General features: G+C 39.6%; 7 protein-coding genes across 11 annotated transcripts; 4 read left to right on the forward strand and 3 right to left on the reverse strand.

The window, feature by feature from the left end:
- Nucleotides 1-35605: 35605 nt before the first annotated feature.
- LOC139753062 (fork head domain-containing protein FD5-like) lies at nt 35606-37161 on the reverse strand. The gene has a single exon (XM_071669158.1). The coding sequence runs from the start codon at nt 37040-37042 to the stop codon at nt 36014-36016; it is 1029 nt and encodes a 342-aa protein (XP_071525259.1). The 5' UTR covers nt 37043-37161; the 3' UTR covers nt 35606-36013.
- A 12136-nt stretch (nt 37162-49297) lies between these two features.
- LOC139753231 (uncharacterized) lies at nt 49298-65063 on the forward strand. 2 transcript variants are annotated; one of them, XM_071669459.1, is made up of 11 exons: nt 49298-49491; nt 52601-52613; nt 57025-57148; nt 57832-57952; nt 58748-58957; nt 59515-59668; nt 60038-60157; nt 60949-61101; nt 61551-61741; nt 61854-61930; nt 62967-65063. In XM_071669459.1, the coding sequence occupies exons 1-11, from the start codon at nt 49425-49427 to the stop codon at nt 63099-63101; spliced, it is 1365 nt and encodes a 454-aa protein (XP_071525560.1). In that variant the 5' UTR covers nt 49298-49424; the 3' UTR covers nt 63102-65063. The 2 variants fall into 2 exon arrangements, with proteins under 2 accessions (XP_071525560.1, XP_071525561.1); XM_071669460.1 differs by lacking the exon at nt 52601-52613 and having other exon boundaries at nt 49299-49491.
- Arp3 (Actin-related protein 3) lies at nt 64376-75298 on the reverse strand. Its single transcript, XM_071669461.1, has 9 exons — nt 75147-75298; nt 72223-72403; nt 71466-71622; nt 70028-70185; nt 68751-68895; nt 67230-67402; nt 66635-66853; nt 66243-66326; nt 64376-65855 (listed from the first exon to the last, which is right to left on the reverse strand). The coding sequence occupies exons 1-9, from the start codon at nt 75188-75190 to the stop codon at nt 65760-65762; spliced, it is 1257 nt and encodes a 418-aa protein (XP_071525562.1). The 5' UTR covers nt 75191-75298; the 3' UTR covers nt 64376-65759.
- A 1735-nt stretch (nt 75299-77033) lies between these two features.
- LOC139753233 (palmitoyltransferase ZDHHC16B) lies at nt 77034-93443 on the forward strand. 3 transcript variants are annotated; one of them, XM_071669462.1, is made up of 11 exons: nt 77034-77113; nt 77711-77786; nt 78395-78542; nt 80499-80690; nt 82635-82752; nt 83412-83665; nt 86632-86749; nt 87123-87244; nt 89688-89758; nt 89936-90032; nt 90182-93443. In XM_071669462.1, exons 2-11 carry the CDS (start codon nt 77716-77718, stop codon nt 90197-90199), a joined length of 1209 nt encoding a protein of 402 aa, XP_071525563.1. In that variant the 5' UTR covers nt 77034-77113; nt 77711-77715; the 3' UTR covers nt 90200-93443. The 3 variants fall into 3 exon arrangements, with proteins under 3 accessions (XP_071525563.1, XP_071525565.1, XP_071525564.1); XM_071669464.1 differs by having other exon boundaries at nt 89936-90008; XM_071669463.1 differs by having other exon boundaries at nt 89936-93443.
- Nucleotides 93444-103167: 9724 nt separating this feature from the next.
- Nucleotides 103168-119346, reverse strand: LOC139753230 (sec1 family domain-containing protein 2-like). Its single transcript, XM_071669458.1, has 11 exons — nt 118536-119346; nt 116638-116833; nt 115477-115710; nt 114486-114663; nt 112072-112253; nt 109461-109633; nt 108563-108689; nt 107641-107784; nt 106087-106212; nt 105243-105435; nt 103168-103319 (listed from the first exon to the last, which is right to left on the reverse strand). The coding sequence occupies exons 2-11, from the start codon at nt 116815-116817 to the stop codon at nt 103183-103185; spliced, it is 1674 nt and encodes a 557-aa protein (XP_071525559.1). The 5' UTR covers nt 116818-116833; nt 118536-119346; the 3' UTR covers nt 103168-103182.
- A 1687-nt stretch (nt 119347-121033) lies between these two features.
- LOC139753236 (allantoicase-like) lies at nt 121034-129916 on the forward strand. Of its 2 annotated transcripts, none has more exons than XM_071669466.1 (9): nt 121034-121193; nt 123246-123308; nt 125976-126090; nt 126714-126815; nt 127237-127325; nt 127586-127777; nt 128393-128552; nt 128795-129018; nt 129566-129916. In XM_071669466.1, exons 1-9 carry the CDS (start codon nt 121113-121115, stop codon nt 129698-129700), a joined length of 1161 nt encoding a protein of 386 aa, XP_071525567.1. In that variant the 5' UTR covers nt 121034-121112; the 3' UTR covers nt 129701-129916. The 2 variants fall into 2 exon arrangements, with proteins under 2 accessions (XP_071525567.1, XP_071525568.1); XM_071669467.1 differs by having other exon boundaries at nt 121190-121222.
- Nucleotides 129917-131581: 1665 nt separating this feature from the next.
- LOC139753237 (gamma-glutamyl hydrolase-like) lies at nt 131582-137280 on the forward strand. Its single transcript, XM_071669468.1, has 8 exons — nt 131582-131718; nt 132278-132390; nt 132723-132846; nt 133456-133506; nt 133737-133972; nt 134138-134244; nt 134699-134927; nt 136996-137280. The coding sequence occupies exons 2-8, from the start codon at nt 132291-132293 to the stop codon at nt 137121-137123; spliced, it is 975 nt and encodes a 324-aa protein (XP_071525569.1). The 5' UTR covers nt 131582-131718; nt 132278-132290; the 3' UTR covers nt 137124-137280.
- The last annotated feature ends 6899 nt before the right edge of the window (nt 137281-144179 follow it).

Here is a 144179-nt window from a genome sequence, read left to right on the forward strand (position 1 = left end):
ATTCATGAAGAAAGTGAATCAGAATTATTTATCATTGTATCATTCGCCACAATCCTTGACCCACCAGTTCGCCACATGTGGTGGCGAGTGGCGAGCATGTTGGACCAGCCTGGATCATGTAGTATTCGATCGGAAAAAAATATATAATTTGAATACGTTTTCCCGGGACAGCATTTCGCTTCTTTATGACCCACCTCGATTTTCCCTGAGTCCATACATGTTCTCTGTTGTTCACCCAGGTTAGAAAACGATGTTCAGCAGGCGTGTAGAACATCGAACGTGTGTTGGAGAACAAGGGCAGCCATCTTGTGTTCGTTTGTGTGGTAATTGGCCCACCTGGGAATCCACAGAGCTGGCTGGATCAGCTGACGCTGCCGTCTCCATTTTACCCAAAGCCGCCGTTATTATCAGATGTTATTATTATCATTATTATCATTAACATCAGAGGTAATTACGAGTCCTTCTTGACCTCAGCTAAATCTCGGTGTTTGAGCTCCTTGCGTCAGGCATTTACGAAATGGTGGTACTCGAAGCCAAACCCCTTTTCTTTTGTTTCTCTTGAACAGAAATTGCCCCACACTTGTGTGTGTTCAGGACCCGACCTTGTGTCTCACAATTGCTCTTGCGTCTGATCGAATGGTAGACACGAGGGCATTTGGCACTTAGGCGTCGACGAAGGCGAGAGAACACATCTTTTTGCCGCCTTCTTCCGTCCGTCCACCATCCTCACGGGAAAACAAAACACCCTCCCTCCCTTCTGGTCACATCTCTTGAAGGCAAGAGGGGGGGGTCTGAAAGGGCTACTCATGTCTGAGGGTCTGACACAAGATGGTCAGGTGAACGCTCCTCTGGTCGTCACCCCCTACCACCCACCACCACCACTGGTCGAGGCAGAACTGACGAAGGTCATGTGTGATAGGGACAACACACACTCGCCCTCACACTCACTCTCTTTCCCCTGGTTGAGAAGCGGGTCCTTCCTCCAGAAGTAATGTGTAGGGAAATTCAACGATGGGTTTCCTTATCTTTCTCCTCTTGTGATGGTCTTCGTCAGATAACAGCTACACTGACCCCCACACAGACACACCTGATGGTGGACGAAGATGACCCCCAGTTACGCGAAGGCCAAAAAGCTTTTCACCCTCCCACTTCTCCCCCATACATTATCACCCATCATTTCCACACCCCATACATTATCACCCATCATTTTCACCCCCCATACATTATCACCCATCATTTTCACACCCCATACATTATCACCCATCACTTGTATTTTTCTTGTCATCATTTACAACTTATGCTAACTTTATCTATGCCTTCCTTTTTACTTCTAACTTTTAAACTCTGATTCCTCTCTCTCATTCTGCTTTTCCTGGTTCATTTATCTGTATTTATTTCATATTTGTACATTTTTTTTTCACAAAAACCTATACTTTTTTCATATATGCTTCGTAGAATATGTAATTGTAATGTATTTGTAGTTTCTTTTGATTATTTCATGTGAAATTATTATAATTTTATTATTATTATTATTATTATTATTATTATTATTATTATTATTATTGATGTTAAAGTTGCATATTATTCTATTGTGTTATATACAGCCACTCCTGATTGTTACGATAGATTGTAGGACAACCTACGTGGGGTTGTAGCCTCCATAGGACTGTGGTTTACATGGGGCTACAGTCTACATGGGTGTACATCCTCCATGGGTAATGGTCTACATGGGGCTAGAGCCTACGTGGGTTACACCACACATGGAGCTACAGTCTACATGGGGCTGCAGTCTACATGGGGATGTAGTCTACATGGGGCTGTAGTCTACATGGGGCTGTAGTCTACATGGGGTTCTCTACAAAAACCTCTGTAGCGAGAACTCCCACCTAACACCATTTTCCTCAGTCGTAAGGGGGAGGGGGCGTGTGTGTGCGTGTGCGTGTGCGCGTACGACCCCCTCCTCATAACTCACCTGTAACGACCTGCAGGTGAGGGAGGGAGGGAGGGCGCCCCCCCTCCACTAACCCCCCATCATCCCCCCCCCCCTTACGAGAATGAGAATAATGACGATCGCTGGGAGAACGAGGTCCGACGTGATTGGCTGGTTCGCGGCGGTAGCGGGCCGTGATTGGCCAGCGGGAACTGTCGTATTAGGCAACGTGTCATTACGTGGGCGGTGCCAGTCCCGGGTGCGCGCTCCCTCCTCCCTCCCCGCTGACAGTTCGCGCTCTACCGTTACGTTATACACGCTACGTTGTGGGCCCCTTAACTTCGCTATAGCCAGATAGACAGCAGTGGCGATAGGAGATGGCGTCTGTCCCCTCGAAATGGGGGAAGATGGAGGTGGTGGAGGGTGAGGGAGGGAGCGACAAGCCAGTTCGCGGGTTAATATGAGACGTTTTCGCGGGAGACGCGACTGCAAAAGCGCGCGCACGCGCGCGCGCAAGTCTAGCGCTTAGCCTTCTCCCCAAGGCGCATTCTCGACCTTCCAGCCCCCCGTTGAAAGGTCGTTTTCGCCAAGTTCCCGCCCCCCTTTTTTTTTAAATGGGGAGGGAGGGGGTTTGCTTGCTACATTTATCTGTGTGAATTAGGGAGGAATGGGGTGAGGGGGGGGTGATGAATGGGATAAGGGGGTGGATGAGGAGGAGGAGGAAGAGGGGGGGACGTTAGATGAAGGGGGCCCACAGCCTGGGAGGGGGGGGGGGTGTCTGACCCCTTATATCTAAAATGGGAGATGGGGGGAAGACCCATTGCCTCACCAGCCCATCCACTCCCCTTGGAGCCTCTTCAATAAATGTATTTCTTCCTCGAGAAAACCTTTTTTGGTAGAAGGAATTATGACCTCGCTTTCCTTGGAGTAATTACAACACACACACACACACACACACACACACACACACACACACCCACACACACACACACACACACACACACACACACACACACACGCAGCTTCTACAATTCAGCCACGGCTCCTGAGAACATGGCCTGGTCTTGGCCTCATGTAGGATGTGAACAGCCTGCTGAACTTTTGTCCTCCCTGTTCAGGAACTTGGAACAGATTCTTACCTTCGCCATCAGACAGTTGGCGTCCCTTACTCTCCTCCTTAATGTGGCTCTGTAGCGATGGGTTAGAGTCGACCCCCAATTCCTTCTCACATCCAGACCCCCGCAGCTTGTGTCCTGTTAGGAAGCCTTCATGTTTAGACCTTAATGTTTTGCATCTATTTCGGGGTGAGTTTCTTCAGCCATGTATCAGACCAATTCTGGATCTTGTCTAGGTCCCCTTGCAGTCTGGTGCAGTTCCTCCTTCCCTTTACCTCCCTGGTGACATTGTCCTCATCTGGAAATACATTCAGGTAGGAGTTCAGTCCTTCAGATCGCAAGTCGTTCGCATAGATCAAGAAGATCAGTGGTCCCAGGACAGGGGCCCAGAGGCACGCCACTGGTCACTTCATCGCACTTCGAGATGGCCTCCTCTGATAGTCGTCCTTTTTGTTCCTTCCCAAACATTATATATCCACATGGAAGCAGTCTCGCCCTTATTCCCTCCCGCCTCTGAAGACTCAGCCTCACTACCGGCCCATCCTGCGTGGCGCAGTGTCAAATGCTTTATGGCAATTGCACATACAGACAGTCTACAGTCCTCACACTTTCTTTTTTTTTTCTTTAGAAATCTAAAAGATTCTTTATACATTATCTACTTCCTCCAGAACCTTGTCGTCTCTCACTTCTGCACGGAGTCGGCCATGTACTTCCCGGGTTATCTTTTCCACATATTTACAGACCACGATCCTCAGCCAGACATATTCTGTAGGCCAGCGCGTCCATCCGGCCACCTTTCTTGAAGATGCGCACGTTGTTGATCTCTCCAGCGACGTGTGTGTGTGTGTGTGTGTGTGTGTGTGTGTGTGTGTCTGTGTGTGTGTGTGTGTCTGTGTGTGTGTGTGTGTGTAGATGACAGTGGTCAGGGTATTGAATACCGTCTCATCCAACTTTAAAGATGCGACTCTGTACAATTAAGTGAGGAAGTCAGCATCATGATTAGATCCGAACCATGAGACTCATTTCCCTGATTGCTGGTTTAACTATGATCATGAGACGGGCTGACGTAACGATGGTTGACGCCTCTTAGTGTACCGCAGAGAGAGAGAGAGAGAGAGAGAGAGAGAGTTACCACTGTTAAAGGTTTGTTGAATTTGCATATTCAGTTAGCAGTGTTTCGTCTTTAATTGCATCACTTAAGACAGGTTTGCTGGAGGCCATCAACTGCTGGACCTCTTGTTAAGTTCTTGAACACGACGGTACGACCCTTAAACACGACGGTACGACCCTTAAACACTACGGTACGACCCTTAAACACGACGGTGCGACCCTTAAACACGACGGTACGACCCTTAAACACGACGGTACGACCCTTAAACACGACGGTGCGACCCTTAAACACGACGGTACGACCCTTGAGCACGACGGTGTTACCCTTGAACACGAATGTATACGACTCTTAATCACGAACGTACGACCCTTGAGATGTGACCTTTGACCTGACCTTTTGTGATTGAAAAGCGCGTGGAGAGACTGTTGTATTTAGGAGATAGTCCAATCCCCAGTCACTCTAACTATCCCATCCTTATCCCTAATTATATCCCTATATCTAACCATCTATCGTACGGTCTATCTTGCCTTTATGTAGTATACTCCTCTTGACCCGCCTATCACCTGTCATGCATTTGACCTGACCCTACCAAGCTACCAGACCCCCCCCCCCTCACCCATGCCCCCCTTCCTCATGACGTCCCCACACCACATAACCCACTCACAACCCCATTGTTTACCCGTCTCTATCCCATGGATATTATGCCGATTTTTTTTCATCTTTCTCTCCTCTTTACACTTGACCTCTGAGGGTGACCTCTCTTGACCTCGCTCCCTCATAGTCTTTTTTTTTTTTCTACACACATGGAATACTTTGTTTAAGTCTACCCGTTAGCCAGAGGTTTTGACGGATCTACGTTCTTTCTACTGAACATGACTCTACTTTCTGCTTCACTTCGACTCTCCTTTCAGCTCTACTTTGACTCTACTTTCTACTTTACTTCTACTTCACTTCGACTCTCCTTCTAGCTTTAATTTCTACTCTACCTTGACTCTACTTTCAGCTTGACATTACTTTCTACTTCGACTCTACATTTTACTCGACTTTGACTCTACTTTCTACTTTAATTCGACCCTACTTTCTACTCTACATTTTACTCGACTTTGACTCTACTTTCTACATTACTTCGACTCTACTTTCTACTCTGACTCTACTTTCTCGACTCCCATATTTCAGAATTTCATCCTCCACTTCACCATATGCAAATTATGCTCGTAGTCAAACCTCCAATTTACGTTTATTTACATTCTTAAAAAGGACGTTGTTTTCGTTTTTGTTTTTGTTTTTGTTTTGTTTGTTTTCCCACTAAAAAAAACGACCATTTACATATGGAAAATTTCCAAAAACACAAAGAATTAACTAAAGGAACCACCTTCGTCTTCAATCCCCCCTTCCACCACCGTGGGTGCCAAGTGTCTCCTCACAGACCAGCGAATTACCACAGAGAAGAAGAAGAAAAAAATCAAATATGCATCTAAAAAGAACATTTATATTTCCTAATATTCTCCAACGGGCCGCAATTACGGGTCGAATTAGAGAGTTAAATTGGCCCGTTTGACCTCAACCCGGTAACCTCACCTCTCGAACGCTTCTTTTTCCCCTAAACCTACGTAGTTAGCGCTGCATGTGAACTGCGTAATTGCAGGAAGGCTATTGGCGGCGCGCAGGGCAATTAAAGCACTTTATCGTTTCCGAGGTGACGGGTAATGATGTAATTGGCAGAGCGATCCCGCCCGCGGGCCGGGCCATAACTCGCGCGGGTATCATCGGCAACTCCAACGCGGTGCGCGCCAGTTCCAGTAATATATATCACCGGAGCGCGTCTTCACAAAACCATATAACCAAAAAAAAAAGAAGGAGAAATACACCATTATTCATGGCATAATGATAATTAGAATATTATTCCCATTATCATGTATCATTAGAAAATGCGAGAGAATGGCCAAAGAACTTTCGAGAAGGATGTGGGGGGGGGAAAATAAAACGAAGGCTTTTCTTTCGCTAATATTAACGTGAAGTCGAAGCCATGGCGACATTAGCGAGAGGTCGCTAACTGTACGCAAATATTTGGGAATTGAGCGTAAAATTGAGAACAGCTGCACAAATGGATCGCCTTATAAAATAGGCTGTAATCACACCTTATTAGCATGCAAGGAATTATTTCGGTTTAGGGCCCGGGCCAGGTAATTAGGGTACTTAATTGAGACTCGTTTAGAACGGGTTATATGCAGCGGTTCGGCAGTGTGACAGGTGGTGTAAAGGTGGGGGGAGGAGGGGGGGTAGTGTGAGGCCTGGTGCAAGGGGGTAGTAATATGACAGCTGGTGCGGGGATAAATATGACAGCTGGTGCGGGGGATAAGTATGATAGCTGGTGCAGGGGGTTAGGTATGACAGCTGGTGCAGGGGGTTTGTATGACAGCTGGTGCAGGGGGTTAAGTATGACATCTGGTGCAGGGGGTAAGTATGATAGCTGGTGCAGGGGGTTAAGTATGACAGCTGGTGCAGGGGGGTAGTATGGTAGCTGATGCAGGGGGTATGTATGACAGCTGGTGCAGGGGGGTAGTATGGTAGCTGATGCAGGGGGTATGTATGACAGCTGGTGCAGGGGTAAGTACGACAGCTGGTGCAGGGGGTTAAGTATGACAGCTGGTGCAGGAGGTAAGTATGACAGCTGGTGCAGGGGGTTAAGTATGACAGCTGGTGCAGGAGGTAAGTATGACAGCTGGTGCAGGGTGTAGTTAGTATGACAGCTGGTTGATGAAGAAGGTAGAATTACATGGTACATCATCTTCCCTCATGTTCTATGCCTACATATTTTGAAGAACTGTTTGTCTGTGCATATCAGTGTGTCTGTGTCTATTTATGTGTGTGTGTGTGTGTGTGTGTGCGTGCGTGTTGAATTGGCAATTTAACATTCCCCATTTTCCTTCCATTCCCCATTTTCTACAAATATACCGCATTGCGAAAACGAGTTACGACAGCATCAGTGACCCTTATTTAAAACGGTCCATATCTCTGATATTATCAATCCCTTTAAAAACGTGTGTCATCTTTCACTCGGTTATCCGTCAAGATACGTAAATCTAAGGCATAAACGTTTCTAAATCTTTAAACGTTTGAAATTCCCTTTTTGGAAACCGTTTTCTAATTTGTTTCCCCGATTAGTCCCCGTTTTCTTCACTAGGAGGGCGATCTGTTCACCTCTTCTTCGGTATCTTAAAACACTTGTCTCTCTCTCTCTCTCTCTCTCTCTCTCTCTCTCTCTCTCTCTCTCTCTCTCTCTCTCTCTCTCTCTCTCTCGGGACTGTCTGTGAACATGGACAGATAAATATATACATATATATTTATAATGCATCGTTAAATTACCGCCATAAACCCACGTCCAATATGAGTTATTACCGGGGAATAGATTCAGGTATATCGCCCGCTTATTGATTCTCGTCCATCACTTTACAGAATGGGTTAATAATATTAGCCTTGTTGCCCTCCATAAGACCTCGGGCATTATTGGAGTTTCCCTCCTTCTCCTCTCCCTCGCCTCTCCCTCCCTTCTCTCCCTCTTGAACTGATGCGAATTATCCGATCCGTCTCATCGTTGAAGAACTTCAGGTCGGATTTTGATGGGGTGGTTCGTTCTTGTAGTCGCGCGCGGGGGGGGGGGGGGTTGTAATCCGCCTTCCATCCACGAACGTACGGGGGGTTTGTTGACATTCTGCCCTGCGGCGGGGGCGGACGCACGATACTACCTACATCAACAGCCTTCGTACGTGTTTCTGGGTGATCGTCGTACCCTTCGTCGAGCAGGGCGTCCACGGCTCTCTCTCTCTCTCTCTCTCTCTCTCTCTCTCTCTCTCTCTCTCTCTCTCTCTCTCTCTCTCTCTCTCTCTCTCTCTCTCACACACATGCCCCGTGTTTGCCTCATAATCTATCGGTCGTCGGAGGTGCACTCACAAGCGGGGGCGGGGCGGGGCGGGGCGGGGCATTAATTATAAGCGCGCAGCATCATCTCGCGTGGAGGACAAGGGTTTTCTCAGTGTACCCCCGCGGGGCGCACTGCTGGTCCTTAATGACGCCGGGGCGGGGCGGGGCGGGGTGGGGATGAGGGGGAGAAGAAGGGGTTAATTTAATGGCGAGATCCTCACCAGCTTCGGCCAGGCTCCGTGGCTCCACTGCACCTCAGTTTTCCTGCTACACGGAGTGGCCACGCTGCTTGCTGCTGTTCCTCCTTCTTCCCCCCCAACCTTTTTTTTGCTGTGGTGCTGCTGTTTTAGCTGGTGTGGGGGGTCGTCTTGAGGGAGAGAGAGGGAGGAGGAGGGAGCGGCTGCCCGCCCCCCGCGCCTTCCCCCCGCGCGACGTTTCATCTCGCCAGCAGGTTGTGTCTGTGTCTTCTTTTTATTTTTGAGTGTCTGTTGCCCGTTGTCGACATTGGCTCGTGCTCCACACACCCCCAGGGTTATCCATCCACCTCCCTCTTCACCCTGTGGTATAGAGCCGAAACATCGCCCTAATTACGTCCACATATTCCTCTAACATCATCTTAATCATCACCCTACATACATACATACAGACCCACCCCACCCCACCCACCCCTATACATACGACCCTACATATACCACCCTACACACCACGGTCGACATCACCCTACATATATACACCCTTCATCACCCCAGGACATTTGAGAGGTTATAAAGTACACTGATAACCTGACCCTGTGTCAGAATAACCAAGTTTACCCTTGACTATAACCCAACCCCCCCCCCAGATGTTGTGATGGGCACAACCAACCCACATCATACCATGAACGTCTTCAAAAACGACCGGTAAAGAAAATGTCAATAGGCCTCGTTATCTTTGATACCATACACCGCTTCTGATAACACCTTATCTTGAGAAAATAAAACCCACATATGTGCAGTCATGTTGCATATGGTTGTAGAGAGTTATGTTCAACACCTGTAGATGGTGTTCAAGATTTCCTCAGTTGTTAGTTATAACTTGAAGTTAACAGCCTTATTGACCTGTTCATACACCCAAATTCCTAATAACCAAATATCATATATTGTTAAAAAAACAAAAGATACCTAACATAATTTCAAAATAATACCCCGTACCCTCCAAGAGACTAGCATACTCCTCCAAATTTTGCCTTTCCTCCTACAAACCACAAAATCACCTCAGAACGATTCTAAACACACTAATTTCTCAAAACACTTCAAGAATAGGCTTTTCATGTTCTTATTACAACGCCTCCGTCGTTCGTATACAACATATATATATCATATACATGGTCTATCCTCCACCCCAAAGGAAAGAATAGCTATATATATATATATATATATATATATATATATATATATATATATATATATATATATATATATATATATATATATAAAGATAACGTAATGCACCAAAACATTCGTCCTTCTCCTCCTCCACTTCCCTCCACACCCGGAATTGGAGGCAGTGGAGAGGAGGTTGGAGGTGAGTGGGTGGAATGGGGAGGTGGGTGGGTGTGGAAGAGTGGGATACGAACATGTGTTTTTATTGTGTTTGTCGCTCGCACCATCTTGCACCAGCCTTCACTCAGGGCCGTCGGCCATTATCATCAGTGTGTGGGGGAAACAAGGAGCATTGCAAGAAATGAATTAAGCGCAATATAGGAATGGTGATTAGCGAGGGATGACGTCCCATTGCTCGCCGGAAACAAGGCGCGGGGATGGCCCATTTGTAGGAGGCGCGCGCACATTGAACTTTCGGGTAATTACGTCTCCCATGCCGTACGTACTTTCCCATCCCATTGCAGTAATGAGGTGGAGGATATATATATATATATATATATATATATATATATATATATATATATATATATATATATATATATATATATATATATTAGGGCATTTGATTAATTAAGGAGGTAGTGATGTGGAGCATGTGAGAAGAAGAGAGTGAATTGCTCGTAATGGTTGTGTCCCTTATTATTTTTTTTCTAATGGTTTTTGTTCGTCTCATTAGTGGGTAATTAGCCCCAGTGGTGGCCTGGTCTACCTCCACATTTGGGCTGGGAATGATGGTAATTTCACCCCCCCCATCACCCCCACCTCTCCACCCCCCACCCACCCCTCTTTTTGGAACTCCGTTTTCTTTGAATTCTCTTTTTTTTCTATATCCAAATTTCACTCTGGTGTCTTTATTATCAGTCTTATTACTATCATTCTAAATTGGAGACGCTTTTAATTATCATTAACCGTTGTAGGATGGGTAATTAACACCGTCATTCTTGTCCTACTGACTGTGTTAGAAGCTGTGATAATTATTATAGTAAAGTTAACTCTTCCAGTAATAGAATTATTATTCATGATAATGCTATTATTACAATACCCATGATAATTATGATAGTGATGTAAGCCGGTAGAATTATTTCCACAATTAATATTATCAGTGGACATCATTAATCCTGACGAAATTATGACTTAATAATTTATCTCCGTATCATAGATTTGTTCAATTATTTTTTTCTACTGCCTTAATATCAAATCTTTAATTTAGGTTTTACAACCAGTTAACCACATTGTTCAAACTCACCCCCCTCGGCATTAAAAGAAAATAAAAAAAACGAAAAGAAAAACTCTTTTTAAGCTACGTTCATAGAAATAAAGAGAAAAAATTTAGTTAAATCAAATTCTAGCGATGTAAAGTCGATGTAGCAATGTGAAAAAAAAAACATTGAAAAAAGGAAAACAAGCATTTTTTTTTTTTTTTTTGGCTTCATTGAAATAACGCTCACATGAAAGTGCGCGAGAATAATGTGTTCTCTCTCTGTATCCACTTCTCTAACTACATCAGCCACCACCATCAACACTGTGTTTCAGTTTATGTCAATACTGGACAGAAATGACGTAGGGACACAATATATGGTTCCTGTACACCAGTGGATTGACAGTAGTGTGATGACGATAGACAAATGGATAGATAGAAGAGATTACATTACACGTATATATATATATATTACCGTGGAATATATATACCATATATTTTCCAAGAGACGAATACCATTAATACAGGTTCATCCATGACCTTAATTGCATTTAGTAATTGCCCAAAAAAAAAAGGAAGATTAACATTAATTTCCCAGTAAGTAATCATTGTAATTTTATACATCTCTCATCCTTGTTCTCTCTGTTCTCCAGTGCCATTCTTCGTATATTCGTGTGGTACTTTATGGGTTTACCTGTATACTCGTGTGCTACCTCTTGAGTTTACCTGTCTACTAAGCTTGCTACCCGTCTATTTGAGATTGCCACCCCTCTAAATAGACGGCTCATGCTAGCTAACGCCTGTCTCACACAAGGCGACGTCAGCGAACACTAAAAAAATGAGTCTTTTTTTGGCTTTGTATACATTTGTTCTCCAAAAAAATAACGTTTGTTCTCTTAGACATAACTTGTATTTATGATCTGGGAGAATATATGAAAATGTGATCATATAAGACACAGAAACGTGTATTAACGGTATATCAAAGTAATGTTCTAGGGGACTATATGAAAATGTGATCATATAAGACACAGAAACGTATATTAACGGTATATCAAAGTGATGTTCTAGGGGATTATATGAAAATGTGATCATATAAGACACAGAAACGTATATTAACGGTATATCAAAGTGATGTTCTAGGGGATTATATGAAAATGTAATCATATAAGACACAAAAACGTATATTAACGGTATATCAAAGTAATGTTCTTGGGGACTATATGAAAATGTAATCATATAAGACACCAAAAAATATATATTAGCATTATATCATAGTATGTCAGTGTATTCAAGTACGATAGATTACAGAAAGAAAACGTAATTCTGCAGAAACGAACTAGTAAATCTATTAAGTTTTATTGTAAAGTGAACGTAGATGTACCAGACACTAAATTAACAGGATCAAAAGATCATTAAAATTTTACATCATCAAACAAAATCAAAATACTAAATCCCCTGATACCAAAAGAACCACAATATTGCATTCTACAATATCGAGCCAGAAAATACCACATTTTACCCCGTGAATCTGTTTGGAAAAACAAAAAAGACTCATGCTTGGAAAAATAGCTAACACGATTTAATCAAGGAAAAATAGCTAACACGATTTAATCAAGGAAAAATAGCTAACACGATTTCATCAAAGAAAAATAGCTAACACGATTTAATCAAGATAAAATAGCTAACACGATTTAATCAAGGAAAAATAGCTAACACGATTTAATCAAGATAAAATAGCTAACACGATTTAATCAAGGAAAAATAGCTAACACGATTTAATCAAGGAAAAATAGCTAACACGATTTAATCAAGGAAAAATAGCTAACACGATTTAATCAAGGAAAAATAGCTAACACGATTTAATCAAGGAAAAATAGCTAACACGATTTAATCAAGTATAGATCTATAACAACACACACCTCACACAAACAAAGATAAGACTGAGAACATGATATATGTAAAGTTTTGAAATATTATACCACAGTCGAGGATGGCTGACCGTGTGTGTGGCATGTGTGAGTTAGAGTCAGCGATTTGCATATTATACCAAAGTCACATATAAATCTTATTGCTGAAGATGTTTCCAAGACTTATGTATAACAAAAGTGTACTGCATTGCACCATTGTCGATATATATATATATATATATATATATATATATATATATATATATATATATATATATATATATATATATATATATATATTTTCTGATAGTATTAGGGGAAGGCAAATATAATATTTTCCCACTAAAAAATTCCCTTTCTGTCATAGACATAGCAAACTATAACAGATGCCTCTGGGCTGGTAAACCCTCCCATATCGTTTTTTTTTAATTTTAGTAAAAAAGAAGGAAAAAAAAGTAGGAGAATTGGTGCTAAATATGTAGGGTAAGTCTAAGAGGCAGTAAATCTGTTTGGAAGCTAAAACTAAGCTAATGGAAGAAAATGCAAAGTTTGGAAAAAAAAATAAGATATAGTAAAAAATATAATATTAATAAAGTATTATTGATAGATATGAGTATTATATATATAATATATATTATATGAGGAGAGAAAAGGGGGGCCCGGACGCTGCCTACGAAAGGGACTAAAACCATTAACCCCCTTTTTTTCGACAGTCAAAAAAATTGTTTTAACCCCTGAACAAACCCCCTTTCCCCAAATCTCCCCAATTTGGCAAAGTTATTTTAAAGGAGGACTTATCGAATGATTTCTAAAAGAAAAGGAAAATATAAAGACGCTTTTCCTATGATTTTAAATTTCACAAAAAAGGGAATGGTTTTTGTTAGACGTAAACGAGGGGGGGGAAAAACTATCTAAGAATCGTTCAATGGTGTTGATGATTTACAATCTTATCTCTCGACCAATGGCTTCTATAAGGTTACCAACGAGAGAAGATAAAGGGGATCTAATAATGGTATTTGAAAGACAGACGCTTGATCCCTTATACCTTATATATGAGCATCATATTGACAGGGTTCATCCTTTCAAAAAAAAAAAAAAAGCGAAACGATTTTGGTAGTTTAAACCCGCTTGGCTGAAAACTGGCCATTACTTAGATACCTTATCCTTATCAGTCCCTTTAAAATGGTTCCCGTGTGATAAGACAGTAGGGGGACTGGGACACAGAATGCTCTTGTAGGTACAGAACAGAACTGAGGAAAAGAAATCCTTCTTTGTCATCCAGTAAATGAAGTAAATGAGAGATAGATAGATAAGAATGATAGGTTATCAAACACATGGTCCAGCCTCCATGCCATGTGATAACCCTTATCACTTACAGTAGTTAGGGTCGTTCTGATAAGCAGGTCTTTATCTCTGTATCACTTGCGTTAATGACAGTAGCTGTGATAATAGTATCATTAAGGTACATAAATGATTAATGTTATTATTACTCTGATTAGCGCGTGAAGCAATTAAATTCAGAAAATAATCAGTTGATAATAGAATTAGAACGTCTTTATGTAATCGTATCAACACATTAATTTAATCGAATTATCTGAAACCATTGTTCTCCAGTGAAGCCAAAAGACATAGACATGAATTATATTTAAACATTATAAAGAGAATTTAAAATAATTTTTCTCTCATGAAATAACTTGTAATGTAATAAGCTCCTGTATTCTATGTTTCTCTGAAGTCGACTACATTATGTAATTTATATAAGTCTCAAATCTTTGATAGAAGAATAATATTGTAGAGATAAAGGACAATAAATAAGCGTTCAGTTATGAACAGTGGCGAGAGAGGGAGTGAGAGACACGTAAATTATAACAATGCATTAATTTTTGTTCATAAACCAACCAGTGCTCTTCTTTCACATCACTGAGATGCATATTAGACTCCTTATCCTACCATCGTGAAACTGTGGAATGATAAGAAAATAAGATTAGAATGCAGTGGAAATTATGAACTCGTAGGCAAAAATATATTTGATATTTGTTTTCTGTCTTTGTAGTGCGAAACAATACGAATTTTATGAAGTGTCTTGGTCTGGAGAAGCAATCAATCTATTTGATACGTGTATATATATATATATATATATATATATATATATATATATATATATATATTATGTATTAGGTCATTAGAATTCAGTTTGCATCGCTCAGAACGAAGAACAAATAGGGGTTTGAACAATATATGAATTACGAAACGTTTAAATTGATTACCAGTCAGTTCTGAATCTTAATTACATCATCAGCATTACTGGGTTAATTAACCAGTTCTCTTAACCTGCTGTAGGACTAGTTTTGAATTAACACACACACACACACACACACACACACACACACATATATATATATATATATATATATATATATATATATTGGAAAGGATCACAATTTTGCGAGTGATCAAGATATTCATTACTCCAGTCAATACAATTATCATAGTTTTTAACGTGATTAAACAAGACATTTGATTCTTGTCCCGTTCTTATACTATATTTATGTTTCTTAAGTCTAACAGAAAGATCCTTACCAGTGTGCCCAACATAAAACTTATCACAGTTTCTACATGGCACTTTATAGATGCATCCAGGATAATTTTCTGGTGAATTCCTGATTAAGATATTCTTTATAGTGTTATTGTTGCTGAAGGCAACATTTACATTAAAGGACTTGAGCAATATAGGAAGTAAAGTAAAATTATTGTTAAAAGGGAGAACTGAAAGAATCTTAGTGTCAATCTTTAATCTCCAGTTCGATCAAAATTTTTCCCAGTGTCAGTTTTCCTCCCCCCCACCCACTGTCTTTCCCGTTCTTACCACTGCAGTCATCATGCCCCACCTCCACTGTAACCCGTGTGTGAACCCACTGTAAGAATTTAGGTTTCTGACATTGATATTATTAGATTTTGATAATCCCAACTGTTTGTGAAGGCAAACAAGGGTCTGTCAATTCTCTCTAAAGCCACCAGTCCACTTAGAAAAATATATACATCTGTTCTAATTTAGATTATCATCAAAGGATATATATATATATAAATATATATACATTTCTCTTTTTTTCAGTCATCAACATTTCAGTGTTCAGAATACATTCCGTACAAGTAAGGGAATGCTGAATGATGTGAATGATTAATGTGTATATCGGAATAACCAGTCACTGCAGACATCATACATATGGTAATTTATATTGACTCTCCCATATTATTGGACTTTCTCATAATCAATGGTAGGGGATCAAGATCTCTTAAATACAAATGTTTCTTTTTTTTTTGTGGAAAAGTTCAGTGGTTGTATTATAACCATCTGTTGTGAACTCGGTCATATCTTTTTGTATGCAAATTCAAGAAATTGTTGTTTTATGTATATATGTAATATATATTATGGAGTGTATGAATTCGTGTCATGCAATTTATGAGCTTCGTTCATTGTGTTGAAAATAATATGTATATTGATGTGGATATGAATTTATATTGCTTGCAATTCTAAAGTGACATCATACAAAGAATTATTAGAAATTGAAAACGATCCGCTTTATATATATATATATATATATATATATATATATATATATATATATATATATATATATATATATATAAGGTTAAGATACGGGGCAACATATGTAAAACTCTCTCCACATAATACACATATAGTAATCACATATACACACAAAGCCAGCTGATGGCAGCCACTAAGAAGCAGTTTGATCCACCATCATCATCAGCATTGCGACAAAAAAAAACAAAGAAAAACAAAGACATTTGCAACAAAGACACTTCTGGCTCACCCACCTGCTCGCCTCCTCCTCCTCAATACCTTACAAGACAAACTGAAATACACTTACACAACATATTTTCAAATTTCCTTTTCAATTTCAATTTTCATAATTTCACAGGACAAGAGAATGAATGTATGGTTATCACTCAGTTCGATTTCTGAACTGAAGACAAATTATACAAATTGGCTTTTCAAAGATACGCTTTTATATAAACTTTTTTTTTTTTTTTTTTTTATACTTTGTCGCTGTCTCCCGCGTATTGCGAGGTAGCGCAAGGAAACAGACGAAAGAAATGGCCCAACCCCCCCCATACACATGTACATACACACGTCCACACACACAAATATACATACCTACACAGCTTTCCATGGTTTACCCCGGACGCTTCACATGCCTTGATTCAATCCACTGACAGCACGTCAACCCCTGTATACCACATCGCTCCAATTCACTCTATTCCTTGCCCTCCTTTCACCCTCCTGCATGTTCAGGCCCCGATCACACAAAATCTTTTTCACTCCATCTTTCCACCTCCAATTTGGTCTCCCTCTTCTCCTCGTTCCCTCCACCTCCGACACATATATCCTCTTGGTCAATCTTTCCTCACTCATTCTCTCCATGTGCCCAAACCATTTTAAAACACTCTCTTCTACTCTCTCAACCACGCTCTTTTTATTTCCACACATCTCTCTTACCCTTACGTTACTTACTCGATCAAACCACCTCACACCACACATTGTCCTCAAACATCTCATTTCCAGCACATCCATCCTCCTGCGCACAACTCTATCCATAGCCCACGCCTCGCAACCATACAACATTGTTGGAACTACTATTCCTTCAAACATACCCATTTTTGCTTTCCGGGATAATGTTCTCGACTTCCACACATTTTTCAAGGCTCCCAAAATTTTCGCCCCCTCCCCCACCCTATGATCCACTTCCGCTTCCATGGTTCCATCCGCTGACAGATCCACTCCCAGATATCTAAAACACTTCACTTCCTCCAGTTTTTCACCATTCAAACTCACCTCCCAATTGACTTGACCCTCAGCCCTACTGTACCTAATAACCTTGCTCTTATTCACATATGATAGAGTTGATAGAGATGCTCTGTGGAAGGTATTAAGAATATATGGTGTGGGAGGCAAGTTGTTAGAAGCAGTGAAAAGTTTTTATCGAGGATGTAAGGCATGTGTACGTGTAGGAAGAGAGGAAAGTGATTGGTTCTCAGTGAATGTAGGTTTGCGGCAGGGGTGTGTGATGTCTCCATGGTTGTTTAATTTGTTTATGGATGGGGTTGTTAGGGAGGTAAATGCAAGAGTCTTGGAAAGAGGGGCAAGTATGAAGTCTGTTGGGGATGAGAGAGCTTGGGAAGTGAGTCAGTTGTTGTTCGCTGATGATACAGCGCTGGTGGCGGATTCATGTGAGAAACTGCAGAAGCTGGTGACGGAGTTTGGTAAAGTGTGTGGAAGAAGAAAGCTAAGAGTAAATGTGAATATATAAACTTATCTCCCAAAATATACAAACCTTCTACTGCAATCCCCCGTGTACTACAATCATCAACACAAGAGTGACGTAGTACCTGTTTAGTACATATGTACACACACGAGGAAAGGTTGGGTTGTACAGAGGCGAACACAGACATATTACATATTCATACATTACATGTTTTGAAGATTGAGTACACACTAACTTGCGTGTGTGTGTGTGTGATGGTGAGTGAGAGTGAGTGAACGTCAATGAATAATAGTCAAAATCGCTGTTTCCCAAAAGTGAATTATACTATTTTTACTCAGTCTCCCCATTCCCCTGTGTGCACTCAGTCCCCTCATTCCCCTGTGTGCACTCAGTCTCCCCACTCCCCTGTGTTCACTCAGTCTCCCCATTTCCCTGTGTTCACTCAGTCTCCCCATTCCCCTTTGTGCACTCAGTCTCCCCACTCCCCTGTGTGCACTCAGTCCCCACTCCCCTGTGTTCACTCAGTCTCCCCATTCCCCTTTGTGCACTCAGTCTCCCCACTCCCCTGTGTGCACTCAGTCCCCACTCCCCTGTGTTCACTCAGTCCCCACTCCCCTGTGTTCACTCAGTCTCCCCACTCCCGTTTGTGCACTCAGTCCCCACTCCCCTGTGTTCACTCAGTCTCCCCACTCCCCTGTGTTCACTCAGGGGGTGTTCATCCCCCCTCCCCTCCTCCTCCTCCTCCCCCTCTTCTCCTGCCACACGCCGGGGCTGCGCTACGGTCGCCAGCAGGGAAAGGAGGAGGGACGAGGGACACACACCCCCCCTTATTTTTTTTTTTTTTGCCAAATGGGAACTTCTTCACCGACGTTCTGCGCCAGTGAGGCAAGCCTCCGCCGTCAGGTGGAGTCCGGTAGCGCCCCTCTCTCTCTCTCTCTCTCTCTCTCTCTCTCTCTCTCTCTCTCTCTCTCTCTCTCTCTCTCTCTCTCTCTCTCTCTCTCTATCTATCTATCTATCTATCTATCTATCTATATATATATATATATATATATATATATATATATATATATATATATATATATATATATTATTTATCTATTTATTTTGCTTTGTCGCTGTCTCCCGCGTTAGCGAGGTAGCGCAAGGAAACAGACGAAAGAATGGCCCAACCCACCCACATACACATGTATATACACACACGTCCACACACGCAAATATACATACCTATACATCTCAATGTACACATATATATACACACAGACACATACATACACACACACACACACACACACACACACACACATATATAAATATATATATATATATATATATATATATATATATATATATATATATATATATATATATATATATATATATTATATATGTATATATATATATCCAGTATTGGAGGGGCCGAGGTTGGGTCTAGGCAGCATTTTAGCTCCCCTTTATGTGCTATATTTTTGCTCATGGCCGACGTGCAATTTGTGGGAATGGTGTGCGTGGTGCAGCACCCAATAGCATACATAATCAAGAGCAATTATCCGTGGGGGGGAGGCGTCCCCCTTCTCCCTCCCTCTAGCCTCCTCGCCCCCCAGGGCCCCCTGGTCGCTCAAACGGCCCGTTTCACCGTTTCTGTTGAAATATGAACGAACGGCGGTGGGGGGGGGGGGGGGGTTGAGGCTTTTTTTTTTTTTGTTTTGTTTTGTTTTTTTCATTATTTTATCGTAAAAAGTTTGCTTATGCCCAGCCCATTGTGGTGGTGGAGGGGGAGGGAGTGGAGATTCCCTCCTCCTCCTCCTCCTCCTCCCTCCTCCTCCTCCTCCTCCTCCTCCTCCTCCTCCTCCTCCTCCCTCCTCCCTCCTCCTCCCTCCTCCTCAGGAATCTACATATATACTGTGTTGGGGTCATGATTGTTGCCCTTACGGTAGGGTGCGGGTGGAGGGCAGTGTGGGCACACTCATGGTTAGAGAGGGTGTGGTGTGGTGTGGAGGGAGGGAGGGCAGTGAGTGAGTGTGGTGTGGTGTGGAGGGAGGGAGGGCAGTGAGTGAGTGTGGTGTGGTGTGGAGGGAGGGAGGGCAGTGAGTGAGTGTGGTGTGAAGGGAGGGAGGGAGGGCAGTGAGTGAGTGTGGTGTGGAGGGAGGGAGGGAGGGCAGTGAGTGAGTGTGGTGTGGAGGGAGGGAGGGAGGGCAGTGAGTGAGTGTGTGTGTGTGTGTGTGAGTTATCAAAACTATGTCTATGGCTGCAGTCGATTTAGTGGGGTTTCTCTCTCTCTCTCTCTCTCTCTCTCTCTCTCTCTCTCTCTCTCTCTCTCTCTCTCTCTCTCTCTCTCTCTCTCTCTCTCTCCTACACCTCACTACACCCCCACCCCTACACACACACACACACACACACACTACGTATAACCCCCCCCCTCTTCCCTAACACGACACCCTCTCCCCCTACACACACTACACTATAACCCCCCCTACACACACCTCCACACACCCCTCCACACACCCCTCCACACACCCCTCCACACACCCCTCCACGCCAGGATTCGTGGCCCACTGACTATCATTAAGCACGAAGCAATGTTTTATGGCGTGTGTGTGTGTGTGTGTGTGTGTGTGTGTGTGTAAGGGTGGAGGGGGAGGGGGTCTTCTCCTCCACCCGAGCATCACCACATGATGCTGTTTCCCTCCCTCCATCCCCCTTCACCACCACATGATACTCGCCCCCTTCACCACCACATGATACTCGCCCCCTTCACCACCACATGATACTCGCCCCCTTCACCACCACATGATACTCGCCCCCTTCACCACCACATGACAGTGTGGTAAATGTGGTTGTCATCCACAAGATTTGATGTTCAACGCTGAATATCACATCTTATCCCATGACAAGTTCAGCTGAAAAAAAAAATCATTGAAAATACGAAACAAAAACAAAGGATGATATTCCATTTCAAAAATAAAATTAGATACGTTTATTTTGACGCTTGTGGCATCATCTGTGACGCACAACACACACACACACACACACACACACACACACACACACACACACACACGACAGTTTTAAACCCACATAAAAAAGTATATATGATATGTATATTGATCCCGCGTGGACGGGGGTTTGGACAATAGGTGATTACGGATGCATTGAGCATCGTCGGCGGAGCTTGGCGAGCGATTCGATATGCGTTCTTCATGATCGATGTGGTTTTGTTATTGTGGGAAGAGTCAAATCAGCGACCAAATTGTGCCGCAGCGAAATGAGGACGTGTGTGTTGGTGTGTGTGTGTGTGTGTTTTTATCTCTTTTTGATGTGAATGAATTTGACACTTTATGATTTATTGATTATTTTCCGCATATTCTTTCTTTCTTTTTTATATATATATAGCCATTGTAGTTTTTATAATGGCATCTCTTTACGATCGAGTTTCGGATAGATTTTACAGTTGCCTGTCTGTCGACCGCTTGCATGAAGATGAGTGAAGGATCTACAGAAAGGGAGGGAAAAGGAATGGAAATAGAAAGGAGAGTCAGAGAGTTATTGAAGTAGTTATTGGTTTTAGGCTATTGGTGTAGGAGATGGGCAGGTCAAGTGTTTCAGAGCTTAAGAGTGGAAGGAAAGAAACAGATATTGGGAATTCGTCAGCCTTCACACACACACACACACACACACACACACACACACACACACACACACACACACACACATTGAAAAACTATATTTCAAAAGACCTTTTCAGCTCTCTCTCTCTCTCTCTCTCTCTCTCTCTCTCTCTCTCTCTCTCTCTCTCTCTCTCTCTCTGAGGGTTGGTTGACCATCATGGAAGGAAATAAGAGCGCGGTTACACTGCCCCTCCATCAGCAGCGGGGGCCCCCCTCGTGAGGTACACTGCCCCCCTCCATCAGCAGTGAGGGCCCCCTCGTACGGTACACTGCCCCCTCCATCAGCAGCGGGGGCCCCCTCGTGAGGTACACTGCCCCCCTCCATCAGCAGCGGGGGGGCCCCCCTCGTGAGGTACACTGCCCCCCTCCATCAGCAGCGGGGGGGCCCCCCTCGTGAGGTACACTGCCCCCCTCCATCAGCAGCGGGGGCCCCCCCTCATGCGGTACACTGCCCCTCCATCAGCAGTGAGGGCCCCCTCGTACGATACACTGCCCCTTCATCAGCAGCGGGGGGCCCCCCTCGTGAGGTACACTGCCCCTCCATCATCAGCTGGGGGCCCCCTCGTGCGGTACACTGCCCACACTGCCCCTCCATCAGCAGTGAGGGCCCCCTCGTGCGGTACAGTGCCCCTCCATCATCAGCAGTGAGGGCCCCCTCGTACGGTACACTGCCCCCCTCCATCAGCAGCGGGGGGGCCCTCTCGTGAGGTACACTGCCCCCCTCCATCAGCAGCGGGGGGCCCCCTCGTGAGGTACACTGCCCCCCTCCATCAGCAGCGCCCCCCCCCCTCGTGCGGTACACTGCCCCTCCATCAGTAGCGCCCCCCCCCCTCGTGCGGTACACTGCCCCTCTCCATCAGCAGCGCCCCCCCCCCTCGTGCGGTACACTGCCCCTCCATCAGTAGCGCCCCCCCCCCCCCTCGTGCGGTACACTGCCCCCCTCCATCAGCAGCGCCCCCCCCCCTCGTGCGGTACACTGCCCCTCCATCAGTAGCGCCCCCCCCCCTCGTGCGGTACACTGCCCCCCTCCATCAGCAGCGCCCCCCCCCCTCGTGCGGTACACTGCCCCCCTCCATCAGCAGCGCCCCCCCCCCTCGTGCGGTACACTGCCCCCCTCCATCAGTAGCGCCCCCCCCCCCTCGTGCGGTACACTGCCCCTCCATCAGCAGCGCCCCCCCCCCCTCGTGCGGTACACTGCCCCCCTCCATCAGCAGCGCCCCCCCCCCCTCGTGCGGTACACTGCCCCTCTCCATCAGCAGCGGGGGGGCCCCCTCGTGCGGTACACTGCCCACACTGCCCCTCCATCAGCAGTGAGGGCCCCCTCGTGCGGTACAGTGCCCCTCCATCATCAGCAGTGAGGGCCCCCTCGTACGGTACACTGCCCCCCTCCATCAGCAGCGGCCCCCCCCCCTCGTGCGATACACTGCCCCCCTCCATCAGCAGCGCCCGCCCCCCCCCCCCTCGTGCGATACACTGCCCCTCTCCATCAGCGCCCCCCCCCCTCCCCGTCGTAATTACACAGGTGGCGCCACACACAGGTGTAGTCTGTGGCGGGCAGGTGGGTCGAGGAGCCTAATCCGGCAAATCACGTGTTATAACAGTCTAATAAGTCACAGGTAGAGCATTCTCCCCCCCCCCCCACCCCCCACCCTCCCTCCTCCCTCCTCCCTCCCCTCGCTGCCCCAAGCACTGGGGCAGGAGGGGTTGGGGGGGTGATGGGGTTTTGACCACCACCGTCCAACCCTTCCTCCTCTCTCTCTCTCTCTCTCTCTCTCTCTCTCTCTCTCTCTCTCTCTCTCTCTCTCTCTCTCTATCTATCTATCTATCTATCTATCTATCTATCTGTCTGTCTATCTCTGTCTCTCGTTCGCTCTGCCTGTCAGACATCTCAAAGTTAAAGCCCATTGAGCACGACGGTACGACCCTTGAGGACACGACGGTACGACCCTTGAGGACACGACGGTACGACTGTTTTATAGCCCGTCGTACGACCCTTGGAGTACGATAGATTGACCTTTGACCCACGGGGGTGGTAGAGGGAGGCCCTCCCCAGACCGACTGGGGGAAGGAGGAGGTAGAGAGAGGGGGGCTCCCCCCTCCCATCCCACTGGGGAGGGAGTGGTCTCACCCACCCACCAGCCCCACGGGGGAGGTAGCGACCAGGCCAGACCAGGCCAGGCCAGGCCAGGCCTGATCGGTCTGTCTTGGTTAATCAGAAAGAATCGTTTAAATTACACCTTACGACAGTCCTTCTCCCTCCCTCCCTCCCTCCCTTGCCACACCGGGTTCTCCATTCTCACCTCATCCGTCCTCAACACCACACCTGTTCAACCCGTCTGTTATGACACTCATACGACCTTCATACCATAACCTAACGTCAATTAGTTATAAAGAGAGAAAAAGATTTTTTTTACTCTAGTTACCCCGAACTGGTGGTGAAATCCTGAGGACTGTTGAATGTGGACAAACGAATCGTCATCTTTCCCTATGAGACAATCTCTCTCTCTCTCTCTCTCTCTCTCTCTCTCTCTCTCTCTCTCTCTCTCTCTCTCTCTCTCTCTCTCTCTCTCTCAGTCCCTCTCGAATATTCCCCGTTTGGACGTCGCCTCGAGAGAGAGAGAGAGAGAGAGAGAGAGAGAGAGAGAGAGAGAGAGAGAGAGAGAGAGAGAGAGAGAGAGAACCACCCATTTCGTCACTTGTCTATCCCTTGGGCCTGTCATTAACCGTTTTTTATTACCCCCGTTTCCCCCCCCCCTACCCATTTACGCCCTCTTGTGGCTAGGTCAATCGTCGACGCCGAGCGTTCTCGGTTCGACTCTCTCTCTCGTCATTTGGACGCGGGAAAACAACCATAATTTGGCGACTATTTGTTTGCCCTCGCCGGACATTGTTTACGTGTCGGACTTCCAGATTCCACGGCTGGTGGCGATCTGTTGCCCGTGGTCCCTCGCAGGGGTTGCCCCAGTGGGTTTCTACCGTGTCGATTGGTTTCGAATGTCGTGGTTGCCCCGGTGGGTCTCTACCGTGCCTGCCGATGGGTTTCGAATGTCGGGGTTGCCCCGGTGGGTCTCTACCGTGCCTGCCGATGGGTTTCGAATGTCGTGGTTGCCCCGGTGGGTCTCTACCGTGCCTGCCGATGGGTTTCCAATGTCGTCGTGGTCTTTGCTGGGATAGATGTAAGTAGAATCCCATTTGGTCTCTAGTGTGTTGATGTCTGTTGTGGTTTCTAGTTTGGTGGCTTATAAGGTAGAGGTCTCTAGTGTTGTGGTCTTTAGTATAGAGGTCTCTAGTGTTGTGGTCTTTAGTATGGAGGTCTCTAGTGTTGTGGTCTTTAGTATGGAGGTCTCTAGTGTTGTGGTCTTTAGTATGGAGGTCTCTAGTGTTGTGGTCTTTAGTATGGAGGTCTCTAGTGTTGTGGTCTTTAGTATGGAGGTCTCTAGTGTTGTGGTCTATGGAGGTTTCTAGTTTGACTTCTGTAGGTTTGTATTGTTTTCTAATGTGACCTTAACCGGTCTCTGTTCTGGTTTCTAGTTCGGATCCTGCTGGTCTTTGACTCCGTCCCTCACTCTGAGCTCTACCGCAGCCCCCAAATGTCCCTTACTACCTGCTGTAGCCCCCAAATGTCCCTTACTACCTGCTGTAGCCCCAAATGTCCCTTACTACCTGCTGTAGCCCCAGATGTCCCTTACTGCCTGCTGTAGCCCCAAATGTCCCTTAATCTAGTGATCACTACGGGTGTCCACATATACGCAAACATGCGTACGTATGATTGGCATACATGCAGTCGACATGCATACATGTGTAATTAACTGCATGTATGCACCCACGGTGCTGCCACACACACACACACACACACACACACACACCCACACACACACACACACACACCCACACACACACACACACACACACACACACACCCACACACACACACACACACACACACACACTGCCCCTAACAGGACCCAAACCAAAATTTAAAATTAATTGCAAGTAATGTCGGTTTGGTTACGCGTGGTGAGTGTGTGTGTGTGTGTGTGTGGGAAGGGAGTGAGAGAGAGAGAGTGCCAGGGTGTAGTAAGGCAGTGGTGGAGGGGGGGAGAGGGGAGGAGTGAGAGTAGGGAGAGCGACGCGCGCGCGCGTCGCCCCCCTCCCTTCCTGCTCACTCGCCACGGCTCAGAGAACTCAGAAATTGGGTCATTTCTCTGAAGACTCGGGTTCCCGACCCGCACTTAGCCCGCTCGTTTGTTTGGTGGGCAGGGGGGGCGGGGCGGGGCGGGGCGGGGGCATGGTGACGTGGCCCAGGGGGAGGGGTCTGGTGTGGCCAGAATGTTGGGGGGGGAGGAAGGAAGGCCTCAAGGTTTTGACGTGGCCCCGAGGGTGAGGTACGGTGGTGGATGTGTGGCCAGGAGGTGGTGGTGAGGTGGAGGTGGTCAGGGCATGGTGACATGGCCATGAAGGCCACATTGACATGGCCACGGTGATTGCCATGGGCCGGGGGGGAGGGGGAGGGAAGGGCGGGGGTGTGGTTGGTGAGTGGAGCCAATGCTCCTTAGGTGGAGTGGAGTGGAGGTGGAGGTGGAAGAGGAAGAAAATGGGACGAGGGGGGGAGGGGGAAAGAAAGAAAATCCCGGTGGGTCAAGAATGCTGAAAGAAAATGAGAGTGGGGGGCCATAAGGGTCAATATCGAGGTGATAAAAGAAAGAGAGAGAGAGAGAGAGAGAGAGAGAGAGAGAGAGAGAGAGGTCTGGGGATACTGGGTGAAAATTGACGAAATCTTTTTTTTCAAGAATTTTTTGGGTGACCTTTGACTTAATAAACAAACTAATACATTTATCGTAACAAGTTGGTCATGAGTGATGTGTGGGACTTGAATAAAGATATATTTTTGTATCAAATCTCATGAAAGGTGACTGAAATATGATAAAGTAATGGCCATTTTCTTTTTCATTTATTTATTTTTGTGTATTTATGTATTCATTTATCTATTGTCGCAACCTCTTCTTCACCATGAACCACTTATGATCGTCAGAGTTCAATTTTGAGCATTGTGTGAAGCTAAGGAATAGAACGCATGATAAATGACATAACTAAGCTCAAATAATGAATAAAAAAAACTAAAAGGCATTTTTAGTTACCACAAATGATGATTTTGTACTTTGATATACGCATATTGTGGGGTTGGGGGGGGGCGGTGCACTGACATATTTGGGTCAGATTCCATGACCAGGTCGAGCACATAGGGTTCGAATCCTGGTCGCGGAGTCTGGTCCACAGTCCGCCCAGCTGTTCATCCTCCCCCTTCGAGCTTAGTCTATAAATTGGATACCTGGCTTAGACTAGCGTATATATATATATATATATATATATATATATATATATATATATATATATATATATATATATATATATATCCCAACCCCACATCACATCAACAAATGCCTTCCAGTCCCTCACATTGAGCGAGAGGTTTAACCGTCTTCCTCCCCTCACATTTCCGCTCCTCCGTTCCATGTCTCTCCCGTTCCGGCTAATATTGGCTCTGTTCTATGTTTCTTTGGGCGATAAAACGTTTTGACAAATTAGATTATTACAGTAGGCTCCACTTGACTTGAATGGAGACGCCGCTCTCCGCTCGCCATATTGAAACAATTTATCACGGGGCTGCCGGGTGTCCCGACCCTCCCACCGCGGCTGCGGCTTCGGCTCAGGGAACCATCGTATCTCGCTTCTCCACCGCCACATCACGGTTTGAGATACAAAACTAGCATGACTTCATATACTAATATAGATATTAGATCATGGTGGAGGTTAGGTTTGAGGAAGACGTGGGTATTGTCTGGCACAAGGAGCCGAAGACGGGGGTCGGGAGCGTCCGGAGCCGAGAAGTGTCGTTGGCCAAGCGAACACAGAACATGAAAACACAATTGAGCTGTACAATATGCTCGCCGCCGAGAATAAATTGAGCTAACTTTTTAAATGTTGCAATGGAAATGCGTCGCGCCTGTAGACTTCAGGAGACCAATAAATCTGAGTAAATGGACTGGTTTCAACCCGGCATGAAGACTCTTGAGGGAGAGAGGATGAGGGAGGGAGGGAGGGAGGCTGGAAAGAGGAGGGAAGGGAGGGGTCTGGAATTGTGGGAGAGGGGGGGGGGGCCTGGAAGGGAAAATATAGGCAGCAAGCTTCATGAAAATTGTTTTTGGAAGAGTGTTATGGCCGGCTGGGGATTTAGGACGAGGTATGAAAGGAATATTGAGATGGAAACAACCCACGAGAAGGAGTTCTTGTTGTTGTTGTTGTTGTTGTTGTTGTCCCCCAACACTTGATTATATCATCTCAGTCCTGCCGGTTGTTAAGGCTCATTATCATTGTTGTTATTATTATTATCATCATTCTACGTCTTTTTCTTTTTTTTCCCCCCCCCCCACGATTTTGTCTTGGCTCGTAAGGGAATTCTTGTATGTGTTCGTATGTGTGTGTTGCCTACAGCCGGGGGGCGGGGGGAGGTTGTTTAAGAGAGACCCTGTTCTTGACAACCTTCTCTAATCACCTTGTTCCTCGTGACAACCTTGTAGTCTGGTCACTATTCCCTATTTCCCTTATGTTCATGACGTACGCTATTCCAGTCCATACCCGATTTCCAGACCTATTTCTTTAGCTTCCTAGTCCAGATCTCTCGTTCCCCTATTTCTGGATCGAGATTTCCCAATTGTCGAAGCGGCTCCCCATCTCCCTATTGCGCTTGCCTCCCTCCACCCCTTCCGCCCCTCCCCTCTTCACCCTGCTGAGGTATGAGTGAAGCAGTGAGTAAGTTGAGTGTGTTGGTCACGTCAGTGCGAGTAAAGTTGAGTGTGTGTGTGTGTGTGTGTGTGTGTGTGTGTGTGTGTGGTCACTTGGTGGGGAAAGTGGGGAGGAAGGAAAAGGGGGGGGGAAGGGTGATGTGGTGTTGAACCCTTCATAATATTGACTTTTTTTGGGTAACCCACCCCCAAATGGACACTCTCTCTCTCTCTCTCTCTCTCTCTCTCTCTCTCTCTCTCTCTCTCTCTCTCTCTCTCTCTCTCTACGGGTAGGGGCGTAAGCGAGACTGTCTACGCTGGCCGCGTCAACAGAGGCTTTTAACAAAATGTGCGCCATGTTCATCGGATACAGGTCCGGCCAGGCAGCAGAGGCGTAAAAGCAAATACACCAGTCACCAGACCATCATTCATAAGACCATACCTTAGTCACAAGACCATCATTCATAAGACCATACCTTAGTCACAAGACCATCATTCATAAGAACATACCTTAGTCACAAAACCATCATTCATAAGACCATACCTTAGTCACCAGACTAAGATCGTACCTTAGTCACAAAACCATCATTCATAAGACCATACCTTAGTCACAAGACCATCATTCATAAGACCATACCTTAGTCACAAGACCATCATTCATAAGACCATACCTTAGTCACAAGACCATCATTCATAAGACCATACCTTAGTCACAAGACCATCATTCATAAGACCATACCTTAGTCATAAGACCATACCTTAGTCACAAGACCATCATTCATAAGACCATACCTTAGTCACAAGACCATCATTCATAAGACCATACCTTAGTCACAAGACCATCATTCATAAGACCATACCTTAGTCACCAGACCATCTTTCATAAGACCATACCTTAGTCACAAGACCATCTTTCATAAGACCATACCTTAGTCACAAGACCATCATTCATAAGACCATACCTTAGTCACAAGACCATCTTTCATAAGACCATTACCTTTTTCAGTATCTCTTAACCACGCCCAGGTCCCCGACTGCCCGCTTCTATGCGTCACTAACGGCACTTCACTTAACGTTCAGTGGACCGACATCCACTAAAGTGGACCGACATCCACCAAAGTGGACCGACATCCACCAAAGTGGACCGACATCCCCCAAAGTGGACCGACATCCACCAATTCTTCAATTCTTCTTCGACTTCAGACTTCCTCGGGCGATGCTTCTGTCTCGTCCAAACCTGTGGCAGAGGCCAGTGTTGGGTTGATGGAGGCGAGAGGTGGGGGGGGGGGGGGGGGGGGGGGGGGGGCGTGTATCACACCCCCACTCCTCTCCCCACGTAAGACTTATCTCTTATTCCAATCTTTCGTTCCAACGTCTCTATCCTGTGGTCATCCGCGTTCAGTCTTGATCTCCGACTCGCGCGTTCAGTCTTGATCTCCGGCAGACATCTTTGCCCTTGTCCTCCTCTAATGAGCGTTTGTCATCGTCTTTAGCCAAGAATGTTATCTAACAACTGGCGTGTAATATTTCCTTTCTCTTTCTCGTTCCGACGGGGCTATCTCTCTCTCTCTCTCTCTCTCTCTCTCTCTCTCTCTCTCTCTCTCTCTCTCTCTCTCTCTCTCTCTGTACGACACAGCAACTCTTCCTTGCTTGTCTTTCCTCCTTTAATTCCACCTTGGATGGTTTTAGGCATCACCCCCTTCAGAGCCACCCTCTTATTAATCGTAAACAACCCTACCCCCCCTCCGTGTAATCTCCTTCCATAGTCGGAAAAGCAATTATCTGGACACAAGCAGAGCTGATGGACCCCAACCAATCCTTCCCTCGCCTTTCAAACAACTGATGCCTCAGAACTGAACGCTCGCGTTCACTCGTATTGTTCTTCTTAAAAACCCTAAAACCTTTTTATATATTTTTTCCATCAGAAACACACACGTTGTTGCAGCCTTTCTTCCCTCACCCCTCCCACGCGACGACAGACCACACCTCTGCCGCATTTGTAGTTACGTCTACACACATTCAGATACGCCAGTCTGTGCCTTCGTGGAGGGCGAGCACTCCCCCCGCCTGCCTCCTCCTTTTGTTACCTGCTGCTCTGAGATTTCCAAAGCCTTGTGGTCGCTCTTGATTTCCTGAACTCTTTCACTCATTCTGACACTCTCCAGTGTGATCATTGATCACCTCTGCTCTCGCAGTGCCAGGTCCTCCTCCCTGATCCTTTCTTGAGAACTTTGGGGAATCCAGCGCTGTCGTCTCCGATCTAAACGAAGAGTCTGGACAGGATGTGTGGTGTAGGAGCCTGACCCCTCACTATCTTGTTTCTTTTTTCCCCCAATAGATTGCTTCCTATCCGGCCCATCCAACTCTCTACCTGTCGATGGAGCAACCTCTCCCTTCTTTATCTCTCTCTCAACATTGACAACCATGTCGAGGCTTCTGGCCTTCCTTATTTATCTCAATGATTTCTTTTTCTCTGACAGAACGAGATCACGCTCGTCCCTTGACGACCCAGTGCCATTCCTCTGCTTTCGGGGTCGCCTCTCCACCGCCTCTCGCTGGATGTACGCCTCGTCTCAAGTGCCACGTAAACACTGGATTTGGGGCAGGATTCGACACTGGGACCCACTCCATCGAGGTGAGGTTGACTAACCCCATTTGTAAAGCTCGGTGTCCTCCTCTTTCTCTGTCTAAAAAAATTCCCTCGCGAGTTTTCCATCACGTTTTCCTCGTTTCAGTTCTTGCTACAGCCTGTGGGTATTGTATGTGTATGTGTGTGTGTGTGTGTGTGTGTCCCCACATGTAAAATGCCTGTGGTTTCCCCTCTGTATGTTTTGTATCCGTGTGTACATCTAGCTATTTTCAAGTGTGTATCATTCCCCATCCACACCTAATAGGATATGAGCAACACTCACATTGTCTCGCCCCTCAATATATATATATATATATATATATATATATATATATATATATATATATATATATATATATATATATATATATATATTTGACTCGCCCCTCAAGTATATTTCATTCCAATCTTGTTCAGATCACAGTTCGATTCCCTGCACACTGTCCATTTAGACTGAGTGAATCCCAGACATTAGTTAATCCATGAATTAGTAAAGACATTTCCTCACATTCCTGGTCATTTGGTCTCCTTTTCTGGTTCCTGCTGGTGTCCCCCTACTTGTCTACGTCTTAACTTTAAAGGGGATCTATTCGTATGCAAATTAGTTGCTCTCCTCAGAACCTTGTAGCTCTGCAAGTTACAAAATGATCCCCTCTTCCTCCTCCTCCTCCTCTTATTAAAGGAAAGTCTACTTACACCTTGTCCTCATATTCTTTGCTTCAGTCTGTTTACTTTACATTTGCAGTTACATATTTGTGTTTACTGTCTGGAAGCTTCACACGTGTAGGGCCATATATGTAAATTTTTTCATATACAGGTTTTTTATTTTCTTAAAGTTAGTTACATTTTCTTTACATGTAATTTTTTTTTCCACGAGTCTATCTATAGTTCTGTAGACGAGGAAATGGTTTCTCACATCCCAACAACCTCCAGTTGATTCCTCTTGCCCTGGACTGTATCTTCTAACTGGAAAGAATTGTGTTAGGTTCACGTCTTCATGGCCTTTCTCAAGATCTTCATCATGTCTTCTTTATGCTTCATTTTTCCAAAGTGGGCTCATTGATGGCTTCCCAACCCAACCCAACCCGACCCCCTTCTCTTCATGGCCCACTCTATCGGTACGTAGCACCAGTTTCGTTGCAGTTCTTATGGTCTTTGACATAAGTTCTGTATGTTGCTCTCGTGTAAGGTAGCCTGTCTGTTGCTCTATATTCCAGCGTGAGGCAAGCATAGCTCGTGCATCTATAAATCTATATCTAACCGTTCCTCTAACTCGAGGGCTGTTTCGACATTGAGCAAAACATATTTTAATCTTCCTTCATGATCCCTCACCTCGTGTGGGTTCGTAAGACCAGCGCGGTATGATGTTAATCACTCGGTGTGTGGCAATATAACAAGCGTAGTTCATTTCCCCTCATTTGTGTTGCTCTACAACCTGTTCAGACACCCTTCCTGTGTTTCCATGACCCTGTATTTCCCCCCAGTCTTAGATCCCATGTTACCATGATACTGCATCGTCTTCGCGTCTCTTGCGATGTCTTTGACAGTGCTTCAAATGTCGTGTTCCTTACTCTTGTATTGAATACGACAGACACCCGTCGCCATTTTTGTTGTTGTTGCTGTGGTTACCTGCCTTCCGTGACTCGTATCTGTGTTATCACTCGTTATTTCAGAGCTTTGTAAGATCTCTTCCACCCCACACTCTGTCTCACTGGAGTGTGTGGGTGGGGAAGGGAGGCATGGTGTCTCTCAGTGTTCTAGGGCCAGTCACTTGCTGTGGTGTGGGTCCAGCCAGTCACTTGCTGTGGTGTGGGCCAGCCAGTCACTTGCTGTGGTGTGGGTCCAGCCAGTCACTTGCTGTGGTGTGGGGCCAGCCAGTCACTTGCTGTGGTGTGGGGCCAGCCAGTCACTTGCTGTGGTGTGGGGCCAGCCAGTCACTTGCTGTGGTGTGGGGCCGGCCAGTCACTTGCTGTAGTGTGGGGCCGGCCAGTCACTTGCTGTGGTGTGGGGCCAGCCAGTCACTTGCTGTGGTGTGGGGCCAGCCAGTCACTTGCTGTGGTGTGGGGCCAGCCAGTCATTTGCTGTGGTGTGGGGACCTGTCAGACACATTGCCGTCAGCCCTCCCTCCTCCTGACACGCCACTGTCAGCCCTCCCTCCTCCTCCTGACACGCCAACGTCAGCCTCTCTCTCTCTCTCTCTCTCTCTCTCTCTCTCTCTCTCTCTCTCTCTCTCTCTCTCTCTCTCTCTCTCTCTCTCTCTCTCGAGCATTTCCTTCGTGGCGGTGAGTATTTCCCCAAGAATTTCCCATCTGTTGACATACAAGCCCCTTCCTCCCCTTCCCTTCCCTTCCCATCTCTCACCCACACCAGGTAATTCCCTCTCGCCTCCAAGGTATGATAATCATGTTCACCTTACTGGGGTGTGTGATGGTACGACCTTATGATCCCTGTGGTACGACCCCCTTTGAGCACACGACTCTTTAAACAAGGTACTGAGCCCGACGATGGTACGACCCCCTTTGAGCACACGACTCCTTAAACAAGGTACTGAGCCCGACGGTGGTACGACCCCCTTTGAGCACACGACTCCTTAAACAAGGTACTGAGCCCGACGGTGGTACGACACCCTTTGAGCACACGACTCCTTAAACAAGGTACTGAGCCCGACGGTGGTACGACCCCCTTTGAGCACACGACTCCTTAAACAAGGTACTGAGGCCGACGATGGTACGACCCCCTTTGAGCACACGACTCCTTAAACAAGGTACTGAGGCCGACGATGGTACGACCCCCTTTGAGCACACGACTCCTTAAACAAGGTACTGAGCCCGACGGTGGTACGACACCCTTTGAGCACACGACTCCTTAAACAAGGTACTGAGCCCGACGGTGGTACGACCCCCTTTGAGCACACGACTCCTTAAACAAGGTACTGAGGCCGACGATGGTACGACCCCCTTTGAGCACACGACTCCTTAAACAAGGTACTGAGGCCGACGATGGTACGACCCCCTTTGAGCACACGACTCCTTAAGCAAGGTACTGAGCCCGACGGTGGTACGACCCCCTTTGAGCACACGACTCCTTAAGCAAGGTACTGAGCCCGACGGTGGTACGACCCGCTTGAGTACGGCAGTACGACTGTTAGGGACGCGATGGTTCGACAGGTGAGCACGACGGTACGACCTTTGAACAAGGTGATACGACCCTCTGACCTGACGCGGAAGTTCCAGAGGAAAGGTCGCGCCATCTTAGTCAAAGGGTCGTACGGCGTTGGAGGATCGTACCGTCGTGGGTCGTACCTTAGTGCTCAGAGATCGTACCGTCGTACTCTAGATATTGTACCATTGTATTCCAAGGTTATACCGTCGTATTCAAAGATCGTACCGTCGTGCTCAAGAGTCGCACCGTCGTGCTCAAGGGTCGTGTACCGTCGTGCTCAAGGATCGTACCGTCGTGCTCAAGAATCGTACCGTCGTGCTCAAGGATCGTACCGTCGTGCTCAAGGATCGTACCGTCGTGCTCAAGAATGGTACCGTCGTGCTCAAGGGTCGTACCGTCGTGCTCAAGGATCGTACCATCGTGCTCAAGGATCGTACCGTCGTGCTCAAGGGTCGTACCATCGTGCTCAAGGATCGTACCATCGTGCTCAAGGGTCGTACCGTCGTGCTCAAGGATCGTACCATCGTGCTCAAGGATCGTACCGTCGTGCTCAAGGGTCGTACCGTCGTGCTCAAGGGTCGTACCGTCGTGCTCAAGGGTCGTACCGTCGTCTTCATAGGACTGACATATGATCAGTCATCATTTCATAATGATGACTGATTACATACAATTCTTTGATGTCATCTCTCATCCCTATAGCAGTGTTAAGTGTCTAGGATATTAAGAAACTAACTTTAAAACTCACTTATACTTTTAATAAAGTACTCTTATTCTTATCTTCCTATATGATATATGAGATCAGTGAGCGAAAAACATATTTGTACCAGGAAATATTCCACACTGTAATTATGACTTTTAGTATATATATAAGAGAGATGTGTGGAAATAAAAAGAGCGTGGTTGAGAGAGCAGAAGAGGGTGTTTTAAAATGGTTTGGGCACATGGAGAGAATGAGTGAGGAAAGATTGACCAAGAGGATATATGTGTCGGAGGTGGAGGGAACGAGGAGAAGAGGGAGACCAAATTGGAGGTGGAAAGATGGAGTGAAAAAGATTTTGTGTGATCGGGGCCTGAACATGCAGGAGGGTGAAAGGAGGGCAAGGAATAGAGTGAATTGGAGCGATGTGGTATACAGGGGTTGACGTGCTGTCAGTGGATTGAATCAAGGCATGTGAAGCGTCCGGGGTAAACCATGGAAAGCTGTGTAGGTATGTATATTTGTGTGTGTGGACGTGTGTATGTACATGTGTATGGGGGGGGTTGGGCCATTTCTTTCGTCTGTTTCCTTGCGCTACCTCGCAAACGCGGGAGACAGCGACAAAGTATAAAAAAAAAAAAAAAAAAAAAATATATATATATATATATATATATATATATATATATATATATATATATATATGTATGTGTGTGTGTGTGTGTGTGTTAATTTGTTACATATATTAAAATGTTAGCAGGAAAGGCATTAGTGAAATAGACTTAATTTATTCATATTTTATTTAGGAAAATATTATAATTTGATAACAATATGTACAAATAAATATGTAATGTAGACTGTACACAAGTGACTATCACAGGGGCTGTGGCCTCCCCCAGGTGGCAGGGTCAGGGGCTGTGACCTCCCTCAGGGGGGCAGGGTCAGGGGCTGTGACCTCCCTCAGGGGGGCAGGGTCAGGGGCTGTGACCTCCCTCAGGTGGGCAGGGTCAGGGGCTGTGACCTCCCTCAGGGGGGCAGGGTCAGGGGCTGTGACCTCCCTCAGGGGGGCAGGGTCAGGGGCTGTGACCTCCCCCAGTGGACAGGGTCAGGGGCTGTGACCTCCCTCAGGGGGGCAGGGTCAGGGGCTGTGACCTCTGGAGGGTCACCGGCGGGGGAGGTGGCGGCGGAGGTCACACTGTGCGCACGGGCGGCGAGAACCTGAAGGTGTTCTCCTTGTCTGCGTTTGGTGACCTGGTCAACCTGGGGGACAGGTCGACCGGGTGGGTTTGGTCGAGCTTAGAGAGGGCGGCCAGGCCGTTGTAAAGGCTGAGGGCGTGGGCGGCGTGGTCAGGACTCAGGCGTGGCTGCAGGAGGTCGGCGTGGAGGGCGTGGTCGGGACTGGGGCGTGGCGGTAGCATGTCGGTGTGGAGGGCGTGGAGGAGGGGCGTAGGGTAGAGAGGCGTGGGAGCCACCAGGTTCATGGCCAGGGCTGCTGAGTATATGTGAGGTAGGGCGGGAGCCACGCAGGTGGAGCACCTCACACCGCCCACGCCCTGCTGACCCAGGTGGGCGTGGAGGGGGTGACCCACGCCCGGTAGTGAGGGCGGGGGTAAGGCGTGCTGCGCTACAAGGCCGTGGGCGGGCCGGGCGTCGCTGGTCGCCAGGTTCTCGATAGTGAAGGCCTGGCGCTTGGGCGGCGAAGGCGCTGACGTAGGCGCCGGCTGCGAGAGCCCAGCCACGGGCGACATGGCGGCGTAATGGTGACCCAGACATCCCAAGTGGTGACCCAGCTCCTGGGCGATGTGACCCAGGTCGCGGGGCAGGTCCTCCTGGCGGTGGTGGGCGGTGCCCAGGGTGGCTTCCAGGGCGCCCTTCTCGTCCCTGGGTATCTTGAAGCGCTTCCTGCGCCTGAGGAAGCTGCCGTTCTCGAACATGTTCATGGCTGATGGATGTAGGGTCCAGTAAGCGCCCTTACCTGGCCTGTCTGGTCGGCGGGGTATCTTGATGAAGCAATCATTGAAGGAGAGGTTGTGGCGCAGGGAGTTCTGCCAACGCTGAGTATTCTTGCGGTAGTAGGGGAAGTTGTCCATAATGAACTTGTAGATCTCCGAGAGCGTACACATCTTTTCCGGGCTGTTCCAGATGGCCATCGCCGTCAGCGAGATGTACGAGTAGGGCGGCTTCTGGTCCCCGTAGCTCTCGCGGGAAGGGCGCGGCATCTTGGCCAGTCACACGTTCGGTAGATCGATTCGTGTCGTGATGGCACGCACGCACACACGACGACGGGCGGCGCGTCCTCGGTGATGGTCGAGGGGTGAGTGTGGCATCTCCCGCCAACGCCGCACATTTATAAGTCACCGGACCTGTCGACACCTGGCCAATGAATGGCCCTCGCTGGGGCCTCTGGCGACCGTGATTGGTGGGATGGCCGGCGGGCGGAGCGCACCCTGAGCGATTGACGTGATGATAGGCCAAGGGCCCCGGGAGGGGCGGGGCCTCTACCGGGATTCGAACGCTGGGCGGTATGTCAGATGTTGACGTACCAGGCTGGTGTATTTTTGACCGCCCCACACACACAGACACACACACACGGGAACACGCCAATTGTTTCCCGAAATGTATTCACCGTTTCTGAGAGGTGGACGTAATTAGGTAGATTATCTACGCCTGCGGTAGATTAGACCGACCAGCTGCTCCTGGTAGTGGTTGGGGTGGGGGGGGGGGGGTTAAGGGGGAACCAAGTCTTTAAATTAAGGTTTTGACGCAAGAAAAATGACCCCCCCCCCCATGGCATTGTTAAGTCTGGCGGAGACCTTAGAGAGAGAGAGAGAGAGACTGAGAGAGAGAGAGAGAGAGAGAGAGAGAGAGAGAGAGAGAGAGAGAGAGAGAGAGAGAGAGAGCGTGTCCAGAGCATAGCAACAAAGACACAGAGAGGCGAGTGGTAGGTAGAAAAAAAAAAGGGGGGCTATACAAGCCCTTGAATTCCCCCCCCCCTCCCCCTGGGGGCACACACGGGCCTTGCGACATGGCCCTTGCAGAGACCCCACACAGACCTCCCCATGCTGAACGCTCACAAGACCATGGTCTCTTCTTCTGCCTCACTTCAGAAGCACTTCACTTCATCCAGGCCCTCGCCGCCCTGTCCATGAATAGAGGAAACAGCCATGGTGACATCACACACACACACACACACACACACACACATACACACACACACACACACACACACACACACACACACACACCTTCACCCTCCTCCTCCCACACCACATCTTCAAAAGGGCCTATCAAGCGCCTCCTCCAAGACCCACATGTCCTGCAGACGAATCTCTCTCTCTCTCTCTCTCTCTCTCTCTCTCTCTCTCTCTCTCTCTCTCTCTCTCTCTCTCTCTCTCTCTCTCTTCCTCTCCGCTTACTTCGTGTAGACAGAGAGAGAAAATCTCCGATGCACAGGACCTGCTCCACATATCCTTGGCCCACTCCACACCACCCATGTGTGACCCCACAAGGTATACATACACACATTACCTTCATACATTGGCTGGCCATACACTCCGTCTCTCACTCCTCCATACATAGGCAGTGTGCATTGTGTGTGTGTGTGTGTGTGTATGTGTGTGTGTGTGTGTCACATCCTGGGCCTATGTCTATAGATATCTTATCTTCCCTCCTTATCTGTTATCTGTATGTTACTTCGTGGTCCGTGGGCTTCAACGTCATCACCTAACTGCCAATCGAAATTGGTGCAGACAGCCTCTTCTTCCTCCTCCACCTCTTCCTCCTCCTCCTCCTCCTCCTCCTCCTCTTCTTCCTCCTCTTCCTCCTCCTCCTCCTCTTCCTCCCCCTCCTCCTTCTCCTAGACGTAACACGTTCTGTCATTGTAGCATCAAACCTTCGCTATAACTTTGTGTCTGTCTATCGTATGGGTGTCTCCTGTGCCAGGTAAGTCTATTGCATGCTGATAGATTGAGTGATGATATATACATATACATACAATGCTTTCCCTCAGAATCATAACCCATATCTCAAAACACTATAACATTCTGGGTCATTCCACGCCGGCCAGAAATAACTGAAATAACATATATAAGGCCAGTGGAGGGAGGGCCAGTGGTGGTGGGGGGGAAAAATGCGTTTTAACTGCAAATTGAGGTTTGGAAAACGGAGGTTAAGCCAATATCCCTCTCCATTAGATACGCGCCCTCCCGTCCTCCGTTTTCATGCCACGGCTACGGTTTCCGTGTCGTCGATTAAACCCGAAGCCTGATAATTACCCGCCAAATTGTGTAATTAAAGTATTAATTCGTAAGAGTAAAATGAATTAACCAGTTTGATGACTATAGTATCATCACCTAAGAAGTAATTACATAAATAGATATAATTTAAAATTGAAAAAAAGAGATCGACCACGTCGTCCGAACAAGTTCCATTCTCCCAAATTGCCGCGCTTTTCTGGTTTTTTTTTTTTTTTTGGACGGGTCACTGTTTTAAAAGTCGTTAAGTACCCAATTCCGACCTGACTATTGTACAGCAGCGAGAGACGACCTCTCTGTCACTCCCATTACTTGGCTATGGCTTACAGAGGAGCTTCCAGGTATCTGCCTTGAAGCTTTGGAACAAAGAAAAAAAAGGAAATTGATAATTTGTTGAGGGAAAAATGTATTTGTCGCCTCCATTTCCATAATAGATTTTATTTGAGTATGTAAACTCATTTACATCATCATGAAATGGAGAAATAAAGTCATTCTTGCTATTGTTATTCTCTGATAATTCTTGATTGACCGTGACTTCGACATTTACGTAAATATAGAATACTGTCTTTACGTAAATAAATATTTACAATGAAGACAGTAATTAACAGTTTGTTAAAGAATATTATTACACGATCAGTAAAATTGGTAGTTTCACGATAGTGTGTTAGAAAGGTGGTTGAAGTCTGTCCAATTGTTGTGAGTAGTTTAACAGCCTTAACGACCCTTGGCTCTTGTTAAATAGGGCCTGAAGGCCAGCCAATTTAGCAAGGAATTTTAACACGGTAACATTTAACATTGTCTCTATTTTAACACGGTAACATTTAACATTGTCTCTATTGATTGTCTCGCCTTATTTGATAGTATTGATTTAGAGTAGTTAAGGCAAACACACGTGATCAATTTTGCGTGAAACTTTGTGACATTATTCTTGTCTTTCATAATTTTTCGTCATTGCTCTTCGTAAATTGTTACAGCGTAATTATTTCTAGTTGACGAAAATATGCAAATTAAGCAGCTGTTCCTTACGTACACTTATGGCCCGATAGAGGTAAATGAATGACGTCATTAGCGATCCTCTCCTAATTACCTGTTTCTAATTATCCATTTGAACAGTTCACTCTAGCCTTTACCTAACTTAGCCTCGCCCAAACCTACCTGGATTATCTTGATTACAATCTGATCAAAACTAACCTAACCTAACGATGATTTAACTAGAGGAAAGGAAATTTAAAATGACCCTAACCACATTTATTCTTACCTTAACCAAACCAAAGTCATTCTAACTTTATCCTAACCACAGTGACGTTACCTTAATATATCCAAACTTACGGCAAACTAACCTAACCTAATCTAGCTTCATTCTAACCTAGGCAAACTTAAAGATTCTAACCCTAACCTAACCTAGCCAAACCTAAAGAAATCTAACCTTAGCCTAACTCAACCTAAATTAACCAAACCTTAAGAAATCTAACCTTAGCCTAACCTAACCTACCGTAACCTAGCCTTAAGAAATCTAACCTTACCCTAACGTAGCCATACCTTAAGAAATCTAACCTTAACCCTATCCTAACTTACCCTAACCTAGCCTTAAGAAATCTAACCTTACCCTAACCTAGCCTTAAGACTCTAACCTTACCCTAACCTAGCCTTAAGAAATCTAACCTTACCCTACCCTAACCTAGCCATACCTTAAGAAATCTAACCTTACCCTACCCTAACCTAACCATACTTTAAGAAATCTAACCTTAACCCAATCCTAACTCAAGGCTATGCAATATTAACTTAACCAGTGTCAACAGACTTTGTAAGATTAGGTATACATTCGCACTCTCGCTAAACTTTAATTAAACAATTTTAATTAAACAATTTGTCTGAACTTGATTTCAAACTTTGATATTTGTAAGACTTCTGTGTTCCCTTAAGATCATATTATTTCACAGAGTTCCTGGCCATTTCACAGCCAGGGCGTCAAAGACATTGGCTGTTACAAGAAAAAAAAAAAATGAATTTCATGCCTTTTTCTTTCACATACAGAAGCAGGCAAAAGAAATTTAGATCCTGTCTTAATAAGCAATTAATAGACGAATGATGAAGTAATTGCTACACGCTAACAGTCCGCTGTCCAGTTTGAGCCCTGATATAGACATAGATATAGACAGAAGCTGTCTCCTGTCAACATCATTGCCAGATATCAAAAGAGAATATGATATTTAGACAATTTTTCACTTAAGGAGATTTCTAAACTACTTGTTGTCATTGTACGGAAGACAAGTTATTTGCTGTCCAGCTTAACATGTGCTTCTGGCCTAGGTCGCGTCACCAGGTGGAGCAATTAGCACCTAATCAGGGGTCAGAGGAGGGAGGTCAACCCCGCCCACAGGGGTTAACCTCTTGTGACGTCACGACCGAAGGGTCCAGACTGCTTGGCGCCGGCGACGGTGTTGCCACATCTCTTCCACTCAAGACGGTCACTTTCATGTCATATATCCACATCATAATGATCAAATAAATTAATTAGTAACTATAAATTTTGTATATGGGGGTCAATAACGTGCAGGAATGTTGTATAGTCGAGGAAGATTAGATAAGAGTAATTAATAGATGCGGTGATCTACGAGATTGTGCAACGCAGGAGCGCCTTGATTTTGGAGGGAATGTTTTGAAATGATGGCCAGAACCCCGCCCCCTCCACTCAGCATCCAGAATATTCCATTGAATTTCTCTCATAAATAACCTTATTAGCCATGATCTAAGACCTTTTCTCCCTCTATTTCCACCACCACCAACTTCCCTTTTTTTATTTTTGATTGTCAGAATCTATATATCTTCCTCTTTCATTTTATATCATCATTCCTTCGTGGCTGGTTTCTATGAATTCACGGGCGACCATGAAAATATTTTTGACACCAACGTGATAATTGTCGTAACAATACCAGGATTTGAGTGGGGGTCCCCCCAGGGTACCTTAATTCTGGTCGAAACCCGCCCAACACCTCTCTCTCTCTCTCTCTCTCTCTCTCTCTCTCTCTCTCTCTCTCTCTCTCTCTCTCTCTCTCTCTCTCTCTAAGTCAGGTGGGGGTCAATAATCCGTCTTTTTTTTCTCTCCGTCTGTCTGTCTGTCTGTCTGTCTGTCTGTCATCCAAATATATAGCAGTTCAATCCCCACTCTCTCTCTCTCTCTCTCTCTCTCTCTCTCTCTCTCTCTCTCTCTCTCTCTCTCTAAGTCAGGTGGGGGTCAATAATCCGTCTTTTTTTTCTCTCCGTCTGTCTGTCTGTCTGTCTGTCTGTCTGTCATCCAAATATATAGCAGTTCAATCCCCACTCTCTCTCTCTCTCTCTCTCTCTCTCTCTCTCTCTCTCTCTCTCTCTCTCTCTCTCTCTCTCTCTCTCTCTCTCTCTCTGGTTCAGTCTAATGCCACCAAGACGTGATCATTTCCTTTCGTCAGATTAATAACGAAGATTAATATCGTAGATTAATTTTGTGACGCTCATTATGACAAGGGGTGGGTGTTGAGGTGGTTTAATCTTTTTAACCTCTGACCTCCACCGTAGAGCAGGTCAGGTCAAAATGAGGTCACGCGACATTCACTCCTTAAACCTTCATCCTATTTTCATGAATTTCAGAGCCAGTGACCAACCCTACACCGTCTTCAGAACTGAAATGTTAAGGGAAGTAAAGAATACATTGACGTTAGCAAAAGCCGCTCGGGGCGATTAGCTGAAATACCTCGCTCGCTACATTTAGCGCGACCTGAGCCCAAGTGAGCGCTTAGCGGGTCTCTTACCTTTTTTTTTTCCCCCAGAAGGCGCTAGATTGTTAACGGACGACCCGCCTCTCGTACATGAGCCTCTTAACGGCGTGTGGGGCGGTGATAAGGCCATTAAATCAAGTGCGGAGGAATACCTCACGGGGTGTCAAGCGGCCGCTCATCTCGCCACCCTGGGGAAAACAAAAGGTAAAATCCTCTTTTGTTTTCTTTTCCCGCGCGCGCGGGCGGGACCGCGTGACGTCACTGGGCGACCGGGCAGACTGCTTGGCGCCCACCACGTGTGACGCGCGGTTGCCAACTTGTGACTGTGTATATATATATATATATATATATATATATATATATATATATATATATATATATATATATATGAACTAACACCATCATCATACACACACACACACACACACACACACACACACACACACACACACCAAGGAACAGACAGTGAGACGGGAACCTTCAGAACAGACAGAAAAAGGTGATAGACAGATAGACAGATGCCCCTCAGGATGTAAGGAAATAGAACGTGAGAAGCACAGCCTGGACAGATAGACAGACACGGTGAACAGACAGACGGACACCACCAAGAGAGACAGACCAGACCCTGCAACAACGTGAGACAGGCTTACAGACAGAGAGTCACCAACAGGATGAAGGGTGACAGAAGCAAGCACCAGACAGAAACATTAGACAGCACCAACAGACCGAGAGACAGACAGACATTAACGACACATGTAGATAGACGGGGGCGGACAGACATCCCCCCCTTCCCTCTACGAAGCTAGACAGCAGACACTTGTATGAAAACAGACAGGAGCTGTTGAGAAACAAGAAGACAGATAGACAGACACAAGTATGAGAGAGAGAGAGAGAGAGAGAGAGAGAGAGAGAGAGAGAGAGAGAGAGAGAGAGAGAGAGAGAGAGAGAGACCATAAGACAGACATAGGCTCTACAGTGGAAATATATCGGATACTTCTGCACATTGTCATATATATATATATATATATATATATATATATATATATATATATATATATATATATATATATATATATATATATATATATATGGTGGCTGATTCATGTGAGAAACTGCAGAAGCTGGTGACTGAGTTAGGTAAAGTGTGTGAAAGAAGAAAGTTAAGAGTAAATGTGAATAAGAGCAAGGTTATTAGGTACAGTAGGGTTGAGGGTCAAGTCAATTGGGAAGTGAGTTTGAATGGAGAAAAACTGGAGGAAGTAAAGTGTTTTAGATATCTGGGGGTGGATCTGGCAGCGGATGGAACCATGGAAGCGGAAGTGGATCATAGGGTGGGGGAGGGAGCGAAAATCCTGGGAGCCTTGAAGAATGTGTGGAAGTCGAGAACATTATCTCGGAAAGTAAAAATGGGTATGTTTGAAGGAATAGTGGTTCCAACAATGTTGTATGGTTGCGAGGCGTGGGCTATGGATAGAGTTGTGCGCAGGAGGATGGATGTGCTGGAAATGAGATGTTTGAGGACAATGTGTGGTGTGAGGTGGTTTGATCGAGTAAGTAACGTAAGGGTAAGAGAGATGTGTGGAAATAAAAAGAGCGTGGTTGAGAGAGCAGAAGAGGGTGTTTTGAAATGGTTTGGTCACATGGAGAGAATGAGTGAGGAAAGATTGACCAAGAGGATATATGTGTCGGAGGTGGAGGGAACGAGGAGAAGTGGGAGACCAAATTGGAGGTGAAAAGATGGAGTGAAAAAGATTTTGAGTGATCGGGGCCTGAACATGCAGGAGGGTGAAAGGCAGGCAAGGAATAGAGTGAATTGGATCGATGTGGTATACCGGGGTTGACGTGCTAGCACGTCAGTGGATTGAATCAAGGCATGTGAAGCGTCTGGGGTAAACCATGGAAAGCTGTGTAGGTATGTATATTTGCGTGTGTGGACGTATGTATATACATGTGTATGGGGGTGGGTTGGGCCATTTCTTTCGTCTGTTTCCTTGCGCTACCTCGCAAACGCGGGAGACAGCGACAAAGCAAAAAAAAAAAAAAAAAAAAAGAAATATATATATATATATATATATATATATATATATATATATATATATATATATATATATATATATATATACTCTTGGTAAGTGTCAAAGCCTCGCCATCAGTGCTCTTAGGTACGCAGGTTAATTACCCCCGTAGATGCCCCTCCCCCGTGACCCCGTTAATCACTTCACACCAGGTCAGGTCACCGCGACAGATGACGTAGCGTGACCCACCCACCTTCCCCCCCCCCCCCCCCCCCATCCCCCTCCTACCCCGGTGTGCCATCACGACTCGCCAGACAGCATGGCGCCAGAGCTGTTGTTATTATTATTATTGTTTTTTTTTTTTTTTTGCTTTGTCGCTGTCTCCCGCGTTTGCGAGGTAGCGCAAGGAAACAGACGAAAGAAATGGCCCAACCCCCCCCCATACGCATGTATATACATACGTCCACACACGCAAATATACATACCTACACAGCTTTCCATGGTTTACCCCAGACGCTTCACATGCCTTGATTCAATCCACTGACAGCACGTCAACCCCGGTATACCACATCGATCCAATTCACTCTATTCCTTGCCCTCCTTTCACCCTCCTGCATGTTCAGGCCCCGATCACACAAATTCTTTTTCACTCCATCTTTCCACCTCCAATTTGGTCTCCCACTTCTCCTCGTTCCCTCCACCTCCGACACATATATCCTCTTGGTCAATCTTTCCTCACTCATTCTCTCCATGTGACCAAACCATTTCAAAACACCCTCTTCTGCTCTCTCAACCACGCTCTTTTTATTTCCACACATCTCTCTTACCCTTACGTTACTTACTCGATCAAACCACCTCACACCACACATTGTCCTCAAACATCTCATTTCCAGCACATCCATCCTCCTGCGCACAACTCTATCCATAGCCCACGCCTCGCAACCATACAACATTGTTGGAACCACTATTCCTTCAAACATACCCATTTTTGCTTTCCGAGATAATGTTCTCGACTTCCACACATTCTTCAAGGCCCCCAGGATTTATTATTATTATTATTATTATTATTATTATTATTATTATTATTATTATTATTATTTCATCCCAGGATGCAAATACAACCACGTGATCTTCATATTTTTTTCCTCCTAGTCCAGCCTCCTTCAGCAGACACTACCGTTTTCCCTTAACCCCGTCAGGGATCCGTCTCTGTGTCCGCTTTCTTGTGAAAGAAGTGAAAGAAATTTTCTTGTGAAAGTGAAAGAAATTTTCTTGTGAAAAAAGTGAAAAATTTCCTTGTGAAAGAAGTGACATTTTCTTGTGAAAGAAGTGAAGGTAATTTTCTTGTGAAAGAAGTGAAAGAAATTTTCTTGTGAAAGAAGTGAAAGAAATTTTCTTGTGAAAGAAGTGAAAGAAATTTTCTTGTGAAAGAAGTGAAAGAAATTTTCTTGTGAAAGAAGTGAAAGAAATTTTCTTGTGAAAGAAGTGAAAGAAATTTTCTTGTGAAAGGGAAAGAAATTTTCTTGTAAAAGAAGTGAAAGTAATTTTCTTGTGAAAGAATTGAAAAATTGTCTTGTGAAATTGTGAAAGAAGTGAAAAAATTTCTTGTGAAAGAAGTGAAAGAAATAATTTTTTCGTGAAAGAAATATGGTATAGACAAGATGGCTACGTTTCTCGTCAGTACTGCCCGACTGTCTTTGTGTTAACTGATCCCTTCATTTAGATTCTAATTATATTTATCAATTATAATTCTTTCCCCTTGACGGGATTCGAACAGACTGGGACGGACATAAAGACATTTTCACTTATTCATATGTCACCCCCAACCCTCTCCCCGTTTTTCATGCCACAATACTGATTTTCTTTCATTGGGCTCTTCATCCCGTTTTCTTTTCCGTATGATACATGAATTTTATAGACCCGAGATTTCCGACCGTATAGCGAAAATTAGTGTAATGTCACGTGACATTAGGGAAACATGAAGTTAGAAAATGGGGGTTCAGTCACACAGCGCTGCTATCCGCAATGGTGGGTAAAGGAGAGAAAAATTTACGAGTTTTGGTTCGGAATTTCGAACATTATATTTATTTCGTTGTATTTATCCTATGGCGCCACCACAAGAATCCCTTATCTTCTAAGTTTTAGGCAAAAATTAAATATTGGCTTTTAGGAAAGCCTAGGAGAGGCTTTCAAAGCAACATCTTTTTTTTTTCTTTTAATTTTTAACTTATTCTCTCGTTCCTCATCTTCATCTTTGCTTTGAAATACATAACCTTCAACATTGTCATTGGATATGGTGGAAAATGATTTAACCCCCTCAAATCTGTACATCCATCTACGTTTTTTCGATCAGCTGAACATTTCGGTTTCCAGAACTTTGATCGCCACGTAGCTAGAGCATTACTTTACCCATACAATCATTAAATGTACTTGCAACTAACTTAAGAATAAAGAAAATTACATTTGAGTTACCCATAATTTCGTATTATATGTTTTCTTTGGTAATGATTGATGTCCATTTTCTTTCTCAAGATACACAATGTATGGTTGACTTTAATAAACTTGCCATCGCTGACTCGCATCATTCAGTTTAATCTATGGCTGGGTAAGGTATATCAGATTGTAAATATAACTGTTGTTAAGTGCTTTAATTTCTGTTAATTACTATGTAATGATCACCGTTGTTGCCTTATTGCTGCATGTCAATTAATTCTGTTGCTGCCCAATATATCCTGCTGGTAACGTAAATGGTTGGATGCAAGTGTGAACTGTTTCTGTGTGAGCAATTTCTGAGATTAGAGGCTTGTCTCCATCCTTGCTGCCTGGGAACAGTGTAATTAACTACTGTGTCCTGTACAAGGCATTCTACACTTGCTGACCCTCACCCTTTGAACCTTCTTTTTGCCATAGTGTCCGCTATCAACATTTTCACAACCCGGGTCCTTCCATTCATCCACTGCTCATATGCAAATATAATATTCTTCTTTATATCTTTTTCCAAACCATTTCACTTGGCTTAATTCCATGATATGCCCTCTGGTTAATCTGTTTGTGCCTCTTTTCGGTTTCTGCGTCATGTAGCATTCAAAAACCTTCAGTTTAAGAGTAATGGAAGGCTTTAGATGGTAGTGTGAATGGAGAGGCTAAACTCCCTTCGATCATGTTTATGTGTAAATAGAAAATAGTGAAGGTTTGTTTTTATAAGTGTGGATGTCTTATTGTTTCGTTATAACACACTGGACACGGGTTAATAGCATTGTGTATTGAATGTGGCATAAAGCTGTCTGTATGTATGTATGTACCCGACTGAATCTGTTGAATTACGAACGAAATAATGATCATTTTGTGTACAGATGATTGGATAAATAGAAGCTTGTTTATCGATCATAAAGAAAAAAGATAAATGTTTATTTCATTGTTTGGTCGACATGTAACGGGTAGTTGATGCATTCAAGACGTGGAATCCTTCGAGTGCATTAGATTTGAGAGGCTTTACATACACTAGAAAAAAAATATATATATAATATATATATATATATATATATATATATATATATATATATATATATATATATATATATATATATATATATATATATATATATATCTGCCTTGAAGGGGTCCGATGAATTTCGAAACGAACGGTACAATTCGCGTTGTCTCCATTGGGTTGGTGAGCGTAGATGTGAGACAAATTTCTCGTTAGTCATGGTAACCTTATTTTATAGTTATTTCCGTCAAAAATGTGAAATCAGAATATCACTTCTCATGGCAAATGACAGGAAATGTCGCGAATAATTGGTGTATTACAATATCAGGGAAGCAGGTTACCAGTTAGGTGGGATTTCTCAAAATGCTTCGTCCGCTATGTGATATTGTGTAACACCAAAAAAAAAATGGGTCGATGCTTGTTTACCGTTTGTACTTGATTCCTATGGTGTTATCGGGGACGAATTATCTAAGAGACAGATGTTATTAATTTAAGGCAAATTTAAGTTACAGTAAAGCAGACCATTTTCGAACTTCACCATCCGCGGTAAACCACCCTTGTTCAAGAGTTAATTATCATTGTAAATACATTCGCTCAAAGTTAGTATTATGTAATTAGTACTCATGATGTACTTGAAATGGCCCTCAGTCATCGCCACTGTTTTTATGGCCTTGTTACGGCGAGATATCTATTGAGAACACGAGAGACACACACAGAACCCTCTTACGTCACGAGGAAGACGCCATGTGATTGGTCCGTCCCTCGTGATGCAAGAGACACCAAGGTCGATTGGTTTTTCATCATTTTCCTCCATGTAGGCGATATTCTGGTATATTCTATATGTTATACACTTATCCGTGTATTCGTATGTATGCTATATCTTCGTATAATTAGCTAAAGATGAATGAAAGTAAAGAAAAACGACTTGGTTATGTAACCCCGTAAATATCCGGTGCGGCGGCCCAGCTACTACGTCATTGGAGTGAGAGACATCGCCGAAGGTGAACCTCAGCGGCACCGTCTTGGCCACGGAATTTTTTCAGCATTTCTCGAGGATTCACGTTGCCTTTGGAAAGGGCGGCAGCATCAGGATGAAGTGTGCCGAGTCTATAGACGCCGGCGTGAGTGCCACTCGAAGTGACATGCAGTTATATCAAGGTGAGGAGGATCAACAACAACAACATGGAGGCTGGCCTCCAGTACGGGGGAGGGAAATTTATTATTGTAGTTGTTATTCGTGTGTTGTAAGAAGCTGTCATGGCTCTGGACGCAGAGGGGTCTCACGCCCAGGGCACTGTAACCCTAGTGTGTGCTCAGTGAGGCCACTGAGATCATTATTTCATCCCCAAAGTTGAGGTCAAACCTTGTGGTAGGCTATGGCCTGTAGCAGGCTATGGGTTGTTAAAAAAAAGTTGTTAATTCATGTTGTAGTGAGCCACAGATGTAAATGGTAGGGTAAGTTCGCTGATTGTAAATTGATATTGACCTTAGTATTGTAGTCTTACGTACTCCGTGACCTTGTCTGCTTCCTGCCCTAATTGGTCAACAACTCGTTCCAGACGTGTCTTGCCTAACTGTTGTTGTCTGTTGTGTTCTTGTGTTGTCATTAAGACTGCATTAGTGATTTCCTAAGTATATCATTTGTTACCTTTCAATTTCCGTCAGGTTTACACATGTATTACCAGTTTAGCGATGGCAGTGGTGATGGCTGTGAATATCAGGGAAAACGTGGTTGATTGTCAGAAAAAACATGTATGAATAAATTAAGGATTAATTAAAACTAGTTTATTTTGCCAGCTTTAATGCTGACTACTGGTAAAGACCACATAGTATGGGTGCTTGTGGGGAGGATGGGTCTGTTGTCTGTTTGTTGACATTACTTGACAAGTGTTGTACAGTTCAATAAAGTCTTTTTTAACACGGGAGGTTAGGCTGTCCGAGAATATGTTAATTCTTTTATGCATAATTCCACATTTCCCATAATATTCATAATCCTCACCAGTGCCCCTTTATTTTTATTTTTTTTATTTTTTTACGATTCAGTGCAAAATTACTTTTGATGTGTCGTTAAACTGGTGACCTGTGCCAGTCTCAGGCATGAATTGAATTTATTAGGGGTGAAACGCTACATCACAGATTACACAAAACTCTCATCCTGCTAAAAGCCCGCTACACTACAGTTTCATTGGGGCCACCCTGTACCAGTAATTGCACCCAGAGCAGACATACCCGACTTATGCCAGTAATGGCACACTCAAGAATGGGCTGTCATTATATAGAGCCCATGCCAAGCTAAGTCTTGGTAAAATCTTTACACGCACATACACAGCAGTTTTGAGTTACCACAAACCAAACTTTGCAGCATTAATTATTTTGGTTTGCAGTGGTACATAACATTTGAGCACAGGATTACATTCCATACATATGACAGGATACAGCAGATGACAAAAATGTAGGGATACAGTTAGTAATGATAACAATGATAATATAGTAATGATAATGTTAAAACCATGCATAGGCCTGTGTTGGATGTGAGCAAATGAGATCGGTGTTATTCTTTTTCTTATTACTGTCTCACTAAAGCACCGAACAGTTGTGAAAAAATAATGTAAAAACCTCGTATAATTGCATTTTATAGCTGGAAAGGTACCCAAAACATATGAACGAAGCTATTGATACATAGGATACAGTTTTTATCAGGATTTTTCCATTATAGACAAATGTCTTTTGTATAGGAAAAATGTGTGTATAATATGTGTGGGCAAAGGCTGTCAGACAGGAACATAAGATAGTAGCAAACATATTTGGTAAGTTTATGTAATATGTTGTGCATGAATACAGTTATACACGAATGGTGATGTACAGTAATGAAGGCAATGATTCCTTAAAGTGATTAAATGCTGTTTTGGCACTCTCTTAGTCACATAATAACAGGGCTGACTGTGAGGAAGGCGAGATAACCTAGGCATGATCATTCAGATTGTATGTTTTTGACGAGTATTTAGTACATGGAACAGACTTTAAGACACCAGCCAAGGGAGTAGAAGTAAATCAGATGCGGATGTATCGGTAAGTGATAGATGAAAGCATTTGCATGATTTGTTAATTTGTGCTTTTGCGGGTATAATGTTTAAAGGGAAATTTTTTCTGTAGAATATAGTGTTTTAGTATTGGATGTGGTTATCATACCAGTTTATCAGGCATACAGACATTTAGACGGGTAATTTTCTGGGTTTCCTGAAATATTTTAGATCGTTATTTACTCTATTTGTATTCCCTCTATTAGATAGTGCAGTTTTGTGATTATTGCCTTAATTTACATGTAAAACCAAAATGATATTTTTCAATACCAATTTGGCACAGATACATGATAAAGATACCAGCTGTTGGGTGCTTTATTTTTTATGGCATGGTGTTGGTGCCACAAAGAAACCATATTCCAGAAAACAATGTGATAAACGCTGTGAAGGCTTGAATGAGGTGGCATTACGGTACCTTTATGGTCCTCTGATAAGTAGCCAACAGCATATCTGAGTCATCCTTTCATTTCTGCTATTCACCATATCACTAGTACTGTAGTTATCTTTTGATATGTGTATATTTTTCATGTTTTTGATTACTTGCTACCTTCATTAAAACTGTTCCATTAAGGTTGTGTTTCTGTTGCCTTGAAATGTATATTATTTTTTGTTAATGCTTCACAAGGTTATATATATATACATATCTATTATTTATATTTATTATACTTAGTCACTGTCTCCCGTGTCACCGAGGTAGCGCAAGGAAACAGACGAAAGAATGGCCTAACCCTACCACATACACACGCATATACATTTAGGATAACGAGAAGTTGTAGTTTTATAATGAGTGGGCTTTAAGATCGTCCTGTGTACATGTATCTTAAGGGCCATAATTGTTTTCAGCTATGTGGTATCTCTTTATCTCCAGGGTTGAGATCCATCCATGGAAGTATTTTAACCTTTTGTACCCATGAACAGAAGTCACATTGGGTTGTCACCCTGGCTGGTGTTGCCATATAGCTCCAAGATTATTAGGCCCTTATGAACCAGATTTATCCAGTTTAACCACCTGATATCTAGGAGAAGCAAGATATATCTGGTTATGTACCTGGGCTGTGCATGTTTTTCTCTGGTTCAAGTGCACTAGGGTCTTACTTGGGTGGTCTTTTTATTTTATTTTACATTATGTATAGAATAAAGAAAGTTGATTAATGTTTTTCTGTTTCATGTTGGTGACTGCTGTGCAGAGGCCCTATCATGGTAGGTGTTATGTACATATGTAGTGGATGCATCAACTGGTATTAAAGTATCTCCTCTGTCCTTAATATGAGGGTTATGCTTCTTTTGTTCACCTGCATAAAACATATCGATATTCTGCTTTCAGATATTCATATCATTTTTTTCTGTTTATTTTTTTATTTTTATTTTGCTTTGTCGCTGTCTCCCTGCGTTTGCGAGGTAGCGCAAGGAAACAGACGAAAGAAATGGCCCAACCCACCCCATACACATGTATGTACATAGACGTCCACACACGCAAATATACATACCTATACATCTCAATGTACACATATATATACACACACAGACATATACATATATACACATGTTCATAATTCATACTGTATGCCTTTATTTATTCCCATCGCCACCTCGCCACACATGGAATAACTACTCGATCAAACCACCTCACACCACATATTGTCCTCAAACATCTCATTTCCAGCACATCCACCCTCCTGCGCACAACTCTATCTATAGCCCATGCCTCGCAACCATACAACATTGTTGGAACCACTATTCCTTTAAACATATCCATTTTTGCTTTCCGAGATAATGTTCTCGACTCCCAAACATTCTTCAAGGCTCCCAGGATTTTCGCCCCCTCCCCCACCCTATGATTCACTTCCGCTTCCATGGTTCCATCCGCTGCCAGATCCACTCCCAAATATCTAAAACACTTTACTTCCTCCAGTTTTTCTCCACTCAAACTTACCTCCCAATTGACTTGACCCTCAACCCTACTGTACCTAATAACCTTGCTCTTATTCACATTTACTCTTAACTTTCTTCTTTCACACACTTTACCAAACTCAGTCACCAGCTTCAGCAGTTTCTCACATGAATCAGCCACCAGTGCTGTATCATCAGCGAACAACAACTAACTCACTTCCCAAGCTCTCTCATCCACAGCAGACTGCATACTCCTCGATAAAAACTTTTCACTGCTTCTAACAACTTGCCTCCCACACCATATATTCTTAATACCTTCCACAGAGCATCTCTATCAACTCTATCACATGCCTTCTCCATATCCATAAATGCTACATACAAATCCATTTGCTTTTCTAAGTATTTCTCACATACATTCCTCAAAGCAAACACCTGATCCACACATCCTCTACCACTTCTGAAACCACACTGCTCTTCCCCAATCTGATGCTCTGTACATGCCTTCACCCTCTCAATCAATACCCTCCCATATAATTTTTTGTGTTATCTTTCTTATTTAGAGTTCGAGTTTTATGTGTCACATTTCTCTTTTTTAACTTATTGCTTTCATCATATTTTCTCTTTGGAAAATCTTTTTAAGGTTGTATGTGAGAATTATTTTTTATGTTTTATGTGTATGTCAGATGCAATCCACAGTCTGTTTTTAACCCTACCTGGTACTTGACCCACGGAAGACCAGGTCACCGTCTGATAAACAGACCCAGTGACATCATTTTCTGAACCTTGATACTTACATAGGTAAGTATGTTGAGTGATGAATAGACCCCGTGATTTCAGTCTCCGACCCATTCACTAAAAAGAAAATTAATAGAATATGGGTACAATATATGTGACGGTATTAACTGGACATAGGAAGCCATCATTTTTTATTTTGTGTTTCAGAACATCATAGTGTTTGGTTCTATCTCGAGTTTTCTCAGGGCTTTCACTTTATTCATATCTTGAAGTCTTTTGATATCTACCAATATGATAGATAGATATCTTGTATATTCTTTTTGCTTATGTTAACCTGTTGCAAGACAGACCTTGAATGTACAGTCCCATTGAAGACCATGCCCACTTTTTTTTGACTAACTTTCCTTATGACTTTGATCTCTATGCTTTTGACCACATGAACAAAATACAAGTAGGTATTTTTTAATTTAGGTATGATGTCCCTTGGACCAAGAAAGGTTTATTTCTGTTGGTCATATTGCTTCTGTCAAGTAGTGTAACAATTTGCATACCACTTTTACATCAGATCTAGGGCAAATGTATAAGATTTTGAGAAATTATACAACTTTATGTAAAAGGTTTGTGGGTGTTGATAGAATGGTTTAAAAGAGTTCAATTGTTGGTTTTGATATTGTGGGGAACTGTTAGTTTGTTTTTAAGCATGTGTTGAAGATGATGAGAGAGAGGAGAGGACGTGTATGTGTAAGTTTACCTTTGACATAAAAGTGGAGAATTATAAATTCATATTTAAGGACAAGTGGTGTGAGGTGGTTTGATAAAGTAAGTAATGTGCACAAGATAAATTGAATTGGAACAATGGAGTACACAGGGATCAATGTACTGTCATTGGACTGAACCAGAGTGTGTGAAGGGGACAGGACAAACCATGGGAAAGTCTGTAGGGCCTGGTTGTGGATAAGGAGCTGTGGTTTCAGTGCATTGCACATGACAGCTAGAGAATGGATGTAGATGAATGTGGCTTTTCTTCTTCTGGTCCTGGTGCTACCTCATTAATGTGGGAAATGGTGATGAAGCATGGAATAGAAATATTTGCTGTAAACGGAAAGATGTTTATAGATACACACAGTGTAGACACGGAAAACAGTGTAAACAAGAGCTTGATTGATTTTTTCTGGTAACAAAGATTAATATTTGATTGCTATTATACATCATTATATGTGTATAGGAAGGAAAGTTTGTCAGAATTTATGGTATTAATGTATTTGAAAGCCTTTATCATCATTGTGATGACATAGGCACATGAATGAAAAAATAAGAAGAATACTTCCCACGTATTCCCTGCGTGTCGTAGAAGGCGACTAAAAGGGGAGGGAGCGGGGGGCTGGAAATCCTCCCCTCTCGTTTTTTTTTTTTTTTTTTTTTTTTTTTAATTTTCCAAAAGAAGGAACAGAGGGGGCCAGGTGAGGATATTCCAAAAAAGGTCCAGTCCTCTGTTCTTAACACTACCTCGCTAACGCGGGAAATGGCGAATAGTTTAAAAGAAAGAAAGAAAAAAGTAAAAAAGTTATCCTCCAAGAGAAGCTAGATTAAAGTATGAAAAGATATGATGTGGTGGTGCTTGGAGAATACGTTATTACAAGCTGCCATTGGAATGTCACTTCATGTATATGTTGTAGAAAGAGAGTTACAGCTTGATTGAATAAAGTTTTAAGGAAGCTAAGAAAAAAAAGTTTGGAAGAGGCTAAATCTGCTAAAAAAGTAATGATGAATATAGTGCAGGGAGTGTGAAATGTAATGTTCTCAACAGGATAGTGAAAGACTTGTGTGTTGGTTTCAGAGAAGACATAACAAAATAAGAACTGTAAAGAGTATTGAAACTGTTGTGGAGTGTATTTGTGAAGTGTTTATGGAAATGTGGAGAATTGGTGAAGTATCTAATGACTAAACAAAGGCAGTGATTGCTCTGCTACAAAGGAAAAGTGACAAAATATGGTTAAATGAATGACAGAGGAATAATCTCAGCCTAAAAAAGACTGGTTAATGGATATCCTAGAATTATTGTTCCTCTCTTCTGAAAATTAAAGCTGTTAAGTCGTACTCTAATGATTCTTCTCCTAGGCCAGTTATGTGTAATTCTATGTTATTAGTTGATTGTAAGAACATTGAAATACCATGGTTTATTTCTGTCTCACATTGTACTAGCCTAGCCATCAAAATATGAAATAAAGTGTATGACAGTCATTTATCCATTTTAGGGACTGGCTGGTCTCATGCAAGTACTGGTTAAGGGTATTAGTGTTTCTGTGAGGGACATAACGCCAGTGTGTATTCATCTTTTATACCATACTTTAAAGTGTGACTTGATGTGTTAGTCAGCTATGTAAGACTGATGTGAATGTTGGTCTGTAATACTAGGCACTAATTTGTGTATGTGTTTGTCTTGAGGTAACTGACCTTTAGTATGTCATTGTTAATCTCAGGTACTTGTCAGTGAAGTGTTGCCCTTGAGAACTTGATACTAATGGAAAATGTTGCTCTTTGGTGCATGACCTTACTAGGTGAGTCTTAATGCTGTATACTCGACACATGCATAGGTATTGTCTTAGGTGCCCATCAGTCATGTGACATTTACTTATGAATAAAAGTATATGTAGAAAATTAACATATAAGTAATGAGTTCATTCTTTGTTTATGTGTATAGTATTTGACGTTCACCAGCAATATTTTGCATTAAATCTCAATACTTTAGTAGATGTATTCATTACTGAGCATTTAATTACTTGTAACTAACTTAAAATTACATGCTAATTTAATGCTGTACCTTGACAGCATAGATTTCTTAAAATTTGGGTTACTTGGTGATCTTTTATTCTATTGTTTTACAAGTATTTTCCTTTATTGCTGTTTCTTCTCCATTACCTTTCTGCATTTAACAAAAATCACCATTTTTGTATAGTCCCCCTGTAAACAAGATCATCCTTTTCAGTATGGAACTCATTGCCTCAAAGCTGGAGAATGACACTGACTTCCCAGTGGTGGATCACCTGTATGAGAAGTGCAACACGGTCATTGGGACACTTCGTAACTCTCAGCCCAACCCACATATATCCGTAAGTCAGTAACAAAAGAATGTTCAACACAGTTTGAAACTCATAATAAGGCCTTATTTAATATGAAACAAACCATTTCTGAATTACTTAATATCCACATAAAATATCGAGTTTAGATGAAAGCCAAAGGATAGATTGTAAATCTTCCATTTACTCATGCTTGAGGTTTCCACTTTGATGAGAGATGTCTAGTGGTACTCTTGAAACTATCAATTTGTCACAATATTTTCTAGAAAAACAAAAATGTCTGCATCCCATTTACAAATATATGGCAAATAAAACCCACTTTGTTTCCAGAATAACAAATCAGATGATTTTATAGCTACAGTAATTCACTCTCAAAGAAACCAGATAGAGTAAAATGGGTTCTAGATGGTGTAAACAGTGTTCCAAAACAGTGAAGAGGCCATATGACACTAATTTTCATATTCAGTAGTTGATGTGAGATATCTTCATCATGTAAATCCTCTCTCGTTGTTCTCAGAGTGAAGATTTCAAGAAAGTCACACTTACTGTTATAAGAATGCTCGTATTTAATCATGAGAGTGATAAAAAGGTCCAAGTGAGAGTTCTTTCACATAAATGCTCAACTATCAATTTATGTCTTTTATAAATAAAACAAGCAGCTGCCCCCCATTTTGGATCATATACACATTTTCCTTATTCATTTGGTCTTATTTCAGACATCCTTAGAGAATCTTTTGGAAACACTGAGCTTTCAAAAGTCCTTGCTGGATTCCCGTCGCAATGGCCATGAACAAAGCAGATGTCGAACAGTCAGTGAGGGACCACTTAAGTATTGCAGTGAGTGGTCAGTTTAAAGTTGATAGATATATATTCCAAATTACAGGTTAGACACTAGTAACTTATGAAGCTCTCAGAAGCCGCATGCATCATCAGTGTGACTAAGCCACACCATTTTTCATTTTTTCTGCATTCTTAGTTGTAGCCCATATATAATTGATTTAGCGAGGCAGTAGGCATGCAACTGAACTGTTTGATGGTGTCAAGTTTGTTTTAAATGTCAAAAGTTGTTGATTGGATGTACTTAGGATTGGGGAAACCCATATCCTTGTGCTTTTATCATTTGGTTCTTTATTGGATGCTATTTGTCGACATAGGGAAGCATTATGATCTTTTTACAATCATTATTTCCAGTATTGTGTGTAGTTTGCTTACATATATTAATATTTCCCATGCAAAATATTTGAAAGTATTACTATTTAATTATTTAACCCATCAAAAACCCTCAACTTATCGAAAATTTTGTGATCCGAAATGGCTGATTCCCCAAAACATATCACATAACAGATTTTTCTGTACTAATGCTCATCATTGTGGTAAGACATTCTGATCCTGTCATTCACTTCATTCTTTCTACATAATCTTGCGTTATTTTTTTTATTAGTACCTTCAACTGTGCTTGTGCTCTTAACTTTTCTCATTTATCTCAACTTCTGAGTTTTACTATATAGCTACAAGCTAGAAGTCATTTTCACACCTTAGAACTTTCCTATCCTGGATGTGGGTGCAATGGTATAGTTTTTCATGTATTTTTAATGCAGTTACCATCCCTTGTTCAACACTGAATCCTTTCAGGTTACAGTAAGAAAGCCCCTGTGAAGAACATGCATCGAAGCTTAAGTGACGGTTATAAGGAGGCTAATTGTAGTGCAACAGTACAGGATATGTTAGTGCCTTGTGGTGTTGAGGGTGGGTCTATGGATGACGTGGCAGGGCTCTCTGAGGTTAAACAAATATTACAGGAGGCAGTAATCATGCCCACACATTACCCTCAACTCTTCCAGGGTAAGTAAGGTGGAAACTGAATAGATTTTAGTTCATTTAAGATTTAGAATATTTTGAATTATAGGATTTGGTTGATACCACATTGTCATTTCCATATAAGCTACTCTCTCCTGGCTCATAATGAAAAAAAAAATTGCTAAGTACTATGCCCCTTTTTTGATTTTTAATAATTTTTCTGTCAGGACTTCTAAATATTGCATAATAAAGATAGTTACAAATTTCTCACAAACTCTTTCAGTGTTAGCCTATGTTCTTAAATCCATTCTCTACTGTACATTCTTTACAGGACCGATGTTAATAAATGAGCACGTTAATTTCACATTCTGCTTTCGAGTCATGTATACCCAAAATTTCTTTTAAAAGGTTTAACTACATGTACTTTCTGACCCATTCCTTATTTCTTCATTAATGGAGGGCTCTTTGTATCTACTCTCAATTTTTTTTTTTTTTCATGCATTTCTGTCATCACTAACATTGTATGAAAGTACTCACAACTAATTAGTAATCATTACAATAGTGCATTATAAGTACATGACAGTATTCGTTATACTTTACAGGTGGAGCAAAACCATGGACACGTTTATTGTTATATGGTCCTCCAGGTACTGGAAAAACTAAGCTTGCTCGTACTTTAGCCTCAGAACTACACTGTCCATTTTACTGTGTATCATCTGCCAACCTACTTTCCTCATGGATTGGTGAATCTGAAAAGTAAGTTAATAGGTCTGTAAGGAAATTAATTTTTTCAGTAGTTATTTCATTGAATACAAAGTAAACTCTATAGTGGAAAAAGACTGTTCAAAATCAGAACACAAGAGATTGAGGCAGGATGATATTAGCTCTTGACAGTTTATATTATTTATATATGGGTATGTTATACAGATGTGAAAATCACATCTGCGTTTTGTTTATCAAAAATTTATGCAGTAGATGATTCTTTTGGGATGCATCTAATGATTATCAAAGGCTTTCACTTAGATATTTCTCTAAACTGATTTGTTTGATAAATGCTTTGATGATCTGTTTTTGCCAACTTATTTTTTATTGCATTGTGTGAATTTAGAATTATCTCTTCTCTAGGGTGATTAGAGACTTGTTCCTGCATGCAAGGGAGCAACCTGGCCAGAGTTTTATTTTCATGGATGAAATTGATAGTCTGTGTCGAAAACGTTCTCAGACAGAGGATGAACACTCTCGCAGGTGTGTTTATTATGTTAAATTCGTAGTTAATGCTTACGTTTCCATGGTCAGCAGTCAAACAGGATATCCTCACCATACATCCAAAACATGGAAGCCATGATTTTCTGCTTCGGATGATCAGAATATCATTAAGGCTCTAGTCATGGACTTAAAAGTCCACATTGTTGCAAGAACTTCAGTGAAATATGAAAAGGGGTTGGAGAGAAAATTTATAATAGTATGGGTTTGAGGGAGAATTGATGATAATATAACTGCTTGCTCACCCTTTTACATTTTAATAAATTCATGAGATGATGGATTAACTATTTTCTTAACACTTAACTTTTTATAATGGTAGCATAGGCAGAAAATAATTGATTCAACTGTAAAACATGTCGATTCAAGTGTAGAATCATTCACCAGATGATTCAAGATGTACTGATGGGTTTTTGTGATACGACTATGACATACTGGGAAGTGTTGCAAAAGCAGAGATGAAATAGTCAGTGCAGTCAGTGTTTAACTGATATGCTGAATAAACCAGATGCTTCAAGTATTGCTGTTTGGTTTTCATAATTCTGTGGGAAAGATGGATTAGTGATTGTGTTTGATGCAACTTCTTTGTTAGCCGTGTTTCATCAAATTCTTGAAAAGGCTAATTAAACTTATGCCTTAAAATTATTGTGACTTACTAATACAAAGTTTTCCAGGTCCTTGTTGGAAATTGGACAGCATGATACTGAAAGTCTTTGTACAATATTTTTGTTTTAACTTTGGAAGTAACATATTTTTTCTTGGATTTTAATTGCAAGGGTGAAGTCAGAGCTGCTGCGTCAAGTGGATGGTATAGAGGAGAATAAGAATTCAACAGTGTTTCTCATGGGTGCCACCAATTGCCCTTGGGATCTTGATCCAGCCTTCCTGAGACGTTTTCAGAGGCGAATTTATGTTCCTCTCCCTGACAGGTATTGGCAGGCTTTACTGGTAATATTTCCATGTTAATAAGTTGAATGTATTTGCTATAAACGATTTCTGAGTCTTTCGTAATATACTTCAGATTTTGACAACTATTGTGAAGAGTTTTATAGATTTGTTTTTTAAAAGAGTTCTACATTCATAGAATTGTAATTTCACTCAATAAATGTAGTAGTAATATTTCTATGTGAGTGATGGGGAAAAATGCAGTTGTGCTATGCCTTAAAAGATCATGGAATTATTCCCAGACTGTTATGTATTTGTGTATTGCAGTCTGCAATATAGAAACATTGCAAGTGACATTAGTTTGTATATTACTATTTCAGTAAGTTATTTTGTAAAATGAGAGTTGTAAATTTAACTTTTACCTCAGGAAACATTTTAATGTAATTTTCAGGCAAATATTCATAGATGCTGAACAATTATAATCCTTTTTCAGGGAGGGACGGCGCACCATAATATCTAAACAGTTTTCTACGGTGCCACTTAAGTTGACAGATTCTGAATGGTTGAACATCTTAGATGCTACTGAAGGCTATTCTGGTGCTGATCTCACACATTTGGCAATGGCTGCAGCTTTTCAGCCTATTAGAGATTTGCAGTCATCTCGTTTCTGGAAGTTCACATATGGTATGTCCCATCTGAAGCCTTTTGAAATGTCCTGGGGTAATTATAAGTCAATTAAAGTTTTATATGCAGTTGTGTATTTGTACCATGACTACTTATTCTCCAAAATTTTCAGACAACAAAATTACTCCCTGCTCCAGTGATACCCTTGGTGCGATGCAGTATCCCCTGAGCAAGCTCCCTGCAGATCAGGTACTGTTATATGTTTTCATTGAATATTCAGTTAGCTTTGATTTTTATTATACATATTTCTTGCAAAATTTGACTCTTGTGGTGCCTATGGCTTACAAGCCATTTGGGATGCAGCCTGCAGCTCAGTTCTTAAGGTCCTCGTGTAAGCATTGCTGCACCTTCCTTACTGACACATCACTGAGCAGTATAGGGTTTTCCCTTTTAATTCTTTTGAACTCAAGCATGGATCTATGTGCACTTGATGTTTAAGTACATTCAGAGTACTTGGAGAGGTTTATGCGGCCTTCTCTGGATATTTCACATGGGTTGGTGTAGCAGTGCTGCCAGTTTATAAATTTTTACACCCATTGTTGTGCTGATCCTGATCCCAAGCTCACACTGGTAATGTTAGAAATTTCTTTGGTTAATTTCTCTTGTAAAGTACAATCGTAGAAGCTTTTTTGTCACTTGTAAGGTGAGCATTTCTAACCATAGTACGTTATAGAGGTACAAAAAGGGGAAAAAAAATTTTGAAGATCCAGGGCTTACTTAAGTGGGGAGCTCAACAAAACACTCCTGCTTCCTACAGCAGATAGAGTGCTAAAGAAGCAGGCTCACGTGGCATGTCACATAGTCACTATTTTAGGTGGGGGGAAAAAGGGCTGTGTCGGTATCATTGGCAGAGGCCCATTTGTGCCAACATCATTTGCAGGAACTGTGTATAGCATTTAAGGGTCTGGGAAAAGCTTATTATAGGGCTGACAGAATGAAATGATGGAAGGGCAGTTCAAATAAATGAGAACGATATATTTCATTGGGATGTGCGGATGACGATAAATGGAGAAACTTCTCCCAGATGTGCTTTGCCATACACATTATAAACCAGAAGAGTGGTTGTTTAGTATATTGTATGTAGAAATTTTTAGTAAAAAAAAAAGTGGTGCTGAAGTATATAGGTATAAAGGTATCACTTTTCAGGAAATTTTGTTGTCATTTAACCTCATCAGTGTATATTGTAATCAATTTAAATCTCAAATTTTCAAAATATAATTTTCAGGTTGTTGCTCGTGATGTACAAATGAAAGACTTTCTGATGGCCATCCAGACAACTCCACGAACAGTTTCCCCCAAGATTATCCAGCAGTATCAAGTATTCTCATCAGCAGTTCACCAGGGGAGTTGTTTAGCCTAAACAATAAAGCTATTCTTTTTTTTCATTTTACAGTTGATACAGTGCTTCATGATTAAGTTCCCAACATAGACGTCTTTGTGCTTTTCTAACATTTGTTTGTTTATTGTTCAAGACTGCAGTTCATATATGTACATGAAAATATGCATTCATGCTTGATCACCATTTCCCGCAATAGCAAGATAGCACCAGGAAACAAACGAAGAAAGAGATGTCCACTCACATATATACACTCTTAATGTACATATACATATTTTTTCCATACATGTTCGCCATTTCCTGCATTAGAGAGGTAGCATTAAGAACAAAGCCATTGAGGGAATATCCTCTAGTACATAAACTCTCACCATTTTCCATTCCCAACACCACACCATCCCACAGGAAATAGCACAAATGCTAAGAGACTGTGAACAAATGTGGACTTTTTAGTCAGTTTTCCTGGTGCTACCTCACTGACGCAGGGGGTGGCGATGCTGTTTCCTATACCACACATTTTGAAAATGTGATAAAAGTAATGGTAATCCAGGAATGGGATGATGTAGTTGCTAACTATAAAGGTCACAATAAGATGAAAGTAACTAATTATAGAGAATGCTACTTTGCTATTTAGTTTAAGCAATTTCTTTATCATAAAAAGGAATTTTTAAGATGTCTTTTAGGGGGTATTAGTCTACTTTGGCTGTGATTGGTGTGATACAATTTTTATTAGTGAATAGTGTAAGTGTCCTGTCTTGAAAATTTTTTCTAGTGCATTTTTATTTTTGAAAACATCCATGTTACACACATGTTAAGTTTACCATGATTACTGCTTTCCTGATTGTGACATACTGTCAGCACATGATTACTTGTTAGTTATTAAGTACTTAATGGCATTAATTTGTCCAAAGCTTTATAAAGTAAAATTTGAGTAACATTAAAGCAAGGACTGAGGCATGAACTAGGATAACAGTTAATTGCAAACTTATTTTAACAGAGCCTTATGTAATGGATTTTCATTTCCCTGATATGAAAAGCAAGTAAAGTGTCTCTCAATGTGTCCCAAGAGAATCTGCAAACTATATTAGGATCACAATCATTGAAAGAAAGTAAAATCATTGGTAATCTTGATTTGACTTCACAGCACTAGAGAAAATTCTCAAAACATTTATTGCTGAAATAAGACAACACTTTTAAACTCTTACTTATATGTGGTTGTCTTTAAATGAGTTTTGTTTTAAGAAGTAAATACATATAAAATCACAGCAAGGTTAAAACACTTGGGTAATGAAAATATCACAATCATTAAACAATTTTCATGATAGTGGCATTACTCACAAGGACATACAACTTTCCAGCCAAAAGTTGATACAAGGATGTAACACATCTGTCAGTTCTCCATGTTCTTAAAGTATTCCTTGAACTTCAAGTAAAAATTAGCAAGATATTTTTTCCCAATAATCATAAAATGTTATTACTTATACAATTAACCATCATTGCAAACCACTCTCGGAATCACAATTCATTCTTTGCAAATTAATACACTATAAAGCTTATTTCATCTTTCAGCTGGAAAATTCTTTTTTCAAGCCTCAGACCTGAAATAAATCAAAATGTTTTAAAAAAAAAAAATTATATGAAACAACATTTTGGTCTGTTTTATAGTCTACTGTCACTAAAGAACAATTATGTAATCTATATAACCATGTGGCTAATGTAGATAGATGACTGTCAATGCAACTGTTTTATCATGAATGCTTCACTTTGACAAAAAAAGAAAAAAAATCAAGCAGGTTGGTACTATATGTTCTTTGGAAGCAACAATAGTCAACAGGAAAGAGGGAATGTTGAATTGAAAATCATTACACTGTAGGTCTTCAGATATGTCAGGAACCTGCAAGTACCAGACCACATCTCAAAAAAATGTACAAGGTAGCAACTGGGCTTCAAGAAGGGGCAAATATAACAATATATTTTTGTGCAAACGTTCAGGATGTTTTCTACCAACCAAAACTTAATCTCATTTGATCGTTTTTCAAATAATATTAGTATATGCAACATAATAATGTTTAAACGTGAAACAATCTGAACCATATTACCTTTACAGAATTCAAATGTAGACTCTAAAGATTTACCAAATATGTATATATGAAAATATAGTACAATATCAAAAATTTTAGTAACCATCTGCAATTTTACTAACAACAATGTTACTGTGTAACATACATGGCATTATTAGTATCTAAAATATAAATCACCCTCAATAACCATTCTGAAAAGCATTTGTATTCAATTTAAACAAAAATAATTTAATATTTGAAACCAACAATTAATTTGTTCCAGAAAAGAAAAGGTAACATAATCCCATCCCCTCCCAAGATATGATCACAATAAATTACCTAGGCGTTTGAAAATATTCATAGATACATCAATATAATACTTTTGGAAAATCTATTTCTATAATTTAAATTAATTATTTTCAAGAAGTAATACAATAGGATTCACACTTTTCACAACAATGGCACATTTTCCTCTTTACATTCACCCATCAGTCATAAAACATAGACTCGTTTACAACACATCAAGAGCATGTCAAAATAATCATAAATGATTAATTCACAAATTTTACTCCTTGTGTTCACAAAGAATCGTGCCTGACGCTGAAAAAAGTAACTTCATTCCTGATTAAGCCATCGCACCAAATACTGGGTTGTGTCTGCAGATGCTCGGCCCCTTCTCCTCATATTCTGCTTTCGTGTGGCATACCTGGTAGAAGTCGGGCTGCAAAGAAATGAAACGGTTTATGTAGAACATTTAATAACAACTATCCTTCTCAACAAAAGAGAAACATTATTTATATTTTAGATAAAAAAAAATCTGGGCAAGTAACATGAGTAAATAAGGATCATGAATAACCAAGATATTTACGTTGGATTACCTTGCACAATAGTGTCCATGAATTTCAGAGAATACAAAAATGTTTTGGAAAGGGATATATAGTGTGAAAAGAGTCTATAGTGTTATTTTAAGCCTTGTTATTCCCACACTTCTGATGAGCAAATCAATGGTAAATGAAAGGGAACAATACAGATATTAGAAGTCTATGTTTCATTAAAAAAAAAGTTTCTAAACCCTGTGATTAGTGACATAAGTTAATGAGATACTTACGGTTGATGCAAGCATAGAGCCACCAAACCAGACAGCATACCGCTGCATCTTATGAGCTATGACATTCACATCAATGGGTTTTGGCTGAAAGTTAAGAAATTGAAAGAGACAAACTATAAATCCATAATTTTACTTGTTTCCTTACACGCTACTTCTTTTAACATTTTAAGATAATTCAAATGCCAGTATTTCCAACTTTAGTAAATATGCAGACAATTTTCACAATCCTAATTCAATACTACCACCTACCTTAGTATAACATATACTGAGCTGCTCATTGATGCAATGGCTCGTCAACTTTCCTTTGCAAGCAGCAACCAGGATCCTCAAACATGAGGAACCCACCATACAGAACATTTTTTTCATAATCCTATTTCATTACCAAAACCTACCTTAATACGACCACCACTGAGCTGCTCAGTGATACGCAGTCTTGCATCAACAATTCGCTTTACGTCTCTCTGCAGGCGGCGATCGAAGTCCTTAAACATAGTAGACCCACCAGACAAAACAATATTCTTATACAGAGGACGACGTACGTCAATAGGACAATTCTGGATCACATTATCTACAACGTCACTGATTGGAGTGGTGAAGTCTGGGTTTGCAAACTGAAAGAATATTAAGCAAAAAGCAAATAAGCAAAACACCCTCATAAATAATAATTCTGAGGTTTTACTATGTTTACCAAGTTCATATCACCATTACTTATAAAAAAGATGGGCAGCAACTTACAGTTTTACCCTGGTCACAGCTAAACGACAATTCAATACTAAATGGATAAAAATGACGTAAATATAAAAATCTGACAATGTCAAAGATTAATCAAAGTTTGATAATCATCATGAATGCAGAACACTAAAGGAATTTTTTCATAGAAACTATATATGGAAAGTAAGAATCATATGTTCATATAAACATAATTTTCGAACAGAATGCAGGTTTTACTGTGCACATCCACAAACATATTAAATGCCAACATCATACCTCAGGGTGGAAGAAGATTTCTGGTCCAAGAAAACGTTCATAGCCCACATCAATAGTAAAGGTTTGGTTGTTGATGGGGTTCTTTCCCTCATATTTCTTGATCCATTTTGACTGGTCACTGTCATACTTGTTAAACTCTTTAGCAATATCAGGGCAGATATAGCTGAATTTCTCTGAAATAAACATGTCATACAAACTTATGGCTAAAACTAGAATGGTGATAACTTATTTGTTTTTGTTCTCACTTGTTCACCCATTCCTACATTAGCAAGGTATTATCAGGAACAGATGAAGAAATGGACTCATTTGCACACATCCACTCTTGGCTGTAATGTGTAATGCACTGAAACCATAGCCCCCTTTCCGCAGCCAGGCCTCCACATAACTTTGAGAATATGAAAGAGAAAACAAAAATATTCACACAAAACAAATACGCACACATATACCTATGAGATATTTATTAATTTATTCATTAATGCCCTAGCCCTTTTCTAAGGAAATGGCCTAACGGGGACTGTCACCTGGGTATCCTATAAGTTAGTAATAACATTTCACCGAGTCAGCTCTACTGTGGGTATCAAGTTCCTCTCCCTGGTCTTCGTTGATGTTTCTTCTTTCTGCCTCATACACAGGTCACTGGCATTCAGTCCACAAACAATTTCTACTGTTTACACATATGTAACTCATAACTTTATTCTTCACTATATTTTCCTGTAGCCCTGGATAATGACATCTTGTAAAGGTAAAAGTTCAAGAGATGGGGACCCAATCCTAATGCAAAATTCAATATACTGGTAATTATTTATACTAGGATGGTTAAAGAAGATAAATAAGATGAATTAGTGACAATGACAAACCTAGTTCACTTCAGTCAATCTCCCAGTAACCCTCATTCCACTCCAAAAGTAGCCCCTCAACAATGCCTTTTTCTGAAAGTTTTAATCACATAATAACAAGCATAAAACTCACCATATAACACACAAATAGTAATCACACAGCAATGTTCCTAGTTTAGCTTACTTCTAATCTAGTCATTCATTCTCCTGTTTGGGAATAATCAATAAGAGGGTACCTAGCCTAAACACACTATGTTTAATAAGACTTGTACATCCAAGGTCATGAGGTGCAAGTTCTACAAATCTACCACAAAAATGCATTATGTTAAAATGCAAGATCACATCATCTATGCTACTCAAAAAAATCTTAGATGTCCTTATTGTCAGAGTAAACTTTCAGCCCGTGACACATCCATTCCCTCCTAAAACTTTACTTCCTTGCTTTCACCAGCAACCAAAGCTGTCAACCAAAAATCATATACAAAAGTCAACATGGATACGTAAAGGATTTGTTAGTTAACATTTGGTAATACAATATTCATTCATAAACCTATAATACACACTGAGAAAGGCAAATCCACAATTCAGCAAGAATTCTGTAACTAATAAAGTATCTAAATCATTCAAATCAATGGTTGGAAAGTAGATTTAAGACTGAAACACCAAGAACTACAAAAATACTTACCTTTAACAGCCTTGGCTGTCTCCATACTCAATCGTGGTGGAATGTTAGGTTCCCGCTCCCTCAACAAGCTCTGTACAAAGTACGTGATGTCTCGGCCAGCAATGGGGATGTGCTTGATGCAGCTTCCAATTACATAACCATCAGCCTTCAAGTGGACAGTACACTGGTGTCAGTTTCATGAAATATATGGAACATAAATGCAGCAATCCCTAATAATACACACATCAGTCCCTTAAAAGAAAGATCACAACCTACATACCTTCTATGTGACATAAAGGTGACAAAAAGGGAGGTAGAGAGAGGCTGGATATTCTCTTCCAGTATTATCTCTTTCTAAGGAAAGGAAGATCAGTAGCATGCTAAACCTCATAACCTTACTCTTATTCAAAATAATCCTCAACTTCCTCCTTTCACACACATTCTCATACAAAGACATCAGTTTCTGCAGTTCCCTATTCAAGCCTACCACTAAAACTGTGTCGTCTGCTTGAGCAACCCGACAAACCTCCTAAGTCCCCTCCACCCCCAGAACTCACATAGACCCACTCCTCGCTCGAATTCTCACATTTATTACCCTCATCACCTCAACTATTAAGATTACCTGTTATAACATCACAAATCCTTGAAACAAAGCCAACTTCACTTGGACACAGCTTCTGGTAGCTTTTCACCCATAATACACATTTATGGAACCTTCCACAAGGAACTCCGTCAACCCTACCATATGCTTTCTTGTGATCCATTACTGCTGTGTACAAATTTCTTTCAAAAGTACTTCACATCTCTTCCATTCCTGAAGCCAAATTTCTTGTTGTCAAAGAATTTCTCACTCCAAAGGAGTCCATCCTCTCCCTACCACTGATTGTAAAGCAGCCTTGAAGCTACAGGAACCCCTAGAGAGAGATCATGTTATAAAATTACGGTAATAATGATATATTCTGTCTGAAAATTCTAATAATGCCTTACAGACTTCAGTTCACGGGAAAACCACTTAACAGTTCTAACCACAAAATTTTCTTTGGCTTCCCCAATTCAGTAAGAAAGTAACTTAGTCTGCACTCTGTGGTAAGCAGAGCTTACCATTCTATTTTGACCATGAAATTGAACTTCAAACACTACACTGATGTTCAATAATTTTGCCAGAAAATTTATGGAATTACATAGGAAAACAAATGTCCAAACTTGATCATCCCACCAAAGCACGTCCATATATTGTCAAAGTACTTTCTGAATGGTTCAAAACCCTTTTCCCGACTGTGTATTTTGTCAACACTAACCACTGGTATGACGTGAGTAACACCATCCCCAGAGTCAATCACAGTTCCAGTCAAAGAACGCTCTGTAGCCTGTCTGGATGCCCAAGATGCAGCTAATGAGAGTACTGCTTGTACAGCAATGTACAAGCCTGGTACATTGAAAGACTCAAACATGATTTCTGGAAATAAGAAACGAATTTTAATTACAAAAGAGGATAAAATCAAACTGATACTTACAATGGAAATGAGGTTCAGCCTATAATCTTTCACAACACAATTAGATTTTTCTTTGAGGGGAGTTGCCTCAAAATAACTAATTATCTGCTGAACACGGAAAGTCCTTCTGGAAGTTTCTTATATTTTTTGAACAAGTTCATTTTGAAGTATACCTATATGACACCTGAAACACCTTGAAATCACGTAAAAGCACAAAAACTGTGGTCCTTGAAAGAATACATTATTCACCGAGATTTTTCTGAAAATCGATTTCCATTACACCTTACCAAAATTGTTACCAATTATGAAATATAACATCTTTGGTACTCCACAAAAAGTAAATGCAAATATCTCTTAACAAAGAAATAACATATCTCCACATTGATGAAATATTTCACAGTGAAAGGAAAAGCTTTTTGAAATGCATGGGCAAATCTGAATGTGTGTGTGAATACATATAAAGAAGAAAGATATGGAACACATATTCAAGGTGAAGAGATTAGGTAAACATGAGTGTAAGACCCTCTCCCCATAGCAAAAATAGTAATCACACATTGAAGCAAATGAACAGGCTAGACAGATATCAAGAGTGACACACTCATTTACAAATACTGACATCTTTTGTTAATAATTCATCCATTTAAAGTGCTCTAAGCAGCTTGAGTCGAGGTAGGGGGGGTTTTGAGCATCCATAAAAGTTAAGGGAGGTACATGATAAGATTAAAAGCAACATGAAATGTCAAGATAAACTAGTATACCTGTCAAAGTTATAAGTATCAAACAGAATCCTTTGTGATAAGGAAAATTAACTTGGATTATAAACAGACTCTATATTCACTAAAGTCCTTATACAGATATGCTTTTATAAAAACAAATGTACTTAAATCACTGTCTATCAGTTCATCTATATCTCTGAGACCTATTCCAACTGGAACTCCCTCAAAGGGGTGGCCACAGCAACAGTCTCCATACCTAAAGAACTCCAGTGCCACTTCTTAGCCTTTAATGCCTCACTCTTAGCAGGCCAATGGCAGATGGCAAGTCTAGTGTAGTATTTCCTGACACTCCTATTTCTAATGTTCCTAATGACTACTACTCACTAATGCTCCAACCTACTACATCTACCTTATAATCCTGCATACATGTTCCAAACTACCACTTTCTACTACTCCTACCATTTTGCCAAAAGGCATGGCTCACACTTAGCATTTAAATCACACAACACGCATTTTTTAGCACCAACCAGCTGTGTATTCGCGATTCTCTGGTGTGTTTAGTGGAGGTTCTGTCAGCAAGAAGTAATGATCCTCTGGTTCAGCTCGGAGATACTTGAATATACACTGCTCCATGAACTTCTCCATCAGATCCCAGTCCTCAACAATCCCATGTCTTACAGGATACTGTCATGAAAAAAATTAAAACATTGCACACTTTATAATATGTACACAATTATACTAGTATTTTGCATGTTAAACTAATCTATCTTAACCATGAAATCCATGAAGGAAGCCAATGAAACAACAGGAGGCTCATCAACAATTACAGTATGTTTTGTTACTGGATCTGACTACCATTATATAAGTGTTTATAAAAGATGGGTAAATATTATGTACAAGATCATCTATTAAGAATTTTCAACAGTTCCTTCCCTACACAGAGACAGCATCAGCTTCTAAAAAGTGAAAGGTCTAACTGGAGCAAAAGCCTGTGATTCAAAACAAGAAAATCAGAAATCACAAAGTTGGATCTCTTCTAGAGTCATCTTTTCACCTTCCTTACTGACTTACTCCCTCAACAAAGGGTTACAAAATGAACTCAACAGATAATGACTTCAATTAAATCCAATCAAATATATAAACATGTGGAAACATACATGAATTATGAATCATTTTCTTTTTTCCATGTTCACAAACAAAATTTTAAAGCTAAATAATGTATCAAATAGCTCATCATTTATCATAATTTGTTCTCAATATAATATATATAAAAGGATGCCTCACCTTGACAGCATACCCAGTAGCATCCATTGCCTCATCACCAATAAAGAAGTCTAGATCTTCAACCCCTTTGCATAATCGACGCTGTGACTGTTCTCCGACTTTGGCTGCTTCCTTAATTGCAACCGCGGACGGGATGATCATCTGGGGCTCATGATTTCCAGCAAACCCTAGTTTAGTGTACCTAAGACATAAATCATCACAATGAAAAACTTTATACTACAAACTGTGTGAATGACAGCATCAAAGTTAGTGAATATGCTATGAGAAAGTATACAAAACGAAAAATTTCTAGAAGCATTGTGTCAGGGGCTCGTGTCTGTTAATCTTACCACATGAAGAATATCGGAAACCTTTGTTTCTTAGGCTCATAAACTCAAAAAAAAACAGTCCAGTGCATTCAAGACTGATGTCAACTAGGAGCATGGTATTCCAGAATTGGCCCTCTCTATTTACTGTGTGCTGTTATAGCCAATGCCACCACTGGACTTAAGTTCTGGTTTTGCTAATGCCCAGCAGTAAAGCTGTATATTTTTCTCAGGAACACATAATAATTTCACAAATTCTACTTTTATAATGGCAGAAAAAAAGTGCTCAAGTAATAGCACTGAGTGTGGTGGTAAGAAGAGGAAGCACACTGTGCTTATCATTATAAAGTGATAACCTCTCCACCTTTGTCTACATAATACTTTTTGGGATATGAAAAAATAAAGGTTTTAAGGCATGGACTATACATTAATTTCAGTAAATGTTTCATATACCATAACACCAATATACATTTTTACATATATTACAAAGAACATTTAGAGCCTATGTTGGGTATAAAACACACTCTATTAAGGTTGTAATATGCTCCGACTACAATCCTGGGATCATATCTACAACCTATAAACATCCAAAATCTACAAATTACTGTCCCAAGAAATATGTATTTTCAATACTCTACCACTAGTAAATGTAATGAACAAAAAGCAAAAGTAAACCAGTGATTTTTCTAGATAGGCTATCTATGTCTCTGATGCCCATTTCCTTCGGAAACTCCCCCAAGGGATTGGACATGGCAAAAGAGTGTCCATAACTGAGACTCCAGTGCTGCTTCTTAGCCTCTAGCACTTCATCCTCAACAGGCCACTGGCAGAAGGCAACATTAGTGGAGTGTTTCCAAAGGCTCCTATCGAATATTCATATTGACTACTACTACTTAATGTGTCTACCTAATGATTTAACCTATTACTTCTACCTAATGTTCCTAATTACTACTATCTACTGCCCTAACATTTGCAAAAAGGCTGGGCTAGCACAAAATGCTCACTGAAGGAAAATCTGTAGTTACAAAGAATGAGTTGTGAGAGTCAAGTGTTATCAAATGTTACATGTGATAAGGAGAGATTGTATGTTTGCGGACAGAATGCTAGTAGTCCATGTTTGGGCGAGGCAAAAAGAAAAGGGGGATACCTGGGTCAAAGGAGTCTAACTTGACAACCACGGAAGTGCTGGCTCACAAAGCAGCTGTTACAACTAACCCTCCCGATACCCAAGCAGGTAGTACCCGTAATATACCTTCTGGGTCAGTGGCTGCCTACCATAGGGTGTATGGAATACAATTCAACCCAAAACTTGTCAAAGTGTAAAGTAAATCAAACTAAGAGGTATACTTTCTTTTCAAGACCCCAGGATTCTTAAAAATCTGAAAAGCTTCCTATAGAGAGCACCAGACCAGCCACATTGCATAAGGCAAATGACAGCCTGTGACAATAAAAATATAATCAACCCCTTAAATAGCTCCCATCATCAAGTAATAATTCTCTGGAGAATAGCTCCCATAGTCATAACTTGATTACCTTTAACCCACAACAACACATCAACAGGGTTTAATTATAATAAACATATTAATTTCAGTATCACATCCTATTTTATTGGCATCAGTAGAACTGCTTGTAATTCTATGTGCACTGATATCTTTGTCTGGACATCAATTTACTTCATTCGGGTTCATGGTGGCTTTACCAGAGCATACACCAGTGTATCTTCAATAAGAGTAAATGTGTAGTTAATGGTCACAACCTTAATCACTATCATTATCAATTTTGTTTCACAGTGATAGTGTACTGTCTTTTATTTAAAATGAGACTTACGGGAGTATTACAGGTATCATCGTTCTTTAATATGAAATGCTGTTTGTCGATAGTGGGGAGGGTGACGAATGTTACAGGGGAAAAATTTTGGTGTTAATTAATGAATAGCATGTGAAACACTTATGAAAACCAACAGAACCTAAGTAAACATCACACGACAACATCTCTTCGTAGCTGACATCTATTGTAGTATTCAGTATCAAAGACAAAATATACAAACATTAATGGTGTCTCTTGTAAAACATCAGTAAATTGTTGGATGTTAACGGCCAGGAAACGAAAACCATTGGCAACACAAGCTTAACTGTCTATATAAGCTTAACCCTCATTATTTTTTTTGGCATATTTAAGTGATCATGTTCTATAGTGCCTGGGAAAATATAATAACAGTTGCAGAACATGATTTAGAACATTCTGTTTTACTGAACATGTGACAATCTGGGCAAATGTGGTCATTATTTACTTGTAAAAGCAGGAAATACCCTTGTAAAATAATCTGTAAACATAACTATGGGGTCGGTGGCCACTGTAAACATAACTATGGGGTCCATAGCCACTGTCTACACCTTCCTGGATATCCTCCAACGAACTGACTTAATTACACAAACATACATCACAACCATTGCAAACTACCGGAAACTGGTGACGAAAGACTATCCTTAACTGGACGTGATTAAGCTGAATGCTTATCGTCTCACAAACAGGAGGTAATTCACGACACATTTCCAGCCATAAATTGGAAGTCTTGAGCACAACAAACACTTGGAGATGCAGATGGAAGCCATTACTTACCCGGTGCCGACATCCACGATGCAAGGGGGTAACCGGCCTGTCATTTTTTAGAGATATTAACGAGCAGCTGATCTGCCGCAACCAGCCTGAGAGGTGTTATCACTGGGTGTAAACACTTCCGCCGGCGTCAAGAGGATTCGTCATAAGAGAACGACACTCGTCGCCCATTGGATCTCTCGCTCATGACGTCACGCCTAACTGGAACGCTGGTTGGTCGCCTCGCCCGTGGCGTCACGCCCAGCGACAACTGAAAATAAGGGCGTGTTTCACCCCATGCCTTTAAGGTTTCAAAAATTTCAGGGAGCATGCATGACGTATTTTGATGAATATGAGGGTTCACGTTTCACTATAACCCATTAGACATGAGTTAAGGATGCTCATGAGTGATTTTTCAGACTGTATTTGTCCGTTTTACACCCATGGTATGTGAAGTGTAAAGTTTCAGACAACCAAGATTAATATAAAATTCTATGGATCTGCCAGAGTCAATTGGTTTAAATCACTCACGGAAGAAAACTTGGTTCGATGGAGAGCACCTGGAAAATATGATACTTTTACCCCACCAGATAGAGAGAGAGAGAGAGAGAGAGAGAGAGAGAGAGAGAGAGAGAGAGAGAGAGAGAGAGAGAGAGAGAGAGGTGTACTTCCATTATCAGTTCTTATCGATCAGTCGAGTCATCTCTTTACATAGATTACAAGCGGCAGAACAGGGGGGAAAAGGGACAGGGGACATTAGCCCAAATGTTTCATCTAAAACACTTTTCAGTGACTTTAAAATACGTGAAAAATAATTACTGTATTGTTACCAAGATAGGTAAAGCACTAATTAACACTAAATGCCGTTATCTTCTGAACTGTTTCTAACATACCTTTTTTTAAATCTAATTTCAGGGCTTTGAGTACATTTGAAGAATGAAAGACAAATGCATAATACTGAAGGACTGGAAGGCTAGGGTTATGGATGGATTGGGTAAATGAGAGAGAGGGACAGCAGTTATAAACAATCTTAGTGTTCATTTATATCACTTAGGCTCTAGAACATAAAACTTAATGGCTGAATTTACAGTGTGTTTACTTGTTATGAAAGTAGCTGAAACGCACTTCGACGAAATGTTTCTAATGATCCTGGATTAATTACTCCTTAGACTATACTTAAGGTGAAATGTGGGTTGGTAAATTAGTAGACTTATTCTTATAGTGAGATATAGCATGATAAGTCAATAGAGTTCTTGAGATATCATTAAAGGCTACCAATTTTTCCCGTTCCTTTTGCTTAGATATTGCCTAACTCTTAGTCTCCATCCCCCTCTCAAAGATGCACCGTCTCTCTCTCTCTCTCTCTCTCTCTCTCTCTCTGTACACACACACACACACACACACACACACACACACACACACACACATATATATATATATATATATATATATATATATATATATATATATATATATATATATATATATATATATATATGTTCTTTTATTTTTCAAAAGCACAAACCTAAGTTATTCAAATTTACTCATTATTCATACATACCCATTCCAGTTATATAAACATTTCATCAAAACACATCTTACTACATCATTATTTCTAAACAATAATTAGTGATATTCTATTAATAAGCATATCACATTATAGATTCTTCTATATACATGTAGACCAAACTAACAGCATTCTACTTATATACTTTGACATATAATGGGCATGTGTACGATAATTTATATTTTACTCATCTCATCCTGAATAAATGTAACAAACTTGAGGAAATACAAATATATCAATAACATTCTCTTGTGAAAAGGATATTATTTGAGTGATAATATTTACCCCTGAGTCTTAAGTAATGGAGATAGAGATGTATTTGTGAGCAAACGATCGAAGTGGTCGTAGGCACGACGCCGGAGCGAAAATGTAAACATTAAATGTGACAGACGCTTCAAAACATTGAATTGGTGCTACAGTCTTGGTATTATTATCGTGTTCGATTTCTAATCCCTGTATTTGCTATACGATTGGTGTAACACTTTGTATAGTGTGTGAGGAATGCTGATTTATCTTTTCATGGTATACACTGTAATACAAGAAGAGGTTGAGGAACAGACGTATGAATATGGTGGGGGAGGTGAAACAATAGAAATGCAAAGGGTTAAGGTTGTAAGAGCTGGCTGAGGGAGACTAAGGTTGTGTGGTGGTTTGGGACAGGCCAATACTGGTTTCTTACTTGTCTTGGTTCTGAAGTACGGGGCACGTTTGCCGTAGGGTTAAAGGTCGTACAAATTCAATCCTCCGTCGTCTCCAGCTGGGGACGGTAGTTTGCCTAGAATTGCTCCGTATGGCAGTTAGCATCCATTATTGACTGATGGTAGTCTGAAATGGTAACATGTTATTAAGAGGTTACAATAACAGATGTGGAACATGATATAGAGCATTAGATTTCATTGAACGACACTAAATAAAGTATAAGGAATTATATATATATATATATATATATATATATATATATATATATATATATATATATATATATATAAGCTAACGCTAAACTATTATTTTGTTTTGACAGGCAAGATGTTGTTTCTTTGGAGAAGGAAAGTTCAACAACTAATACAGAGACTTTATAACTTACCTCAAAAAACATGGTAAGACAGTAAGCTCCATAATGTCGAGTTTTTATACTTGAGGTTGAGTGTATATTTTCCTCTTTTCCTATGATGTTTTGATAAAACTATTCTAGAAATTTATAATATGAATTTGAAATTATAATTTCAACTTCAAGTTTCATACCTCACTTTGATGTATTGTTAGCTACATGATAAAATTTGCTGTGTTTGCACCGAATTCTCTATCTTTGAACTTGTAGAAATATCATGATACTATGTACCATAATTGTAGGAAATAAGATATTTAAGGATAAACCAGCATCTGGGTTTCAAGGCTATTGATCCAACACATCAACTGACATTAATGAGCTATAAGACAGTTTAAGGAGAGTGAGTTCATATACTGCTAATTAGTGCTATACTGTAATATAATATTTATGAAATATTTTTCCTGTCTAATAGTTATTAGTAACATATTCATGATCTTGTGTGCATTGTTAATGAGACACTTTCATTTCAGATGTGGTGATACATAAGAACTGACGCACTTGAACAATAGCTTGCTTGTCCTTTTCATGAATTTACAGTAATAGTTAAAGTAGTATATCTCAGATCTCCTGAATTGATTTAAGGTTTTAATGTTCCAGGAAATGGATTCAATGGAAGTATTACCTCTTCATTCTTACAATGAAAGCAATACTCTACAATGAGTTTGTGAATATGGGGTACTCTATGGAGGTGCTGATGGAACCAATGGTATGGATTGTGGACCATTTCACAAAAGTCCTTGGTCCTGTAAGTATTAATGATAGTATTAAGAAATAAAAAAAATTCAGTATATTAAACAATCATTTTCTATTTTACTTTTCTCAGACTTCTTCAGATATTAAATCTATATTAAATCTACTTCCATATTTTCAAAAATGAAACTAAGATACAATAATATTGAATTAAACTTTCTTTTCTTTTCCCCACATTTGTTGGTACCTGTTTTCCTTCAAACAGATACAGTGAAAAAGAGTGAGTCATCATTCAGCAAATTAATGTAGTATGATTTAGTATTAATTTGTATATATAGTGCAGACATATTGAAGAAATATATCCTTTTCAAGAGTAATTATCATTGCCTTTCAAAGTCTTGATGTCCAAATTTGGAGATATTTTTAAATGAGTAATTTCTTATTCTAATGGCTTAATTTTAATCATGATTTAGTTATGTGATATTAAATATGATGATGAGTACATTACTATAACAATAATATTACCCTTTGATGTGATTAAGCACCTTACATTTAAATGTTTTATATCTCCCATATCATGGTTAACTGAAAATTCAGGAATATATATTTGTAGATTTTTCTCAAGTTTCCTCTTGTATAAGTTCCATGAAACTTGAACATTAAGGTTCGTTGTAAAATGTACATATGATGTAAAAAGTTTATAAGTGAGCATGCAACTGACTAGCTAATCTACTGCATGTACATAAACTTGGGTTAGTGTTATGACTATCAGATAGCACCTTGCTTTTCACATGCCCAAAAAGGGATTTACTTTATTTCTTTATTTAATGAGGATGTCTTTTAGGCTATGTAGAAAAGTATTGCAGCCTTTGAATTGTATATTTTTTCACAATCTTTTGGATTCTATGAAAGCTTTTCATATAGTTAGTTTTATTGTGTAATATAGCAATGATAAAGCCAACGGGAAGTGCTGCTTGGTTACAACTCTCTTCTAATAATTTGGCTTTCCCTCATAGTGGTTAAGAGGGCTTATTACCTATCAGTCAGATTACCCAAAGTTTTCACTAACAAGGCTGTTCAAAACTCTAAGCAACCCTGAACTCTCAGTGATGGGTTAAAGGAAAATGACTGACATAAATGGAAATTTTCCCAATATGATTGCTAATAATTTTTTTTAATTTTAGATTTAGGACTGCTAATCATATTGTTTGGCATTTTAAAATTCAGTGTAGAGCATTTTTTGCTAGCCTCAACTAACTACAGTGAAACCTTGCTAAGTTTACATAATGTAAGGTACAAGTCTGTTGAATTAGCCAAAAAAGTAAATTATATGGAACCTGCCTTAAAAAAGAAAAATATGTATTGAGAAATATTTGAAAAAATCATTGAAGCATGCCCTAAATATGTGTACTGTATAGTAATGGCAAACAGTGAGTAACACGTGTCTTCCATTGCTGCAAAAATACCTCACTTATAATTACCATATACTTTATCTACATACAGGTAGGTAAGGCTGCATGACTTGCTGGTTGCACAGTTATTTGATCAGTAGATTTGCCCATTTCAGATGAAAATGTTCAAAAGTTTGTGTATGAATTGGCTGAGAATCAACTTGACAAGGCCTGAGTTGGTGATGGCTTCACTGTACTTGTAGGCATACATCTCCACATTGGTATGCTCAGATATTGAAAGACTAATACTCTAAAACTATTTTTTCTCTCAGTAGAATCCATGTGTTTCTGATCTGGTAATCATGAGTAATACATGATACATTATTTCCCACTATAGAGTGACCTGTATAGAATCCTTTCTGAGTATCTCAGTCCCTCTTGCACAGTCTGTTTCAGAGAAACTTTTTTTTGTCTATGTCCATTTTCTTTTAACTTAAACCATTCTTTCATAATGTAATCTCTGTCCCTATTTCCCAGATAGAAAAATAATGACAGGGTATGATATATTGTAGCACCTGTATTGCTTCTTAAAGGTATTGATGTACTCATAATTTTTTCAGATTCTTGTTGGAGGAGTAGTAACACTAACTAGCTCAGTTGTTGCTATTGTATATATCATCGGTCTACCTTACTACTGGCAGAAATCACCAGTACTTACCTGTTTTCTTATTGTGTTAGGACACTGGATACTAATAAATGTCACCTTCCACTTCATAATGGCAGCTATAACAGATCCGGGTACCCCTCCAGAGGTGAGTTTTTTATGTTGCATCCAGAAATGTAAAAAAATGAGTTATTAAAATATTCTCTTTTCCTCTGCATGGATGACTTGTCCTTCCCAAGGATGCTGTGAAATTCACCTTCTTGGGTACCCTGAGCCACCCTGAATTACAGATGATTTCTGAAAAGGCTCTAAAATCTTGATATTTCCTTCAAAGCACATCAGTTCATCCAAACTCCTTATTCTCTCTTACTTAGAAGTCCTGCTGGCCAGCGTTATAGCAGATGTGCCAAGCAAACTCTTGGTGACATTTAAGGTTCTTCTACGATATCAATATTCCCTTTCCAGTTCAGGACCAGCTGTATGTTTAGGTGAAAAGTATATATCCATGAATCTTTAGCTGAAACAGGGTCCCATATGATATGATAAGTATTACAAGTGCAGTCTTGGATATGGTTACTGTTGAAGTTGTGAAAAATTTTTGAGAGATTATCTGTCTTCTTGCTTTTGTGATCTTCAACATCCATATTGGTTTTTGTATTAGAGAATCAAGGTCATAAATCCTAAGTTTGGTTCATATTATTCATGATTCAGTTTACATCCTGATGTGAGTGATAGGATTACAGTGTGCTTTGTCTTAGGCATGATATTTAGAATATGCATCTGTCACGGGAATTAGTCATTGCAAAAAAATTATAATGATGCAACTTTGATGGCTTCCTGTAAATAGATTGTTAGTATGATCAGTAAATCAAAACCCGAAATAAGTTACAAGTAAGTTACGAGTAAGCCCAGAGGGAGCCTTGGATAAATGTTTATGTTTAGACTACTGCCTCAATGATGCTTATTCCAGTATTCTAGGGGAATTCTGGGTGTCTTTCAAGGGATGTAGAGGATGTGTTGCATTTAGGTCTGTGGAACTATTCTAGTAATGATGAAAGCCTTCATGGTAGAGATGGCCTCTGTATGAACTGAAGAGGTAGTCTGGCATGTCATAGACTGAGATGGAAATAGAACAGGACAGCTAAGGCAGAAGAAAGCTGAAGTGGTGACCTCACGACCTTACAAACAAACTCAAGAGGCATAATGTAAAAATGAAATGAACTATTATTATATGTTCTTACCATAAGTCAGATATAAAGCGTTCACTAAAAAACCATTTGCTCAAGACAGGAGGAGGTTTCTTGATTCATGTCACTATTAGTTGCAGTACAGTTAAAGTAGTCAGGCTAGAAGTCAATCCTTACTAGTTTCTGTACACTGACATAACTGAAAGAAACAGAAATAAGCTATATTTTGGTGTTATGCATATCTCCAAAGCAAAAGAAACAACCTAACATACCTCTATACAGTGAAAGGAAAGTCCAGTAATTGTAAATAAGGAAATTGTAGAATGGAATAGAATGGAATGAAATAGGTAGAATGGAATATCTTTACCCTTTCACTGCAGTGGTCCTGATATCCACTGTAGAGTAGGCTCTGGGTGCAGGGGATTCTTAAATATTCTAGAAAATATCTCCATAAAAAATGATATACTGGTTGATATACAACTCAACCTGGTGAAAAATTTATTTTGTGGTACTCATCCTTAAAGTCATGCTGCTCATCTGTCAGGCATGAGGGGTACTAGATGTATTGTCAGGCATATTCAACATGAAGTGTGGTATTTTTGGATGTGTTTTTGTCTTAAACAAATACAGTTACAAAGGGTTTTCAATGCTCTAAGAAGAGGCTTGATGCAAGGGTTGAATTGTCCCCTGGCTTGCATGGTGCTTTCTATATAATTATTGCATTGCTACTTGTCACAAAAGAGCATCAACTGCAGAACCAAGTGTCTTTTTCACTGAGCTCCGGTACTGTCGCAACTGACAGTTATGGGAATGTCAGACATTAGTGTAATATGGAAAGTTTTACTAATTCAGATACAGTGATTTTATATACAACATTCTCTTTAAACTGTGGTTTTAATTTACAGGGAATATTAATCAGTGAGGCAGTAAGTGTTTGCAAGAAGTGTATAGCACCAAAGTCACCACGCACACACCACTGTTCTGTGTGTAACCGATGCATTCTCAAGATGGATCACCACTGCCGTATCCTTTTATAGCTTTTAATTTACAAAGACAATAATGTGAATACTCATACCCTCACCTCTTTATTTTAATACTCAAGAGTTTATTATTGCACCCTGGGTCAGTTTAATTTTTGAAAATAAATTGCATGTTTTTGTCAAAAAAAAATCTTTGTTCCAAAACTGGAAAACAAAGATAATGTATGTAATGACAGGTAACAAATAATCAGGAGATTACTTCAAGGTTTAAATGACTAAACTAATTTATGGAATAGTGCCAATGATGGAATTTATGGGAAAAGCTAAGCCCTTGAAAAAATTGGCTGGAGTCTGGTGTTAGGTAGTGTTGCTTGTCAGTTTACACTTCTCTGACCTAGCTAGTTGTCTTTTCTCTCTGCCTCACCCACAGGTGAACTTATGGCATTCTGTTCACAAACATACAATCTCTCCTTGTCACACATAATACTTGACAACATTTAACTCACACAACTCATTCCTTCCAACACTTATGATTTTCCTGTGGGGTAGTGAGCACTATGCGCTAGCCCTACCTTTTGGCAAAGTGGTAGGAACAGTAGATAGAAGTAGTTGGTAAGAACATTAGGAAGTTACAGCACTTTCAGCTCATTTGTTAAACTTAGAAAACAATATACACAGGATTTCCTTAACTCATTAATTAAGCCTGGCTCAATAATTGTGTGGGACACTTCAATCATCGGTACTTCTATATGTACATGGTTTACATGACACTAGGGACAGTTTTTATAATGACATTGGGTTTTGAAATAGCTTACAAAGAAATATGGCTTGGAGGAGAGATGGGTGGAGGATTAAGTGATGCCCTGGATTATGTAATAGAAGACAACAATTCACGTCAGGAGGAGGAGCTTGAGGGCTATCCAGTTAGAGTTAACGGCACCCACATGATGCCTGTGGTAAGTTTTTTCTTTTTTGCATTTTCCAGTGAATTTGTGTAAAGATGTCATTAATAGATATTCAAGGAACTTACTGCCATTGATATTATGGTAATCACTTTAACCATCATATCAAGGCTACCAGTGTGTACATTTCCAACATGGAAGCTTATCAAATACTAGTATGTTTAAATGAAATGAGTGCACACACCCATAAATTACTTTAGGTAATTTTGTAACATTTCAGTTAAAATCATTACTGTTAGATGTCAAAGCATAATGATGGAATTTGGTATTGAGATGGGGGCACACTGGATTACAAGGTTTGATAATTACCATGATGAATACGTATCACCATCTTTTCTTTGGCCTCATTTTAACATTATTTGCTCATGAAGATTGTGTTCTAACCAGAAATGAATTATCTTAAACTTCTCAAATTCATAAAAGAAAAACTTTGAATTTAAAATAAACCAAAGGGAGGTTACTCTTTGTCTTTAACAGTGTCTGGACGAAGCTTCTAAAAACACTCATACGGTGTACAGTTTTTAAAACCAAGCATGGCTTGTTGTCTATGGATATCCATCACATATTTTCTTGTTTTGAAGTAGGTGAAAGTCCATTCTTCACTCTAGACCATGAAGGCACCAGAGATGTATCAGCACTGCTAGTGCATGGGGCCATGGAAATATTGCTCTTTCTTGGTGCTGACTCACTGGGATTACCTTTGTCACTGTTTTCTGAAAGAGGCATCAGGGATTCCTCACTCTTGGAGTTGGAGTCCCACAACTCAGCTTACTTTTTTTTTCTGTACCAAGAGTCCTCTTCCTCTTCATACTGATAATGCCTTGATAAAAAAGAAAAAAATTAAAAGGAATCAAAAGTTTAAGGGGACAAATATGCACAACTTGTCAAATGAGAAAACCTCACTTTATTTCAACTTTATTTCTCATCAAAAGATATAAAATAATATGTATGTTTTCATATACAGAGTAATAATGCATAAAGTATACATTCACAGATCATATCATGATATAATATCCATATCTTACCTGGATTATGGTAAAAATGCAGATAAAGGAGAATTAATCTGGTAGTCTCTCGAAAACATGATGTGGGAGTGACTGACGCCACATTTCTCTAACTTTTATTTACCACTGGCTTTGGCAGATGACATAACAAAGGAAATCTTAGTAAACAAGAGATGAGGGTATTTATTTTTAAGTTGGCACGGAAAGTTTCTGATGGCTGCACTCAGGGGAACTGAATCTTCGAGCAGGAGACTTAGCTAGCCACACAAAGGGTTAAGAAACTCATCATACTGGCTCAACCTGGTCTATGAGCTAGAGCCTAAGATGTGAGTAAGGTAACCTTTCTTAGGAATAATACATTACACAAAATCAACAAAAGAGGTCTTTAGGTTTCATATGATACCTTCATCCGATGGTTCCTTAGTTTAAATGTTAAAAATGCACAGATTCCACTTTCAGGAGAGATAGGTTTTTGGTGTTCCTCTGGATCACCTGCTGTGGGTTTTTGTTTCCCCTTTTGGGTGCTGTCATTTTTCCTGAAAGTTTTTCTCTAAGTTCTCCACCATCATGCAGGTATGCTCTTATCACTCATGGAGAGAAACATGGAATATGAAGTTTGAAATGTCTTTCCTTTCTGGAGCCGTGTTTTGCAAGTTTCTAGTTTTCTTACCCAGACCTGCCTTCCCTTCTCTAGCTTTGAAATGCCTTTCTCTTTTTGGATGGTATCTTCTTTCAGACTGATGCATGGGATCTTCAAATTCTGACCTGTAGGTTGGATTATTTCCTTGGAAAGAGTGGGTTAGGTTGGTGACTTGATCACCACAACGATTATTGATCGAAGTTGGGCCCAAAACAAGAACACTGCTGCTAAAATGAATGGGTGGATAACAAGTGGGTGTGGGGAAAACTAATTCTTCCCCACCAGCTTGATAAGATGTTTGAAAGTTCTTATCCTCCTAAATATCCAAGAAATTTTTCTCATAGCTTAAGGGACACTGCTTCAAAGAGAAAAGGGTATTCAAACTTTAAAGCCTATAATTAGTCTTTGTGTCAGATGATCTGATTGGCCTGAATGATGAGGACACTGTGGTGGAAAATATTAGTAGGTTGTATATTGCTGGCAGTTTAAACTTTCTCTCAATGAGATTCATTTTTAGAATTAACTGACAATCTTACATGAATGAATTGTATACACTGACTGCCTAAAGATGATTTATTTACCTGATGCAAGCTTGTGTGTGATTAAGTGCACTCTTCAGGTTCCTCTGGTTCATCTTTGTAATGGGAAATTATGAAATAACAGGATGTATACACCCAACAGTATTTTGAGTTGGATATATTTATAGCATCAGGTGAAAAATTGATATATGCCATCATGGAAGGACTGTTGGTAGTACTCACAGTTGTTCTCTTGGCTTGTTCCCAGCTGATGCAAATGGTGTTGGTTCCTCTGCACCAATTTGAAATTCACTAATTTTACTCTTCCACTTTTGATTGGATACAATGTTTTCTCTCACTTTTTTCACCACAAGTATTATCATTATCTCCTCTGTACATTAATATATGACCAGATCTCTATGGTATACTAATTTTCGTTCTTTCCAATAATCATAAGATAGCGCCAACACACTTTACAGTCTTATCTTCATTGACAGTGATCATTTTCAACACACTGTTTTGTTCCTGTTTCTTCTTTAGCATTAGATGTATTTATTGTCAGATTGGTAGCTGACATGGTAATATAAATGAACGAAAGCTTTACCCAGGAATGGACCTTCCATACACGCCATTCATTGGGCGGGGACGAGGGACCATATCCCCAAAATGTAATTTTGAAAAACATATGAATGGTATTTGGGAAAATTTTATAAAGAGTTAATTAAAGAATTAAGTAATGAAGGGTTAATTTTCTTACTGTAAATTTTAAATAATGAAACTCTTCCAATATATTCTTAGTATGGTGGTACAGTTGGCAGTCCAGTTCTTCTTGAGCCATCAGAAGAGGAAACTGAGAGGGAAAGAAGAAATTATTGGTATAGATTTTCTATCATGTATACTGGAATGCTTACCACGGGTAAGTCTGTTCGTTTCATGTCTTTATTTTATGATTTTTCTTTTGCATTTCTGTATTTTACAAAATTATCAGATTTTTCTATAAATTGTTACCATAATTTGTTTTAGAAACTCACTGTGCCTGTTTGTTTCATCTATGTAGCTACTACAATCAGACTGTTGTATATATAGGAGACTTTAACAGAGGTGTTAGGCATCCTTACATAGCACAGTATTAAGAAAAAAAAAAATCTGGCTTCCATTTTTCTGTCAGGTGACATATTAGTTCATCAGTGCTCAGCACCAATGAACATTTGTAGAAAATGGATATATCCTTTGCAGCTGTCAAACTGTTTAGTGCTTCAAATAAGTTTAAATCTATATTGCAATGGCAGGTGTGTTTTTCTCTCTTGGTGGATTGGCCACTTGGCATGGAAGACTTATATCCAGAGGAGAAACCAGCATTGAAGCACACATCAACAAAAAGGAGACTGAAAGGCTAGCAAAAATCTCCCAGGTTAGTTGAATGTACTTCTCTTTAGGTACATAGTTTATCGTCAGGACTTCAGAGTTTATGATGAAAAGCTTGGGTATCTTATATTAACATATTAGAAATTACAAGGCAGGCTGAATTTTCTTCTAAACATTTTTAAATAATCATTGTACCTCTTAAAACTGACAAGAACAGATGTCTTTCCATGGTTATTTTCCCTGAGCCTGACACCTTGACACGTATGCTAAAGAGAGCATAGCCCTCATGTCCAGCAAAACATGACATTGTATTGGATAGTACAGCAAACAAGTTTATATTGACCATGACAACCCCCCAATGATTGGTTACAGGTTTTATGCTCATTAAACTGATTGTGAACATGGGTCCTTTCTTTTTTTGTAAACCTACCACCCACCACCTTAGTACAGGTGGTCCCCAACTTACAGTGGGGTTACGTTCCAATAAACCCATTGTAAGATGAAAATATAGTGTTGAAAATACATGTAATACATGTCATACAGTTGTTCACACTCGTGATTGCATGTCTGACTGGAAGCTGTGGCTCGCTGCCACTGTGCAGCATTGTGAAAGAGTACTGTATGGCATATCGCTATCCCGGGAAAAGATCAAAATTCAAAGGGCAGTTTCTATTGAATGCGTATCACTATCGCACCATCGTAAAGTTGAAAAATCATTAGTCAAACCATTGTAAGTTGGGGAGCATCTGTACAAGCAAAATTTTCTTCATTAGAAAGTTATTGAGGAGCATTTTTTTAACGCAAGGTTGAAAAAATATAATGGTATCTATTACATTATGGATAACCCCAGAATCCCTTTAATGGGGCTCCTGCAGTCAGGGCCCATGAGAGGAATTTTATCAGGGGGTACAAAATTTCTTTTGGGTCCCCTTCCCGTCTCCATTAGTCATCCTGTTTTTATCCACAATGGTTTTATGCCATGAGCTGTAAGGCCAAAAAGGGTATGATAGATGAGAGAGGGGTGGAATAAAGCACTCTGTTGATTTTCTGCATTTCCTGAGAGCCCAGGAAATTCGCGCATCCCCTTTTGGACCCCCGGCTCCAGGAACAAAGTTTCCCCTGCACCCCCCCCCCCTTCTCTCTCTCTCTCTCTCTCTCTCTCTGAGGCCCTACCTGCATCTTCAGGGCTGTGCTGCAGTCAGGAGCAGGGAAAAGACAAACTTTTAGGAGTGAAAAATCCTCAAGAGAATACAGTCCCTTTCAGCATCTGATGATAATACTATACACCCTCGCCATAAGTGATTTTTCACTTGTGGTGTAACCACAAGCAAGTAGAGTCTGGTACCAGCATTTTTTTTTCCCACCTTCTTTTCACTCCATGATGAAACACCAATCTTCAAGTAGAAATAAAAATCTAACCTCATCACTCCATGATGAAACATGAACCTTCAAGTAGAAATGAAAAGCTTACCCCATGCCTCACTCTTTGGAGACCTATACTTACAGATTCCTCCCCCTCAAAAACCACAACAGTGACAAAACATATAAACACCAAAATGACCTAGCAAGTACTATACTAAACAATATCTCTACCAGTATCCCACCAGACATACATCCAACTGAAACTACAACCCCCGGACCTGAGAGAGAGAGAGAGAGAGAGAGAGAGAGAGAGAGAGAGAGAGAGAGAGAGAGAGAGAGAGAGAGAGAGAGATTTAAGGTTAACCTAACAAAGTAATCAAGATAGTGTAAATGTGGCATGGTAATAAATCACATGATTTACATAAGGAAAATGATGATATTTTGTAATGAATAAACATATGTTAGTGATACTGTGTGTTAGTACTTTATGATGTGCTTCCCATTTTTGATGAACAGCTTGAGAAAATTACGTACTTTGTCAGAAGCTATATAAAAATGAGAGCTGCAAATTTAGATTAATGTTAGGGGGAAATAATTGAAATGTACATTAAACATTTTGACTGAGCCACCTTACCTGTAAATGTTCAAAATAGCACTTTCTATTGGATATATTTAGTTGCATTTTCATAGTTTTCTCAGCCTTTGTGAGATTTTGCAGACTTGTATTGGCAAGTCTAGTTACTGAAAGATGGTGTTAAGGAAAAGACGAGTCTTTTCATTTCAAATTATGTATTAGTGTATCAGTACCTCAGTATTTTGATTGCTTTCCCCTGATGGATGGCCTTTTTGTGCATTTAGGACGTTGTCCTTACACCAGATTCCACCAATGAATTATTCCTGTCAAACACCATATCTGTCATTCTTTCATTTTTTTTCTTATCCATACTGTCTCATCATATGAGCTTATTTAGGTGTTGAGATGGAAATATGCACTCTTCGGGTGTTTTCATCCTCCAATGTTTTTCTTTTCTCCTGTCATTTGTGTTGTTAGAGTAATGGGACTGGGTTCCATAGTTTGCAAGTTCAAACATGGAGAGAAGTATCCTTAAAACCTTATTTGTCAACAGATATACAAAAATCCGTACGACTTTGGAATGTCAGAAAACTGGAGAATATTCTTGGGTTTACTCCATGGCAGGTAAGTTTGTATTTTTTTGTGTGTGTGTGGAGTATGAATTTACATTTTGACATGAAAAATGTTTACTAGGTTCTTTTCATTTCAGTAATGCTGACCCATAAAAGTGCATTATTTGTTTTGAAGTCAGCTTTCTCCAATTACAGAGTATTTATGTACTTTTTCTTGTTATCCTTCCAGAGGATTGTGGCATATTTTGTTCCCATCTCGTCATCCACCCATTGGAAATGGACTCACTTGGCCCAATGCCATTGTTAGTGCTGCGAGTCATAACAAGGTTGCATGACATATAGCATAATTGTTCTGTAAATTGTTGATTGTTAATGTACATATCTTAAGGCTTTCCTATGAAATTTCTTATAAAAGTAAACCAATGACAATACTGATCTAGGTAGGTATTTGTTTTATCCTCTTTCTTCTCTGCAGATGCTGCATATAGCCTAAGGAAACAGCCTGCCAATTATTGCCGAGTCAATTCAAAATAATGTAAGAAGTGTCTGATATGGTATTGTTAGCAGCTGCTAATGAGATTATTTAGTAAAAAAAAGAGCATATAATAACAAATGTGTTACTTTTTAGAACTTAAATTTACTTGAAAAAACAAGGGAAGAGACTAGAACAGTAACCAAGGAAATCTGGGAGTATAATGTAACTGTTGTTTAAAACCTTTCAGTTCAATATAAGGACAGTCATATAACAAACTCTGTATCATACTGACTGGACATATACTGTCTAACTATGTATACTCTCGAGTATGCATAGGTAGACATACATATATGAATTAAATATTCAAAACTCTTCATTCAGGCTGTGCTAGCAAAATAATATGTCATTGTGCTATACCATGCACAGATACTAACTTAAAATAGTTATGGCTTCATCTTTAAACTGCAGTATATTCATGATTTCTTTGTACACTGGAACAAAAAATATGGTACAAGATACTAGATGTTAAGTATGTTCACAGTAACAGAGGCAGTTAGTCTTAAAATGTTCGCAGTAATATACATGCTTTCAGACTTTGCTAGGTAGTTTTCTAACAATGATTTTAGGAGTTTAAGCAGCTCTAAGCCAGAGTAACCTCCAGATGTAATAGAAAATACTTGATTAAGGAAGCTTTGGGTTATCTGTTGCAGGGCCCAAAACGAGGCCATGCTGACTCCATTGTCTGCCAAAAAATATTAATTGGAAAACAACTAGAAGATTAATAGGCAGGCCAGAACTTATTATAATTCCCCCCAAATTCCTACATACACATCATCACTTGAGTCAGAGTGAGTATATGTACTTATGAAATTACTGAAACTTTTCTTAAAACTTAATTAAGTTTTATCTATGTAATATGTACTTATATCCGGTTGATTTAAGCTACTCCAATAGGCTTTTTATACCCTCCCCCAATTGGTCAGCAATATTGCTGACTAAGTTCTCAGTACTCAAGTATATTGTTAATTAAAGATTTTTCCCTCATTTCAAATGTGAATCTCTTTCACTTTATTACATAATGCTTATCTCTTCATTACTGAAAAAGTGAATGATAACTTTTGCTGATTTTCTGATTTGGTAATATGTGATCAAATGCTGTAATAAAAAGGAAGAAAAAATCCAAAAGTAAATTCTTTACAATCAAGGATACGTAGGTCAAATTGTTTCATGCCTTTTACTTAATTAAAGGCGATATACAGTTTTCAGTCATTAATCAAAAAAAAATATAAAATTCTTTCATGAATAAGAATTTTAAGAGTGCACTTCTTGTGTTGCATTATGAGCCATGTTTTGTGATTCACTCCATGGTTGTAAACAAATGGTGATTGTAACATAGTAATATAACCGGATAATGAGGTGCTAGTGATTGATTACTGTGCATGTATTGCTGCTGAAATTTTTTCTTTAACAGTCCAGAATAATATTTAACTAAGCTATGCAAGTAGGATAATGAACATAATGGAATTAATGTGTATTTTCCTATATAATTTTTTTAGCAGTGTTTTCATTACAGAATCCAGTTTTCCCCCCTTTACTGTTTGTTCTAGTAGTATGTTTTTGATTTATAAGGTTAAATTTTAACTCATGTCTAAAAGTATTTTTTTTTCTGGCAAATTCCTTCCTTACCCTTACAGATTTGCATTAACAAAACTGCCACAGTCAACTGTAAGGCACGCAAGAAATGTAACTATAAAGTGTCCTGAAGGGCAGTGTGTCAAAACAACTCAAAAACATTGGTCTAATTGCCTGTTAAAGCAGCAGCATTTTTTTTAAACATGGCTGCCATGTGTGGAACTCACCATTATTATTACTGTAATGGAGTAATAATGTAAGAAACTAGTTATACTTTATAAAGATGGTAGATACCTTGGGAAATCTGTGAAGTCAAATTTTGGAAATCCATCATTTTATCAGGAGATTGATTTCAAGTGGATTTGACGCAGAATCAACATAAGTCAATGTGAATTCAAGTCTCATTTTAAAGCCCTGGTCACAGACCTTGAAAAGAGGACACAAGTCAGTACTTGAGTACTGCAATATTGGTGTGCGTGCATTTACCAACTTATTAAACACTGTACTGTGGGAAGGGTTTTTTACGTATGTTGTCTTTACATAGAATGTGAATCGAGTGTATTCACATGATTGTATTCCATTTCAGTAATTCATATAGTATTTACTGTTGTAAAAATGGATTAATAATGCTTATAATCTTTCATGGCATTAAGTCTGATACATAAGTAAGAACTAGGCAAAATTATGTAAGATGACAGTCCATTTAGAAAAGAAATCTCTTCATAGCAGACATTAAAAGTCATAGATGATCAGAATTTGGATAACACTACCTGACAGACACTGGACAGATGGATGGACAGACATAGTGATGCTGTTAAGCTGCTAACATCAAACTTCATCTTTGTGTACTAAAGAGAAATTTACTGACGTAAGTCATAGGATTATGGGGTGATGTTTATTTGATACTGACTTGTTGAAATTACTACAGTAAATATAATGAAGAAAATATGAAATATTGGGTAATTTTCGGTTATCATTCCATTAAACATTCAAGCATACTGTGGCCTACTTTTCTACCAGTGCTTGACAAGTGTGCCATTGAAAAGTAATGTGCATAAAGATTTAATAAATACATTAAGAACCATTATGCTCAATAATGTTAGGAAGAGTCATGCTTTCTCCCACTATAATTCTAATGTAATGTAACACTTCTTCCTTTCATAGTATTTGCTATTTCCTATGTCAGCAAGGTAGCATCAAGAACAGATGTTCCAGCCTTAGAGGAAAAAAATCCTCAAATTACTCACTCTTCTGTTCCCTCTTTTGGAAAGAAAGACAGGAGGAAAGGATTTCCAGTTCCTCCACTCCCACCTCTCTTACTCATCTTCTATGACATGCAAGAGATATGTGGGCTGTATTTTTTTCCCTTATCCTCAGGGATAATAGTGTAACACACACTGCTGAAAATATTCAAGAAATAAAATTCCATAAGGCTACCCTTAAGTACACTAAAAGAAAAGTATTTTTCTTTATTTGCAAGGTTATAGCACTTATGTGAATGCTTACCAAAACCAATACTAATGATTCATATTTCTAATGACTCATTCCTAACCATCTGTAGATAAGTTTGTTCTAGTCTTTTCTGTAAAATGATTTTGTATTTTATTACCACAATTAAATATGATGAACATATATCAGGCTTGTATTATTACAATTATTTAATCCAGCTGTAGATATTGTATAAAATCCAGAAAGCATATGCAAATTCTAATAAAGCCAATGTTATAACTCCAACATCTGGCTGTATCAAAAGTGAATTTTCTCATGAAAATCTCTGCAAGCATAACTAATCATAAAGTTCAAAAATATTCTTTGTTCTCATTGGCTTACTGTTTGCATGTTGAAACCGAGATATTGTTTCATTAAACTCTCAACAGATGTGGCTAACATCTAGAAAGAGGTTTTCAGCTCAAAATAGTTAACCCAGTGCAAACATGTAACTGAGGGACATGATCTTCTTTTATCTGTTTTTTCTCATTATCAAATGTTCTAATTCACAAAGGTTGAATCAGAAATGTACAGCCATGAACCTTTTCAGTGAATCAATTTTGCAGAGATGGGGTCCTCTTCCTTAATTCCTATGGATATCAAAGTGAAGAACCAATCAGAAGGGACAAAATCTATATAGTAATAAAGAAAGCTTAAATTCATTTCTCTTCTGTGATGTTTTAAGAGGTCCCATCTAATCAAAAAAGTTTAAATATTTGTCTCTAAAGATTATTTAAGACTTGCAACTGAAATTGGAAAACTTACTCACTTGGGAAGTAAGTTGGTAGAGTTAAGTGTAATTTTACGATACAGTACATGATTTACTGGAAATTTAATGTACTTTAGTAACATAGTTACTACTTTCAAATTCGAATATATATTTTATGAATACCTCTAATAAAATTAACAAAAATGAATGAAACGAACTACTGGTTAACAGTTCCATAATTTTTTATATTCTATAAATTTCAAAAATGCATCGCTGACTTCACTTTATGTTATGTAATTAAATGAATCATTTCCAGTGTAATTTTTTTTTTCATCTATTATGCTGTGATACATGTAAAATTATCATAGTATACATTTTGACAACAATCCCCATCTAACTTCATGTCATGATATTTGATTAGATTTTTGTTGAAACAATAATTTTTAAAAAATTTCTAATACTTTTGAAAACTCCCATTTGACCTGTGGGGAGAAGCCAAACAACAATCCTCAGGAGAAAGACTAAAGAAGTCTATTTCTAATGGGGCTGTTGGAAATATGAAAACCCAAAGACTGGGGTTCTTGATGAGCAACTTAAGAGCCAACGGCTTTACTATCTTTGTTCTTGTTGTGATGAAGGTCAGAGAAAAACTACACAATGGCTAGTTACTTCCAAGACATCAAATTCTTTAAGGAAGGCAAAAGTTTTTCAACCTGATTGGTAATGACTTCAGTAAAAGGGCAAATATAGTAAAAGGTCATATGTCTGACACTGTCCAAACCTTCACAGTAATAGGCCTGAGAAAATCCATACAAGTAAATTCTAGAATCCAGAACTTGAGTATGCAGTAAAGCTGACATGGTCTAGAAAAAACAGAGGAAAAACTGAGGCACATAGCATAACTTAAATTCCACTGAGGAACATTGCATAAAGAGTCTCTAGCACCATGATTGTTTGCCCCACTTGTGAGTCACCAATATTACTAAAGCCTAAAGACAAATGAATCTATAAAGGACCTTTCTCAGGAGGAGAGTACATAAAAGATATATCAGATTAAAACAAATTCATACCAAGACAAAAAGTACCTGAAAGGGAATGCACTTGGAAGGAGGGGAAAGAACAGGAGACACGTGTAGCTGTGTCACGATGCATACTGCTGTCCACTTAGTAATTCTACTATTACTGTAAAACATTTATAGTGTACTGACTGTTCCCTGAATTCTTTCAGTATTACCAAATATACAACCAAAAGAAACAATCTTTACCTAGATAATACTGTACATATGGATAAACAAATATATAATATACATGCAAGAATAAGAGGTAGCAACACTAAAAAACACAATAATATATAAATATAAACATTATTTCTTTACAAGAAAAGATTGTATGAGTACGCCATCAAAACATATTTAAATAAACTGAATGAAAGATAAGGTAACTGATCCATGAACAAGCTGACTGACAGAAACACACTACACAACTTGACAGGGTGTGATCCCAGAGACCTGTAAGTTCTGAGAGGCTAGAACTGATTAGGTCAATGATGTTATTCCAAAGGGAGTTGCTGACTGTTCAAAATTGGGAGTAAACAATGAGCAGGCAACTGCAATCACCATCAGGTCATTCATACAGGGGGAGGAAAAGCTGTTACCTCCTCACCTAGATCATGAGGGCTAGAAGGGTCCTGACCTAAATACTGCAAAAGAATGTACTTTTTCACAGCACAGACCAAAGAGGGAAGGAAAATGAAAAGAATTGGCAAGGAATTTTGGAGGGAATAAAAGGGTGAGAACAGTGCAAAAATATAAGTTAAAAAGAGCACAGTGTGTAAAATACGTAAAGGCAAAACAGTAAGACGATAATAATGTACCGTAACAATATAACACCAGTAGTTTACAAATGTGTGATCAAACATTTATATTATTTTTCTGTCATTCACCGCATATGTGAAAAATAATCTCCATCAGGGTTGTGTTTGTGGAAGACTGAGGGAAGAATTAAAGGAAACAAACATAAGGAAGTGATTTAACAAAATGTATGACTGGTGGTGGAAAGGGAGAGAAGGAAGGTAAACAAGGCCAACATGCAGATGAGCAAGCACCAACCTTTATCTCAGATGAGCTGGTGAACCAATTTCAAATATCTTTACGGCATCAGAGATCATCAGCTTTTTCATGAATTTTCTGTTACCCAATAAGATGATATTTTTTTGAATTTCTGAATACCCTTAACTACTGGGAGGCTCATCCAGATTTTTCTGGCTTAGAACTCAAAAGAATAAGACGAAGATAAACTCTGAAGGGGAGGTTGTAAGAACATTCTGGGCATCACTTCAGTGCCCATAAATCAAAATAAATAAACGTTAAAAGATACAAATTAAAATGCAAAGTGGAACAAAAGTGACTGAGCACAACTTCATACAATTGAATCACCCAAAAATATTTTTGTATTAGCAGTAAGGAGTCTTGAATGATTAATGTGAAAGGAATGGAAGATATTAAAAGTTATGTGTGTAAATTCATTTGTTGACTAACTACATACTATAATATAATGAAATTCTAGCATATTAAGTGTGATACATCAATCATTTCATAGATAAATTATAAGCTATAGAACAGATAAAGAGTCATTGCAACCAGCCATTTCAACAATTCATAATAATATACCGGAATGAATTATTCAAAAGTGCATGCAAACTCATTTTTACCAACCACATTTCATGGTATAAAGAATTAACCCAATAATTGTGTTGGATCAGTCATTTAATATATGAAATACAAACCATGATACAGGTAATATCAGCCAACACTACCAACTAATTTAACAATTTAAAACTGGAATGAATGATTACACTTCTCACAATGTCTGCAGCGAAATGTGTCAATATGACTAATGAAATACACTTTCCTTAGGATGAAAACTGAACTAAGACTAAACATCTTTTAAAAAATAATTTGACTGAAGAGCTTTAATAACAGTATCGCTGGGATGTGCAAAATGTGAGGAAGCCACAATTACTTCACAAGGAGGACTTACTGCCGTTACAGTGTTCCTGATATCACGTACCTCTCCAGGGGTCACCCCTCCAACAACGAAGACTAGCATTATGGGTGCATCACGGGGCATGGGCTTGCTGACATTAACAAACAGGCTGAAAGATAAAATTATCTACTTATAAAAGCAAGCATTTCTTTCCCACCACAGTTGTAAATATTATTTCAGCCTGTTATCTCTGGGGCAAAAGGGAAATGGTTAACTGTAACATTTGATGTCAAAATGAGGAATTAAAGAGGCTAGAAAGTGCACCCACCCTAGGTGGCTGTTGATACCGAAATGAGTTACTGCAGTACCCCAATTCCCTTCTTGTCTTCCCAGGGCAAATACCAACACTGCTTGAACTTGGAACTAAGTGAGACATATGAAACAAAAATAAATGACACCATGGAAAAGAAGAACTAAGAACATGTGCAGTTGCCACAAAGAAGAATTAGTGCCCTCATTCATTAACATTACTAGTCTTCAATATGAGCGGAAAGTTTTGGCTTGTTATGCAATAAGAAGAGCTTAATACGGTGCTGATGGTAAAGATTATGGCAAATGACATTCATGAGACTTTTTAACAAATTTCATCATCCTATAGGTGTAAAATATTGAACTATCTATGAGTAGGATATGTTGAAGCCACTGTCAGCCTTATTTAAGTCACAATATATCATTGGTCTTACACCCTAATCCCAAAAGCTGTCAAAGGTGAGGGATGCCCAATTCCTTAGTGTACAACTTGCTAATCTGCAACCAATGTCATGAAAACACTGAGCATTTGGTTACATATGCCAATATTCTAATTAGTTTGCAAGCAGGAGAGAAATTGTATGTCTATCATACATGTATATTAGAGGGAACCTTGGAAAATATAACTTTCCAATTAGAAAGGTCAACATTCGTGAGCAAAAGAAGTATGCCACCACAGATATCTTTGCGCCAAGCCTCATCAAGATCAATTCAAGGATGCAGCAATTACTAAGTATGTGAAAATCATAGCAAAGGATCTCTATGCCATATCTCCACAAGACCCAGGGTGATGCAAAACATGATGAGTCAAGACTCTTAGTGAGGTAAGACCCAGGGAGAGTAAAGACCCATGGTGAGGAAAATTAGTGTGTTAAGATTCAGGTTGAGGCAAGCACGTAGTGATGCAAGACCCAGAGTGAGGCACGAGACAGGGAGAGGCAAGCAACAGGGTTTCTCCCTCCACTTTTCAACCACCCTTCATGCAAGATCCCCCTGGGATCAAACCCATATAGGTTCAAATACTGGTTGCAGCAGTTGTTCCACAGTCCATCCAGATGTTGATCCTACCCTAGGAGCTGGCCAATACAATGGGTACCTTGCATGGGTTACAATGTCTGTGTGTGTAAAGACATTGCATACATACAGAGCAACATGAGGGAAAAACTCTCCCCCTAACATAAAAAGAATGTTCATAAATCTTGAGTTTAATTAGAAAGTAAATACCTCCTTATGAGTACCTACAATGAGATTTTACCAAAAAGTATGCCTACCCTGTAGCACTGACTACATACTCCAGTACACTACTTATAAAAAACACTCATTCTCTGATGTGATGCACATTGCCTAACTGTCAAAACTGGTGTCATATAAGACTGTTTTTCTACCTATCTAATTTTCTTTCGAAGGTTTTTATCCTATAGCACCTCAGTGGCTGTCAAGTTGCCCTCCTCTGACCCAGGTAGCTATCTTTTCTTTCTGCCTCATCCATACATGAACTACTAGCATCCTGTCTACAAACATACAATCTCTCCTTACCTTACATAAAATGAAAACACTTAATCACACAACTCATTCTTAGTAACTCTAAATTTCCCCATGGTGAGCACTGTGAACTAGGCCTGCCTTTTGGCAAAATGGTAGGAGCAATAGATACAAGTAGTTGGTAGGAACATTTAGGTAGAAGAAGTAGGTAGGAAAATTAGGCAAGAGCATTAGTTAAATGTAGTCAGTAGGAACATTAGGTAAGAGCCTCTGCAAACACTGTGCCAGAGTTGCCCTCTGCAAGTGGCCTGTTAAGGGTAAGGCACTAAAGGCTACAAAGCTGCACTGGAGTTCACTAGTTATGGAGACTACTGCTTTGGCCACCCCTTTGATGGAGTTCCAGTTGAGAACAGGCATCAGAGATATAGACAGACAGACAGATACTCTCTCCTTGCAGGTTTTTATTTTGCCTGGCAAAACTTCAAAGTTTCTCCATCTTTAATGCTAGGGTCAGCTGTATTTGTTTTGGTACCTTTTTGATATATTTCATGATATTTTTGTTTAATTCATTCCTTCTTTGTAAGTTTTCAACCCAATAACATTCCCTCAATTCCTCTATTTGTTGCCTCTCATATATTTGTTTTGGTACCTTTTTGATAAATTTCATGGGATTTTTCTTTAATTCATTCCTTCTTATGTGCTGTGAAGCTTTCAATCCAATCACATTCCCTCAACTCCTCTATTTGTTGCCTCTCATATATTTGTTTTGGTACCTTTTTGATAAATTTCATGGGATTTTTCTTTAATTCATTCCTTCTTATGTGCTGTGAAGCTTTCAATCCAATCACATTCCCTCAACTCCTCTATTTGTTGCCTCTCATATATTTGTTTTGGTACCTTTTTGATAAATTTCATGGGATTTTTCTTTAATTCATTCCTTCTTATGTGCTGTGAAGCTTTCAATCCAATCACATTCCCTCAACTCCTCTATTTGTTGCCTCTCATATATTTGTTTTGGTACCTTTTTGATAAATTTCATGGGATTTTTCTTTAATTCATTCCTTCTTATGTGCTGTGAAGCTTTCAATCCAATCACATTCCCTCAACTCCTCTATTTGTTGCCTCTCATATATTTGTTTTGGTACCTTTTTGATAAATTTCATGGGATTTTTCTTTAATTCATTCCTTCTTATGTGCTGTGAAGCTTTCAATCCAATCACATTCCCTCAACTCCTCTATTTGTTGCCTCTCATATATTTGTTTTGGTACCTTTTTGATAAATTTCATGGGATTTTTCTTTAATTCATTCCTTCTTATGTGCTGTGAAGCTTTCAATCCAATCACATTCCCTCAACTCCTCTATTTGTTGCCTCTCATATATTTGTTTTGGTACCTTTTTGATAAATTTCATGGGATTTTTCTTTAATTCATTCCTTCTTATGTGCTGTGAAGCTTTCAATCCAATCACATTCCCTCAACTCCTCTATTTGTTGCCTCTCATATATTTGTTTTGGTACCTTTTTGATAAATTTCATGGGATTTTTCTTTAATTCATTCCTTCTTATGTGCTGTGAAGCTTTCAATCCAATCACATTCCCTCAACTCCTCTATTTGTTGCCTCTCATATATTTGTTTTGGTACCTTTTTGATAAATTTCATGGGATTTTTCTTTAATTCATTCCTTCTTATGTGCTGTGAAGCTTTCAATCCAATCACATTCCCTCAACTCCTCTATTTGTTGCCTCTCATATATTTGTTTTGGTACCTTTTTGATAAATTTCATGGGATTTTTCTTTAATTCATTCCTTCTTATGTGCTGTGAAGCTTTCAATCCAATCACATTCCCTCAACTCCTCTATTTGTTGCCTCTCATATATTTGTTTTGGTACCTTTTTGATAAATTTCATGGGATTTTTCTTTAATTCATTCCTTCTTATGTGCTGTGAAGCTTTCAATCCAATCACATTCCCTCAACTCCTCTATTTGTTGCCTCTCATATATTTGTTTTGGTACCTTTTTGATAAATTTCATGGGATTTTTCTTTAATTCATTCCTTCTTATGTGCTGTGAAGCTTTCAATCCAATCACATTCCCTCAACTCCTCTATTTGTTGCCTCTCATATATTTGTTTTGGTACCTTTTTGATAAATTTCATGGGATTTTTCTTTAATTCATTCCTTCTTATGTGCTGTGAAGCTTTCAATCCAATCACATTCCCTCAACTCCTCTATTTGTTGCCTCTCATATATTTGTTTTGGTACCTTTTTGATAAATTTCATGGGATTTTTCTTTAATTCATTCCTTCTTATGTGCTGTGAAGCTTTCAATCCAATCACATTCCCTCAACTCCTCTATTTGTTGCCTCTCATATATTTGTTTTGGTACCTTTTTGATAAATTTCATGGGATTTTTCTTTAATTCATTCCTTCTTATGTGCTGTGAAGCTTTCAATCCAATCACATTCCCTCAACTCCTCTATTTGTTGCCTCTCATATATTTGTTTTGGTACCTTTTTGATAAATTTCATGGGATTTTTCTTTAATTCATTCCTTCTTATGTGCTGTGAAGCTTTCAATCCAATCACATTCCCTCAACTCCTCTATTTGTTGCCTCTCATATATTTGTTTTGGTACCTTTTTGATAAATTTCATGGGATTTTTCTTTAATTCATTCCTTCTTATGTGCTGTGAAGCTTTCAATCCAATCACATTCCCTCAACTCCTCTATTTGTTGCCTCTCATATATTTGTTTTGGTACCTTTTTGATAAATTTCATGGGATTTTTCTTTAATTCATTCCTTCTTATGTGCTGTGAAGCTTTCAATCCAATCACATTCCCTCAACTCCTCTATTTGTTGCCTCTCATATATTTGTTTTGGTACCTTTTTGATAAATTTCATGGGATTTTTCTTTAATTCATTCCTTCTTATGTGCTGTGAAGCTTTCAATCCAATCACATTCCCTCAACTCCTCTATTTGTTGCCTCTCATATATTTGTTTTGGTACCTTTTTGATAAATTTCATGGGATTTTTCTTTAATTCATTCCTTCTTATGTGCTGTGAAGCTTTCAATCCAATCACATTCCCTCAACTCCTCTATTTGTTGCCTCTCATATATTTGTTTTGGTACCTTTTTGATAAATTTCATGGGATTTTTCTTTAATTCATTCCTTCTTATGTGCTGTGAAGCTTTCAATCCAATCACATTCCCTCAACTCCTCTATTTGTTGCCTCTCATATATTTGTTTTGGTACCTTTTTGATAAATTTCATGGGATTTTTCTTTAATTCATTCCTTCTTATGTGCTGTGAAGCTTTCAATCCAATCACATTCCCTCAACTCCTCTATTTGTTGCCTCTCATATATTTGTTTTGGTACCTTTTTGATAAATTTCATGGGATTTTTCTTTAATTCATTCCTTCTTATGTGCTGTGAAGCTTTCAATCCAATCACATTCCCTCAACTCCTCTATTTGTTGCCTCTCATATATTTGTTTTGGTACCTTTTTGATAAATTTCATGGGATTTTTCTTTAATTCATTCCTTCTTATGTGCTGTGAAGCTTTCAATCCAATCACATTCCCTCAACTCCTCTATTTGTTGCCTCTCATATATTTGTTTTGGTACCTTTTTGATAAATTTCATGGGATTTTTCTTTAATTCATTCCTTCTTATGTGCTGTGAAGCTTTCAATCCAATCACATTCCCTCAACTCCTCTATTTGTTGCCTCTCATATATTTGTTTTGGTACCTTTTTGATAAATTTCATGGGATTTTTCTTTAATTCATTCCTTCTTATGTGCTGTGAAGCTTTCAATCCAATCACATTCCCTCAACTCCTCTATTTGTTGCCTCTCATATATTTGTTTTGGTACCTTTTTGATAAATTTCATGGGATTTTTCTTTAATTCATTCCTTCTTATGTGCTGTGAAGCTTTCAATCCAATCACATTCCCTCAACTCCTCTATTTGTTGCCTCTCATATATTTGTTTTGGTACCTTTTTGATAACTTGGACTATTAAAGCAAGTTCACTAATGTAGTAAAAATAAGATATTAATTTTGATGCGTCCCTTAAGACTCTTAAAGGCCGCTTCATTTTGCTGAGATACATCACAGAACCCTGGTATGGAAGAACTGTCAGGAAGATAAGACCATTAAGAAGGAGCCTTTGGAAACACTGTACTAAAGTTCCCCTTTGCCAATGGCCCTGTTAAGGGTGAGGCACTAAAAGCTAAGAAGCGGCACTGGAGTTCACTGGATATGGTGACAAGTTTGCTGTGGCCATCCCCATGAGGAAGTTCCAGGAGGAAAAGGACATCAAAAATACAGGTGGACAAACAGATAGATATATAATTTGTTAAAAATTGATACTTCATGATTCTCATATGAATGAATGCTACAAGTAACACCTGTCAACACCATCAACGTACCTGTAGTTTTTCAAATGATCTCTTGTACTACTAATGGCATGAAGCTGGTCAGCCACAGACTGAGCAGTCCTTAAAGCTGACACTTCATCAATGTCTTCACCAACTGCAATGATTTGTGTAATAATATATCAATATATTATCATTACCCTTGATTTACTATACTTATCATTATCACTGTGTAACCCTATAACAAAATGAGTAACTATAGCTACTACTCACATAATTGTACAGATTCTGAAAATACTAGAACAGAGTAACTAATCCAGGATTGTATACTCTGACCCTTGCAAAACTCTGCATAACCCTCTAAAGTGAATGAGAAAGAGTAAAACACCTCTTTAAAAGGTTAATGTGTCAGATGTTAACTCTTCAGTTTTACTGTATATGGAAAAGAACCACAGTCAAATAATAACAAGCTGAGTGATGCAGTACAGGCAACAGAAATGCATTTCCCATGACTAAGATGTAAAGTATGGAAAATGAAAAGAACTGGAGGAAAAGATATAAGAAAATGGATGTTGTAGCATCAATGAAGTATCACAGTACAGCACACCTTGTAAGAAAACAGATCTTAATAGATTTTTTTCACAAAAAGAGTTTTGGGCTAAAAAATTCCCAGACCTATTCTACTGCCTATTTTTGGTATCTTTATAAGGGTAATGAAATTGCTCAAAAACCTCAACATAGGGACTATTTTTCATGGTGAATATGGTTCTGGGGTGGAGGTATATGTTAGGGGTCATTAAGCCCTATAATTATGCATTTAACGGTTACTCTTTTAGAAAGTTCTCTGATTCTTAGATTCATAATTAAAGCATATCTGTCAGCTTTGGGAAGCATTGTGAAGTATTTTCTATGCTTATTGCAAGTACTGAAGTGTTTACTTTTATATCATTTTAAAACAATAAGATTTTTTGACTAAGAAATTCCCTGAACTATTACCTGAAATTTTTAGTGGTTTTTTTTAGGGTAATAGTTTTGCTTGAAGTCCTCAGTATAAGGACCACTCTCATGCTGAATATGAATCTGGGGTTGAAATATATGATGGGAGTTATCAAGGCCTGTAATTAAGTATTTAATGGTAACTATTTTAGATATCCTTTTTACCATTCACTTCAGATTATCACGTATATGTCAACTTGGGAAACCGATGAGATATGTTCTGTCATCACTTCAAGTACAGAAGGGTTTCATTATGTTTCAATTTTAAAACAAAATGTTTTTTATGCAAAAAAAAAAATACCCTGAACCATTACCTGCAATTTTTGGTAATTTTGCAAAGGTAATACACTTGCTTAGAAACATATATAAAGACTATTTCTCATACTGAATAAGAATTTGGGGCTGAAATGTATGTTGGGAGTCATTAAGGCCTGTAATCAAGTATTTAATGGTTACTCTTCTAGGAGCATTAGATAGAAGGTAACAACATTCATGCAGGAACATTAAGTAGTAGTAGTAGGTAGGAGCATTAGATAGAAGTACTCATTAGGTAGGAGCCTCTGCAAACACTGCACTAGACTTGCCCTCTGCCAGTGGCTTGTTAAGGGTGAGGCACTAAAGGCTATGAAGCAGCAATAGAGTTGTATACTTATGGATATTATTTTGCCATGGCCATCCCTTTAAGGGAGTCCAACTGGAACAGGTATCAGAGATATAGATAGACAATCTTTCAGAAGATTCTGTAATTGCTTTATATTCACTGCATATCTAATGGCTAGGGGAAGCATTGTGAGGTATTTTCCCTAATCATTACAAGTACAGAAGTGTTTGCTTATCCATATTTCAGTTTTGAAACAAAATGATTTCTGGGTTAAAAATTCCTAGAACTCTTTCCTGCAATTTTTCATAATTTTCTGATGGTAATACATCTGCTCAAAAACCTCAAGGATTATTTTTCATGCTGAATATAAATCTGGAGTTGAATTATATGTTGGATGTTATTAAGCCCTGTAATTATGCATGAAATCTCTATCAAAAAGCATATGCAAACATGTGTGGAAATTACAGGAGATTAATAACTAACCCAGTTCAAGCACAGCATCAGACAGTGACTTTTTATCCTCTACAATAGCATGAGACAGAAGATTGGTGAGAGCATATTCATCCTTCTGTGTGAAGACCTCAGGACCACCTAAAGATGCCACATACACCATTAGGGTTAGTATATCATCCAGTGATACCCCATGTGTTCCTCGTGTTTTAAGAAGTTGAAAGATCTGGAAAATAAATACTTTGAAAGTATGAACAGCAATACAAAGGAAGCTTTTACTAATATATGCAGATAATGGTAATACAACATCTAAGACAGAAAATAACTAATAATTGCTTTTACTTTTCTAAAATTTTCCTTACACACAGCTATGGTTATTTCCCACAAAACATTGAGCCTTAACATTTATTAAGAGATCAGTAAGATCACTGTCTTAACAAGAGTTTACTAGTTCTGGTAAAGGAGGCATACAACTGTAAAAACAGTGTGAAGCCCTCCACTCAAATAACTATCTATCTATTGATATCTCTGATGCCTCTTAATTGGAACTCTCTCAAGGGGGTGGCCACGGCAACAAAGTCTCCATAACTAGTGAATTTCAGAGCCGATTCTTAATCTTTATTGCCTCACCCTTAACAGGTAACTGGCAGAGGGCAACTCTAGTGCAGTGTTTGCAGAGGCTCCTACCTAATAATCCTACAGACTACTACCTAATGCTCCTTCCTGATGTTCTAACTATTACTCTACTTAACTATCTAAAATATATTTCAATACTGAAGTTATCATGCCTACTGAAACATAATGAGTGATATCTCACGCACAATAAAAGGTAAGCATAAGGTTAATAAGTTATATGAATAACCAGTACTGTACTTACTTGTGTAAAAGGACAAATTTCTTCTGGATCTCCAATAGACTGCATGAAACTTTTCTCCAGGCTTAACAGCTGGTCAAGATGAACATATCGGGGATCACTGAGTGCTTCCACCACACCCAAACCTTGCTGTCATGATTTATGAAATACAGTGATAAAGTTACTTTTAGAAGAGTTTCACTTTCAGAACAAAAAACTTAGTCTCTTAAATACATGTGAGTACTAAATGAGCAAAAGCACTATCAAGAGAGAAGCTAAAGTATAATGAAAAGGAAAAATTTCCTCATAATAACCACCATTCTCTCAAAATGATATCAACTTTGAAAATAAATTTTCACAGTAACAGTACTTAATGCTTGTTGTGTAGTCATACTCAACACAATCTTACTGCTGCGACTTTCAATGTCTGTTTTCATTTCTTTACAGCTCATTTTCCTCCATCAACCTTAAGCATCCTATAAAATTTACTATAGAAATTATCACTTACCATGCCTACAGGGTTTAAAAAAGGGTGCTTCAGTAATGTGGCCTTTTATATATCCAGTTCAATACTGATGCTATATGTTTTCTGGACTCACCATATAATAGTTTGTCCAAAATGAAGCCTGGAAAAGAGCTTCAGGCACAAGTGTACATGTATTATGAGGTTCTGGATAGACCACACTGTAACACAAAAATAACAGACACAAAGTAGTATTGAGAAGACATATACCTTACCTTCCTGCACCAGGAATCCCTTCTATGTGCCTCTGCAGCAAAGGGGAAGCATGCCACATCCATTAAAGTAAGACCATAGGTCATAAAGTGTGGTGGTGTTGTGTGTATGCCTATATGGAGAGAATGCCAGGCAAATGTGCAAAATGTATTTAGGGTCTTCACTGAAGTAGTTGTACTATGGGCATGGAGGGTCTTGCGATACAATGAAACTGTGTTTATCATTTTGGAATTATGGGTGGTGTACAGGTGAAAAAAGATAACTCATATATATCTGGTAAGTGTAGTTTCTGATAGGTAGATGTCCTGAGGGGAGGTGTTTAAAAACGATTGGGTAGGGATGGTGGTTGCTTACCCCTGTGATATGAACATTCACTGTTATCCCCTTTGCCATTATATTGGCACTATATAGCCATTCTGCCAATCCTCAAGCACCTCGTCATCAGCCATACATACACTGAAATTCCTAACTATGCAACCAACAAAACAGTCGCCTCCCTTCTTAATAAATTCAACTGTAATCTCATCCATTCCTGCTGCTTTACTACAATTCATTTTGGGCAAGATTCACCAACTCTTTATACCATATCACTCACTATAACTCTCTCACTCTGCATACTCCCATGCCAAAAGCACCCAACATTTGCCATCCTAATGCTGAGACCATTCAACATTCCTTCAAAATGTTCATTCCATCTCCTCTTCACCTCATCATTGCCTCTTTCCAAGTTCCTACTTGCTCCATCTGTTCCTGGTGTTATCTTGTTAATGTGGAAAACAACGAACTAGTATGAAAAAATATATACATATATAAACAAAAAGAACAGTATATATTATATATACCTGCAACAAACCAGCATTTTCTGAGAAGGCATCTATGTCTGTGGCAAACTGTTGAATATTTTCTTTTAGGTTTTCAGGTGTTGCTTTTACTGTTGTTTTAGCAGTTCCCCCACCAAGGTCTTTATGACTAGCAGCCTTTATTACCTGAAAAAAATAATAATAATAATAATAATTATAATGACACAATGAACTCGTGTATCCGTGACAAGTTTACCTAGAAAACCTAAACAATGTCATCATTTAGTTTTTGCCCTTCAATTACTTGAGAAATTATCAGTACAGAGGATGCTTAATTTTACTAAATTCATGAAATAAATAAATATTGTGTTAATACTTCTTATGAAATCTCATAACAGGACTTGTTTTCACACAAACCTGATTAGAATACATTCTATACCAACCCATTTTTCTCAACATATACATTACAAATATAACATTTATATATGACAACTTAAAAAAATCCGTCCTCATACAGTATTAACAGGTATACATGCACAGTTTGTTTTAATTTGTAACATCCAAAATGCCTAATGCACATTGTTTACACATTTTCTTTCATAAATTATCAAAATGAAACTCTGAAAGAGTTGTACAACCATTTCACAAGATTTTCATAATATGGAAAAATATGATCTGTAATAGAATTTTAGAAGATTCAAATTTTGAAGAAAAATGGCAAAAACTGCAAATAACATAATTCAGGGTATTCTTCAGGCCAACACTACTTTTGCTTCCAAATCGCATATAAAATAACAAAAGGCTTCTTTACCTTAAAAATATTCTATAATAACTTTAGTTGATTGGCAATCATGTTAACAAATAACTGAATTTCCTGCAGGGTTTAAACTAATTTCCGAGGAAACAACATACAAAGAACAAAAAGATCAACTTTTAATGCTAATTCTTCAACTTTTCAACATACATGTTTATTTATGATGGATAAAGCCTCCTTTGCTGATGACATGACCAAGGTATTAAGAACAGCTGATGCCCGCTCCTCTTTTCCTTGTGGGGCTAAGCAACCAGGGACCAATGTCCACTCACTAGATCTGTGGATTAATTCATGAGGATAATGGTAGCACAGTAAAAAGGAGCCAACTGTTAGAAAAGTACTCTTTAGTGAGCTTAAAATACATGGAAACAATGGGTAATCATATCATTAATCTTTTCCTATTCGCTGAAGATAAAATACATGTTTTTATGTTATCAAAATAACAGCTTTATAGTGAACACTTTCTTTCTGTGCTTGATTATATATCAACCATGGTTAAATACTTAGGGCTTGTCCTGATATGAGCTCATGACCCAAAGACATGAAACTTAGTTGGAAGGCCACCCCTACGGCCCATCTATTTCATGCACTGTTTATTTAAATACACCAATCCTGTAAGCTGCCTGCTACTTCCACAGCTATCTACTCAAGCACTGTGTACTAAAATGCAACAGTTCTACAATATACTTCTGACACTATGTGCTAACTAATTCTCCAAGGTGGTAGCTTGCCCGTCTCAAGGTAGTGTACCTGTTGGTTACTTACTCGCATTGAAGCTGCGGGAGCTCAGTAAAAGGGGTACTGGGCTTACATAACTTAAAAAACTATAAAGTTATTACTAATCAATGGGATAGCCAAATTTTAGGACAGGCTATAGCATATATCTTCATGGTTCACTGACAGGCACAGAAATAGGTTTGCAGCAACCCATATAATTCCAATATAAATTCAGGGCTTACAAAAATGAAAAATTCTCAACAAAAGGTACAATTATGAGCACATATCAGGCATGCACACTGGATAAATTCATGTTATAAATGCTACTTACGGGTGAACCTTACACAGGGGAGCCATGTTTACTGCAGAGTCCAGCTGATGCCCATATAGCCGTGGCAAAAGTGACAATATCCTTCCCATTAGGGAATCTCCCCCATGGCTGGAAGCATCCACCAAGTCTAAAGTTCGATCAACTAATACCACTGACACTTTGTTTGAAGCTGTCTGTGAAAGATACAGTGAGCATCTTTAACATATACTGCATCTTCCACCTACTTTGTGTAAAGTGTAAACCTACTACCTCAATTAAACAATACAGTTAGCTACCAACTGCCAAATGAGCATATGTGGGCAAATGTTGTGTCTGTTTTTAACCCTTATACAGCAGTTATCATCAAATGATGATTTGACTTTGACCAATAACAGTTGCCTTCACCACATGGCAATTTAACTCTTCCTATGTCTGTTTGAATATCCAGCTGACTTATCAGACCATTAGTAGCCTAGAGGTTTTTATCATTGGTCTTCAATTGCTATCATAGGTGCATTGCTAATGAGCTGCTGGTTGTGCATACAGTGATTTTGTGAAAAATACGTAGATCGTTAAATGACCTAAATGATGAGAAGAAATATTTGTGTATCAATGGGTGAGAAAAGTGAAGAAGAATTACATATTAAATATGAAGATATAACCAACTCAGAGAGTGATCTTTGTGGTATTATGTCAGGAGGAGGAAGGTCAACACCTGCATCTACTAACATCTCACTCAGCTCTGTTCACTAGAAAGAAATTATATAACAACTACGATCAATTTTTTCAAATGAAGTGATGGATGACTTTCGAAACAGAAGATAGTAAAGAGATAAAACATTTCTTGAGTAAAAACAAACTCCAATATTCTCCTTATGTGTGTCAGTCACTCTCTCTCATCAGGCTCATTCTTAGTGTGAACAGCGAGATATTTCTCTGCTGGTGTTATTCACCACCAGTGCTGTGTGTATGAAATCAGAGCAGAGGGTGAAACCAAGTTCAAGGGGAAGAAACAAAAGACCTAATATCCTTCATGGTGTAGCGGTTGGCATTACAGACCATGAGTCAGCTTGGACCAGCCTAAGGTTGGACACGCACGGGTATGAAACCTGGGTGTGGCAGTTGGCTCACACCCAACCAAGGTGTTAATCATCCTCTCGAGGCAGATTGATAAATGATAATCTGGTTTTAATTGGTGTGTGTGTGTGTGTGTGTGTGTGTGTGTGTGTGTGTGTGTGTGTGTGTGTTATTACTTATTTGTACTGTATGGGGAGGGAATTTTACACTTGTGGGGCTCCATCTCTTGAACATTCTCTATCATCCCACAAGTTTTTAAATCTATGTATGTTGTGTGTGTTTGTGTGTGTGCAAATGGGAATAAAGACATGGTTAAAAGGTTAGGTAACACAAGTGTAAAACTCTCTCCTCGTAACAAACAAATACTAGCCACACACATTATTAAAGGGAAAACCATAATATTTCTAAACATAATCATATTATCTAGCACCAGTGCTGTTCCTGTATTTGAAAAAAAGAGCAAAGTGTGAAACCAAGTTCATAGAAAGAAACACAACCTTCACTATCGATCCCTCATGAGCCAGCCAATCTCCCCGCTTCACACTCATTATTAGTGTATAGTGTAATATTTCTACATATAGCCATGTTATTTATCACATATGCTGAGTCTGTGTATGGAATAAGAGTAGAGTGTGATGCTAGATAAACGACTCCATGTCCTCTCTTATCGTAAGCTGTCATATGTCACATCCCCTCCAGCCCTCACTAAGCACTGGACAAACCAACAAGAAAGTACTTACATCTTTCATGCGTTTTTCCTGATTTTTGTATGCCAGTCTCTCATTTCATAAAGAAAAAATTTTGCACCTTTTTTATTGCAAATACTGAGATGGACACTGCAACCACTCCTGCTATGTAAGGGTTAAGAAAGATCAGAAACTTGCAATGAACTACAAACCAGTCTTGCTAAAAAGAGTAGCCTATAAAACACTGGAAAAGATAACTAGAAGGCAAATGGATAACAACTCCCAAAGGATAAACTATCAACATGAGAGACAACATGGATTTAAAGAAAGGTCATGCAAAACAAATCTCTTAACTTTCTATGAGAGAGGAAGCTAGGTTTTAAACAAATGAGAAAGTTGGGTAGGTTGTGTGTATCTGGAATGCCAAAAAAAAAACATGACATTATACCACATACGAGGTTGGTAACACCATCAGAACTACCAGACCTTCAAACATGCCCATCACCCTCCCTGATGGTGACATTTCTTTCCACATATTCCTAAATACTTCTATGATCCTTTCTCCTTCATCCACCTAATGACTCTCTTTAGCTCCCATGGTTCCATTCACTGCTATGCTCATTCCCTGAAATCTAGAGCACTTCACTTCCACTCAGTTTTCTCCTTTGAAACTCACACTCCAACTGACCTGTCTCTCTTCAGTGCTAAACTTAATAACCTTGCTTTTATTCACATTTACTCTCATCTTTCTCCTTTCACACATGTTCCCAGACTCAGAAACCAGTTTCTAATATTATAATAATAAAATGGTTACAAAAAATAAGGAATGAAAGACAACAACAACAGTAATAGCAATGAATTAATATTACCTTTCTTCTCTGTCTTGCAGGATTAAATGCATCAAGTTCTGTCCCTATAATTCGAGAGGTATGTCCAACAGTGTATATTTCATCCCTAGCATTCATTCCCTGCAAGATACTATGAATGCAGGTAACAAACTGTCGTATCAATATTCGCATCTCATGTGGAAGGTGGTGAAATTCAACCTCACCTGAAAAAGTAAGTGTAATTTAACACACTCATGATTATAATGGCTTTCTTCCTGTCAGTTACTAATTTTAAAGCATAACAACTTTAAAATAACATGTGTATTTCACTTATTACCTTACCTACTTTTTCTGAGCCTGACAAGTGAGGCTGATAGTACCATAGCTTTTCTGTATGACCTCGACATTGTTCTGGATGGTATAATCAATGACCAAGTCTATTTACTGAACTTATAATGACCATCAACTCACTTTGAATAACTGAGCACCAGTTCTATGCTTACTGAAATCAATGTAAATAAAAGTTCTTTCATTTTCCAAAACCACTAACAGCTTATCAATTACACTTCAAGCCAGTGAACCTTATTTGAATGAGATCTCTTTATTACATTCCTGTGTTCACATCTCACAACAGAGTCTTGTTCAGTGACAATTGGATGTACTCTGCTCCTTAGGGAAAGGTAGTACCATATGTTTCAAGTAAATACAGTAATCCCAACCAAACCCAGATACTCTGAATGTCAATCTTTCCATAAATCAAACATTTAGAAGATGTGTCACTGTCCTGGTTACAAGGGGGGATAACAGGTGTCATTCTGGGCTATGGAGATATGTTGTGCAGCTACTGCACACTCTGTCTATTAGCAAACTGAGTGCTGATTGGCTGCAACTTGTAAGCAAGCATCTGACTAATATGTGGTGTGCACATCAGCTCCTCTAGCATCGCTGTGTAGGTCTCTTAAATCTTTTCCACAAAATCATTCTAAATTCTGGCAGAACTTCTCATATGATTTACAATATCAATACATTTTAGGATTGCAGAATATTAATACCTTTGTTGTTTAAATCATAAAAGGCATACCGGTGATCAGAATGAAGGAAAGAAAATTTTAAGTGTTTAAGACAGTGAAAGTAGAAGACAATTTTGAAAACTGAGAAACAGTTGAAGTAAGAGCAACGAGGCAATACTTGGAAAGGTTTGAATAATTTTTCTTAAAAATGGGCTAAATCAAAGCATGCTTCCCTTCCTTTGTTGTTTATAGCTTTGCAAAGAGAGATTCAATGTCCAAAGGGCAAACATCACACACACTATGCTAGTAAAAAAAAATGTTTAAATACTCAAGGTTTACATACTTCAGAAAACCAAGTAAAAGTCAGCTTTGGTCAGGTTGCTGTGTGTGGCAACCTAGGAGTATAACAACTTAGCTACAGGCCTTGAATTGTGGTTAATAAATGTAAGTGTCCAGAGCCCTTGTTTCCCTGTTGACCACCCTAGGCAAGCATTAGTGATGTTAAAGTATCATTATATACAAGAGAATTAATTTTTTCCCAATCGCTGTCTTCCGCATCAACAAGGTAGCGCCAGGAAACAGACAAAGAATGGCCCAACCATTCATATACACACATATATATACATAAATGTCCATATATGCACATACATATACATAAACAGATATATACATATATACACATGTACATACTCATACTTGCTTGACTTCATCCATTCCTGTCACTACCCCGTCCCACAGGGAACAGCATCGCTACCCCTGCTTCAGCAAGGTAGCGCCAGGAAGACTGACAAAAAAGGCCCCATTCATTCACACTCAGTCCCTAGTTGTCATGTGTAATGCATCGAAACCACAGCTCCCTATCTACATTCAAGCCCCAAAGACCTTTCTATGGTTTACCCCAGATTCCTCACATGCTCTGGTTCAATCCACTGACAGCAAGTCAACTAAACAATAGGTCCTTTTGCGGCTGTTTTCAAGATGCCCCTTTTACCAATGTTAATGATACTATGAATGTACTGCTTAGGGCCTTCATGCTTAAAATTTCATTATTCTTGTAACGGCCATATCTGTTTTTATCGGTATAATAAAGTCTATCAATTAACTTTCTTTTAAATGATTGACTGTGCCCTGAACTCTGTAAGTGACCCAAATTTTTGTCTTACACCAACCATTTCTTCCTTTATTAGTTTAATAATACCATCATTTCAATCCACCTTTTGTTGCCCCTTTTCTCTCTCTGAAACAAATCAAATAAATGAGTTTAATGACATCAGACAAAGACATTGTGTGGGAGGAGTGTTTATTAAGACAGATATGGACCATGGTTGGTGCCCAATCTATGCAGCAAAAGTTACTTTTATTCTAATCTATGGTGGCACCATCTATCCTGCCATAAATGTTACATGCCAAGATTTTCAACAATGGTAAACATATTAGGTCACTCACCTAAATTTTCAACAGGTTTTATCTTATCTCCTTTAGCTAATGACTGCTGAAGCTTTGATATTCTTGGAATGTCGGAGCCAAGTAGAGGATATAACTTGGAAAATGATGGCATCATGAGCAGATTTTCTGAATATGGCACCACAACCAAAGGTATGTTGAATATTTCTACAGTGTAATGCTGTAAAAGTTAAACAAAATACAACTTACTATATTGTTTTCATGATTTGAGTTTTTTCTACTTCTGACAAGGCAGAAATTCAAAAATATATGAAAGATAACACCTAGCATTAGCTATTCTGTATTCAACTGCAGGCTTCAATATATACTCAAACAAAGAAGAGTTAAATGATACTTAACCTGGGTCATGTGCCTCTAAACTGAAGAAGCTACATCAAATTCATTCATAATCATTAGCAACCACTCAGTCAATCCATCTATCTATATCTCTGATGCCCATTTCCTCTGGGAATTCTCATTATGGGGGATGCCATGGCAAAAGAGTTCCCACTTATCTATGCTCTTAATATGTCCCTTGCATACACCATTCCACACATTCTTCTCCCATTTTTCTCCCTCCAGTTCTCTTCCTCTCTATTTCCCCATGTCACAGGTGATCTTCCTCTCACATCAACCCCCTTAAATCATACTATCACACACTCTACTCAAAAACTTCCCATCTTGCATTCTTTTCATGTACCCAAACCATCTCCAAGTATTACATTTAACCAACTCCATCACTGCATTCCCTGTCATACCAAATCTCTCATACACCCAACTCTGTCAATTTCCCATTTATGGGTATTTATGCTATCTTTCAATCTGCCAAAAGTATGCTTCAGAACAGACCCTTAAACTTCTGTTCTATTGTGGTATACTGTCTCTATCTCCAGCCTCGTGAATATGTGGTGGATCTAGTGCATAGTTTCATAGATCATCTATAAATATTCTCATTTCCATCTTTAAAATACAAAACTGTATATCATAATATTACCCTGTTGCCCATCCAAGTCAATACATCTTCCTCCAGGTCACTCATGAAGACACTTTCATCAGCTTCACGGCCACCATAGCTGGCATAAGTATGAACGTTGGGATGTGCAGATGTAATAATGATGCAGTATTGAAAACTGGAGGCTTGAATGATATCTTGTAATATGGTAACTGTTGTGTCTCGAACAGCACTGCTCACCATGAAAACTGCTTTCACATCCTCCTTGTGACCACTCTGGAGAGAAAAAATTATTTCTCTTCCTTCAGGTACAAGAATAATGATAATGGGAAATAACTAACGTACAGAAATGTTAATGTTCAGAGAATCTTTCCTTGCTAAATGGAGAGGTACCTCAAGCAAAATATTTGCCCATCTCAAATAAAGAATAAATATGAACAACTTAACAATACAAACATAAAATATTATAGAGCTAAATCTACCCAACTGTAGGTCTGAATCTAGCTTCTCTGAATGAAAAACTTTGATATGCAAATGAATAAAAAGAAGTATGTATATCAACTGCAGTCAATCAAGGAGCTATATCATGATTTACACCACATAATTGCTTATTCTGTAATTCATGAAATCAGGAAGAGAATCAATTAAAAACAATACTGAAAATACTTTCATTTCCTTATCATTTGGAGCTAGAAAAGCATTAAGATTAGCCAAGTTGATTACAATGTACATAACATGGCTGAAATGCTGAGACAGCACCTGATGAATGAACTTAGATGAGCCAAAGAGGCATATGGAAAAATAAGGACACACAGTGGAAAGTGATGAAATTAATGATAAAATAAAGATATTACAGAGATTTATCTGGGTATTTTGGGTCCACTTTGGGAATATCAACAACACAGCTTCAAAAAACGGGAAGTTTTAGGTGTTCAGGATGTTGTACACAGCAAAACAATTCTATAATTTCAGGAAGATTGTGAGTCTATTAGGCATTATGCCATAAAAACTTTTATGCAAGACATGCACCATATATTCCTAATCATGTCAAATAGTGGTCAAATAAAGGTAAATCCCTTCTTCACCCATTTCGCTGAAACCTTACCCCATGAACGAAACCCATAAGTTACTGGGTTAGCAATGGTAACAGTGAAATTCACTTCCCAAAAGAAAACCCACGTTAAGCCATACATTGACACTTACCTCAAAAGATGAGAATTCTTTCACATTCTTTGCTCCTGCATTGACTAGTCTGGTAAGACCACCACTCCAATGTAGACATTCTGCTGTGTAATTGTCAATAAACACAACAGCATTCTTAACCTTTTTGCAAGCCTCAGTCCACCAAGCTTCTGACACATGAACTGCACTAGCAGTCTGCATAGTAATATGCTAAAATCTGAAAATATAAAGCTTCGGTTACCACACTCTTTCAGAATACAGTTCTTAAGATTCTCAGTCTAGGCATCCTCAATAATCTATATTCAATTAATAATGAACTCAAAAGATTATATCTAAACACCTCATTAATCTAAAGTAATCTATGAAGTAAAGGTAGTATAATGATAAAAATACATAATTTAGGGTCATATTTGTCCAATTACTTCTTTTCTTGATAAATTCTGTATTTATCAATACTACAGCATCATCTTAGTCTTATTCTCGTATGGCTTTCAATAAACAGTGCGATAAAGCTGATAGCCCCAGGTCTAATTTTTTCCTGAAAAAAATTTACCAAAAATTTGAAGTTCATTTATAAATATTTCCTTTCTAGCTGATGGTATCAATCTTGAACTTTAACTTGTTTGGAGAGCAGTCATCTTCATTATAGCTATTCAGAAAATTTTCCTGACAAATATGGAAGGTTTGTTATTTTTCATAAAATTTTCACACACTTTCTTACGGTATGTCTTTTATTTTCATAAACAGGAATCTTTTAGCACAGCAACTTTTTAATTATGGTCTTCAATATCAGTGCTCTAAATGAAAAGTGACAGTAAACCACTATGAACAATCTGTCCAGTTTATACTCCACAACCTACATGAAATAAACACCAAGCAGTTAGATAATAGGGAGGATTATAGGGTCAGGAGCTTTTCTGATGTGCAACACTTCAGAATAATTCTGTTTAATGATGTTTATGAATGTTAAAACCTTAAATGTGCTTCTGAATATGAATGGCATTCACCAAGGTAAGCATATTCATATGCAATGTGATCCAACTTTGCTCAAGAAGAATCCATTTCTCTTTTTTCTAAACAGAAAGATAAAGTATAGCATATATGGTAACATTACAAAATCACGATTTCATTCATTTTTTATGACCTATTCCAGAAACTATGATATATCATTGGTTAAGTTTGGTAACACTCTACCAGAATATCAAGCGGACACTTCTTGAGTTTAACTCGGACTGTAGATTCCTATGTATTAAACAAGGAAACTAGATCTTAACATGATTTGTACGCACATCTGCTAAATATCATTCATTTGTTCCCACAATTTTCCTCACTGATCATCTCCTAAGCCCCATCCTCTTCAGTCAAGTATTCTGCGGTACAATGGACCATAAATACTGTACGAAATTTCATATCATCTTACCAAATGATATATCAGCACAGGTAGTTCAAATAGTATGCCAATACGGTCCATTTTCCTTGCGCCACTTTATAACTAAATTTATTAAATCATTTTGTGCAGAAACCAAAAAAATGTTTACACTGACTAAACCCACACTCACCCTTGATATACTACCATAACTTTTACTATAACTCAATAACATCCCAAATTCAACCTCTGCCACTATTACTATATTCTTTGAACCTTACACTTGCATTACTGAACAAAATTACTCAATATCCAGAGCTGTTTACCGTTACATCACCTTATATTAGGCTACACAGTGATGACCCTAATGAGATGGTCTCCCACAGCCTGACTGGTCTTGTGCCCCAACCCTGAGCACTACATTTACACATTACAAATGGTACTTAATCCTTAACCCTTGGTCTTAACACGTGGCAGATACAAGCAAACTTTCACACTAGCTAACATTATTCATGCCACTATCTTGCACCAATTTTCATTACAGAATAATTACCTTAATATCTAGCGTGTTCTTGTGAACAGCTGATCGCCGATCACCACTTTGTTGACGTGTGGGATACGCACAAATTACAAATTTAATTTTCTACCATTTTTAATGTCTTAAGATATGATAATGTCTCTAAAAAAAAATATCACTCTGTAAAATGATTCCGTTCCTTCATTATAACATTAAACTCTCGGCGATATGAATGTAATGTACTAGTGTTAGAATCACCAAGGACGGTGTTTTAAGAGTACAATCTCCTCAGACTCTTTCAAAATGTATGATAAGACCATTAATTAGTAAAAATATGTTCTTTAAAGATGAAATTAACTATTATCAAGTAACAATCAAGTGTTGGGGATAATTCTAAAACCACATCCTTTACGAACTAAGTTCCAGTTAAATTGTAGTTCATGCATGTCGCGTTGCAACTTTCCTTATCAGAATAAATACATTTTCATGCATTAATCAGGCTAAAGTTTTTGACCAGAGGATGACGAAAGCCTGCAAGCCTGTTGGGTAAAGGTGGCTACGGGTTTCTTTCATCCCAAAAGACACTGGGTTCGAAATTAGGATCGCTAGCCCCAGTCTCGCCCAGATGACCATATTCCCTCTCTTCGCTGAAAAGAGTATGAGTCCAAGGTACCCAAGTCCCTTAAACTGGTTCATTTGCGCAGTCCCCGATATCTGCGAGATGAAACTTGCGCTGGGTGCCTTATTCTTATTCTTTTTTTGGAGTGGGTTCCACGGCTGGGAGAGGACTTGAGCCTTTCTACAGCAGGAAAAGGGACCCTGGGTTCTCTGTGGGACGTCTTCAAGATCCACCAGGACAAAGCACTGGGTTTTACTGCCGTTGCTTGGCTGTGATGGGAGAGTAAACTATTGATTGACTCCAAAATCCTTTATCCTGTCTTTATTTTTCATGGAGACAACCTGTTCCGAGTCGTTAGCAATAATGATTTTTTGTTTCAAGCTTTGCCTCTGTTGTTGATAACCTACAGCATATCGAAGTTGACAGCCAACTACAGTAATGATAGTGATTCATTTGCGATCATCCACCATGAACAATAAAACCATGATTATTGCACAGACAGTGGTTAGTAATACTAGTATTTTTTTTTTTTATCAGAATTACACCCATGTGTGAACAGAAGACTGAAAACTAGTAGAGGCAACAGCCCGGATGGATGAGTGCAGTACGATTGAAGACAATTGAACAGTAATGGTAAATGGTAATGATTATAATGCGCAGTCATTTGTAAGATAAAAAAATGAAATCAGAACCTAAATTTTTTGTTCGAACCTAAGCCAGGGAAACATACATGTATATATCCATACCTGGATGGATATCTAGACATTTGTAAAGCAAACTTAATTGCAACAGGTAATGGAGTATTTTGCGAGCAGTTATCTATCATTACCAGCAAGCGGAATGGAGTACAATTTCACAAAGACCTTTTCTCGCCAAGAGTCCATCCTTTCCCTGCTTCCCAGTGAAGTGCAACCTGATACCTGCATGAAAAAATTACTTGATATCCGCTGGATACGATAATAATCACCGAACCATCTGTTGCTTGTCATGGCTTACTCGCTTCGTGTAAGTATGAAACAGGTTCCGAAACTCCGTACCTAAGAGTGAGCCAATTACCAATGACCACATTTGCTTCCTAATGTACTACGTTTTTCGTTTCAAGGTTTGCAACATGTATCAGTAGTATTTTACAAGTGTAAATACAACTAGTATTCACAGAGCCCTGATTAATTTCTTCATTTTTTTCTCTTTAATAAAGATGACCTTGAGTTTTTTTTTCCTTGCTATGTCATTACATAATATATACATATAAGCCCTTCTGTACTACAGAATTAGAAGGGCTGAGGTTCGTTAGTAGAAGGCTCAGCAGAATAAAAATAACATTAAAGCATTGTGTTTTAATGGTAAAGTAGAAAGTGATGGACCAAAATAAAGGAACAAAGTAGAGGGGTAATTATATCAATCAGATATTTTTCTTTTCTTAGTTAATTAGAGTCCTTTCTAGCGATACTCGCGCGCACACGGGTGGAAGGGGGGGGGGGGGTGTTATTTCATGTGTGGCGGGGTGGCGGCGAGAATGGATGAAAGCATGTATGAATATGTTCATGTGTATATATGTATATGTCTGTGTATGTATATGTATGTATACGTTGAAATGTATAGGTATGTATATGTGCGTGTGTGGGCGTTTATGTATATACATGTGTATGTGGGTGAGTTGGGCCATTCTTTCGTCGTTTCCTCGCGCTACCTCGCTAACGCGGGAGACAGCGACAAAGTATGATAAAAAATAATCTAAAAATGAATAAAAAAAATTAATTATATACATATATATATATATATATATATATATATATATATATATATATATATATATATATATATATATATATCATATCGGGATTCGAATCAGGCTTCAGAAGTTCAGTACCCACAATGCTCTGGTCAGAGTGGGTACAATAAAGGCCAAGCTAACAGAGAGAACCAGTCACAGTGGTGTCGCCACCTTGAGTAGTGCAGTGCCCCTCCCCAGTCCACCTGCTGCTGATCTCGCAATGGCTCTCCGACTTAGTGAGACAGTGGGGGACGAAAGGAAACCTAAATTCGCCGAATTAAACAACCTGATTTCGGAGAAGGTAATTCGGAAATGTTTATCAGTTCAAAAGTAAGTAATAGATGACTTTTTTTTTTTAAAGTACACTGCATAACACTCGCGTTTCCTCGATAGATTCAAACTCATAGATAATGCAATCTAATGCCGACAATAGGGTGACTAGTGGAATTTGTCTTGCTTTGCTTAGTGTTGAGCGATGATATATATAAATCCACATTAGATTCTCCGAGGTCATACAAAATGAAGCTACTTAAAAAAAAAAATCTTATATTTTGCGCTATGTCCCAACAGAAGAAATAAGATAAAAACAAGAGAAAAAAATTTGACTTTGGCATTCATACGTGGGAAATAAATGGAGAACAGTTTAATTGGACACAAATATCATAAGGCTAGGGTGAGCCAGTAAACACTTGGGTTATGAGCAACGCTTCAAGGTGACTTTTAGTTTTAAGTTCAGTTAATCAGGAAAAAAGGCGCATATCGGTTATTTGTGGTTCCCCTTAGTGAAAGAAATTTAAGCTCCTCTTATGGAAGGGAAACCTACATTACGTTTGAGACATAAGCAAGTTGATGAGTATTCTTGACCCTTATAATCAACCACAAATATCATTCACCTGCTGCAAGTGATCCAAACCGGGGTTTCTGATCCCTGAACTACATACATGGTATCGAAGTCTATTTCACAGATCTTTTAAAAACATTTCTGTTACGGATCCCACACCGTATTATAAGTACGTATGTTTAAAACACTTTTAGAATTCTATGCTCGCGGTGGCAACATTATCTGGTGAGAATCGTACACCCAAGGCCATCTGAGCATGTTTACCCGAGTGACTTGAGATTAGCACCCTGTGTTTTTTTTCTAACATTTACGATCTGATATTGTACGGACAATACTGTTAGTAAATCATAACTTGAAATGTTGAGGAATAAAATACTTTACATTTGTTACATGATAAAGTGGGTGTTACCGGACTCTGCCAGCTTCTGGTTATGCCCTCGTTAAACTCGCTCCAAGCAAGCCGTCCATTGTTTACTGCTGGCGATAAAGGCATCCTATAAGCTATAGGATCCTTTGGAGAGGGGGGTGTTATAATTATACTGCAGGTGCCCCTGGAGAGGATGTCAAGGTATAATAATGAATACTAGTAAATTCGAAATTCAAATTTGACAATGCCACTTGTATGGAAATTCTCGATCAACGGTGTAGGTGATGTAATCTATTTACCCTATTGTAAGTCGGGACAATAAATTCCGCCTTGAGGGATCCCATTACGAGTTTCACCTTGACTAGTTATATATATATATATATATATATATATATATATATATATATATTATTGCAGTGGGTCCCAATAATCCACGTGATCTTGCATTTGCTGATACAACAGAAACCGAGAGTCGATAAGTCGCAAGGACATATTCGTGGAATTGCATCGTCTGTGGTAAATAACATCTCGTATCTACCAAAGGATATTAAGTCCTTGGTATTTATCGTGTTAGTGTGTGTGTATATATATATATATATATATATATATATATATATATATATATATATATATATATATATATATATATATTTTCCTATGAGTCCACGGGGAAAAAGAAACGCGAACTTTTCGTGTTTCATTTTCCCCGTGGACTCGTAGGAATATCTTCGTCACGCGCAAAATTGTGATCCTTTCCTATATATATATATATATATATATTTTTTTTTTCTTTCTTTCAAACTATTCGCCATTTCCCGCATTAGCGAGGTAGCGTTAAGAACAGAGGACTGGGCCTTTGAGGGAATACCCTCACCTGGCCCAATTCTCTGTTCCTTCTTTTGGAAAATTAAAAAAAACGAGAGGGGAGGATTTCCAGCCACCCGCTCCCTCCCCTTTTAGTCGCCTTCTACGACACGCAGGGAATACGTGGGAAGTATTCTTTCTCCCCTATCCCCAGGGATATATATATATATATATATATATATATATATATATATATATATATATATATATATATATATAGTGTAAAGTATAATAGATACTGTGAATATCCATGAGTAATTATAATCTTGTTTCCATTACAGCTGGGTGGCAGAGTCCTGTTCGCGACTGATGACTGGTTTGCTGTAGCCGAGAACCTCCTTAAGGTAAATGTCTTTAGAACAATTTGTGATGACCATAGTGGTGGCATCGATTCACTTTGCAGAATATTGAGCAGAGTGACATTATCGGGTGTAAGATAGTGGTGAATCCAGCAGAGAACGGCTCGAGTTATCACAACACATTTATACAGACGTGCTCTTACATTATAAAAAGTTTGGTCAGATACATAACTGTACAAGAATCAGCTGCCGGGTTTAGATGGAGGACATTTAAAACAGATTTTGCCACTATATATATATATATATATATATATATATATATATATATATATATATATATATCCTAATGGTATGGGACGACCTACTTTGTGATTAAAATACAATATTTTGTTCTGAATTTTCCGTTGGCAGTGAAATGACAAACATTATAATCGGATCGAATAAATTTTGGATGAAACGATTAAAGTTTACTCAAAATAAAGGCCTTTGCCAGGCTTGTCGTGAAGAACCTTTACACACATGCTATACTATTTTTATACATTCACGCAGCATAACTGGTATACAATATGATAACCTAAAATTCAAGGTTAATGTCAATAGAATAATAAAGATTAACTTTTTTTTCTGACAGCTGAAATTAGTTCCCCGGTATATTTATTTTGTAGGTTGTGGGAATTTATCACTACTGTAATTTTTTTTTGTCCAAAGGGCAGATGACTTCAAGGACGCCTAGTCTCGCGCGGTGTAAGCCTGCTCAATTCTGGCTGTGAATAACACCCTCGCACAGGCTTTTCTCTCTCTAGTTTCGAAAGATTACGTTATGGGTGGACACGTACATGACACATAAATGCATGAATCCATAAATGTTCGCAAATATACCCCAGCAGTGACAGTTGGTCTCTTTTTGCGAACAAATATATATGTTTGCATCAGTTGCAGGTTCAATATACCAAGGTCATGTTCTGCTGGGCGAGGAACAGCAGCTTGGCTTGCCACTGTATCTACTCCGCCAGGCTATATATAAGAGTTGGTAGGCTGGTTCAGCAATGACATTGTTTGCAGTGGAAGAAAATAAATGTCTATTCTTTCGGAGCAAAAAAATTGCTAATATATCCGCTACTTCCGTCATGTCTACGTGGAGGTTGGGTGCCTTCCTCCCTCACCATGTCCACGTACCCAAGGCCACGAGGAGCATAACTGGCGTAACTACTTGAGCAGTTATATAATCACTGGCAGCTATCCATGTTATAAAACAAGAGGTGGCTGTCACAACACTATGAAACCTCGGGTGGGTGATGGTTGTTTAAAAGCAAGGCACGATCTGTAAAGATGAAGTTTATGAGCGCTTAGCTTTACCAACAATTGCTATTACGGTAACATAGTAAGAAATTTTGTGTTGCTGTGATTAGGAAGCTGTGGGTGACCTTTTAATCGCGATGGAGATGAACATGTCATGATCTTGCATGTTTGTGATGGGGAGGGAGATGTTTGTTTTGCATACGCGCGTTACCTATATGTAGTACTTATTTGTCCACATGGAAAAGAACCTTTACATAGAGCTCCACTTCTCATCCTTGCATATTTTTTGTTATATGTTTGATTTGATATTGGTTTTAGTCGTATGTCGACTTGGTTCGTTCCAAGTTTCCACAACACGTTCTTCGTCCCCTCTGTACACTTCGTGTGTGCTTACTATTTCATTAACTTCTTCGCTTGTTAAGAAGAGTTTTACACTCTTGTTGCTTTTTTTTTTTTTTTTTAACCTTATACACGTGTATGAACCATGACTTTTTGCATCCGAACATGTAGGAAACTTTACACTCTGGTTCTGCTATCTACCCGTACACCACAATAAGCTTTGGATATTTCGAATTTTACTTTGGTGGGGCTTATATACGTCGGCCTAAATTATTTTCGTCTTGCCAAACGTGGTATAGCGATTAGAATGCCTGACCATGACACCTTTACGGGCCCTGCCGACCAGGGTCGAGCGCATTATTCCAATCCTAGTTGCACCAGTCAGTGGGTCCAGTCACCCTAGCTATTCATCCATCCCAAGGGTTTGGTTTGAGTACCTGGCCGAGTCTAGAATATACATATGTATAGCGGTAATGGGATGGCTATGATTAGGACCCCAGTTGCCCATACCGTCTCGGGTAACAAAAAAAAAAAAAAAAAATCTATCAAAAATAGTTCACCTGTAATGTGGAACCAAATTATTCTTACTGTAACCTAATTTCGTTAGTTATGCTTGAACATGAAGCGTCAGAAATAAATCTTAAATGAATCGACATATGAAGTTAAACTATTTAAGTTTCTACTTTAGTACGGTATCTTTCTTTGTTATAATCACTGAAGCATCTACCATCAAAGCCTTAAAAACCATAATGTCAGACCAACGTCTAGAGTGCGTTTGCCACAAACTTCACTGTTAAGTGGTATCTTATTTATTACTTTTGGCGGGAGACTGTCTCTTGTGCTGGTTATTCTTGTAGAAATGAAACTACAGCAAAGCTAGTAAATGCATGGCATATCATGGGCGCCATTGATCTTCTTGGATCTACTTTGCGACTTGAGTAATTCCTTACGTTCTACCGCTCGCAATCATTCTACTGAGGGTGGTCTTGACGTAGTGTTGCTACAAGAGAGGCCAATGGAGTGATGTAAACTGGGTAAGTTGGCGGATGGTCTTGATAACGTTGGTGTTTGCAGGAGAGCCTACCGGAGTGGCGGGAGGGAGAATTCACGGAGTGCGGCAAGTGGATGGACGGCTGGGAGACGAGGAGGAGGCGCAAACCCGGCCATGACTGGTGCATTATCAAGCTGGGTAAGACTTTGAAGTGTTGCCTAACACTCGTTCACCCCCACACGCTTGCTCACAACTCTCCATGTTATTCTATAACTAAAATTAAACTGTGCAGTCGAGAGCGCTTGTTGTTTTCAGGGAGTTATTCTTTAATTACAATTAACAGCCAGTGTTGGATCGTTAAAATATAGTCTAAAGAGAAGTGTAAATCCTTCTAGTGTGAATTTCAACTTTGTAGTAAATTTTTGAAGGTGTATTGACATTCCCATATAAGCTGCAGTATGTACTGCTACGTAATATTGGAAAACTAAGTTACATTGTGAACTAATAAGGTGAAATATTATCAACCAGGCTAAACCTAGTGTTGCTAAGGTGATTATTACCAAGCTTAATATATAATACACGAAGCTACCAAAGGTAATAACCAGTACTGTAAGGTAAATACCCTAAAAATTTAGCAACACCTACTTTAAGTAAGATGTCCAGCTTATGCCATCTATCACGATACAATTGTTCTGATTAGGCCATCTACCGTCTAACGAATGGTAATGTAATGCTTTCTACCATGTACCAAGCCACACTTGCCGCTAGTAAGCTAATTTCTTAAACTGGAAAGAGGCTACTAATGTCTATACACATGACAGGAGTACCTGGGGTGATCGAGGGAGTGGACGTGGACACCTCTTACTTCACGGGGAACTTTGCGCCCAGGGTCTCCCTTCAAGCAACTGTACTCTCAGAGCAAGGTCTGTATCCAGATCTCACTGTGCCTGTATCTTTCTTAAATACATTTTTTTTCTATCCTTTTTGCCTATTCTTTTAAATATCTACCACTTATTTTCTTACTCTAGGTTTCTGGCAAATCTGGAAATCTTGTGAATTGAAACCTTAATAACATATCTTGAGTATGTACTAAGGCAAATTGCTTCATCCCCCCAAAAAAAATTACAATACATTTCTCTTGGTTTGATTGATATTTCATCTTACCGGGCCATCCCTGTTAATGATTGTGCCATGTTTTGTCATGTATGAATCGGTGGCAAATGTCGTCTGTCTTTTGACTTTAATCTCATAATTTGACGAATCGAATCTATCTTCCCGAGACATGACTTAGGTCCTTACCTTCTTGGTGACTGCCGAGGCTGATGCGAATGACTTGTGTTGCAGATGAAGCCATAATTCCAGAGAGGAGGAGCGTCTTTGGTACGGAGGCCAGCAACGACAGCCTCATCCAGATGGAGACGCTACACAGTGAGGTATGCCCGGCTCCATTTCCTAATCCGTGAACAGTTACATATTAGTTTCTCTAGCAATTTTTCGTCCTCGTAGTATCAAATATTAGAACTGGTATATATGTAATAAAACTAATAATTCGTAGTATTCCATGTTTTCAAACACGGCGGCGACAGCCAAAGTTGAGCTTAACAACTGTAGTTGGGCACCATGAAGTATATAGAAGATCCCCCCTCCCTCCTGTAGCGACAAGGACTTGCCTGTATTTTTCTTCTTTTTGCAGAAATGGGAGACTATAATACCGATGACGGACGCGCGGCCTGGGTACCGGGACACATGCCACACCTACATGCCTTCTACTTCCAACCACCGCTTCACCCACGTCAGGTTCAACATCTTTCCCGACGGAGGTGTGGCTAGGTTAAAGGTGTTCGGCTTCGCTGTACCAGATTGGTCTCTTGTTGCCCCATCCCAGGCGAGTCCAAGTTTTCATTCCCATTTTAAGTTGACTTTCCTTCCCATTCTTGAATCTTGTTTTAGTCTCGCGTTCCGTTTCAAGAAACTGGTTCTCTGTAAATGGAAGAGAAGTATGCTATACTGTTATATAATTTTCAGATAAAAACTCTTCGTTTTTTTTTTTTTTTTGACAAGATAAACTGATCACAAAACATGCCTTTTTCTATGACAGACGAGCTGGTAATCATAACAGGCACTTAAGACTGTTATTTGCAAGTTGAATAGGATATCAAAGACTTTATCCAGTTTCATAGAGTAACCTCTAACATTTTTTTCCCTAAAAATAACTGCTACTGATCTAGGATAAAAACTCGACCGTAGAAAATGGTTTGGATTATTTTTTTTGGCACTCAAAAACCAAGATTTTTCTTCAATTATTGGAATAACACGGCTGTATTGTTAAATTCTCTGCAAAGTATTATCTATGTTTTCGAGAGAAGTCTGCACATAATCTGAAATGATTCATAACAATGATGTACCCTATAAAACACTGTATCCCGAAACTTCAACTCAAATGGTGATAAAATTATACTGAAAACAAACTTCTTAATTTCAATGGTGTTTTAATAAACAGTTGTTGGACCTGGCGGGCGTGAGCAACGGGGGCGTTTGTCTGGAGTACAGCGACGCCCATTACGGCCACCCGCGCAACCTCATCAGCCCAGGTCGAGGAGTTACAATGGCCGATGGGTGGGAAACTGCGCGTAGGCTAGACCGACCGCCAGTTCTCGTTGGTTAGTTGTGTGTAATTTGTAGTCTGCATGGTCGTCTGTCATGATTGTCAATACTAGGATACCTTCCCGGTGATAAGTCGGGATTAAGCTATTACTAGACGAACGCATTGGCCACCAAGTGCCCGGATAATACATTATCACTCTAAACAGAAGAAAGATTCGTGAAACTAGCACAATTGAGAATATAGAGCTCGAGAGACATATATCATGGCTTATTATGAGGTTCCCATGTGTTGTTGCAGGCCAAGCTGGTGGGGTACTGGCAGTCGCGGGGTTCGAGTGGACGGTCCTTCGCCTAGGGCACCCTGGCAAGATTTCCAGGATCGAGATCGACACACACCACTTCAAGGGCAACTTCCCCGACTCCTGCAGGATAGATGGATGCTTTCTCCAGAGCCAGCAGAAGGAATCCGAGGGTATAGGGACGAATGACAGCTTGTGGCAAGTTATATTACCTCCACAAAAGGTAAAGTTCTAAAATTTGTTTCAAGTTGGTGGAACTACTTTGAATTTCTCTATATACAATGTTTAATTAAGCGCGATTAAAACTACAGGCAAAAAAATCAAAATATCGAAGATTCAAATTGCGGATCTCTTTTTTTTAATTATTGCATTAGTATGAAGCGGATGAATGTTCATACTTCAGATGCAATATAGAGATTTTATCAATATCTTGGTAAGTTTTGGACACGTGTTTAAAGCATTATCAAATGAGAATTTTAGGAAGGAGTAGATGGCGATAAACATAGTAGTTGGATTTGTCTCGAAGGATAATGTGTGGCTTCTCCACATGCGATGGCACTTGATAGATTCACATGTTATGTCCCTTGATGAGGTGGGCTTAGTGTTGAAGCTGATCATTGCTCATTTCGTACTCGCAGGGTATGTTTTGAAAAAAAAAAGTTTTTATATTTGGTGACTGGTAATATTATTTACCCTACCTGACTAAGGGTAGTCGAAAATAAACTTTAGCTAATTTGTGTGAATTTAAACGCAATCATTGTGTATTGCAGATGAGGGCACACTCCCTTCACCACTACGAGAGTGAAGCGCTGTCGCTTGCCACGCCAGTATCACACGTCAGGATCGTCATGGCTCCTGACGGAGGCATCAGCCGCGTCAGGATCTTCGGCCATATCGTTAACTAGTTTACATCCAATATGTGGCGGCTCCATCAACAATGGCAGCAGGACACTAACTCCGCCGACACGAAGAAAGCAACTAGTCACCACTGTGTTCCAGCGCCGAAAGACGAGACTTCATGTTTACGCTGCTTTGCTTTTCACATTTTTTTTTTACTAATAAGTTGTTTGACTAAAATTATTTATTATACTTTATTAGTAATAAAGTTCTTTGCTGTATCACCAATAGTATCATTTGATACTCCTACACTGTTCCCCCTCACATTATATGTACTTAAAATTTTTTTGCTATTTTTCTAAACTGTAATTGATCCATGAAAATGTATTATGGTACAAGGACGTCCTATAAATATCATACATATAGTAGAATGCATTTTTGACCAATAATGACAAGATCTTGAAGTGACCAGAAGAGTTCTTAATAACGGAAGAGTTCTTTCTAAAAATGTCTCTTATCTTCATACTGGCCTGAGACTGGGCCTTATTATAAAGTGACCTTCCACCGACTTCATCGCATCTGTGGCACCTTAAAATTCGAGTAATATCTACATTTGTTGCCCTCCGTTTGAGCCTTTCTGTAGCCTTAAAATTGATCTCTTGAACATTCTTAAATACAGTACCCGCCATTTGTTGTCTTGTTCATCTTTTCTTGATACATTTGCTGATCACTTGTGTAAATTCTGGTACCACTTTGTCCATTCACTACCTTGTCTGTCAGATGACCTCCAGTAAGTCTATCTACTGTCCACTTCATCCATCGACTGTCCATTGCTTAGCCGTATCCCTGTCCTCCACTTACCCCAACTAATGTCCTTCATATGACCTGGGAAAGAAAACTGTATCCCCCTTGGACCAAGTCTCGTAATATGTCAACATATCCCTATTGAACAATAGGTAGTAACGACACACGGCCATTGTTCGCCCAGGATAAACCACACCCACGGTCGGTTCAGAGTCCTACGCCTCTTCATACATTGTGTAACTTCCTGTTGACGACGACGTTATATAATCGCTAATATCCATGTTTTCACTATTTTGTAATGAGGCGTGTCAACTAATCTCCTAGACTTGCCAATTTTCGGAGAGTACTTTGCTGAAGAAATATTTCTTCATTACATTGACGCGAACACTAGATAAAGTCTTGTGTTCCGTCGTACTGGCGCACCGTTGCGTCAGTCGTACCCGTCGACGGCAAGGGTGACGTTACATATTCTAATGCCGGAGGGAATTTGAAGCTTTGCGCCCACACTGCTGCAGGTGTAGTGTACGATCCCTCTTCCCTGGTTCGTGATACCATAATTGTAACTGATAAATCGATTACCAACTGTAATAATCGGTAAAATTTAGAGGAAATTGACATCGCAACGTATATGCTTTCGCAACGTATATGCTTACCTTTGAGAGAAACGGAACGTCGAAAGGTTCCACGTCTTAATGGAGTACATCTTTCTTTTAGACTGACACTGTAATACCCGACGTGGGGTTGACATCGCAGGGAATAATGCTCGGATCATTTCCCTCGCTGCTCTCTAAGGAACCCGCTAACAAACTCCTGGCACATTCTTCGACTCCCACCCAGAAAAACCCGCTCCTCCAGCCTGTAATCGTGAAAGATGCAGACATCAGCCATCTGGAGATAGTGATAGACATTGCCCAATCACCCGGACCCACACAGAAGGCGAAGCTTTTACTGAAATACAGAAAAAGAAAAAAATCTGGAACAAGCTAAACAAATAGTTTGGGAGGGTGGGATTTTGTTTTTAAACAGGCAGGATCTGCTATGAAGGTCAATGCAAATTATCTTAAAATTATTTCCTGGAGTACAATAAAGAACAGGGGTGGGTGGGGTCTGATAAAGGCCCTTCCCCACCCACCACGCAGGAGGTTGTATAGCAGTGTACTGCTCCACCAGTAGCTCGTACGCAGGGCTCCTGATGGTATATATATACTTCGCCGCACTTCACAAACCCTACAATCTTCCGTGACACACACTTCTCCCAACATATCTACGCCTGTTGATCGAGGTAAGTATAAATCTTTATGTACATCAACCTCGAATGACTATGCACATTTTGTTTGTATGAGATGGTTACTTTTTGTGCTCGATTTTCCCCCCTAATAAATAGTCAAAATGTAACTTTGTAGTGATACATTTTCAGCTCCAAGCACAGTTTAGTACCCAAGGTATCTTAATTATATTCAATATTGGGGATAGATTTGTTAAATGTCGAGTCCTCGTGTCTTAACCGATTGAACACAATGGCACGATCTCTTTAGAGGTTGTCAATATTTGGCCTGACCTCTAAGGGTCAAGTCGAAGGTCACACCATCGAATGAGAGTCGTGCCATCACGCTCGAGGACCGTGCCGTCATACTCAAACGGTTAATATGAGAACCTAGCAATGATATAGCCTAATTTACATAAATGGCGTCAGGACCTTTCACGTATGTCACATTACTGTTTACACTTTAACATCCATACTCCACATTCACACTCTGTATTCCAATGCCTGGACCTGTAGTTCATGTACGTTGTATGTCAGTGATAACAGCAAAGTCCCCCATCTCCTTTCCGTCACCCAGGTCACCACCTGTCATGGGTATTCGTCCTGAGATTCATCTGGGGTCATGGCTCATCATTTGGGTATTCATCACCACATCGAACTCGGAAGGCCTGAACCTGAAGCCCGTTATAGGTAAGTGGACCAATCCGTCCAGTTCCTGATTTTGACATCAAATGGAAGACTGCACCACAGACTGACCCGCCTTTTCAATATTCATAACAGTGTTAAAAGGAATCTTAACCTATTGCATGTTATAAGTAAGTGATGCTTCCTTCAGAGTTCCTTAGTTCGATTTTGGTGTTGATAAATATTAACTTGGTACTTGCTACAAGTGAGCAGCTCAGCTTTTTTGATTTCCTGAGGAGGCTTAAGGCCTTGACCATTTCCAGTCATACCTCAGTGGTGATGATAGCCAAGTACCACTGCGTGAACTGAACTTTGACCCGGGTTTGCCCTTTTATCAGGCATCCTGTCGCAAGAGTTGTCAAGCAAGATGGATGACAAGACTGGAAACCTATACACCTCCTACATTGCTGCATCTTACGTCAAGTTCATGGAGTCTGGTGGGGCCAGGGTTGTCCCTATCATGTAGGTGGTTTTTGTTATATACTGTACTGAGGTAAACGTTTACTCAAGCATGCATTCACTACAATACACATATTCAAATAGACTCAAAATAGGTTCATTCACTTATAGGTACTGACACACTCGTGTGTTAAGACAACCATACATGCACTCTCATAATTCAATACATTTAGGCATAGTCCAGCCTAGATCAAAATACTTAATTCATAAATCAAAATAATTTTTGAGTGTAAAAATACAAATCATCATGACTGCTTTAGTGTGGCAATGTTTTGTGTGCTTTTAATATTATATATATATATATATATATATATATATATATATATATATATATATATAAAATTGGTTTTTCTTATATCACCTTTTTGAGCATGATGGTATGAAACCAGCACAACAGTGCAGTCATCAGGTATGGTAGTCTGACCCTTGAAGGTCAGATAAAAAACCAGGCCATCATACCCAAAGGTTGTTCTGTCATCACCTAACAACTGTACCACCATGCTTAAGAATGGTACTGTCAAGCTCAAGAGTCATGCCTTGGTACAAGAGGTGTTACTGACCCCAGAATATGAGACCTAATATCAGCCTCTTTTTTTTTTTTTCTTACCTCAGGATCAACCAACCAGAGGAGTACTACCGAGGTGTTATCAATGCAGTCAATGGGTGAGTTGTGAGCCTGGCACTGGTTCCTGGTGTTGAGACAAAAAAGGAGCACTACCTCACAAAATTAGGATGAAAGTATATTTCTTGTAGAGAATAGACAAAAATAAAATCTCTGCTTTCGAATGACTTTCAGTATAAGGGCACAAGATATATGATGGAACAGAGATCAGATATACTTTCCTCACTCTGGGTTCAAGACAAATGAGCAAGTTTTCCCATTTCTGCAAAAGGCTAGTGTTCCCCGGTGGATCATCATCCTTCCGGTCCCTAAGCAGTGGCTATGGCAGGGCCGGCAGCCTCCTTTACAATCTGGTGCGAGAGGCTAAAGAAATGAATGACACTGAGATCCCACTCTTCGCCACTTGCCTGGGCTTTGAGATGCTCCTCTACCTGGATGCTAACAAGATCAACCCACTGTCCAGATGCAATGCCAGCAACCTGGCTGATCCTCTGAACCTAAGCCCAGGTGAGAAAAATGAAACGATCAACGACATGACAGATAAGAGGGCTTGGGTAACCAGGGAAAGGTCATGTATCTTTTGAAGGACATTTAACAACAAAGGTTCTTCATGCTAGGTAAGAAGTCCAAGTATCAAAGGAGAGCCTTAGGCTTGATGCCTTCCCTTTTCAGATTTCGAGCAGACTGAGATACTGGGTTCTGCTTCACAAGATGTGCTTAACACACTAACTACCACCAACAGCACCAGCAACTTCCACAAGTACTGTGTCACGCCTCAGGTATGGACCCCAACCTATTCGACCTTCTTTCCCAGTTAGCAGCCCTTAGATCACAGCCAGCATTGGTTATAACTTGACCTTAACAGTTCATAAGCCTAAAACTTTACCAAAACAGCCAACCAACCAACTCATCCCTTAATCCTTAAGTTCTAACCTTAGATACCAACATCATTCAATGAACAACAGATATAAGCCCCAAAACTCAGATCACAGTCTTCTCATATCTCTCAAAATACACTTAATTTTCCAAGTTTCATAATGAAATTATGCACTTATCAAAAAGTTTAATCCCCTTGTACTAAATATTCTGGCACTTTGCATTCTTCAAAATATTCTACTGCTAACTTAACAAGGCACTGTTGCCAATACACCATACCATGTACTGTCTGTGCTGAACATATTAGACTTCTCCTCTTGGTTTGAGTTGTCTTACTGACTAGATAATGCATCACAGAGGTTCAATGAGCTGGATCTGCAGAAGAACTACACTATAGTGTCTACATCATTTGATCGTGAGAAGGATGATGAGTACATCTCTACAGTGGAGCATAAACGACTCCCCATTTATGGCACTCAATGGCACCCTGAGAAGAACAGTTTTGAGTGGGCATTCAGTTCAATCCCCCACTCACGAGAAGCTATTAGGGCAGCTCAATACTTTGCAAATTTCTTTGTTGAAAAAGGTTGGTAAGAATGTGTGTGTGGTTTGGGTGGGTTTGAGTACCAACATATCCTGGCTTTGTTTTGCAATATTTGTCAGACACCCAGTGCCTGAGATGTGTGTGCATGTGCTCCTTTGTAATGTATGTATGTGTTTTATAGCTGTACCTACCTAGCTATGGGTTCTTACTATGATATAACCATAATGGCAGGGCTAGTGCGAAGTGCTTGCTGCATGCCTTTCTTGATGAATTAGACCATTCTTCTAGTTACCACCTGCATTACTTAATCATCTATTCTTGGCTCATCTGGGACTGACCTCAACATGTTAAGTAATCTTTTGAATGTTTCTGTAGTTGTTTCATGCATGTTTCTTCTTGGGGCAGTACATTCTAAAACTCCTGGTTGGGTTGTCATATGTTTTTGTTTGATTTATTTTCGATTCGTTCCATGGTATTCTTGAAGATTCAATATCTCTGCATCTTTCTTGCTGAGACCCTCTCAAGTTTATAACTTCAATCTGTTACCAGAGAGTGACAGAATGAATCTATTTCTACTACTTTGTACAGTACAGGGAGGGAGCTCTACACTTGTGGAGGCTACATCTCTTGAATAATGTATGTTGTTATTATCTATGTGAACTGTATGGGTTGGAAATTCTACACTTGTGGAGTTCCATCTCTTTAACTTTCTCTACTACCATACAAACAAATTTTTAAACTTCTCTTTGCTGTTCCCATTTACTATTTCACTACTCTTTTACAAGTACTAACCTGTCCCCATTTACTATTTCACTACTCTTTTACTATACAAGTACTGACTTATATCTTGCCCAATTTCATGTTTTGGCCTCTGATTGTTCCACCCTTCATCTTTAAAACAACTGTTCACCATTTTCATCATCAAAAGGGGTTTAAAACCTTACAGGCTGTGATCTGATCACCCTTTGCTCTTCATTTTTCCATGGTGGACAAATCTAAGGCCTCTAACCTTTCCCTGTAACCCAGTTCTCTTAATTATGGTAACACATTGTTGCCCTCCTGTTAGCTCTTTGTGCTTTTTTTAATGTGACCATGTAAAGACAGGGATAAGTGGAGATTATTTTGCCTTGGACACCCCCTTTATGTAGGTTTCCAAAGGGAACAGATATCACAGAGACAGACAGATAGATGGACATTGACATAACCAAACTTGAGAAGCATATTATAGTTTTTGCATATTGTACGATGAACAGCTTGATGAATATTTCTTCATTTATATACATGAAAGTCATTCTAATCTTTGCCACTAGACAGTGTGTCTCCTTAACTGTTCTCTTTATGTGGGACTCTGGCAACACCTCAGGGAAAACGTCTACTCCCAAGTCTCTCTCTCTCACAAGCAGATTCCTGCTGCTATACCCAGCCTTTCTTTTGCAGTGTCCAGTCCTAATTTCCAATTATTTTAGGTTAATGCGGTTCACTACATTCCCCTTATGGCCTTGACGTCATCTGCAGACATGATCAGGTTGAAGCCCCGTTCTTCTGTGTGGAGTGTGTGTGTGTTTATCTATTTGTAAAGAATGGAGAGAAAGATACACTTGTAAAGCCCTATCTTCTGAAATTCTTTTTACCTACACAGATCTGGCCACTTGGCAGGGCAAGTGCATAGTGCTAACCACGGAAAAATTTAGTTAAGAACATTCATGTGTGATGCATGTTGTCAAATGTTACATGTAAGATGGAAAGAGTTTGTGTGTGTGTGATGAATGCCAGCAATCCATGTGTATGTGAGGCAGAAAGAAGAATTAGCAATCCAGGCAGAAAGAGAAACTTGACAGCCACTATCATTTTGGCTCTGTGCTTCCTTCACTGTCCTTCCCATGTGTTTCTGCACAATTTTACCTAGAATTACATGAGAGAATTTTGCTGTTAGGCAGGGCTGTTTTACTAACAATACCTTCTTTTTTGCTGATATAACTACATTGTATAACATCAATCTTGAGCTTATCTGGAACTGTTTTTGGTTATTTATCAAAGTTTCCCATCAGTGAGAGAGAAATGGAAAGAATATCATAAGTCCCAAGATTCTGAAGCATTCTATTATCCACAGCTCGTCAAAACAACATCAGGTACAGCACTGCAGAATCACGCACCTTTCCTCTCATCTACAACTACAAGCCCATCTATATCCGTCTACTTTACAAGTCCTCCTTCCAGCAGTGCTATTTCTTCAAGTAACTTCCCTATGAGAAGGTCCAACTGACCTCTTACCTTTGTATTTTGCTTTCTACCATTAGCCCAAGTTGATGGGTCAGTTTATGAGTATGTCATTAGTAAACTATGTTATGTATGTAAGATAATTAAGATAGAGGAAATACATGTATTGTATAATTGAGTTTGTTCCTGTCTTACAGCTCCTTCCAATATTGATGGTATTTGAACCTAAATGTTCAGTAATATGAATGTTCAACTCTGGAAGATACACCTAATATGGATTATTTGGAAAATTATGTGAGTTATAGTGACACCGATAAGCCTTGTTAATTACCCTAAGGAAATGTTCGATGGACATGGTAAAATATCACAGGAAAATAGTGTATAGAAAATCATATCCACTGTTACGTTTAGTTATTAAATCATGGTTTTCATGGTCCCTATTTTTAAATATGAACAATTTGAAAAAAATCTAGAATTTCTCTTGTATAACTCCATGATATTTCAAAAGGAATTACGTAAACAAATTTCTCATTCTGTAGTTTCATTCTTGTCACAAACCTAGTCTTTCAAACTGATATTCACAACAATAATTTTGTTCAAATCATGAGTACCAGTATTACTTCAGAAAAAACTGCACTGTATGAATATACTGACTGTGCTATATATGCATTACAACTCCACAAAACAGTTGAAATAACTGCTTAACACAGGCTGCAAAGCTTTACTTATTAAATATACGTAACTGAATATGATGCTATTTGAGGGCTTTAACATCTTCATTTCTGTGTGTGTGTGTGTGTGTGAGATTATACCAACAACAACAACAATAACAATAAGTATTCCTGGGGACAGGAAAGAATGAATACCAACCACTTGCCTCCTGTCTGTCGTAGACGACAACTAAGACGGAAACTGGAGACTGGAAATCCAAATTCTCCTATGTCATAATTTCCAAAAGGAACAAAGAAAGGAGCAAAAGAGTTCAAACAGCAACAGACTACTTGGTCCTTTAAAGAATGTTTGTGACAGCAGCAGAGATCAGAAACTCAAATGTTAATGTAGTAGGAGGAAAAAAGCGTTTATGTGATTTAAGGAGAAAAATGGTAAAATTTAAGTGAATGAGGCAAAAATTGTCATTGATGGGGTCCTGGTGCAGAACTCCCCCAGATGACCTACAATGATAGTCACCAACCAACCTAAATTCATGTCTGTTGTCCTTGGTGTCATCCAAAGACTGAAAGTAATATTTCATTAGTACCGGCAACAATGGCATAAAGTAAGTTTGAGGGACTTAGCACCTTGCAGCATCATTTGGAAAAGTCAGTTTACCTGATTGGGAGAAAAAGGATGAGCTTTACGTGGTTCAATAACCCCAGCGCTGCTCTCTAACACACCTATCAAGCTGGTTCTGATGATCTACTAAAGGACATCTACCATGTGGGATTTGAAAATATATCTTACCTATAAATTGCAAGGTAATTATCCATCTTGAGATCTGTGAATTTGACATTTTCTTCAAAAATTAAGATGGGACAATGAAATGGGTAATATTCTGTGGAGGACATCATGGCATACCACAAAATGGGAAAGGGACCGTGCAAATCTATAAACAGTCATAGGTAAAGAACTGCATAGGCACAACTCAATATAGTACACTTCTGTACAAACTCAACATCAACATTTGTACAGAAAATTGTTGCATATCTACATTTTTATCCCTGGGGATAGGGGAGAAAGAATACTTCCCACGTATTCCCTGCGTGTCGTAGAAGGCGACTAAAAGGGGAGGGAGCGGGGGGCTGGAAATCCTCCCCTCTCACTTTTTTTTTTTTTAATTTTCCAAAAGAGGGAACAGAGAAGGGGCCCAGGTGAGGATATTCCCTCAATGGCCCAGTCCTCTGTTCTCAACGCTACCTCGCTAACGCGGGAAATGGCGAATAGTATGAAAAAAAAGAAAGAAAGAATCTACATTTTCGTATCATATCACCAAACTTATCCAAGATAATTCCCAAATACCTATATTATCACCTCTTCCAGTCCTAAAATACAGTTTAGTATACTTTCTTCTCTCACTCTATAGGGCTTTGCAAAATCTACATTTTCACTCTGTTTACTTTCAAACACCTTTACTTTACATTTACTAGGATTTACCTTAAATTGCCTGAGCTTACACACAACAACTCTTCACTCTCAGCGAACACAGTATCATCTGCAAACAGGATATTCCTAGCCACCATACCTCATCACCCCCTTTCCTGAGTTTTACTTTCATCTCTCTTGCTACTCAATCTATATGCTTTTTAAAAAGCCACAGGTGACATCACACTGCCCTGCCTCACATCCACATGGCATACTGAAACTTTCGCTCAACTCTCCATCCACTCTTACACACACATTTGCTCTTCTACAGAAGGCTTTCATACCCTCTAACCAATGTCCCACTACCCAATACATCCTTAACACATCCCATAAAGGTTCCACTTGACTCTGTCATGAGTCTTCACCAAATTCATAAAAGCTGCATATAGGTTCTTACCTTTCATTAGATAATTTTCCAGTCACCCTCACTGCAGAGATCTGGTCCATACATCCCCTAAAACCCCCAAAATCCAGAGAAAAATACAATTTATTCATTTCATCATTATGACACTAAAGAGAATAGAATCACATATAACCACTATCCTTTCATAAGGTTAAACTCTCAAACTTAGTGTATTGACATATCTGTTGATCAAGAAAAATTAAATTATTAGTTGAGTAATGTTCTTGTTCATTTACTAGCTTGTGGTTTTCTCCTCTATATTTCCAACTGTAATTCTAAACATGAAAAGGTGTTACTGGACTCTGCCTACTCAAGGTAACACTATGAGAGAAAAGTAATCTGTGGCAAAGCTGTGTCACTAGGAGTACAATTTCGTCAAAGAGCTTTTCACTCTAAAGTTTACATTTCCTTACTACTGGAAGTCGCACAGCCTTGAGCAGCTCGAGTCTTTAGAAAGGTCCTGGGTAACACCTGAACTCATTCATAAAATTGGTCTTTGGCTAATGAGACAATAAAAAAGTATACACAGAGGAATAAATTGTTTAAGTCACCATTAACTTTGGTACAAATGAGACATGACTATCTGATTCAAATTTTACTCATTAAACAATCCATATTTGAATTCTCTTATATCTTATTTTCTTATTTCTAACCTAATTATCTATACTCACAGAATACAAAATTTACATGGGGCATGCATCCTCATAGTGAACAACAGGTCTCAGAATGATCACATGTTCACTTTAAGAGACTTTTTCATCCTTATTTCATATTATGTCACTTTGAAAGTGTAAAGACAGTTTTTATGCCGTGCATACATGGCAACTGCTCCAATCATTTTACAGCCAAACTGGCACAAAGATTCTGTCACAAACTGCTCACTTATCAAAAGTACAGTGTCAGACCCAGTTACACTTCTCCATACATTTCCAACTGTGACTCACCTTTAATAAAAAAAGCAATAACAAAAGTTTTCATATGAAACAAATATTCATAAACTGTAGCAGAAATCAGGTACAGTGAAATTCATAGAATCACATGAAATATGAGGAAAAAATTAAATGAATCAAGAAAAAGATAAGCAGTCAGAAACTGATTCACATCAAAAATAAGAAAATAGTTTTTGAGTCAATTTGCTTCTGTACTCTTACAGAATAAGTTCCAAATAAATCATTCAAGACTCATGATGTCATGTGACTAAAGACAATTAGCAGATATAATAAAGCTCTTTATGTTAAACTACCAAACCAGAAAGCCTCCTTTCCTCAGAGGAGCACTTCATCAAGAATCAACCAATCATAGCCTAAGTAAGGCAAAAATCAAGTCATGTACTACTACTGCAAGGGGAGTTAAATGCCACAGTTCATGGCTACCAACTCAATTAATATGTTATGTGTTTTTTAAGCATAATCTGTCATCATAAGTAAGTCTCTTTACCATACCTGATTTTATTTGCCATAACTGCACAAACATGCAACAATACAGAAGAGCTGTAAAAGATGAAATGAATACACTCTCAGTACAAATGCCAATATATAACCCCACATCTTCTGACTATAAAAATAGTTCTTTAAACCCTGTCTCCTACAATCATCAAATGACAATGCATGGTTCACTATCATCCTTTTCATTTCATGATTTGATGGTTCCCCCTTGATGTCTGATTCCACGAATAATCTATTTGGCATTCCCACTTCATGTCTAATTCCACCAATAATCTACAGCTATCACAAGCGTTTTCTGCCACAACTACAAATAAATATCACATGCCTAAGTCAACAACATACATCATAAAAGGTATGTATCGTGGAAGTTCCCACTTTTTCCCATGTATAACGTCAACTAAAGAAAATTTTGTTAGTTTTAGAATAAGGCAACAGTTTCTGCAGTATCACTGTTTATACGCTGGCAATAAAATACTTTTTAATATTTTTCATTACATAAGAATCTTTTATTCAATTCTTTATGCAAAACAAAGTTTAAATAGAAAAAGTACCTGAACAATATACATATATGCATACTGTAGCATGATTTCTATATACAGTAAAAATACTGACTGAAAAATACTGTAAAGTGTGAACTGTGCTCAGGCATAAATATATATATATATATATTTAAATTTTTTCATGCGTATTTGCCATTTCCCGCAATAGCGAGGTAGCAATAAGAACAGAGGACTGAACCTTAGAGGGAACATCCTCACTTGCCCCCTTTCTCTGTTCCTTTTTTTTTGGAAAACTAATAAACAGGAGGGGAGGATTCCCAGCCACCCACTCCCTCCCCTCTCAGTCACTGGAAATCTTCCTCTCCTATTTTTTACTTTTCCAAAAAAGGAACAGAGAAGGGGGCCAAGAGAGGGTATTTCCTCTAAGGTTCAGCCCTTATTCTCAGTGCTATCTTGCTAATGCGGGAAATGGTGAATATGTATGAAAATATATATTTTTTTCATACATATTCGCCATTTCCCACATTAACTAGGTAGCGTTTAGAACAGAGGACTGAGCCTTAGTGAGAATATCCTCACTTGTCCCCCTTCTCTGTTCCTTCTTTTGGAAAACTGAAAATGAGGGGGGAGGATTTCCAGCCCCCTGCTCTCTCCCCTTTTAGTTGCCTTCTACGACATGCAGGAAATACATGGGAAGTATTCTTTCTCCCCCATCCCCAGGGCTGAAAATACAAACACACATACACACACACAAACACACACACATATATATATATATATATATATATATATATCTTTTCTTTCTTTCGTACTATTTGCCATTTCCCACGTTAGCAAGGTAGCGTTAAGAACAGAGGACTGGGCCTTTGAGGGAATATCCTCACCTGGCCCCCTTCTCTGCTCCCTCTTTTGGAAAATTAAAAGAAAAACAGAGGGGAGGATTTCCAGCCACCCGCTCCCTCCCCTTTCAGTCGCCTTCTACGACACGCAGGAAATACGTGGGAAGTATTCTTTCTCCCCTATCTATATATATATATATATATATATATATATATATATATATATTTTTGCTTTGTCGCTGTCTCCCGCATTTGCGAGATCACGCAAGGAAACAGACGAAAGAAATGGCCCAACCCACCCCCATACACATGTATATACATACACGTCCACACACGCAAATATACATACCTACACAGCTTTCCATAGTTTACCCCAGACGCTTCACATGCCCTGATTCAATCCACTGACAGCACGTCAACCCCGGTATACCACATCGTTCCAATTCACTCTATTTCTTGCACGCCTTTCACCCTCCTGCATGTTCAGGCCCCGATCACACAGAATCTTTTTCACTCCATCTTTCCACCTCCAATTTGGTCTCCCACTTCTCCTCGTTCCCTCCACCTCTGACACATATATCCTCTTGGTCAATCTTTCCTCACTCATTCTCTTCATGTGACCAAACCATTTCAAAACACCCTCTTCTGCTCTCTCAACCACTTTCTTTTTATTACCACACATCTCTCTTACCCTACTGTTACTTACTTGATCAAACCACCTCACACCACATATTGTCCTCAAACATCTCATTTCCAGCACACCCACCCTCCTGCGCACAACTCTATCCATAGCCCACGCCTCGCAACCATACAACATTGTTGAACCACTATTCCTTCAAACATACCCATTTTTGCTTTCCGAGATAATGTTCTCGACTTCCACACATTCTTCAAGGCTCCCAGAATTTTCGTCCCCTCCCCACCCTATGATTCACTTCCAGTTCCATGGTTCCATTTGCTGCCAAATCCACTCCCAAATATCTAAAACACTTCACTTCCTCCAGTTTTTCTCCGTTCAAACTTACTTCCCAATTGACTAGACCCTCAAGCCTAATGTACCTAGAAACCTTACTCTTATTCACATTTACTCTCAACTTTCTTCTTTCACACACTTTACCAAACTCAGTCACCAGCTTCTGCAGTTTCTCACATGAATCAGCCACCAGCGCTGTATCATCAGCGAACAACAACTGACTCACTTCCCAAGCTCTCTCATCCACAACAGACTGCATACTTGCCCCTCTTTCCAAAACTCTTGCATTCACCTCCCTAACAACCCCCATCCATAAACAACTTAAACAACCATGGAGACATCACACACCCCTGCCGCAAACCTACATTCACTGAGAACCAATCACTTTCCTCTCTTCCTACACGTACACATGCCTTACATCCTCGATAAAAACTTTTCACTGCTTCTAACAACTTGCCTCCCACACCATATATTCTTAATACCTTCCACAGAGCATCTCTATCAACTCTATCATATGCCTTCTCCAGATCCATAAATGCTACATACAAATCCATTTGCTTTTCTAAGTATTTCTCACATCCATTCCTCAAAGCAAACACCTGATCCATACATCCTCTACCACTTCTGAAACCACACTGCTCTTCCCCAATCTGATGCTCTGTACATGCCTTCACCCTCTCAATCAATACCCTCCCATATAATTTACCAGGAATACTCAACAAACTTAAACCTCTGTAATTTGAGCACTCACTCTTATCCCCTTTGCCTCTGTACAATG

Source organism: Panulirus ornatus, chromosome 14 (assembly GCF_036320965.1).
Source record: "Panulirus ornatus isolate Po-2019 chromosome 14, ASM3632096v1, whole genome shotgun sequence".
Taxonomy (NCBI): domain Eukaryota; kingdom Metazoa; phylum Arthropoda; class Malacostraca; order Decapoda; family Palinuridae; genus Panulirus; species Panulirus ornatus.

Bases quoted from the DNA above. Each gene is read 5' to 3' on its own strand.
- LOC139753062 (XM_071669158.1), bottom strand. From the start codon at position 37,042: ATGCCGCGCCCTTCCCGCGAGAGCTACGGGGACCAGAAGCCGCCCTAC.
- LOC139753231 (XM_071669459.1), top strand. From the start codon at position 49,425: ATGAAGTGTGCCGAGTCTATAGACGCCGGCGTGAGTGCCACTCGAAGT. The intron at 57,149-57,831 runs GTAAGTCAGTAA...GTCTTATTTCAG, and splicing joins AGCCCAACCCACATATATCC to ACATCCTTAGAGAATCTTTT. The intron at 57,953-58,747 runs GTGAGTGGTCAG...GAATCCTTTCAG, and splicing joins GGGACCACTTAAGTATTGCA to GTTACAGTAAGAAAGCCCCT.
- Arp3 (XM_071669461.1), bottom strand. From the start codon at position 75,190: ATGACAGGCCGGTTACCCCCTTGCATCGTGGATGTCGGCACCGG. The intron at 71,623-72,222 runs GTGAGGCATCCT...TTTTCATGACAG, and splicing joins CTACTGGGTATGCTGTCAAG to TATCCTGTAAGACATGGGAT. The intron at 68,896-70,027 runs GTTAGTGTTGAC...GTCCACTTGAAG, and splicing joins TTACTCACGTCATACCAGTG to GCTGATGGTTATGTAATTGG.
- LOC139753233 (XM_071669462.1), top strand. From the start codon at position 77,716: ATGTTGTTTCTTTGGAGAAGGAAAGTTCAACAACTAATACAGAGACTT. The intron at 78,543-80,498 runs GTAAGTATTAAT...TAATTTTTTCAG, and splicing joins TCACAAAAGTCCTTGGTCCT to ATTCTTGTTGGAGGAGTAGT. The intron at 80,691-82,634 runs GTGAGTTTTTTA...TTTAATTTACAG, and splicing joins ATCCGGGTACCCCTCCAGAG to GGAATATTAATCAGTGAGGC.
- LOC139753230 (XM_071669458.1), bottom strand. From the start codon at position 116,817: ATGCAGACTGCTAGTGCAGTTCATGTGTCAGAAGCTTGGTGGACTGAG. The intron at 106,213-107,640 runs GTATATATAATA...AAATCATGACAG, and splicing joins AAAATGCTGGTTTGTTGCAG to CAAGGTTTGGGTGTGGTGGA. The intron at 103,320-105,242 runs GTTAGTTATTAA...AAATCATTGCAG, and splicing joins TGATGCTGTGCTTGAACTGG to TTGGTGAAGACATTGATGAA.
- LOC139753236 (XM_071669466.1), top strand. From the start codon at position 121,113: ATGGCTCTCCGACTTAGTGAGACAGTGGGGGACGAAAGGAAACCTAAA. The intron at 127,326-127,585 runs GTATGCCCGGCT...TTCTTTTTGCAG, and splicing joins TGGAGACGCTACACAGTGAG to AAATGGGAGACTATAATACC. The intron at 128,553-128,794 runs GTTAGTTGTGTG...GTGTTGTTGCAG, and splicing joins CCGACCGCCAGTTCTCGTTG to GCCAAGCTGGTGGGGTACTG.
- LOC139753237 (XM_071669468.1), top strand. From the start codon at position 132,291: ATGGGTATTCGTCCTGAGATTCATCTGGGGTCATGGCTCATCATTTGG. The intron at 133,973-134,137 runs GTGAGAAAAATG...TTCCCTTTTCAG, and splicing joins TCCTCTGAACCTAAGCCCAG to ATTTCGAGCAGACTGAGATA. The intron at 134,245-134,698 runs GTATGGACCCCA...AATGCATCACAG, and splicing joins AGTACTGTGTCACGCCTCAG to AGGTTCAATGAGCTGGATCT.